General features: G+C 49.8%; 2 protein-coding genes across 7 annotated transcripts in view; both read right to left on the bottom strand.

Annotated features, from left to right (window-relative positions):
- LOC127586275 (EH domain-containing protein 2-like) overlaps positions 1-2,129 on the bottom strand; it is a 39,643-nt gene extending 37,514 nt beyond the window's left edge. Inside the window, exon 1 of the mRNA XM_052044084.1 lies at positions 1,533-2,129. Coding sequence (XP_051900044.1) covers positions 1,533-1,930 — 398 coding nt within the window. The 5' untranslated portion in view covers positions 1,931-2,129. The remainder of the gene's footprint in view (positions 1-1,532) is intronic.
- A 7,973-nt stretch (positions 2,130-10,102) lies between these two features.
- On the bottom strand, positions 10,103-99,514 carry LOC127586289 (BRD4-interacting chromatin-remodeling complex-associated protein-like). Of its 6 annotated transcripts, none has more exons than XM_052044101.1 (16): positions 99,175-99,514; positions 49,785-49,925; positions 45,647-45,692; positions 41,967-42,009; positions 38,314-38,379; positions 34,878-36,797; positions 31,924-32,157; positions 25,328-26,044; positions 23,633-23,876; positions 21,922-22,064; positions 20,665-20,793; positions 19,504-19,565; positions 17,664-17,812; positions 16,396-16,490; positions 14,486-14,588; positions 10,103-11,355 (listed from the first exon to the last, which is right to left on the bottom strand). In XM_052044101.1, exons 2-16 carry the CDS (start codon positions 49,801-49,803, stop codon positions 10,199-10,201), a joined length of 5,127 nt encoding a protein of 1,708 aa, XP_051900061.1. In that variant the 5' UTR covers positions 49,804-49,925; positions 99,175-99,514; the 3' UTR covers positions 10,103-10,198. The 6 variants fall into 6 exon arrangements, with proteins under 6 accessions (XP_051900061.1, XP_051900058.1, XP_051900060.1 ...); XM_052044098.1 differs by having other exon boundaries at positions 31,924-32,160; positions 99,175-99,513; XM_052044100.1 differs by having other exon boundaries at positions 25,328-26,041; positions 31,924-32,160; positions 99,175-99,512.
- Positions 99,515-111,793: the final 12,279 nt, after the last annotated feature.

Raw genomic sequence — 111,793 nt, 5'->3', positions numbered from 1 at the left:
TGAATTTATATTGGGAGCTGAGAAGTGCTGGGGGAGATCACAGTTTCAACAGGAACTTTCAAAGCGGATAAATATTTGAAATGGAAAAAAAAATCAAGTTTTAACAAAGGGAAGGGTCTAATTATCAGCTCTTGCAGATAGCTGATTGGTCTCTCTCATACTGTGAAATTCAACTATTCTCTTCTAGAAAAGGTTGGGTAAACCCCAGTTTGTGTTAAATGCTCTGGTAGTGCTGAGTGTGTGGGAACACTGGGCTGCTGATTTCATTGTTTCATCGAGTCACACAGCACGGAGACAGGACCTTCAGCCCAAAAGATTCATGCTGGCCAAGATTCCCATCCAAGCTAGAACAATTTTCCTGTGTTTGGCCCATATCCCTCTAAACCTTTCCTATCCGTGTACCTGTCCAAATGTCTCTTAAATGTTGTTAATGTACCTGCCTCAACCCCTTCCTCTGGCAGCTCGTTCCATCTAAAGTTGCTCCTCAGGTTCCTAGTAAATCTCTCCCCTCTCGCCCTAAACCTATACCCTCTAGTTCTTGATTCCCCAACCCTGGGAAAAAGAATGTGCACATTCACCGCATCTCTGCCCCCTATACCCCTCTATAAGATCACCCCTCAGTCTTCTACACTCCTAGCCTGCCCAACCTCTTTCCATAACGCAGTCCCACAAGTCTTGGCCAAACTAGGCAGTAACCGTGGGTCAGCTATTTGACCAGGTGAGGCATCACGATATAACCTAATGGTGTCTACATGTTCTCCGTCTTACTCCACCAGGGTAAGAGTCGATCCCAACTCCATGGCAAGTGGTGCTGAGGCTAAGCAGATCTAACCAGGTGCCACACCCTAGCCAACCGGAATCATAGACCCTTTCTGGGCATGCTAGCCCCAGCTTCATATTTCTTTTACCCAGCTCCTTGGTCAGTTTCCCAGCTCCACTCCCAGAGTCAGCGGGAGGGAGGGTCGAGTGCCAACTAAACGCCAACTGGGAAGCAACTGCTGCTCCAATGTGGCACTGAGGGAACGCCGCACCGCCGGGTGAGACGTGAACCCCCCCTCTCTCTCGCTCTCAGACCGGGTGGAGAAGATCCCAAGGCCACTATATCCAAGGAGGGACCATTCGCCGTCGTCCCGGGCTCGGGAATTCCCCCTGGAGCCGTAATCCGGCCACCATGACCCGGGCTGCCCGTGGGATCTTGCTGTACACATCGAGGACCTCTACAGCGGCGGGGGTGGTGGGGGTGGTGGTGGGGTGGGGTTGGTGGTGGGGGTGTGTTTGGGCGTGTGGGGGTGTGTGGTGGGGGTGGAGTGGGGGGAGGGGGTGATGGAGGAGGGGGATTGATGGGGAGGGGTGGAGATGGGGGGAGGGGTGGAGATGGGTGTGTGGGGGGTTGGGATGGGGGAGATGGGGAGGGGTGGAGATGGGTGTGTGGGGGGTTGGGGTGGAGATGAGGGAGATGGGGAGGGGTTGGAGATGGGTGTGTGTGTGTGGGGGGGGGGTTGCAGGGGGGAAGGTCTGGAGCAGCCACTCACCTGTTGAGGAAGGAATTGCCGAAGGGATTGAGCTTTCGGAAGGGTTTGTTGGGGTCGACGATCAGGGCGTTCCCCGGGATCACGCTCTCCACGTCCCCGTGCATGACGGCGATGAAGGAGTCGGTGGTGGGCTCGGGACCCACCCTGCTCCCGGGGAAGTCCTCCTCCAGCAGGTACTGGATGAAGGTGGTCTTCCCGGTGGAGTACTGGCCCACCACCAGGATCATGGGCTTGTTGTCGAAGTCGGCGTCCTCCAGGGAGGGCGAGTGAAAGTCGTGGAAGCGGTAGAACTGCTCCAGGGGCAGCAGCTTGCTCCGGTACAGCCGCTTCAGCCCCTCGGTCACCGTGTGGATCACCTCGGGGGTCCTCTTCTGGTTCTTCTTCATCCAGCTGAACATGGTCGCCTTTGTGTTGGTTCACCCACAGCAGCGGTGTCCCAGCGAGGGAGGGTGGGGGGAAGGTCCGGCAAAGGACAGAGACTCAGCCACAAACCTCCTGCACCCGGAGCGTCTGGGCGGCGGTGTCCGCAGTTTTGCCGAATGGCCGGGAGCTGGAGCGGACGGGGAGCGGAGCTGGGACACAACCCCTCCCAGGATCACAGCAACCCCCTCCCACCACATTCCCAGACAGACACAGCCTGCACCGCGCCATCTAGTGCTGCTTCCCAGCGCCTCGGCAAAACTCCAGGCTGGTGCACCGTCCGAGGGGAGGGAGCGCCGCACCGTCCGAGGGGAGGGAGCGCCTCACACTGGGCGGGGCGCAGAGGAGGGAGCGCCAATGGCTTAGGGGCACTGCAGAGGAAGCGTTGAAGCTTGAGGGAGCGCCGCGCTTTTGGGGGTGGTGATGGGGGAGCGCCGCAGTTAGCTGAGGGAGCGCTGCACAGTTGGAGGTGCTGAGGGAGCGCCGCACTGTTGTGGGGTATAGGGAGCGCCGGACAATTGGGGGCGCTGAGGCAGCGCCTCAGATGAGACAGTAAGCCGAGGTCCCGTCAGTGTGAAGAGGTGATGGGGAGGAGGGAGGGTGGGTCCCCGGTCCCCGGTCGGAGCGAGGGATGACCGGTGATCCGAGGGTCCTGCTCCGGTCCGATGAGGACCGGCCCCGCACCTCGGACGGGTCTCAAGGGCGAGAGGATCCGGCGGGGAGCCGGGAGCGGCGGTTGAGGGGGGAATAGGGAGGTAAAATATGCAGTAGATTGTTGTGGAATATTACAGTCTACATCTCCATTCGGCCCATCGAGTCTGTGCCAGCACACAGAACAACCCCATTCCCCACTAATCTGTTCTCCCCACCAACCGACTCCCCCCAGACTGCACCACACGCCAGGGGTGAGTTAGCCCCCCGACCTGCGTGGGTCACACGAGGAACCACAGACAGCACCGGGGGTCAGGATCGAACCCGGGTCACTGGAGATGCGAAGTCCATTCGCATCTGATCTTGGAGCTCAGTTAATGGCAACGGTGATCAGCAGTAACTGCGGTTAAAACCCATCAGGTTCACTGGTGTCCTTCAGAGGAGATTTGCTGTCCCAAACCAGTCTGGCGACCGTGACTCCGGGCCCCCATCAATGTGTCTGACACAACCGCCCTCTGCGCTGCCGCAGTAGACGCCGCCTCCCCGGCAGTGAGTGTCAGAACCGCGACTGCACTGCCTGAAATAAATTCCACAGTAACATTTCAGGATACGCAGATAAATAATTGGGGCTGGGAAGAAAGGAAGCCGGGAATCCCAGGCGCTAGGTGAATGAGCAGGGAGTTTGGGACAGATGGTTTCTAAGATCCGGCATGGAGCCGATGGGCTGAAGAGCCTCCGGTGCCGCGTTCCTGCCCCATTCTGTGCTGCAGTTCCATTTTCACCAGCAGAGGACAGTGCGGCTCTAGCTCTGAGCATCAAACTGTGCTGGGGGGACATTCCTCAATAGAACTGGCCGAGCTGCTTTGTGGAGTGGGTTAACGTCGCAAAATGTGTCCTGCGGAGACTCAGCTGAGGGCCGGCAGGTGCCCGCAAGTGCTGCTCACGGGGAAGCTTCAAGGATTTTAAGTGGCTACTGTAAATTATCCCTTAGTAGTGGCCAAACTTTGAAGGGGAGTTGATGGTTTGGAGGATACAGTGAAGGAGGCGGGATTTCTCTTTTGGGAACTTACTTGGACCGATGGGACAAATGGCCTCCTCCTGTGCCGCAATCAGGAAGGATATTTTAGATGCGGCGAGATGGGTGGATGTTTGAACCCACACCACAGGGCAGTGAAATGTTCAGCAGAGGTCGGACCCTCCATACTTGACGAGGCACTGATACAAGACAGAACTCCCCCAGCTCCCCACACAGCACAGGAGCCGATGACCAGTTACAAAAGAATGGAGCCAGTTTATGCTTCTTTTAAGATTTCACCGTTTATTACAAAACATTTTGTTTAATAAATAGCTTAATATAAATGTATACAAAAATGTTCACTCGTCAGAGTAGGAGATTTAGCCTATACAGTGGAGTTGGACATCAAAAGTCAGGGTTTGAGTCTCGCCATTCATCATTAACACGACCGTTTTTTTTTCTCTGATGCTCAAGGTTAAGGCTCCAGAACATTCTGCTGAAAATAACCTCTTAAAAAAAACTTTTTTTTTAAACAGTATAACAAATTGATGAGATCTATCTTCAGTATTATATATACACAATCATCTTGGTCTGCAGGTGAAGCATGGGCAGAAAGTGGTGCCACGTACTTCCCCCTTCCCCCCACCCACTAACCCCTAGGGAAATACTTGGAGACACCTCAGTCAATCCCAATCCCCCCACCCACGATCATCAGGAGGCGGGACAATTAGAAAGGAGAGGTCTTTGTTCACCACTGGGTTTGTGCAATGTGCATTGTCTCTTTATTTTGTTCTGCATGGTTTCAAGGTGAAGTTAAAATCATCTTGCCTCCTGAAAATGAGACTGCATCCCTTTAACTGCCCGGGCAGCCAACAGCTGGAAGCCCAGAGACGATTGGCAGGTGGCAATCAGGACTCTTCCAGTAGAGGGGTCTCTTAAGGAAACTTCACACCCACCCCCACCAAACACACACTCAGAGTTAACACAGAAAAATGCTGTTCTAAATTAACGTTCCCTGCCCAAAAGACAAATTATTTACTCCCAATTTTTCTAGGCACCAGGTTTCACCTGAAACAGTCACATAATGGCAAAAGCACAGTGACCCACCTCTCTCGACTGCAGTGCCGGAACCGTGCGGCAGGGGGCAGAAGCTGCCCCAAGTCTCCCCTCCTCACCCACCAACTGCTCCCCAGGGCACTGGCTGGTTGCATGGGTGTTGAAGGGTTCCACAGGCAGACCAAAGGAAGGGTGCTTACGGGTGGCGAGCGGAACAAGGATAAACCAGTAACGACCCCTCAAACCAACCCCGAACTGGCGCGGTGAGCAGGGCCCCAGACTGACCAACACAACGTAGGCAGAGCTTTCATTCTGGAAGGGCCTCTTCACTGAACCCAACTCAAAAGCAGACGCAGAGCGATCCATTGTGGACACACACAGGGCCAGGTGGTTTCTATCTGGAGGTAGTGCTGAATTAACAAAAACTCCGGGGGAAGGGGGCAGTGGGGAGGGGGCTCCCATCAACAAACAGAAGGACCAGACTGCAGTTTTCTCCAAACCCCAGCAGACTGCCCAGAGAGGGTCAGAGTGAACAGGAGGAAACAGCAATTAGAATGAGTTTTGCTAAACCAGTTACAATGGATTCAAAATCTATTATTTCTATGACAGACAAATCTTAATTCTTACTGCATTCAAACACAGGTTGGTTGAAACACAGTAAGGGAAACACAGGCAGTGGCTAAAGGGTAAAGTTTCTAAAGGACTCGGGCACTGATATTTACGTGGCTGCCACTTCACACCTGAAAGCAGATGGTTTCCAGATTCAGACCCAGGAGACTGCAGATGCTGGAATCCAGTGCAAAAAAACAAGCTTCTGGAGGAACTCGGGTCAGGCAGCATCTGTGGAGGGAAATGGATGAGACCCTTCATCGGGACTTGGTCGACTGTCCATTCCCCTCCACAGATGCTGCCTGACCTGCCGAGTTCCTCCAGTTACATCCCTCACCAGGACACCTTCATCCCTTTCTCTGACTGAGCCTCAGCACCCTACCGTCCTGCCTCTCCCCTTCTGGGTCTGCCTGTGTGAAGTGGGAAACCAAGACAGGAAGGCATACCACAGCAAGACCAAGGGAGGTCTCCTCCCAACCCCATGGGTAGGGATCACACCCAGTTACAATTCTAGAACCAACATTATGAAGAACCTACAGTCAGTCCAGGTACAAGCAATTTATTGCATGGGGATTAGACACACATGTCCAAACCATCCCAGGGCAGGTACAGCATGGTCTACACACTGCCACACACGGGTTACCACGCTGTAACACTCTCCCTACCCTGTCCCATCACATATTCCCTGGGGAGGCAGTAGGTGAGGCAAACTGGAGGGGAGGGAGGGAGGTAGATGGAGTGGGGGGAGGATTGGTAGAACAAAACCAGACCACAGGCCACCACTTAATTCAGCAGCCTGGTATCGCGCAGAAGACGAGACTGGGGCATGCGGGGTGGTTGGGACCAGCAAAGCAGCGAAGGAGAACGAGGTCCACTCTCCCTCCCTCCTCACATCATTAACCCTCGTGGTGAGGGCTGTGCGCATTCCCCATCAGCAGGTCTGGACAGCAAGCGCAAGGAATGGGATCAGCGGCAGGTCTGATCCAGGAACCTCCAAGATCCATACCTCATACCCAGAGTGGGAGAAGGGGGTGACCCCACTGATCTCCCCCCCCCCCTCACTGTGGGGAGGGGGGTCTCATCGAGACACCCAAGGTTCTGAGATTGAGGGGCAGGACTGGAAGGGCCATTCCTCAGGCTGGAGACAAGGATCATCTCTGGACGAGGGTCGGACATTTAGGACCGAGGCGAGGGAGGAGTTTTTTTTTTCCACTCAGAGGGTAGGGAATCTTCGGAAGCTTCAGCCTCCGAGTGTATTCCCTGCTGAGGTTGATAGAACTGGACACAAAATGAAGCCAAGGGCCGGCTGAGGCTCAAGGGATTGAAAGGCATTCTCTGGGCCTTAAGCTCATCGGGAGCTGGTGGTCGGTGATGTTCAGAACAATCAACCTCTTCCCTTGCTCTGGAACATCAAGGACAACTCCAAGCCCAAATGGGTGGGCCACCCTAAACCAACAGGGCCAGAAAGTAGGTGACCTTACCTGTGTTACCCACATTACAACACTGAACTGGTCAAACATGCAGAGAATCCTGCTCACTCCCCATGCCCTCAGAAAGGCCCAAGTCCCAAGCACTTGCTGTTACACGAGTAAAACCCAGACACCAAACCAGGGCAAGTTGAGGCCCTACACGATGCACACTGAAGTTCAATAGCCCACTGACACTCACCATCTAAGGTTAATGCAAAATGAGGGAACTGGCACACCAACAACAGAAAAAACACTGCGTGAAAATTCTGCAATTTTGCAAAGATATAAATGTACTTTCAACCCCATTAGGTTTTGCTGGAAGTCAGACATTAAAAAAAACTGCACCACAAAAAATATTTTCTCATTCAAGTAGAAAATAAAACAGAATTTGGAAGATTTTCTTGCTTCTTATATAAAAAAAAGATATGCTCCCTGTTGGCACAGCAAAAAGCAATACTCGCTCATAAGTGCAAAGAAAATTAACATTCACAATGGTGCATTCCAGAAATTGCAACAGAGAGAGTTAATTACTGGATCCAAATCAAAACACTTCTCCCTCCCCCATTTAAAAAATACTTTAAAGAGAATTTGCCAAGCACGAAGCTTCAAAAAAAACTCATCTGTAATCGTCATAACTGCCTCCTCCTTGGCAAATCATCAGAACTAATATTCATTCCAAATCCAATCTTTTAACAAACATAATCAACATTTAAAAAAATTTTCTCTGAACACATGGTCAACACTGTGGGGCTGAGAGTGAACGAGGAGTGTGTGGTGTTTGGCATTATTTCAATGAACCCACGAGGATTTTTACAATTCGTGTCACCATGGGCTTCGGAAGCTGCAGGGCACATTTCATAACAGAATATCAGATCAGGGGTAGAGTTTGTACGCAATTCCCATATGAGAAGGCCTTTCCAGACACACACACGCGCACACGCACAGAGGGACACACACAGAAGCAATAGGAACCGTTGCACCTCCCTGTTCATGAACCAAAACACTGCAACATTTCTGCACCCAGCGTGTAGTGATCCTGCTCTCCACGAATTTACCAATCTCTGATTAACGCTTTCATTAAACAAACCGGCATGCAGAAGGTGGATCACCTCCCTCTGCTTGTCCAAAGACTGCCCCACCCAATGCAGTACTGATATGGGGAACCACCCTCCTCCTCATTGCACTCCATGTGATGTTTTGGCAGATCCTTAGACCACGGGTGTACGACGTCAGTGGGTTACCCTGGCCACAGAGACTCTGATCCTGTCCTGGCCAACATTACTCCACAAAACAAAAGAGGGCTACAGAGTTCTGCATAAATTGTTAAATTAAAAAAATTAAAAAATACATAGTTCCCTGCTTCGGTCTCCCTGTCCAGAATTGCAGCTGGAAATACATTTTACTCGCTGCTTCATTCTTGGGCATGGAGTTAAATAAAACATTTTTTTAGATACAAAACAGGTAGGCAGGAAGATATCACCACAGGAGCCATCAGCATCGTTACTGCAACTCCTCCCGTAACATGCTCACGGCACAGGATGGTTAAGGTTTCACCACCCCCATTCTGCCCATTGACTGCTCCACTCTGCTACACCTCGGCTACACCACCCCATTGAAGCACACCAGCTCGGAAGCATCCAATCACAGCTCAGATCCAGAATTGCCACCCCTCTCCGTCCCCCACCACTTTCCAATAAATTGGTTAGACCTCTGATTGTCTTCCAAAGCACCCAATCAGCTTACTCCAATATACACAGACTGGTTTACAATTTCAATTGAAATCTAGCTGCCCACGTCAGATGTTGCAGCAACCTGAAGGGACAGAATCTGGAACATAAATGTCTTTTTAAGCCTTCTCCGTGCTCCCCAGCCCTGCTTTCTTGTAATCTCTTTCTGGCAAACTGAATTGGCAAAATTTGCAACTGCATTAAGTGCTCAGACACACCCAGCCCAGCTGAATGTGCAATACAGATGACATTTAATGGCCCACTTTCTCTGACCTGGGACAGAGGCACAGTCTACGTCACGTCTAGACACACCAACTCCAAACTACACAGGCTGCTCGCAAATACTTTGTGGTTGAAATAGTTTGGGAAGCGGGCTGGTTGAGGGGATGTCCTGGAGTTTCTCAATACTGAAGGTGAGTTCGCCTGGGCACTGCTGCCTGTAACTCAGGAGAAAAACGAGGGGGTGTTAGATAAAGTTCCTCTCCCCTCCTCTGAAGACTTTCATTAGGCACAAAAATCTTCATGTTGAAGTGGCAGTTTTGGCTGACAGTCCACACACATTTACATCAGGTGACCAGTCTACATAATGATTGGGGGAAGCAGTGAGGAGGGAGGAGGATTGACACATCAGATAATCAATAGCAGACACAATAGGGATTGTACTGAAGATAAAGGAATTGCTTGACCAACGACAGGACTCCGGGGTGTGACTGGGGGGGGATGGACGTGTCCAGCAACCAATGGGGTCATGGGGATGAACACAAGATTGGCTGATGGAACCTTCAGACATGGGAACTCCAGCGAGGTAACAAATGAATCCTTAAAAGGCGAAGCTTTGAGAGAGATGTGGAGCGTAGCACTTGGGACACTTACACTGTCCCTCACTGTTCAAAGGCTCAATGGCAATACTGAGGATTTCTTCATCAAACCATCGCACACAAGATCAGCATCCTTCTGGGCAGGGAGCTGATTTTACAAAATGAGAATGTAACCAGGGCTGATGTTGGAGGAAAAAGTTCTGGAAAGAAAGATGGTGAGGCTTAAAAATAAATGAGATTGCACGGCAGCGCCCGTGCCCAACAGGCACTCGATCATGGCTATACCCAACCCATGGTGCCAATGATGGCCTCTGTTGTCCTCAGCTGGCAAGGGGCAAGGTGGAGGGAACCTCAGAGCCACAGGAGAAAGTAAAGGAGCAAGCGGAAGGAGATACCATCTCCCTCGTGTACCAGGCACTTTGGGCTCCATCAATGCCGCCAACCCAATGCCAAGATTAGAATGGACTGTGCACACTGAGAGGAAGACTCCAAACCATTTGGACGTGGATTTGTATTTTTTTGGTTAAGGTACATTGGTCAATCATCTAGTTAGCTGTTTGAAATCATCACCCTTCATGTCCCACACCTTTAGGTCACCCCCTGCCAAAAGGCCACTGGTGCGATCTCCAACCAACCTGTTGTACAAGGTGCTAACCTCAAAACAAGAGTCGGCAATCTCATCACGGGCTACACTAGAGGTTTGTCACTGCATCTTTTGCTAATGTTAAATGCCTCAAGGCTGTATTGAGCAGGATCTGTTTTCTTGGATGCAATGTTTACATAATACCACAAAGGTAGGTTCACATAAAGGGATACCATCTCTTTAATGCGCTGCATTGTGCTCGACACAGCACAACTGACGTACCAGCAATGGAAACGAGTACTAGTCGAACAAGCAGAGTCATCTAGTGTAAGTCCTAGCTCCAAGGCCTCCATTGCGATTGGGTGCAAGGTAGCTGTCCGAATGTGGAGTTGGGGAGAAGGGAGAGGAGTTCATCTCTGAGGAGTTGTACGGAGACGACACAGGGTTCTGAGCGAGGGCGGACTGCGGCTGCCGCAAGTTCAGGATGCTGTCGATGGCACTCTGCAAATGTTCGGTTAAGGTGTCGTCTTGTGGGCTGTCGCTGGAGAAGCTGGCATTGTCCATGTCGAACGATTCCGACTTGGTCCTCTTGGGAGGCGGGAGCGCCAACTCCCAGGACCCGTCTGGAGGGTCGGCTTTGAGAATGCCGCGCACCAACTCACTCTCGACGTCCGACAGCTCTCTGGCCAGCCCTCCGGTGTTGTCGCCTCCCTTCCCCCCAGGGGGCTCCTCCGACTTGGGAGGCGGAGGGGGAGGGTGCGTCCGGGCTTTCTTGCCGTCCTCCAGCCTGCCGCCTCGGCCAGTCCTCGGCTTCGGGCTCCCCACCGACTTGCAGCTGGCAATGACCCCCCTGGACGCCGCCTCGCACTTGGGCAAGCCCTCCCTCCTGCCCTCCTCAGGCTTGAGGGGCCCCGCCAGCGAGGGGTCAGCAGCAGTCCGGTCAGCTGGGAGGGACGCCCCACCCTCCCGGTGGGTCTTCCTGGAGGGGAACCGGCAGTAGTTGGCGGGGGCGGGGGGCTGGCTCTCGGTGGGTGACGGGCTGGGGTGGTCCAGGCTGCCATTCATCTGGCGGGTGCTGGTGACCCCTGGGCCCTCGGTGCTCCTGATCACCGAGCCGGGCACCTGGTGCACGGGGTCCAGTGCGGTGTTGTGCACCACCTTGCTCAGCCCCGCCTCCTGCTTGATCTTCAGCTTCAAGCCGATGCGGCTCCGCGCCTCATATGTCTTCATGGGCGGCGGGCGGCTGCGGGTGTGGAGGGTGTCATCCTCGCTGTCCTGTGCGGGCAGGGCCCGGGCCCACGACACCGAGGGAGAGCCCCCCGCGTGTTTAATCACCAGCTTGGTGGGGTGGTTGGGCGTCGCCGTCTGCACGGAGGGAAGTCGGGGGGTTTCCAGTGATGCCGAGCTGGTGGAGGGGGGGGGTGGAGGAGAGGTAGTAAGGCTGTGGGATCTGGATGAGGAGGCCACATATTCATCTATGGGGAGGGCGAGAGAGAGAAGAGGCAAGCAGTTACACTTCAGACAATCTATATATTTTTTTTTAAAAACCTCCCCCCACCTCCATTTCCCTCCCAACTCACTTCTGTCTCCCTCCACGATATTCCCTCCTACCCCTCTGTAACCATCTCCAGCCGTCTCTAGGGTTGACAGCTTCAAGTTCCCACAAGTGAACATTACCAACAGCCTGTCCTGGTCCAACCATGGAGACGCCACGGTGAAGAAATCTCACCAGTGCCTCTACTTCCTCAGGAGGCTAAAGAAATTCAGCATGTCCCCTCTGACTCTCACCAATTTTTATCGATGTACCATAGAAAGCATCCTATCTGGACGCATCACGGCTTGGTACGGTAACTGCTCTGCCCGGGACCGCAAGGAACTGCAGAGAGTTGTAGACATAGCCCAGCGCGTCACGGACACCAGCTCCCTCTACCTCGGGAAAGCAACCAACGTAATCCTCCCACCCCGGACATTCTCTCTTCTCCCCCCTCCCATCGAGCAGAAGATACAAAAGCCTGAAAGCACGTACCCCCAGGCTCAAGGACAGCTTCTATCCCGCTGTTATAAGACTATTTAATGGTTCCCTAGTACGATAAGATGGACTCGACTTCACAATCTACCTTGTTATGACCTTGCACCTATTGGCTACCTGCACTGCACCTTCTCTGTAGCTGTCACACTCTGCATTCTGTGTTGTTTTACCCTGTACTACCCCGATGCACTGTGTAATGAATTGATGTGTATGGACGGTGTGCAAGACACGTTTTTCATGGTACAAGTGACAATAATAATCAGTTCCAATTCCACCCCCCTCGCCGCCCCCCCCCCCCCCCCCCCGTAACCATCTCCAGCCCCACAACCCTTCTGCTAACATAACCTAGTCTGCACAGTGCTGTTCACAATTCCAGCTCTATCCTGCTCTCTAGTACTGCGCGGAGTTTGCACGTTCTCCCTGTGACTGCGTGGGTTTCCCCGGGTGCTCCAGTTTCCTCCCACATCCCAAAGACGTGCGGGTCGGTGGGTTAACCGACCGCTATGTATTGTCCCCAGCGTGTGGCAGGAGAATCAGGGGAGGAGTTGATGGTCATGAGAGAGAATAGGTCACAGGAAATGTGGGGGAACGGGGTGGAACTGAGACCCATCAAGACCGCTGAACTGAACTTCCATCTCATTGGAGAATGAGAGAAATATTTCCTGTGACAGGATTTAGTTTCCCTCGTTAAACCTTTCTGCCCACTTCTCTAATAAACCCCTTAAGCTGCAGTCAGAGTACCATACACCACAGAAACAGGCCCTTCGGCCCAACTGGTCCATGCTGACCAAAATGCCCATCTAAGCCAGTCCCATTTGTCCACATTTGGCCCATATCCCTCTAAACCTTTCCTATCCATGGACCTGTCCAAGTGTCTTTGAAAAATTGTTCTTGTACCTGCCTCGACCACTTCCTCTGGCAGCTCGTTCCACATCCCCACCACCCTCTTGTGTGAAGAAGTTGCCCCTCAGGTCCCTTTTAAATCTCTCCCCTCTCACCTTAACCCTACACCCTCTAGTTTTTGATTCCCTTTCAATGGGAAAAAGGCTGTGTGCATTCACCCTGTCTATGCCCTTCATGAATTTATACCTCTAAGAAGGTTTCCGATGCCCCTAACTTTGATGAAGCTGCTCAAAGCACCCTGGGATGTATTACCACGTTAAGGCTGCTCTATAAAAATATGTCTCCTTCACTGCCCACCCGACACAAGCTTGCTCTTTCATTTCACGGATGCCGACACTTGTCATGTGTTTCTATCTACCAGTTGTCAAGACAAAGAGCTGTATCTCATTGTGTTCTGGTAAATGAAAGATAAGTGTTCCACACTAATTCATTTTATACTCCAGGACATGAGGGTAATCATCCTAAGTGCAAACTTCATGTTCAGCTTCTTAAAAGCTTTACATAAGTCATCTTTAAAAATGAACCAGAGGGGGAGATGAGAGTCCTTTAAAGCAGCAAGCTGCAGTCTGGGACTCGCCACTTGGAAATGGATTCAATCATATTAAACATATAGATACGAAAACCGATGGAGTCGTAGGTTGTCTAAGGATACAGAGGGACCTTGATCAGCTAGAAAATTGGGCAGAGTGGTGGCAGATGGAGTTTAATCCAGGCAAGTGTGAGGAAATGGATTTTGGGATGGCAGGTGTTGGCAGGACATGTACTGTAAATGGCAGGGACCTTAGTGTTAACGAACAGAGAGACCTTGGGGTGCAAGTTCACCGTTTTCTGAAAGTAGCCATACAGATGGATAGGTTACTGAAGGAGTTATTTTGTATGCTTGCCTTGGCGGACAGGGTATTGAGTGCAGGAGTTGGGACGTCATTTTGTGGCTGTACAATACACCGTCCTCACTGGAGCGCTAGGGACTGAGGGGTGACCTTGTAGAAGTTTATAATATTATGAGGGGCACAGATAAGGTAAGTGGTCAGAGTCTTTTCCTCAGGCAGGGGGAAGTCTAAAACTACAGAGGGCATAGATTTACAGTGAGGGGGGAGGAATTTAAAGAAGATCTGAGGGGTGACTTTTTCTGCACAGAACATGCTGCCAGAGGAGGTAATAGAGGCAGAGAAATTACAGTGTGTAAATGACCTTAGCAGATAGGTCTCACAGCCAGCACGGACAAGTTGGGCCAAAGATTCTACCACCCAATGGGAACTTTCAAAGGAGAACTGGATTAACCCTTGGAGAAAATGGTAGGGACAACATGCAGAGTTTTATCTGAAGCTTGAACACATCAAATAGTCCTACTTCGACCAGTGCACGGGACACCACAATCAGCAATGAGATGGCTGCCCCCCCCCCCCGTGAAGTGGACAGCTTGAGTCTAGTCTCAACATCTGGAACCAGAGGGGCACCACTGCTTCCCAGAGGATGACAGAAGCCACCACCGAGATCCTTTCAGTGCACGGCCCCTGCTCTGGGATTTTCCAGAGCAGTCAAAACACTAGCAAGGAGTGCGTCCACCGTGGGGTCAGGTTGGGTTGAAGGGAGGAGGTGACAGAACATGACGGCTGCCAAAACACACGAGACACCTTTGGAGGGGCAGGAACTGCCATCGTTACACATCTTACCAGGTTTCTCCTTCGCCAGCTGTTTGTCCGTGGACAGGGAGGTTTTCTCTTCCTGGATGAACATCCTGTCAATCATCACCATCTCCGCCGAGGGACTCAGCCTCTGGAAATTCAGAAAGACACCCGTTCACTGCTGTACAGCAATCACCGGCTGCACCCTCTGGACTGCAGCTCGGTGCAAAGCCCTCGCCTTCTGAAACACATTTCATGCAAACATTTCCGGCTTCAGCCTTCCCTCCATTTTGTCCCAGTAACCAGGGTTCTAGATTACAACTGGATTTCATATTCTCGCTCAATAGACACCACCACCACCACCCCCACCCACCTCACCATCCACAGAGATAGTGCTGCAATCAGGTGGGGGTGATCGGTCCTCCAAGGAGGAATTTCTCCTCCCCTCAGTCCTAACTGGCCTGCCCCTGACTCTCAGCTTCTTCAGCTCAGGTAAAAATACCTTGACAACCCCTCGGCTTGGAATAGATACCCTCCGATTCTTCCAGACTTCACAACCCGATCCCTCCCGACCCCTCAAGGGCAGCTGCTCATCCTCGATTTGGTTTTCAGAAACAGACTGGCCAGGAGTACGTGTCATTTTACCCCGTCCCCCCTCACACACTGTCTGTTCCTGGAGCAACGCAAGGACTGCGTTTACACCGAGATCAGTAACAGCAAGCGTACGGAAGAGCAAATGCAAGCTCTCCCAAGCTGCTGTCCTGGTCCTGAATGCTGGAGCCCGAGGCCACATGACCAACTCCGACTGCTGTGCCTTTAGCCCCACTGACCCTTCACCAGCCCCGTTAACCCACTCGCTCTGTACCCAGCAGCAGGATGTTCAGGAGCAGCGGTCTGGCAGATCGCACAGATCTCTGCCCAGTAACCATCAGCTCCAATACCCTGGACACTCACACACTCGGCAAGTTTGGGAATCTGTTATACGAGGAAATGTCAAGAAATTCAACAGTCAACACCAGCAATGTCCCAAAAGTGACAAGGCTGAGATGTTTGAGGAAGGAATTCTAGCAGAGTCCCAGACACCATCAGCTCTGAGCCATTAGACCTTGCCCAAGTCCCACCCTAGAACAGGAATCTAGGCTGATGCTCCAGTGTGGTAATGAGGCCTTCTCTTCCAGGTGAGACACAAATTCCCAAGGAAGTGTTTTGAGGAGCAGGAGGGATCTTTCTGGAACCCCATGGAAAATATGAATCCCTCAACTAACATCGCTGAAGTAGGTTCTCTGCTTGTGTGAGCTTGCTGTGCGTAAGCCAGCCATCGACACACTGAGATTACACTTCATTGGTTGCGAAAGCTCTGGGACATTCTGCACTACTCTTCAAGCACAAGTCCAGTCTTCTTACCCTCATCAGACAACACATTTGCTTTGTCACCTTGATTCTTCAGTTGCTCATGACAATGTTCTGGGATTTCCCACCGCCCCTGTCTATCCTGTCATTGTATCGAACAGAGAGTCCACTGTCAATTTATTGATCATTCCTCTTTGATCATCTCCTCCCTGGTAACCATCAGCAATAGCTCTCAATTCTGCTCCCAGTCCGGTTACCAAGCCCGGGTCTCAAGTTACAAGGGTGTCTTTAAGTCTGAGGAACCCCTGGTGGATCTTCATCCTCCGCACCAGTTACACTGCAACCACCAACAGTGAACGCACCAAATCACAGCCGTGGTTGCTTCCGTTCGGAACCAGGTTGACACTGACCTGAACCCACTTCGATGTCCACTTAATTAGTCTGGTCTGGATTTCAACGCAGTTCCCAGGAGGTTGAAAGATCAAATGGGACACCTAATTGCCTCCCATCCCCTCCCCAGTAAAGGAAGGGAACATCTCCATACTCCAAACAGGGTGCCCCATCACTGCCAGAGGGGGCTCACACAAGGCAAAAGTAGAAAGGGTTACCCTGGCCTCCTCGAACAGCAGCATTCTGTATTTGTGCAGCATGGCCTGGGTACGTTTTAATAACTGTGTCGAGACTGCCTCAAACTCCTCGTCCACTGAAAGACAAAGAAGCAAACACATCACTTGATAACAATAAATATAATTAATGCATTTTGTTTTGGGCTAGTGTCCCAGCCTCCACCACTGGAGCACAAGGACCACGAGAAGGTCACTGAGCCCCTTGAACCCTCTCCATATCAGTAGGATTACAGCTGATCCACAATTTCTTGTCCATCCTCCTCCTCCTCCTCCTCTTTCCCCATGACCCTGATGAGATGGCTATCCATCTCAGACTTGGATAGACCGAGCTCTGTCCCCACAGGACTTTGGGGGAAGACCACTCGCAATCCTCAGAGAAGAAATTCTACCATATCTCATTCTTAACTGGGATTATTCAGAGACCATGTCCTTTGGTTCTGGACATCCCACAAGAGGAAACACCCTCTCAACATTTTCCGTCCAGCCCCCCCCCCCCCCCCCACCAAGAATTTTATGCTTCAATGAGACCACCTCTTATTCATCTACGAGGAGAGTCCCAACCTTTCCTTGTAGGACAATCCCTCCATTCCTGGAAATCATCCAATTGAAACCGTTCCCCAAACGGACTTCAAGAAAATAATACTTTTCCTTAAAAGGGGGGCGGAATCAAAATCATTCCAGACGTGGTCTCACCAATGCCTTATACAGCTGTACACTTTTACACTCCAACTCCAAGGCCAACGTTCCACCAGCTTCCCCACGACCCTGCTACACGCATGTGTCAGCTTTGAGTTTCATGCACAAGGACCCAAATTCGTATTCCAGCTTGTTGCAATTTTCCTTCATTTAAACCACACTGCTCCCTTCTGAAATTAACTCAATTACCCTCATCAAAATCCATTCGCCAACGTTTTGCCCACCTATCAACATCTCTCAGTAAACCGTCTGCGCCCTCCTCATAACTTGCCTTCCCACCTGTTTTTGCATCATCTGCAAATTTGGCTATCCTCAATTCACTTCCTTCCTCCAAGTCACTGATATGTATCATAGACAGTGGGGTCTCAGCACTGATCCACTGGCCACGGCCTGTCGGTCTGAAAACGCACCCAACGTATCTGCTGTAACGCACAAGGGACAGAACAAGGGAAGCTCCCAGTGGCAGGGTGCAGAGGGAGCAGCTCCACACTTGGACCAAAAGCTCTACCCCAGGGTGCCAGGAGAGAGGAAAGCACGAGCTCCGTGACCATTACCTTTCCTGTGCTCTTCTGCAGAGGGTAACGTTCCCTGGTACAGGTGGTACGGCAGAAGCCTGTGGACCATGTCCTGGTAAGATCGGAAGGGGGACTTGTAGTCCGGTTGGAGAACTGCATCCTGATCCATGCGCAGTCGGTCCAAGAGCCTGTGAGGAGGGCACAGCAACATTGCTTTAGGACACGCAGCAGAACAGGAATGGGAGACTTAATACAAGACCATAATGAATCTATCAGGGAATTCTGAGGGATATCTTGCCCCAGGATTGGGGGATTGTGAGGAAGAAGGAAGGGGGGGTTGGGGGAAAAAGAAAGACAGAGGGATGGGAGGAGCCGGTGTGGCAGAAACACTGGCAGGGGGCAAAAATGCTGGCACAGAGCAGGGGGACCAAGTGGCCTCTTTCTATGGTAACCAAGTCAAGCCACTCTGGTATAACAAGAGTCCATTCAACCCCTCAAATACTTTCTTACCAGCCCATTCTCCATTTAGACACAGTTGTACAGCACAGAAACAGGCCCTTCGGCCCATCATGTCCATGCTGACCCTTTTGCCCATTTACACCAATCCCATTTGCCCTCATTAGGACCGTATCCCTCTATTCCTTGCCCATTTAAGTGCCTTTCTAAATGCCCCTTGACCAGAGTGATCGTATCCGATTCCACCTCCTCTGGCAGCACATTCCAGATATTAACCACTCTCTGTCGAAAAAAACTTCCCCCACAGATCTCCTTTAAAACTCCTTCCTCACACCTTCAACCTGTGGCCTCTTGTTTTTGATACCTTTACTATGGGAAAAAGATTCTGACAATCTACCTCAGTAACACCTCTTATAATTTTGTACACCTCCACCAGGTCACCCCTCAGCCTCCTTCGCTCCGGGGAAAACAAGCCCAGCGTGTCCAATAACACATCCTCCAATCTAGGCAACACCCTGGTGAATCTCCTCTGCACTCTCTCCAGCGCAATCATATCCTCCCTGTAGTGTGGTGACCAGAACTGCACACAGTGCTCCAAGTTGTAAAGTTGAAACATAATGTCCCAACTTTTATGTTCTATGCCCTGACCTATGAAGGGCTTCTTCACCACCCTATTGACCTGTGTTGCCACTTTCAGGGAGCTATGGACTTGAACCCCAAGGTCAGTTTTCCTTACTGCCCTATCATTTATTGTACATGTTTCTACCAACACTTCATTCAACTGATCTATATCCTGTTGTAGCCTTAAACAATCTTCCTCACTGTCCACACCACCAACTTTCATACCATCTACAAACTTACTAATCAAGCTTCCTATATTCACATCCCAGTCGTTAATGTACATCACAAACAAGGGTCCCAGCACTGATCCACTGGTCACAGACTTTCAGAGTTCAGCTGCTTTAATCCCCACTGAATAAACCCAACTGCTCTCAATTTTCAAATCTCCAAATGACCCCATTTCGGTTTCAGGTGGAGAGGAGACGAGAGGGAGAAAGGTCCCATCAGTCATGTGTGAAGAATCGATCCCAAATGGCCAGCAGAGGAAATGTCTCCTCTCCCTCTCCCTGATAAAACGTTGAACACTTTGACTCGTTCCCCACTTTCTGCTGAACAGGACAGAATTCAACCCCAGTCCTGCACCACTCTCATAATGCAATTCTTTAACCCCTGAACCACTCCACTCTCAAGGTGCACCACACAGACTGGATGCTGTTTTCCTAAACAAAGTCCAAGGAAACTTTGTACAAGTACACAGTGCCAGGAGGACTCGATTCAAGAGCCGTGGGACCAATCGGGATGCAGGAGATTTATGTGGTTTCTGCTGACTGGCTGTAGTTTGCGGAGCTGAGGGACCACTTACACAGATTCCTTTGCTGGCTGCAGAGATGCTGGCGTCTTCAGTCCTCCCAACTTGCTCTCCATCTGCGAAGCAAAACAAACAGTTCAATACCCGACCACTTCCAATAATCCTCAGCAGAGGGAATTCCCAGGGAGATGACAGGGAGCAGCGAACAGTCAGGATCTGAAGTTACTGCACAGCGAGTATCAGCTCCAGGGGAACAGTCCCGGGTTGCCAGCGTCCAGTTCCTGGCCTGATCTCTGGTCTGGGTCAATGCTTTAGGTCAGCAAGTCCCTCCTCAGAGTCTCGTGCAACAGCTGGAGGGGTAAACCTCAGGACTAGAGGGGGACTAGGGTAAAGGGACTGAGACGAGAGGTTTTCTCACCCAAATAGTAGGGCACTTTTGGGAATCTGCCCCCTCCATGGGCTGGGGGCATTCAGGATACTCGAGGCTGAAATTGGTGGATATTTGGGCGCAGAGGGAATTGAGGAATACCGGGATCAGGTGGGGGAGGGGATGAGACACAGGACGAGCACAACGATTCCTGTCCCCATGAGGCAAGATGTGAAATGGTTGTATCTTGGGCTCACAGCTCCTTCCAGCTCCAAGGTCAGGAACAGACAGACTCTGCCTCCGCTGCTCCCTGAAAATACAGACCCCTGTGGAAAGGGAGCAAGTTCCCAGCCTGTCAAGTGAGCCGAGATCCACGGAGTGGTAGCATAGTGGTCAAGGTCTGGTTCCACCAATCCACAGAGCTGCACCAGTGACATGGAGACACAGTTCGAATCCCACCACACAGCTGGGTGGTACAGGTAGATCTGCTATAACACAGTCCTTCCTAAGAAACCTCACATTATAGAGAGTTGAAATCGCTGTTGTTGCCTTCAAAGCACAGATTTAAACAGGTTTCCCCAATCACTCTATAACCAATGTGGTTCGTGTAATGCAAACAGTGTTCCCTAATCCGTCCTCGTGTTATAACCAATTTGTGCTATGGAAACATGTTACAGCAGAACCATCCGTACCTAAACAATCTGGAATCAGTGGATGGACTAAGCAAGGGTAATGGGATCTACTGGTTATTCACAAAACCCCTTTTGGTTCACCAACATCCTTTGGGGAGGTAAATCTTCCATTGGTCCCTGACTGGCTCAAGAACCAGTTGACCAAGAGTGACAAACCTGGTGAGCAGGCACTGAACCAGCAGGCATCAGCTGCGTTAGTCCTTTCCCCAGAAGTTGGATCTGGATCGGCCCTTTGGACAAGCTCATGTTCAGACCCGAGATTGAACTGATCACTCCGGGTTTCGTCTGTAAAAGACCAAGAACAACAAGGGCATCAAGTCACCAATGGGACAGGAACATCTGCAGAAGGAATTGAGAACTGCATGGCATCAGATCAGTGACGGCACCCAAAATCACTTTTATAAACATGCAAATCAAACGAGGTTTATAACCTCCCACTTTAAGTAATCCCCACCCCCCTTCCCCACAAACCTCCCCACCATTTCTTCTCTTCCCTTTCCTAGCCCATCTCTTTTTCTACCTTTTATTTCCTCTCTCCCCCCACCTGTGACCCATCCCCCAGTGGATCTGCTCTCCCCTCCTCCCCTGTACCTGCCCATCACTATCTCTTACCTGCATCTACCTATCACCACCCTGTGCCCACCTCCCCTCTTTTGTCCACCTATCACTGCTCTGCTTTTCCCTCCTATATATCGGGCTTCCCCCTTTTCCTATCTTCAGTCCTGAAGAAGGGTCCTGACCTGAAACGTTGGCCGCCTGCTTTTCTCCACGGATGCTGCCTGGCCTGCTGAGTTCCTCCAGCATCAGCGTGTTTTTCACCTGGATTCCAGCATCTGCCGTCCTTTGTTTCTCGAGGTTTATAATGGTGATGGTTCCTGCCCACAGCCCCTCCCCACCTCGTCTGCAGATGGTGTAGGGTCTGCCTAGTATGCTCCTGGAGTTGAGCCTGGAGTCCAGGCTGACACCCCAGTGCCACAACCATCAGTCAAGGGAGCCACTGAAGGAGCAAAAAGGACTAACCCTCCCCCAGATTAACTGGCGGGGACTTCCACAGGCAGCACTTTCATCTGCAGACCCATCGGCACACTTCAGAAAGAAATCCCAGCCTCTTGTGCCCTGAAGTGTGGGGAATGGATAAGCTGCAGTAAGACCATAAGACATAGGAGCAGAATTAGGCCATTCGGCCCATCGAGTCTGCTCTGCCATTCGATCATGGCTGATTTATTTTTCCCTCTCAGCCCCATTCTCCTGCCTTCCCCCCATAAACTTTGACACTAATCATGAAGCTATCGACCTCCGCTTTAAATGCACCCAATGACTTGGCCTCCACAGCTGTCTGCGGCAGTCAGTTCCACAGACTCACCGCCCTCTGGCTGAAGGTGTGTGTGGCAGGAAGCACGGAGGATTGCCTACCTGTAGTGAGGGCTGAATCTGGTGCTGTGCGACAGGCTTCATCTGCAGGGGGACTGTTGTTCCTTGCTGTAGGTGGCAGGGGGCTCCAGACGCTGTCCCTGAGATGACTTTGCTGTCTGGAGACCGTGTTGTGGTTGTGGTACCTGACAAAATAAGTGCAACATGGCTTAGTGAAGCAGAAGAATAAAGTCAGTTACTGGGCAGCATATGTTCCATATTTCCTTATGCCATTCAGCCCATCAAGTCTCTGCCAGCTCACAGAGCATTCCCTGTTCTTTCCACATTCCCCTCAGCACTAGAGGAACCTTACAGTGGCCAATTAACTACCAACCTGTATGCAGTTGGGATGTGGGAGGAAACTGGAGCACCCAGGGGAAACCCACATGGCTGCAGGGAGAATGTGCAAACTCCACACAGACAGCACCGGAGGTCTGGATCGAACCTGCCTCACTGCTCTATTAGCTGTATTACTGCATGTAAAGCAGCTACCCCACTGCAGCTCCAACTACAACCACACTCTCCTGCACTGTTATAACGAGACCCACCACAAGCCTGAAGACAAGACCCGTGCTGAATGACTCTGACTCCATTACTACGCCTCATCTTCTGTCTGTGTGTACTTGTGTCTGTGTACTCATCTACGCCTCATCTTCTGTCTGTGTACTGTGTGTACTTGTACTGCAGCCTTTTGGACTCCACACCAAATTCAAGCACTCAAGGTAACCGGCGTTCTGTGCCTGTATCAGACGTGGTCGGTTCTGCTGCGGGACATCTGTCTGTAGCACCGCCTGACCTGCTGGGTATTTCTCTCTCTCTACCCATTAACATATCAACCAGATGGCTTAGTCAACAGCTTATCTCCATGGCAACCCTGGCCCCACCCTCAGAGTGCCTCTTCATCCTATCCATCCCTCTACCTTCTCTGTATCCGAAAACTAACTTTCTCTCTTCCCAGTTTTGACAAAGAGCCTTCAACCTGAGACATTAACGCTGTTTCTCTCTCCACAGACACTGCCTGACCTGCTGAGTGTTTATGCAAGTTATTATGTAATTATGTGCAAGTTATGTCGATTTATGTTAACTTGTGTTTGTCAGGTTTGTAATATACTCTGCTGTTGCTGCAAAGAGCTACTTTTCATGGCATCGATATCCTGGGTATGTGCGCCCATGGCAATGAGAAACTGAAACATCAGGGAATACAACCAGGTTATTACAGACAGAAGAGACTTCCTCACTGCCTGAGTAGCTGTGATTCTCGATTTTGTTCCCATTCCTCTGCGGGTGATACCGTCACCTCAGAAGAGCTGAAGTCTCACTCCAGAGACTTGAACTCAAGAATCCAGACTACAGCTCTGATGCAGTACTGAGGGACTGCCACATTGCCAGAGGTAAAGTATTTCTTTGGCTTAGACCTCCCTCTTGGGTGAAGGCAGAAGGCCCCGTGGTATCATTCCTGAGGAAATTCCTCCAGGAATCCTGGGGCTAACGTTTCTCCATCAACACTACTGGACGAAACCATCTCTGATCTTCATCACCCTGCTCTTCCTGGAATCTTGCACAACCTAACACCATTTTGCTTCATGGCTGTAGAGTGCTTTGGGATGTGCTGAAAGGGATGGGGAAAGTGCAATATGAATGCAAAACTCATACAGGATACCTCTCTTGCTCTCGAAACAACCAGCTCCCCCCCCTCCCCCCCAACATAACGCACCTGCTGAGGAAGCCTTCATGAGGACGGACGTCTGCTGCAGAAGTGTGGCCAGAGCTGCCTGTCCCCCTCCTGGGGGCTGTGACTTCAGCCCGGCTGAGGTGGTGTGAGTCTGTGCCTGCAGGCTCGAGGACTGCACTTGGCTGCCAATCAGCATCGTGGAGGCCTGACTGCTGAGCTGGCTCACACCAGGCACACCTTGGCTGGTGCCAGAGGGCTTGGCTTGAAGAATTATGTTGTGCTGCATCTGTTGAAACAAGGTGCATCGCTGTGACTTTTGTCGGTAATCATCGCACAGAACAGACAGCCCTAACACAGACCATTCAGCCCAGCTGGACCATGCTCCTGTTTCACACCCTTCCACCCACTGCCGTCTAACAGTTTGTGGATGGAAATCAAAACCTGCAGATGCTGGAAATCTGAAATAAAAACAAAGAGTGCTTGAAATACTCAGGTTAGGCAGCAGCTGTGGAGTGAGAACCAGTCAATGTTTCGGTTCAGCGATCTTTGTCAGAACAAAGCACACAGACACAAAACGTTCCTCTTCCCATAGATGCTGCCTGACCTGCTGAGTTTTCCCAGCACTTTGTTCTTATGAACTGTAGTACAACCTCTTACACTCACTTGGTTTTCCCTAAATCTAATGCAAGGAACAAGAAGCATCAATTCCAAGCTGTGCATAAATTTCCTGTGCAATTTATTGATGACCAACATTTTTATGGTCTCTTAACTCGGTCACCCACACCTTCTCCCAAGAGGACACCAGTAAATGTCCTATAAATTGCCTTAGTTTTGGCTTTGATGAATTTGAAAGTGCAGTGGACCGTAATTAACTACGAGTGAGCTTGGCTGTGAAGTGGTACACAGTTAAACGATCTTTACCTGGAGGGATAGGAGAATGGAGCAAGGTGAGGTGGGGAGGGCGGGGGGGAGGAGGTGGGGAGGGCGGCGGGGAGGAGGAGGGGAGGGCGGCGGGGAGGAGGAGGGGAGGGCGGCGGGGAGGAGGAGGGGAGGGCGGCGGGGAGGAGGAGGGGAGGGCGGCGGGGAGGAGGAGGGGAGGGCGGCGGGGAGGAGGAGGGGAGGGCGGCGGGGAGGAGGTGGGGAGGGCGGCGGGGAGGAGGTGGGGAGGGCGGCGGGGAGGAGGTGGGGAGGGCGGCGGGGAGGAGGTGGGGACAAAGCAGCGAGGGTCAGTGGACATTCCTTTAAACAAGGAAGCAGAGCATTCAAGGGTAAGGGCACCAGATGTAGGGAAAGACCTTCTCCAGCAGACTCCCCGGAAAGCCACACTCCATCCTGAATTGGAAATGTGTCACTGCTCCTTCCTCGCTGCTGGGTCGCTCCTGGAACTCCCTCCCCAACAGCACCGCGGGAGCACCTTCCCCAGGAGACGGCTCACCACCACTGACCCGAGGCCACTCTGGACGCACCACAGAGGCTGTCCTTGCCGATGATGCCAGAGGCTCCTCCCCAACCCAAATGAGCAATAAAACCTGGGACAGGAAGGTGGGGAGACCAAGCCCAGGAAGTCTTGGTGGCTTCACGTGGACTGATGGTTTCACCTGCCACCACAAGTCATCGAGGAAGGTGAAGAGCAGTTCCAACGTTGACCTACCATGCTGGCTTTCACCACTTGGCCTGACTCCAGCCCAACGGGTCCCCGTTCACCCAGACCCCCAGTGACTGCAAGGAGACCCTCACCTGCTGAAGCTTCTCCATGATGGTCTTGTGCTGCTGGGTGGGGTTGGCAATGGCCGACATGGTCTGCAGTTGGCTGGTCACCATCTGGAACCTCTGCTGCTGCTCCGCCGTCAGGGTGAGGGTCTGGTAGACGGGCTGCAGGGGAGCCTGCGGGTGTGGCTGGCAATGGAGCTGCAGCTGCATGTGGGGGGGCTGGGTGGGCAGGGGGTCACTGGGGGTCTGCGAGGGGGCGGTGGAGGGGGGCAGGAGGTGGGGTGGGGTCTGGGCTTCGGCCTGGCTCTGGGCAGGGGCCGGGGGGGTGAGCTGGGGCTCAGCCTGGGGTGGGGGCTGGGCAGGGGCACTCTGGAACTGCATCTGCAGGTGCGGCTGGGAGGGGGGTCTCATGGGGTGGGGTGCCTGGGAGCTCCCGTGGGGTGAAGTCTGCAGCTGGGTCTGGATGACGTAGAGGGGCTGCAGGGGCAGCTGGGACGGGGTGCAGGAGCGGGACAGGGGCTCGGAGGGGGGCCGGGACAGTGCCTGGGGCTGGGAGGAGGGACGGCTCTGGGGGCGGGACGGTGGCCGCGACAGGGGCTGTGGCTGCGAGGGAGGCCGTGACTGGTGCGGAGACGGCATCTGGATGTGGAGCTGGCTGTCGCTCGGCGGGGCTTGGGGCACAGGCGACTGTGACGTTGGCGTGCCCTGCTGCAGGGCTGTCTTCTGTTGCCCCGCGCCCATCTGCTGGAGGAAGCAGACACAAGTAGGTAGTGGTGGAACCTCCCGTCCCACAGAACCACCTCCCACCCACCCCGTCCCTGCCACCCCCTCCCGCTGAGAACATCAGGTCACCACTCAAACACCAAGCTCAAACTCCATGCCTTTTGGGGGCGGGTCCATACATTTCCTGCACGTACACAGCACCCAGAACTTCAGACATTTACTCCTTCCAAAAGGCAGCTACTAGATCTAGAGCCATACAGCACGGAAACAGGCCCTTCAGCCCCAATGTCCATGCTGACCGAGTGGCCTACTTGAGCTAGTCCCATCTGCCCGTGTTTGACCCATATCCTTCTAAACCTTTGCTGCCCACGTATCTGTCCAAATGTTACTTTACTTAACCATTATAAAAGCAACAGTTTTCTGTTGATCAAAGCAAGGCTGCTTGTGCAATGAATAAAGTAATCTCCATCCCTGTGCCCCATCATGCACTCTCAGGGGAGGGCAACGGAGGTTAGACAGAGTGAAGCTCCTTCTACGCTGTCGCATCAGACACTTAAAGGCTAGGTCATACCTTAGTTACGTCTGCTCCCAGTTAAGGAACAAACGTTTAAGGATTCTCACACTTGGTTTACAAATCTTTCCATCGCCACAATCTCCTCCAGCCCCTTAAGTGTCAAATTATCTCCTTGCTTCAAACTCCGGCCTCGTAATCACCCTGACCTTGTAATCACCCTGACATTGGTCCACGACTGGTAATTGTTCCTTCAGCTGCCCGAGCCCTACACTCACTGCCCCTCTAGCAACAACCCCACCCTAGTACTGTGTGGCTCAAAGTCAAATTTTATGTAGTACTGTTCCAGTGGGATGTTCAGTTATGTTCTGGGTGCTATGTACATACACGGTGTTGCTCAGTGGAAAAAAAATCAAACTCAGAATAAAATAGAAGTGCCGTGCAAATTTCCATGGCTGTCGGGAAGTCAGAGATCCTGATAAAATAAAAGTTTGTTAATCAGATGGTGGAGTCTCGTTGTGACTTGCAGAACACACAGATCCTACTGTTGGAACTTCCACACCACAGGATGAAAATCAAGTGAACCATGTACACATTTCACACAGCAGGAGCCCACCAGGGTGCTGGTCAATCCCAGGAACCCGGCCAGAGCAATGAGCTCGGTGGGGATTCAGTCTCGAGGGATGAGCCATCCAGGATGGAAGACCAGGTTCATTCATTTGAGCTACTGCCAACTGATTGTCCCGGCTGGGATTGGCTCACTCTGCGGTCCACTGGTGGGAAGGGAACATGGCATCAAGTCCTTGGACCTTGTTGCATTCTGTGGGTGTTTTGCCCATACACACACACACACACACACACACACACACACACACACACAATCTCCCTCAGATATAAAGCCAACATTACACAGTGCAAGGAGCCAGGGTTGAAGTAAGACAGAGTAAACAGCAGCTTTAAGCCAGAAGCAAGAGTGTAGATAGAAAGGCCACCTGGAGGAGGTGGGGTGCTAGAAGTGTGGGGTACAGGCGGTGGGGGGGGGGGGGGGGGGGGGGGGGGGAGAAATGACATGTGGTTGGTGTGAACCACACCTGTCCATTACATGCCACAAACACACCAGCTTCGATGGGCTCTCGTTGCCATTTCTGGCCACACAGGCTGGTGCAAGATTTCCCAGGGGCCTTGGACAACCGTGGTTCACGTCCCATCCCCTGATCTCAAGATCACTGAGGCTTGGGCTATGGCACTGCCAGTCTCTGCAACCTCCTGCTTAAACCTCCCAAGGTAGGTGGGAAGGGACAAAGCACAGACTGCATTTATCACCAAATTCCTCTCCACCAATGTCACAAGGACTTGCTTCCACCCAAAGATGAAACTCCCACTTTCCACAACAAGAAACTCTACGTCAGTGCAACATTTTCACTGGATCACACTGTATCATTGGGGCCATCCAGTCCCTGTCCGTGCCAACTATTTCCTCTCCAGTTTGGCCTAACCTATCCTGTCCTTCCCTCACGTCATTTGTCCAATTCCCTTTTGGAAGTCCTCCATGAATCTGCTTCCACTGCCCTTACAGGCAGCCGGTCCCAGATCACAACTACTTCTTACTTAAAAAAAACCTCACAATCAGATGGAGTGGGCTCTTTGGCCTTCATATGTGCTTAGCCATCCTTGTCGATTTTTATCTCAGGGACACTTTCCCTGCGCTAACCTCATCTTGCTCAAATCCTTTCGTATCTAAAAATCTATCAATCTCTGTCAGTGACCAAGCTTCTATGACCCTCTTTGATACAAGATTCCAAGGACTCGCTTCCCTTGGGGTGAAGACATTTCCTCTGCTCTCTGTCCAGAATGGCCAACCACTTGTTTTGAGACTGTGATCCCTTGTTCTAGACTCTCCAGCCAGGGGAAGCACCATCCGTGCATCCACCCTGTCAAGACCCTGATAATCTTGTACATTTCAACAAGAATTTTGCATTCTTCCAAACTCACGAGTATAGTCTCTGCCTAACCTCTCCTCTGATTGTCCCCCTCCCAGAAATCAATCCGATGAATTGCCCTCCCTCTATGGAATGTATATCCTTCCTCAGATGTGAGTCCAGACTTGAACACAATATTCTCACCGTATTTTCCCAATGTCTTTACGCTTATACTTAAATTCTCTTGCAATGAAGGTCAACGTGCCATTTACCTTCCTAGTTGCTTGGTCTATCTGCATGTTAACTTCTGGTGATTCATGAACACCAACACCTTACCAGTCTCTCAACATCGAAAAACAAAACTTGACTTTCCTATCCCCCCCCCCGCCCCCCCAAAGTGGATAACCTCATACTTCCACATTCAATTCCATCTGTCATTTCTTCACCGATTCACTTAGCTTGCCTACATCTCCCTAAAATCTCTGTATCCTCCTCACAATCCACACTGCCAAGCCATCAGCAAACTTGGATATACTATACTTAATCCCCGCTTCCAACCACCAATATAGATTTGGGGCCCTGGCACCAATCCCTGTGGCACACCATGTGTCACAGCCTCCTAACCTAAAGACAACCTACTTATTCCTACTCTAGTTTCTGCCCATTAACTAATCCGCAATCCAAGCCAGTACTTTACCTCCAATCCTACGCGTATGTTTGTTTAATAACTTAGTGCAATACTTTATCAAAGGCCCACTTAAAGAACAAATACACCACATTCACTGGTTTGCCCTCATCTGTCTTGCTTGTTAAAACCTCACAAAAAATCTGAGAGATACCTCAGAAATAATTTCAGTAACCCATGTTGACTAACCAACTATTATTTTCTAAGTGTCTCGTTACCACTTCCTTAATAATAGTTTCCAGCATTTTCTCCACTGCTGATGTCAGGCTAACTGGTCCCCAGTTCCCTATTTTCCTTCTCCCTCGTTTGTTAAGTGATTTACAACCAGTCTCAAGGAACTGTTCTAGTGTCTACGAAATGTTGGAAGACAACATCCAGTGAATCGACCAGCTCCACAGCCACCTCCTTCGAAATCTTGGGATGTCAGACATCTGACCCTGGGGATTATTGGATTCCAGCCCAAATTATTACTCTCGTACTTCTTTAGAAATCTAATGCTAATCTCTTACATCTCCTTATTCACTTTAGACCTGTTGTTTACCAGCATCTCTGGGAGTTTTGGGGTCTTCTGTGACGACAGGTAAGTGTTTATATTCCCCAGTACAATTTCTCCTGTCTGTCTCAGTCTCAGGGACTCACATTAACATTTGTTAATCTGTTAATTTTACTTATCTAAGGAATCTTTTACAATCTTTTTAGGTCTCTCACAGGATTACTCTCCTTCTCTTTTGCAGAATTCTGAAATGTCCCAACCCTCAGGCTGTCTGCTCTTTTTGGCAAACATCACAAGCTTCCCCTTTGAGCTATTTATCTTTAGTTTCTCCTTAGTCATGGAGGGCCCACTTTTGCTGTTTGGGTTTTTGTACCTTGAGGGGGTTACAGATTTGTTATAAACTTTGTACTGATTCTTTTCATGTTAACTATTGCTGGATTAATACAATTTCTTCTGATGCAGTTTCCCATTTACCAAAACCAACTCAATTCATATCTTCATAGTTCCCTTGGTTTTGATTGAAGCCCTGGTTTCAAATTGAAAGTGATTTGGTTCAATCTTTATATAAAATTTATAATATGGTCACAGGTCTGTAACACACCCTTAACCACCCAATCAATCTCTTGTTTTTAAATTGTGCAATACTAGACCTAAAATCCACTATTCTATGCTGGGTCCTCAATATACTGATCTAGAAAACCATCTCATATACACCCCAGGAATCAATCCTCTGTATTATAAAGCTAATATAAATCCACTTGTACACTGGGAAATTTAAGTCCCCCATAACTGCTGTATTACCCTCGTTGCAAATATCTCTATACTGCCCTCCTGCTTGCCGTTTATAGACAACTCCCACCAATGTTTCTTGGTGTTTCTTAGCCCTCAAACTGAATGTACCAAGTAATTTTCAGAGCTACCATTCCCTCCCCCCTGACATTTCCCCCCATTCTTTGTCATGATCCTTTTCCATTTTGCCTAGGTCTTCCAAATAGATCCTGGAATATTTAATTCCCAACCTTCATCACTTTACAACATTTACCTCCACAGTGGCTACTGTCCGTGCCCTTTTATTGTATGATGAATGCTGTGTGCATTCAGAGAGAAAGCCTCCAACTTGGTCTTTTTGCCATTTTTTCCTAGCTTGAATTGGAGGTACACCCCAGTGTTTGATCTCTGTCCCTTCCCAACCACCCTGACACTCAGTTAGCATTGTAGGGCACGGACACAGGACCCTCAGCCCATCGAGTCTACACCAACCATTGAACACCCACCATAGAGTCAAAGTCATAGCACGGAAACAGACCCTTTGGCCCAATGTCCATGTCGACTAAGGTGCCTTCCTGAACTAGTCCCATATCCCTCATAAACCTTCCTACCCACAAACCTGTCTGAAAGTCTTTTAAGCATTGTAATTGTACCCGCCTCCACCACTTCCTTCATCACCCTGTGTGTGAAAAATTTGTCCCTCGGGTCCCCTTTAAATCTTTCTGCTCTCACCTTAAACCGATGCCCTCTAGTTTTAGCCTCTATGCTGGGAAAAAGACAGTGACCATCCACCTTATCCAAGCCCCTCATGATTTTATACACCTCAATAAGGTCATCCTCCAACCTCCTACGCTCCAGGGAAAACTCACAGCCTGTCCAGTCTCTCCAGTTCTGGCAACGTGCTTGTGAATCTTTGCTGCACTTGCTCCAGTTTAATCACATTCTTCTTAATACACGGTGATCACAACTGCACACAGTATTCCAGGTGTGGTCTCACCAACGTCCTGTAAAGCTGTAACATATCCCAGCTCTTGTATTCAATGCCTATCCTGCCCTGTACCTTGTCCATTCTCCTGAAAATTCCCCCTCACCCAGCTATCGAGTTTTGAGGAGCATTTTATTCCTCACAAGAGACCCTCAATTCACTTTTCCTGGTTGCAGCCATGAGAAACCCTTTCTCCTCGTTTGTTCTTTAAAAAAAAACTCCTCCTGATTTTGAACCATCAAATCTCCTGTCAATGTTCTGCATTGTGAGGAGAGCAACCCCAATTTCTCCAGGTCCCTACACTCCCTCACCCAGAGCCAGTGTGGGATGACTCAGTGGGACACATTCCACCCTGAACATCGTTGAAACCCAAACCCAATCCTCCACCCGGGGTCCAACCAACAATTTAATAAAAAGATTATTTATTTTGTGCAGTTAGTGTTTTTTTTTTTGCAGCCCCCGGAAACCGAAAGCAGGAGGTTTATTAGTAGAAGCGTCAGAGAGTGAGGGACAGGGAGGGGGACGGGTGGTTGGACTACCTGACCAGCCAGAGCCTGCTGGAAGTGAGTGCCCGGCATTGAGGGCAGCACCGTTTGTCCCTTGGAGTCGGGGGGTCCCGCGGGTGCCAGCCCCACGCTACTGCTGACGATGACGGAGGCGGGCACGCTGCTGGTGGTGACGGTGGGCGCTAAGCTGTGGGGTGGCGGCTGGTTCAAACCTCGCTCCTGCTGCAGTTTCAGGGCTGCCTGGTAAAGCTGCTGCTGCTTCTGTTCCTGCTGTAACATGCAACACAAAGGAGTCAGCAGTGTCGGCAAGGGGGTGGGGGGAGAGCCCAGCCAGGGGAGGGGGGAGGGGGAGGTGGGCAGAGACAGCGACAGGGACAAGATAAAACACAGGGTACTCTCACCCTGGAGGTTGGTAGACCCCCCCCACCCCCGTCTCTGTAACCCCCTCCAGCTCCTGCACCCCTCCCTGTCTCTGTAACCCCCTCCGGCCCCTGCACCCCTCCCTGTCTCTGTAACCCCCTCCAGCTCCTGCACCCCTCCCTGTCTCTGTAACCCCCTCCGGCCCCTACACCCCTCCCCGTCTCTGTAACCCCCTCCCCCTACACACTTCCCTATCTCTGCAACCCCCTCCAGCCCCACTCCCTCAGATCTCTATGCACCATTTCTGGCCCCCTGCTTTAATTGCCTCACAACATCAACACCTGAGCTCTGGATTTCCCTCCCTGAACCCTGCCACTTCTGATCCTCCTCAAGCTCCTCCTTAAGACTGGTCCGCCTGACCGAGCTTTCCGTCACATGCTTTGGTGTCTCCGTGGCTACCAAGGGACCAGAGGATTCTGCAGATAGTTGAAATCCAACAGGGGAGTTCGGATGTGGAAAGGAAATGTGGGAACCTGCCCTCACACCACACACACACACACACACACACACACACACACACACAGCCTTGTTTGATCACTACCTCCTGCATATGCCTGGTGAATGAACCGTCTCTCCCCACGTACACCACCCCGCCTCCCCCAGCTCTGCACCTCCACACCCCCAACCCCTGGGGCTCAGCACTGACCTCGTTACTTTTGTTTAAAATCTGAACGGCATTTGTGAACGTTCTTGTAGAAGTGACCCTACTTCTGCTTGGTATCTGGCGATCCCCGTTACAAAGGGTTGGCAAAAAAAAACGGGCTCGGGACTGGTGTGGCACATCAAGTTGAACAGCTGTGACATTCCACAGTGAGTCAGCACAGAAGGCAACAAGACAATGGGTTTCGAGTTGAACCTTGCCCAATTATTAGTGATCCTGCCTTGCAAAAGGTGACTGAGCATAAAGACGGGGACTGTCCAAGGTGTTGGTGAGACCAAAGCTGAGAATACACACAGCTTTTGCCCCATTTGGCCTGGGACACACTAGCACTGGAGGCAGCTCAAAGGTCCATTAAATCGATTCCTGGAATGAACACAAGAAACAGCAGTGGCCATTGGGCCCCTCGTGTCCCTTTTGTCTTTCACTGAGATAGTGGCTGGTATCTTACCTCAGCACCACTGTTCCTGCATTTACCCCTTATTCCTCGATAACTAAAAACCTACGGATGTCTGTTGGAGTACACTCAGTGACAGAGCCTCCTCAGACCTTGGGGAGAGGGTTCTAAAGACTCTGCATCCTCAGAGGAGAAATTCCTCTTCACCCGTCCTCAGGCACCGGAAACCAACTCCACATCTACCCCATCGAACCCCATGGAGGGGCTGACTTTGGAGTTTAAGAAAGAAAAGCAATTTTCTGGAGATCTGGGGGGGGGGGGGGGGGTGGGAGGTGACAGAGTGGGTTGAGAGAACGGTTCCCCTGATGGGGGTATCTACAAGAGGGGGCAATACTTTCAGAATAAGAGGTGGCCATTTCAGAAGGAAGGGGAGGGATGGAATTTTTTTTTTGAGGGTGGTGCACCTTTGGAATTCTCTCCTCTCCCCCACAAGGCGGTGGAGGCCGCAGCACTGGATATATTCACAACAGAGCTGGACAGATCTTTGGTTTACAGGGGAGTCAAGGATCAGAGGAGACACAACAGCCCTGACCTGAAACATTGACCGTCCCTCTGCCTCCACAGATGCTGCCTGACCCGCCAAGCTCCTCCAGCAGTTTGGTTATTGTCGAGGATTACGGGGAACAGGCAGGAAGAGGCAACGGTCAAAGGACGAAGGTCTCAGTCAAAACAAACAGAACGCTAACCCAGCGGGTCGGGCGGCATCTTTGGAGGTAAAAAGGTGCGAGTCGACGTTCTGGGTCGAGACCCTTCATCAGGACCGAGGGGGAAGAGGAAAGGTTGCCAGTGCAGAGCACTAAGGAGTGGGGATGGATGGCAGAGGCTGGTAGGCGATGGGTGGAGGGGAGTGAAGGAGGTGGGAGGAGAAACCTAGGTGGACAGGTGTGTGGAAGGAGAGCACCAGGGGTGAGGGGTGCTCCAAACTGGAAAACCCCACGTTCACACCCTTGGGTTGCAAGTACCCAATGGAAGAAGACCTCATAGAAGTTTATAAAATCATGAGGGGAATGGATAAGGTGGACGGTCATCATGTTTTCCCCAGGGTTGGGGAGTCCAAAACTAGAGGGCACAGATACAAGAGGGGAGAGATTGAAAAGAAACCTGAGACGTAACTCCTCTACACAGAGGGTGGTGAGTACCTGGAATGAGCTGCCAGAGGAAGTGGTCGGGGTGGGGCTTGGAGGGTTATGGGCCGAACGTGGGCAACTAGGACCTGCAGGGAGGATGCTGTGGTCAGCATGGACCAGTTGGGCCGAAGGGCCTGTTTCCACGCTGCATTAATCTACGTCTCTACGAGATGTTGTTCTGCCAACCTGCACTTGGCCTCTCAGTAGCAGTGGAGAAGGCTGCGGACAGATGGGTCAGCGTGGAGGCGGGAAGGGACTGAAAGCGACGGGAAGCCGGGGGGTGGGGGTGGAACTATGCCTGGCTAACCCCGGGGGGAGGTCTCACCTGCTGGAAGAAGACCTGTGCGGTGTCCTGTCCGACGGCGGGCCCCGAGCCTGGCTGGGCGATGATGATCTTCCCGGCGGCTGGTGTGGAGCTGCTGCTAGCCTGGGAGCCCGAGGACAGCGGCTGGGCCTGCGAGGGGGTGGCGCTCTGCACCGTCAGGATCGAGGCCTGCCCGTTGCCCAGGGCAACCAGGCCTCCGCCGGGTGCCGGCTGGGCACTGCTGGCGGGGGGCGGCTGCAGGCCCGGAGCCTGGGCCTCCCCTGCCCCCAGCATAGCTGCCTGACCGGGCAGGGTGACCCCCTGGATGATGGTTGGTTGGCTGACGGCACTGGGGCCCAGCGAGGCCTGGCCTGAGGCCGGGCTCTGGGAGCTGAGGCCACCCGACAGCGAGACGGGCATCTGGAAGACGGCCGGCTGCCCCACAGGGCCGGGCTGCAGCTGGATGGGGGCGGACAGGATGTGTGTGGCGCCATGCGCGTTCTGGGCGGCGATCACCTGGCCCAGGTTGAGCTGCCCGGCGATGTTCTGGTTGGTGAGGATCTGGGCCGGCAAGGCCTGGTTGGCGATAATGTGGGTGGCCGAGCCCTGGGCTCCGGCGGGCTGGGCTGTCAGGATTTGGCCCCCCATGCCAGGCTGCAGCGCCGAGAGCTGCTGGGGCAGGGGGACGCCTGAGGCCCCGGACAGCTGCCCCTGCAGCAGGAACTGGTTCTGGCTCTGCAGCATGGCCTGGTGCATGTGCTGCGGCTGGATGACGATGCTGCCCCCCTGCAGGTGGAGGCTCAGGGGCTTGCCGAAGGCTTGCTGGGGACCCTGCTGCGGCTTGAAGACGGAGGAGGAGATGGTCTGGGGGAAGCCGGTGCCCGAGGCCGAGAAGACCACGTTCTGCCCCGGCTTGCCAGCCATGAAGGTCACGTTTTGCTGCGCCTTGGGCGGGGTGGGCTGAGGTGGCGGCTGCAGGGGTGCCTCGCCCTGGATGGTCAGCGCGGCTCCGGCCGCTGCGAATGGCTTGGAGCTGATCTGGAAGAGCTTGTGCTGCACCACGCCGGCGGTGGGCTTGGGCTGGATGGGGGTGGGGGTCCGCTGTACGATGACGTTCTGGCCGGCGAGCTGTGCCTGCATCATGGCTGGGCTGGAGGTCGGCCGCACGCCCGCCTGCCCGATGGGCCCCCCGGCGAAGAGGGAGTTCCCGTTCAGTGCACCCGGGCCCGCGTTCTTCTGCAGGACCAGCCCCGCGTTGGGGGGGGACACCCCGGACGAGTTCAAGGCCACCTGCTGCTGGTCGGCGGCAGGCGAGGAGATGTAGCTGACCCCTGGAACGGTGGTGACCTGGGTGGGCTGGCCAGCCTTGGTGATGATCTGCTGCGTGGGCTGGTTGATGGCCATTACTGGCTGACTGGATAGCTGCCCCACCACCTGGATCTGCCCTATGCCCAGCGTCCCGGATGGGCTCCCGTTGGGCAGCCCCTGGAGATTGGACACCGGCTGCAGCGTCACATTGCCCAGCCCCACCTGCTGCAGGAAGGGCTGCAGGTTGATGGCCTTGTTCACCACCTGGCCCCCGATGGTCTGCTGCTGGATGAGGGTCTGCTGGGCCAGGACGGCAGGCGGCTGCTGCAGGCCGATCAGGTCAGCACCAGTGGGGAAGAGCTGTGCCGTGTCCGCTGCCTGGGACACCGGCTGCAGGGAGGGGAAGTGCAGGGAGGCGATGTCCAGGTCCGCATCCTCCTCCAGCGACTGCTCCGTGATGTTGGCCTCCTGCAAGCTCTGCTGTAAGATGTCACAGGGCTGGTCGGAATTCTGCAAGTTCGAGCTGGAAGATGGCCCCAGGATGTCATCCTCCAGGAAGTCGAGATCGACCGCGCTGGAGCTTTGAGTGTGTCCGCTGTTCAGGTGATTAACGGCCCCATCCTGGACGTTGAGCTAGAAAGATTCAGTCCATTAGTCACTCGCCAATTAATCCCGTCCACCGTCAAGAAGTCAAAGGAACAATCAATTAGCAACTGAAATATAATGGAATCACTTATGTAAAGTGCAAATGGAAGGAGAAGTAAATCCTCATCCCTCAGCAGCAAGCTGATGGCATTAAACTACCAGACAGCCTGGTGGAGTTGCCAGGGTCTGGAGAGGTTGGGCAGGTGGCTTATTGGAAGGGTCCCAGGAAAGAGATCGAGAAGCTGGAGTTCTTCTTCTCAAAGAATAAGGGAAGATTCAACAAAACCGTGAAGTGTTTTGATGGAGGTCTTTCTACTGGTGTAAGGTGTCAGTAGCCTGTTTCTGTGCTGCCAAAAGGTTTTAATTCTTGTTAAAATTTTCCCCGCTTTAAAGTTTCACTACAAAACCCGAAAACATTCCAGAGACACAAGAGACTGCAGATGCTGGAATCCAGAGCAACAAACTGCTGGAGGAACTCAGTGGGCCAGGCAGCATCTGTGGAGGCAGAGGGATGGTCGATGTTTCAGGTTGAGACAGATGCAGGGTCTCGACCTGAAATGCTGACCACACCTCTGCCTCCACAGATGCTGCCTAACCTACCGAGTTCCTCCAGCAGTTTGTTGCGCTGGATTCCAGGTTTCTGCGGGTACGTTGCTGCTCACCGCTCAGCCCACAGAGCAATGAAGGAACAAAAACACCAGGAAGGTGGAAACGGGCAGGAGATGGCCTCAACCATTCCGAAATTCAGAATAAACATCAGCCAGGGTTCCAGTCCACTGCCAGGCAGGGAGAGCTGAACAGAGACTTGATCCTCACCACCCATCCAACACTGAATGCTCTCCCAACACCACAGGAAGAACACTGTGCCCTTGGAATGGGTGCAGGCTAGACACATGGAGATGTTCTAAAGAGCCAAATGGTGGAGACAGGTTGCAGTGATCAGGTCCCCTCAGAAGGGGAAGGATGGTCTAATCAAAGTAATCGAGATGACTGTACAGTTTGAGCAGGTAGATAGAAAGGCGCTCCCTCTGGAGGTGGGAGCCCAGACAGCGGACAGAACATGGGCGAAGACTGAATGCACTTCCTCCACAAAAAGCTCGAGGTTGAAGGTCACTCAGAACTTCCAAAACCAGGAGTGATCAACTTTTCTTGGGAGAGGGGGATCGGGGAGAGAGGGTTACAGGACCACGATGGGTCAATAGGGTTGGGACCTGGGCTCTAATTGGGTGGAGAACAGTTAGGCCTCCTCTTGCCTGCCTCTGACTGCTGAAGCTCAGTATGAGGAGTGACCGTGGCACAGCAGCCCGCACCCCGGGAGCCCGTGCCTGAGGGGTGAGGAATGGGAAACAGAAAGTGATTTTGGGAAGAAACAAAAGGAAAAGGCGACACGACGAGCAGGGTTAAGGGTTGGGCATCGTCCTCAACTTTGATCTGGTGATTATGGTTCAACTCAGGACAGATCAAGTTGCAGCAAGAGGAACGGGGAAGGCAGGGCTACACTTACAGATGCGTCGGTGAAGAAAGCACTGGCTGGGTCTGTGGTCGTATCGAGGAGATCTTCGCCATCGAGCTGTTCATTAAATTAAAAACATGTTCAGAAGTGGAACCAAGAGGTGATCTGAAGCCACAATCACAAAGCTCAGGCATCACTCAACAACTGGCCCAGATGTGGAGACCTCCTTCACACACATCAGTGGGACCAGAGCTATGCGATGTTGAGACAAGAGAGAGCAGGAGGGAGTTGGAAATGTGACCTGGATACAGAGGGCAGGGGACTCTTGGCCCAACACAGCTCTGCGACTGGGCAAACGTCAACATTGTACACCACTCTCAGTACAGAGTGACAACAGCTCTTGATTGGCAGAGTCGGCCCCCTAACCGCTCCCAACCGGAGATTACCGTGCAAGGGCACTGTGCTACAGTGGGGAGTGCAGACACCACAAAGCTCCAGGCTGTCACATTACCACATCAGGGCACACACAGAATGGGCAGCACAGTGGCACAGCTGGTGGAGCCACTGCCTCACAGCACTGGAGACTCAAGTTCCAATCCCAACCTCCGGCGCTGTCTGTGTGGAGTTTGCACGTTCTCCCTGTGGGTTTCTCCCTGATGCTCTGGTTTCCTCTCACATCCCAAAGACATGCGGGGTCGGTGGGTTAATTGGCTGCTGTAAATTGTCCCTGGCGTGTAGGTTACGGGTAGAATCTGGGGGGAAGTGATGGGAATGTGGGGAGAATAAAATAGGATTAGCGCAGGGTTGCTGTAAATGAGTGGTTGATGGTCAGCACAGACCCGGTGGGCCAAAGGGACTGTTTCTGTGCTGTCTCTCTCCATGAATCCAACATTATTGGTGGAATCAGCAGGGTGGCATGTGCTTAAATTAATCGGGAGGAGGATTACAGTGGCGGCAAGGGTAACGTTTCCCACCCAGAGGGTGGTGGGGAGAACCAACAGCTCACACACCGTACTCGGTCAAATAAAATGGGGCAATGGACCAAGAGCTGGGATAAACCCCAATTGCTCCTTTTATGGTCAGAATGGCCTCTTCCTCTGCTGTACAGGCCAATGTGGAAGGGTGCCACGAATGGGTCACTTGGACAGACGTCCAGTCGTAAGGAAGCACCGCTCTCATGTTGCGCGGATAAACCAACCACCAACAGCTGGCTCCACCTCCAGTACACACGGGAGGGGCGTGGTATCGAGATCCCGATCAGGCATAACAGAAGCAACAGGAACCAGTGAGGCCGAGCCTTCGCTGGGTTTCCTTCCTCTTCTCCTCCCCAGCTGAACCCTCAGTAACACAAAGCCCAGATCCACCTGGAGCCTGGTAGGCCAGTGGATTCTTTTGCAGGAACCAACACAAAGATTTACAGCCAAGCTCTGGAAGCAGTGTCCACATGTACCTACAGCAGTAGCACACACACCGGGTGTGGATACATAGCAGGGTTCTTCCTCAGGCACCTTTGCCCTAGGAGGTGATGGCTTCCACCTGGGGGGGGGGGGGGGGGGGGGGGGTTATGGCGGTGGTGGTGGTGGCTGGGGGGACCTGACCTTGCATTCCAGACGTTAGGAGGGATGACAAGGTGAGCAGGTAGCTGGGACAAGGGACTTGGGCATGTGGACAACCGCAGGTTTGACTGCTGCCTCACAGCTCCATTGTCTATAGTGTCTATTGTGGTTTGCATGTTCTCCCCGTGACCCTGTGTGTTTCAGCCCGGATGCTCCCATATCCCAAGGACGTGCATGTTGGTTGAGTATTTGGCTGCTGTAAATTGCCCCTTGTGTGCAGGTGAGGGGTAGAATCTTGGGGGGGATGTTGAGATGTTGACAGGATGATGAGAGAGTGTGTGTTACAGGGAAATAAGTGGGGGAATGGGATTGATGAGATGGTTCAGAGCCAGCATACACTCGATGGGCCAAATAGCCTCTTCCCATGGAGCAAGGGAAACACGAGTTGCTGGCCACTCAATTCCTTGAACCTGCCCCACCGTGCAATGGGATCGGATTATGGATCAGTCCAAATTCCAAACACATGCCTTTGCTCCACATCTGATTCCAGTGGAACGATTTCAACTCCACCAGTTGCAGAGCACAGAAACTGACCCTTTGGCCCATTGAGTGCAGGCTGACCATCAAGCACCCATTCACACTCTTCCCATTTTATTCCTGCCAAATTCCCATCCCCCCACCCAGATTCTACCCCTCACCTACACACTGGGGGCAATTTACAGCGGCCCATTAACCTACCAACCCTCACGTCATTGGGATGTGGGAGGAAACCGGAGCACCCGGGGGAAACCCACACAGTCACAGGGAGAACATGCAAACTCCACACAGACAGCACCAGAGGTCAGGATTGAACCGGGATCGCTGTACTATTGTATATCTCTTTGATTCTCTTTGGAACAGAGAAAGCTGAGAGGAGATTTGTCAAAGACGGACAAGATCTTGATGGGTTCAGAGAGGGTAAATAGAGGAAGGTATTTTCATCACCAAGGATGAAGGGTAACAGGTATGGGGAGTGGTGGTGGGGGGGCGGGGGGGAGCTCTACTCAAATTAAAACCCACAGTGACCACTCCAAATCCAAACCAGAGGACAATTTTGTTCCGAGTACCCAAGCTGACCAACACTGGGGTCAAGTAGGGGAGCCAGGTTTAACAGGTGGGGTATCAGGAGAACCTCCTTTAGTTAATGAAAGAAAAAGGCCAGGGAGTTGGGAGGTGGTGAACACAGCGTCAGTGATCACGGCTTCTGATTGGTGGGGGGGGGGAGAGGGGGCACTGAAGCAGGGCTGCAGGGAGAGGGGGCTGAATGGACTGCTCTCCAGACTGAGCAGGGATTTGATGGGGCAAATGGCTTCCCGTGCTGTACAATTCCATCCTACTGAACAGAAACCTTGCCAACCTCAGACTTAAAACTGACAGCAGACCCAACATCAATCGACATTGACAGGAGGGGGTTCAATTCTACCCCACCCACTGTGTCCTGGTGACACTCACCAGACCATCTCTAACACAAGCCCCATTTCCCCAACCAGCAGGATATCAGGGAGAGAGACATGACCAGCTCCCCTGAATACCTTGAGGACTTTTATCCAAGAATATCTCAACCCAAAGAAGAGTTTCATGAAGCCCCTCCTTGCAATTTAACCCCTTCAGTCCTGGTTTCCTGCAGGTGAATTGCCTTTACCCTTCCTCCCAAGGTTAAAATATCCTCCCCAAACAATAACGATAGTCACATGGGGAGACTGGGAACTTCTCTCGGGGCGGAGAAGGGGGACTCCAAACTACTGTGGGTGGTCTCAAGAATAAATAAGGAGATAAATGTTTCAGCTGGAGCAGATTAGGAAATGAAAATCATGGATTTAGAATGGCTAGGTGGAGAAGGGAATTGGGAACGAGTTCACACAGAGTGTTACTGAGAGCAGAACACTCTACCCAGAGAGTATGATCTAGCATACCCTTCATTAGACAAACACAGGGAAAAGATGGGCTGATTTGACAGTTATAAATAGTGTGTTCCAGGCCAAATGGCCTCCAGTGCTAAGGATTTTGCTGTCTCAAAGTTTATTCCCAAAATATTGAGACCGGGACTTTGGGGCACAGAAGGAGGGTCACAAAAACCATCAGAAATTCCACGACAGAAGTTTGCCTTACCTGGTCCGAACCGTGCAAGAAGTCATTGAGGGCCTGAGGATCACTATAAGGGAAGAGAAGACGTTTTAGGAATGGCTACAGATTCACTTCATCAGATGTCCACAAAAAATTAAGGACTGGGATGTCGCTAATCAATTGGAATAGACCCCTAGTGTGAATATGGATTTTGGAAGTTTGAAACTAAATCACCCTTCCCAATCATGGGCACAGTGGCTGCAGTGAAGAAAGGGCTCCCCAGTTACTTATTGAGGCTTCACCAACAGCACCTCCCAAACCCATTGCCTGATGGGACAAACACCAACTTCTGGAGGCTTGTTCCCCTCCGAACCACACAACATCGTGACTTGGAAATATACCGTTGTACCTTCACCATTACTGGGTCCAAACCCTGGGACTTATTCCTGACACCACTGTGGGAATGCTTTCACACGGAAGGCTACAGTTCAAAGTGATTCACCACCACCTTCCCAACCAGCAGTGGGCAGTTTTGGTGACTTAAAACGTTAAGTGTGTGTGTGTGTCTCTCTCTCTCTACAGATACTGCCCAACCTGTCGAGTGTTTCCATTCCTCTCCGATTCCATTTCAGATTTCCAGCTTTTGATGGGCAATAAGTCGTGACCCTTGCCAGCATTAACCCACTAATGATTAGAAGAAACTCAAGCACATCAGGCAACATCTGGGGATACATGAAGAGGGTTAGCTACTCGGCCCAAACTTCTACCCAGTCGCTGAAGGTCTCCAATAACGATTGGACCCAACAGCTGCGTCCCTGAGATTTTCAATTAAAAGACAATCACAAAAGTAACCCCGTGCCAATTTTAACAGAAATCACTGTAGTGAATTTAAAAGCAGGCCAGATAAAGGTCAAGAGGTTTGCAGGGTTGTGTTTGCCACACACTAGACAGCGGGCAGGCTTTATAATAAATAAACCAGAGTAGGGGACAAGATCGGACCGCAGACACTAGAACCAAGTCTGTCAGTGTAGAGAATGGAGGAAACCTTCACTGGAGTGTTTAGGTGGAGTTACTCAGTACAGAGTGTGAAAAAAACATGGGGTCTTCCACGAGCAGTTTTACAGCCAAGTGTCACATCAATGTGATAAAGAACAGGAGAGAGTAGACTCCACTTCCTGCAGTCCAACTAACACTGAAAATATATTGAACCTCAACACTGTGAGAAGTGTCGAGCAGCTCAGGCAGACCCAGCTGTTTGGCTTGGGACAACTGCCTGCCAGAGTCCAGGAGCCAGTGGGGTCCCAGATGTAGCCCCTTCCCAAACCACAGCAACACAATGGAAGTCAACAGCACAGCACAAACAGTAACCAACCAATCGGGGCCCATCATCCAAGGCTGGGCTGAGATTTAATTAAACATCCGCCAATATTCCCAGTTGTCCACCTTGTCAAGGATCATCCAGCCCATGTCCCAGAAATCCTCCACCAAGCCAGGAGATTCCATGTGCTTCAAGGTCAGAACCTTGGATGAAGGTCAGGCAGTTGGCTTGAGCTGACCCCTTGATGGCCTGCTGCCTCGATCTGGGAATGTCCACCTTGGCTGGGCCCAGGAGCACACCGAGAAGGTGGCCCCTCTGCCCTCCCACAGCCCACCCCCACCCCTTGCACCAGGTGCCCAAAGTCTGCGAGTGTGGGGCCGAAGTACATCCAGGGTTCGAGAAGCAGCCGCTTCAAATATTCAAAGGGCCATTTCCATCTGGACGTGGGATACAGACTTGTGCTACAGCAAGAACAAGCATCCTGGGAGTCTATGAACCAACACAACAGCTGCACTCACTTGCTAGGACAGACGGCAGCCATTCCACCTCCCAGCGGAACAGTCCCCATCCCCACTCATTTTCCCTGTATTCCTACAACTTGTTCTCTTTCATGGCCATCAACTTGCGAGATTATTTTACCACACACACCTACACACCCAAGCAATTTAGAATGGCCAATTAATTTACCCACCCCCTCACCTTTGGGATGTGGGAGGAAACTGGAGCACCCAGGGAAACCGTCGCGGTAACAGGGAGCACGTGCAGACAGCACCAGAGGTCAGGATTGAACCTGGGTCTCTGGAGCTGTGAGGCAGCGATGTTAAATGCTGTACCACCATGCTACCCTGGACAAGTCTGCACAACATTCTCCACCCCCAGGTCCCCAATGTAAAAGGGAAGGTCTCCCACGGAGAGACCTCCACTTGGGACTCTGCCCTCGATATGAGACAGTGTATCTGGACAGCAGATGAGGGTGAGGAGGTGGAGGGAGTGCAGGAGCAGCCCGTACAGGAAATGCCTGGATGCCCATGTGGAACAACACCGAAGGCACTTCCAAGATGTGTGGGACTGGCTCCCCGGGAGAACTTTGGAGCGTGGTCCCAGGTGATTCTAGCTGGGTGGAGGTCAGTTCGATTGGGATTACCCCACAGTCGAGCCCCCTCAACACCTGCAGCTCTCAGAAGCTTTGGCTATGAGCTTGGTGCTGAGTGACTCATGCCCCAGCCAATACCCCCAGAGAATCAGGGCTAATGTCTGCCAATGAGCACGCTGCATCAGAGGGCAGAAATCCGGTGGAGAAATGTTGCCGGCACACAGCAGCCGGGAGAACGCTCCACACACAGGTATCTCTGCAGGTCTGACGGCTGATACGGACATAGAACAGTGAACTACTGCCTTCCTCAAAGGGTGACTCAGAACCACAGCAGAGACCCTGTGTTTCCTCCTGCCTCGGAGATATCAACAAGCTTCTCCTGGTAAAAGCAGGGCTTGGAATCAAGGTGACTAATGAGTATCATGACATCAAGGCCTGGACAGTTTGTGACGGGACGGGGGTAGAGCGAGCTTTGTATCTAACCTGTGCTGTGTCATCAATACCCCAGGAGTTTGTGACAGGACAGGGGTAGAGGGAGCTCTGTTCCTGCACTGGGTTCAATTTCCATATTCAAACCTTCAGTCAGCTCTGACCCATCCACCACTCAAATTCTGGAGCTCAAATTTCAAGCAGCTCCAAAGTTAAGCAGATCGGTACCCTGAAGGGATTACTTCAATGTTTGCATGCACCCATTCAAACAGCTGCCTTCACTGCAAGTTTAACATAGGACCAGGATTTCTTATGCAGAACATTCTCGACACACTCCCCTCGTTTAATACACAAACCTGCAGCTGATGCTTCCCAGGACTGGAGGGCTGGCCTCCAGCATGTGGATTGGTTTGATCTCTGATCTTTGCCAAGTTCAAGAGGTGGAAAGTACCTCATCAGAATGGGAGACGGGCAAATATCAGCCAAGGTTCATACGTCTAAGTGTAACAACGAGCATTCAGGTGGCCTTGTGTCCGCACAGACTGTGGGAGGGACTTCCTGCGATGCCCTCTACAGTCAGATAGCTTGCCAATCCTCTTCAGGGTCAAATCTCTTTGCATTATAAACTGAGGGAGGTAGAGGTAGGGGAAGGTGCAAGCTGTACACTGTTTGAGAAGTATTTGGGAGGGGAAGGGGGATTGCTTCTTCACCCTTGACCAGTAGCTTGGTCATCACCCATTCCACCTCTCACCAAGTAATTAAAACAAGAACAGATTCTGTTGGAACCGGCAGAACACAAACCCTTCGCCTGAGCTCCAACCAGTGTACGAGAACTGACCCCATAAGTGGAAGTAACAAGAGCAGATGGCAGAGCTTGGTACGTACCAAATTACATCTAGCAGACAACGCCCATCTTCATCATCCATGTCAACTGCAAGGGCAAAGAGAGACCGTTACACACGTCACTGCAGGACCAGGGAAAAATTACAATGGAATTTGCATTTCTGTAGCAGCTTTCCAAACCTCAAGGTGTACTAGGGAGTCACACCCTTTGAAGTTGATTTTTTGTAAGTGCAGTTATTATAGGAAACAGAGCCAATTTATGCAAAGAAAGCTCCCACGAACTGAGAAGTGAAGATCACTGGATCATCTGCTCTTCTGATGTTTGTTGAAGAATAAATATTAACCCTGGAAAACTGGGGGAAATCCAGCTCGTCGAAGGTCGCGGTCCTGGGATATTTAACACTCACTTGAGGGTGCATACAGACCCTGTTTAACGTGGCAACTCCCACAGTATACCGGCAGCCACCCCCCCACACCTCACACCCCTCTCCCAGTTGTGGTGCTCGAGTTGCTGACACAGGGAATGAACCCAGCGTCTCTGGATTTAGAGGGACGTTCTACGCATTGAGTTGAAAGTGGCTTCATCCTGACCATTCACCTGTGACCTGGTCAAAACTGTTTTTCACTATTTATAGAAGAGTTATTATTGAGGAAGGATCTTCCCTTCACCCAGAGCCCAGCATCAGTAGAACCAAACCTGTAGGGCGTTGCTCGTTAGTTAAGCAGAGTATCCACTGGGACAGGGGTTAAAGCTGCCACTCAAAGAGACGGTGCCCTCTAACGCAATGCCCCAACCAACTTGCTTCTTGCTGAGGGAGGGGGAGAGGCAGGGCCCTGAAGGAGGGGGACTGGGGGCAAAGGAGAGGCAGAGGGTGGGGCCAGCGAAACTCAAGGCTGGGGTTTGGTGGGGTAGAAACTGGACAGGCAGGAAGTAGAATGGCAGCTCGACAGCTCTGTGAGGCAGTAACAAGAAACTTGTAGTCACCACAAATGAACAACAGTTAAATTTTAACTGCTCCAAATGAGATAAAGAACAACGCATCTAACAATGTATAGAACAGTACACAGGAACAGGCTCTTCGGCTCATGACATTGTGCCAGACTGCCTAAACTAGTGATTAACCACCTAACTAAACTAATCCCTTCTGCCTACACAACGTCCATCTCCCTCCATTCTCTGCACGTTCATGTGCCTGTCTATAAAAGCTTCTTAAACACCTCTATCGTATCTGCCTCCCTGGCAGTGCATTCCAGGCACCCACCACTCTGTGTAGAAAAACTGGCCCTGCACAGCTCCTTTGAACCTTAAATGCATGCCCTCCAGTATTAGACATTTTGACCTTGGGAAAAAGATACCGGCTGTCCATTCTATCTATGCCTCTCATAATCCTATAAACTTCTATCAGGTCTCCCCTGCTCTAGAGAAAACAATCCAAGATTGTCCAACCTCTCCTCATAGCACATGCCCTCTCATCCAGGCAGTATCCTGGTGAACCTCTTCTGCGCCCTCTCCAAAGCCTCCACATCCTTCCTGTAATGGGGCGACCAGAATTGAATGCAATACTCCAGATGCGGCCTAACCAGAGTTTTATAAAGCTGCAGCATAACTTCCTGACTCTTGAACCCAATACCTCGACTAATGAAGACAAGCATGTCATATGCCTTCTTTACCACCCATTCAACCTGTGCAGCTGCTTTCAGGGAGCTATGGACTTGGGCCCCAAGTTTCCTCTGTACATCAACACTATTAAGCGTCCTGCCATTAACTGTGTGCTGTCCCTTTACATTTCATCTCCCGAAGTGCAACACCTCACACTTGGCCGGATTAAACTCCATCTGCCATTTCTCTGCCCATATCTGCAACTGATCTATATCCCGCTGTATCCTTTGACAATCTTCTACATTATCTACAATGCTACCACTCCTCGAACAGTCTGTGAACTTACTAACCCGCCCATCTGCGTTTTCATCCAAGTCATTTACGTGTATATCACGAACAGCAGAGGTCCCAGTACAGACCCCTGCAGAAACGCATCTTAGAATGCGTGGCTACCACTGGACCCGTTACAGAACAAGTGGCTTCTCTGTGCTGCCCAACAAAACATGGTGCAATTTGTCAATAACCCCCTCACCCTTGACGCATTTCCAGTCTCAGCAGGGATTTCCCCACCCAATTGGCTCAACAATGCACAGCCCAAGCCAATGAAACAAAGCCTGTGGCCAGCAAGTGAGGGAGGTTTAACACCTGCGGATTTAGTTGGGCCTCAAGAATTCTCAGGCAACCAACCCTCCCTCACCCCTGGCATCTCTCTGGATACAGGCGTCTCTCAAGATCACAGAATCATTACAGCACGGGAGACCATTCTACCATGGGTTCTGATGGGGTGCTGTCAGTGCAAGTGATATAACACAGTAAACACCTCCAGGAGGGGCTGTTGTCCCGAGATCTCTAATGTAACCCATGGTTCATCAGTGTCAACGGCTGAGTAAGTTTGGGAAATCCCTCAGAAAGCTGAGGAGTTGTAATGGATGGAGAGGACTGTGACAGAACTGGTGTGCTGCCTTCAGACAGAGCTGGTTTCAGCTCAAGTTTTCACTCATCAGTTGCTGGAGCGCAGGAATTTATTGCTTTCCTGGGATCTAGGAAAATGATAGTCAGTGGTCTCCTCAAACATCAGTTGCTTTACAACCCGGGAGCTACGAGGCTGTCGAGTGACGTGGGCTCAGCCACACCTGGATTGCCGTTGTGTCCCGGGAGCTTGCTTGGATGCATCAAACCCAAATTCTCAATCATGCAGGTGGGATACAAGGTCTCACACTCTGTGATGCAGCACCTCGATCACTAGAACAATCGCAGGAGAGATGATGCAGCTGTGCTTGGGATCCCAGTACATGCAGAGGTGGAGCAGGGGATCTTTACTCTGTACAGGCAGAGGGTTGCCTGACAGTGACAGGGAATCCAATGGATGAGGCAACACAAGTTCAAATCCATGGATCGTAACCAAGTCTGGCAGTTCAATGCTTCCTTCCTTCTGGAAGGATGCAAGGGTTGGCGGGTAAATGGAGACTGAGCATCTCACTACGAAATGTGGGAGCACCCGGGGGAAACCCACGTGGCAAACAGGGAGAACACGCAAACTCCACACAGACAGCATCTGAGGTCAGGATGGAATCCGGGCTGCTGGAGCAGTGAGGCAGCAGATATCCATGTCACAGCAACCAGTGAGAGTAATGTCAAGGCTCCATGTCGTTATGATACTCGGCATCTGCTGCCTCACAGCTCCAACAGCCTGGATTCCACCCTGACCTCGGATGCTGTCTGTGTGGAGTTTGCTCGTTCTCCTTGTTGGTGAAGGTGAATCTATTAATCTCAGAAATGAAATTAATTGATAGGACATCGAACAGTACAGCGCAGAAACAGGCCCTTCGGCCCACCATGTCTGTGCTGACCATGATGCCAAACTGAGCTAATCCCATCTGCCTGCACACGGTCCATATCCCTCCATTCCCAGCCTGTTCACGTGTCTGTCTGAATGCCTCTCAAACGTTGCTATCGTATCTGCCTCCACCACCTCCCCAGGCACCTGTTCCAGGAACCCACCACTCTCTGTAAAAACAAAAACTTGCCTTGCACATCTCTTTTAAACTTGCCCCCCTCACCTGAAAGATATGCCCTCTAATATTTGATATTTCCACTACGGGGAGAAAAGATTCTGATTGTGTACCCTATCTATGCTCGTTATAATTTTATAAACTTCTATCAGGTCTCCCTTCAGTTTCCGACATGCCAAAGAAAACAACCCAAGTTTGTCCCCTGATGGCTAATTTCTGTCTATGGGAGAGAGTTTCAGCCTCATCTGCCTTTTCCCTGCAATGTGTTCCCAACTTCATTCCTGCAACCCTGGTTCTAATCTCTGATCACATCCCCTGGTTCCAGACTTACTAACCAGTGGGTACAGTATGGACAGAGAGACTAATCACGTCCCCTTTAACATTCACCGAACAAATGAAACCAGCCCACCCCCATCACCTCTCGGTGAGAGAGAGAGAGAGAGAAGGGGAGGAACCTGGGAGAACAGGAGAGGGAAATGCATGGATTGAAAACTCTGCCTTAGTCTCCCGCAGTCTACAGGAGTCTGCATCACTGAGGCAAGGTTCGCAGTCGACCTTGTTGTGTTACCTGTGTGAGCAGACATCATAGAAATCCTGGAATGTGCCTGGTGCTTTAAGCGTCTCTCGGTCCCCTATTGCAGCGTAGAATCTGCCAGAGGCTGCTCCATACCCACATTACGTCGTGTGTCAGCTGGGTGCAATGATTTGCCTGCACAGAAAGACATTATTACAACCTCGCACACTCTCAGACTTATTACAACTACTCTATGCCAGATCCCAGCCCCAGTCTCATCCCATTCCCCTCTCTCCCAGCAACTCATCACCTCTCACAGCTTCCAACTTCCCTCTTGAATTCCTTTGTCATTTACATGAACTAAGGGGTAATCTACAGCGGCCAATTTACCTACTGCACGTTTTGGGATGAGAGAGGAAACCGGAGCACCCGGGGGAAACCCAGGGGATCACAGGGAGAACGTGCAAACTCCACACAGACAGCGCCAGAGGTCAGGATTGAACCCGGTCTCCGGAGCTGTGAGGTAGCAGCACTACCTGCTGCACTGTACCAACCCAAGTTAAAAATATTAGACCTTCTCACACCAAAACAAGCTTGTCAAATAGTACCAAACTAAGCTAATCAGAGTGCATTTATATACTTAAAGGTGGCTTAATAGCCCAAAGTATCCTTGAAGGGCAAGATCAAACAAAAATTGGCACTTCTGAAGATGTTAGGGCAGGTGATCTGAAGTTCAGTTTTAAGGAAGTATCTGAGAGAGGACAGACAGGTGTAGGGAGGGAATTCCACAGCTCAGCACCCAGGGAGATGAAGGCACAGCCTCCAATGGTTCAATCCAGGGAACAAGAAGAGATCACAGATCAAGGTTGACAGGCGGGCGGAGAGTTCAGAGGTGGGACGGAGAGCCACAGAGCTGAAAACAAGAATAAGAATTTAAAAACAATTTACCACACGTGCACATACACACATTTATATCTGGATGACTGCCCGAGGCAGTTTTATTATTAAATCTAATTATTCAATTGGGACCAGGAACCTGTTAAGTGACATATTATAGAAGGTGCACTTTAGGTGAATTAGTTATTGCTCGGAGGAGAAGGGAGTCTATGATTACATTTGGTGACAAGAGACCTCCCATACCAACTGCAACACGAGGTTGTGTAGATAATGAACTATCTTGGGTCTCACAGGGGGTCACAAACCAGGCGACACTCGCACAGACCCTTCTGTGGGTTACAGACTAATGACTTGCAGGGTTACTGAGAGAGGGGAAAGGAGATTAAATAGGTAGCTCCACAGTGAACCAGCATGGCCACATACTGTAACGATTCTATCCAAACAGTACTCGAGTGTGGGAGGGCAGTCAGAGAGGGAAGCGGAACATGCATGCACATGACAGTCACCTCTTTTGGACCCAATTACACCGTCTGCTGTAACTACGAAACCCCACGGTTTATTCCATAACTCAGCCCTGAGGGCATGAAAAGTCCCGTGGACTAATTTCCTGCTTCTTAAAACTTTCACCCTTGAATCTGACACGGAAGGGAACCATGTGCACTAATTAGTTTGCCAATTCTGTTTCATAACCTCAGAAGCGTCATCACTCAGGCTGTATCTTTCCCAACATATAATCATTGTAAAAACGTCAGGAGTATGGGGCAAACCCGGTTTTAAAAAGGGGCTCCCACCAGAGAGAGGTTTGAACTTACAGACCACCTCCCTGATTACATGTCTACTACAAGAGAAATCCCACACAGGGCACCTGAACACAGAAGTGGTAAAGGCAGCATACAGCATGCTTGCCTTCATTGGTCGGGGCACTGAGTACAAGAGTCAGGAAGTTATGTTACTGTAGTTAGGACACACTTGGAGTATTGCGAGTAAGCTCTGGTCACCCCATTACAGGAAGGATGCGGAGGCTTTGGAGAGGGTGCAGAAGATGTTCACCAGGATGCTGCCTGGATTAGAGGGCATGAGCTATAAGGAGAGGTTGGACAAACTTGGGTTGTTTTCTCTGGAGCGGTGGAGGCTGAGGGGAGACCTGATCGAAGTTTATAAAATTATAAGAGGCACAGATACAGTAAGACAGCCTCTATCTTTCCCTCCCCCAAGGTAGAAATGTCAAAAACTAGAGGACATGCATTTAAGGTGAAAGGGGGAAAGTTTAAAGGAGATGTGCAGGGCAAGTTTGTTTTTACACACAGAGAGCGGGTGGGTGCCAGGGGATGGAGGTGGAGGTGGAAGCAGCTCCTGTAGTGGTGTTTAAGAGGTGTTAGACACATGGACACGCAGGGCATGGAGGAATAGGGATCATGTGTAGGCAGAAACGATTTCGTTTCACTCAGCACATGTTCAACATCATAGACCGAAGAGCCTGTTCCTGTGCTGTGCTGTTTTAGGTTCTATGAATCTTTACTTTTATTTTTCCATGGCTGCGTATGTTGTATTCCCCTCCAAGTCAGCAGTTCATGGGTTCAAGGCCCGTTCCAGAGATTTAAGCACAAAAATCCAGGCCGATGCTCCAGACCAGTAGAGAGGGAGTGCTGCAGTGTCAGAGGAGCTGTCTTTTGGATGAGAATTCAAACTGAGATTCTGCCTGCTCTTTCAACTCTAACAGCACGTGGAACGAGAGACAGACAGAGAGAGACAGACAGTAGCCTGGGACCAACATTTATTCCTCAAACACCAAAATGGAGCAAAAAAAAAATCAATCTGCTGGAGGAACTCAGTGTGTCAGGCAGCATCTGTGGAGGCAGAGGGATAGTCAATGTCTGGGTCGAGACCCTGCACGAGTCCTGAGGCATGGTCTCAAACCCGATCACCTCTCTGCCTCCACAGACGCTGCCTGACCCGCTGAGTTCCTCCAGCAGTTGTTTTTTTTTGCTCCAGATTTCATCATCTGCAGTCTCGTCTCCACTAAAACAGGATGGGATCATCATACGGTCACTGCTTGCTGTTCCTTCCATTACAGCAGTAACTGCACCTCAAAAGTACTCACTAGCTTCAATTCAGGATGTCCTGAAAGAGATGTGAAAGGCGCTACAGAAATGCAGGACTTAACAGGAGGTTGGGGAAGGTTGGTGCAGAGAACAGAATAGCCCCACACTCAGATTGAGATCCTCTCACTCTCCCCGTGCTCTAGAGCACCACTGACAGCAGGTACTTCACCTGCTAACAGGTTTGATCTTCGACATCACCCGTACTCTCCAATGTTACCAAGCCACCGACCCAGGGCCAAATTCTGTGCCGTCTCTTTGAGCCGGGAATCGGGCAGGGGAAAGCTGGAGCCTCTCAAACACTGAGCAGAGGAAAGACCTCACCCACATCACCAGTCTGAAGGAGGGAGTGCCAGCAGGGGAATGAACCTCAGCTCTCCCAGCCTTCAGCCCCAGGCTCTGGCCTGGCTTCCCCAAGGTAGCGCTGAGGGGGTGCTGCTCTGCCAATATGGCCTAATGCAGAAAATGCAAGCCTGTTCTTTCACCAAGGGGCAGCAACTCTTGCGATCCACAGAGGCTACAACCCCACAAAGTCAAGAAGGTCACATACAACCTACAGACAGCCACATTCCAGTGATGAAAGGTGTTTACAGAGCACAGAGCAGAGTGGCAGATAACAGAGCAGGAGAAACGTCTCCCAACGAGGAACAGCAGCCCCACTCCGTCTTTTCCCACTCAATATCCATAAACCTTTCAGCAGATTAAATCAATACCACTAGAATTTAGCATCCAAGCAATTCCCACCCTTACAGTGAAGGAGGGCATCCATGGTACACCTGGCTCCATCCGCCCATTGTCTCCTACCTCAACTGGTTAAAGAAATTTGGCAGGTTAACCCTCACCAAGGTTTAATCGATGCACCATAGAAAATACCCTATCCCGATGATTTACGGCTTGGTACGGCAACTGCTCTGCCTGCGAATGCAAGAAACTGCAGAGAGTTGTGGATACAACTCAGCACATCACAGAAACCAGCCTCCCATCCATGGACTCAGTCTACACTTCTCGCTGCATTGGTAAAGCAGCCAGCATAATCAAAGACCCCACACACGCTGGACATTCTGTCTTCTCACCCTCCCCACCCCCCCAACGGGCAGAAGATAATAAAAGCCTGAAAACACATACCACCAGGCTCAAGGACAGATTCTTCTATCCAGAGGTTATAAGACTATTAAACGGTTCCCTAGTATGATAAGATGGACTTTTGACGTCACAATCTACCTCGTTATGACGTTGCACCTTATTGTCTGCCTGCACTGCACTTTCTCTGCAGCTGTTCAACTTTATTCTGCATTCTGTTATTTTACCCTGTACTACCTCAATACTGTGTAATGAATTGATCTGTACGAACGGTATGCAAGTTTTTCACTGTACCTCGGTACATGGGACAATAATAAACCAATTCCACTCATCACCTGCCAGCCTGTCTCACCCCTCGTTCTCACCTCTTTATACCATCCATCTTCTCTCTGCATTCTCAGTCCTGATACAGGGTCTCAGCCTGAAACCTCCCACATCCCTCTGCCTCCACAGATGCTGCCTGACCCGCCCAGTTCCTCCAGCAGTTCACTTTCTTTTTGTGAACATACAGAAGTTTATTCACTAAGAGCACTACAAAATGACAGTATCAAAAACTACAGCAACTGAGACACGAAACAGAATTACACAGGCACAGAATTACATCAGAAAACACTAACTCAACAACCACAAAACTCACTACTGCAGATGAGAATCTCATTTACGCCACCCACGATCCCCAGGGGGGCCCACTGATCGTGGAAGTCAACCAGGGTGCCTGCAGAAACCACGTGCTCCCTCTCCAAGGACACCCGTGCGCGGATGTAAGCCCGGAAGACAGGCAGGCGGACCAGCCGGAACCCTTGGCCGCCCGCTGCCGGGACCCGTGGATGGCCAGCTTGGCCAGGCCCAGCAGAAGACCCACCAGGAGATCCTCCATGCGACCCGCCCTGCACCACACCGGGTGATGGTAGATCAGCAGCGTCGGGCTGAAGTGCAACCAGAACTTAAGCAGCAGCCCCTTCAGATATGCAAAGAGGGGCTGCAACCTCTCACACTCCACGTACACGTGGTACACTGTCTCCTCCCGGCCGCAGAAGTGATAGAAACTGGTTGCACGGCACCGCCCAGTGCAGCACCCTCTACCCCAGGTCCCTGATGTAAAGGTGGAGGACTCCCACGCACAGAGACCTCCACTGGGGACCCCCCTCGCTGCCTGACGTCAAGATAGACTGCCACAGTGTGTCCAGACAGCAGTTCACTTTTATTATAAACAGCCCAAGCTGACAGACAAAACTCAGCAGAAAGCCCTCCCCTTTCTGCCCTCTCAGGAGAACATCTTCTCCAGGACACCAGTGAGAATTGCCCTGTACTTCTTTGCAACAGCACCATGGGAAGTGTTACATCAGCCGAGAGAGCAGACTTGGCCTCGGTTAGCATCCCACCTGGGAAACGAGGTCGCAGTCTCCGCCGACGGCTTTGCAACTTCAGCTGAGTGGTTTGTGTTTGAGTCTCTGGGGTGGGACCCCAACCCACCACCTTCTGACTCAGCGGCAAGAGTGTGACTTGTGGCTTGGAATGTGGGGAAGTCTAATTGTCTCAGTGGGTTTCTTGTGTGAAAAATCTGTCTGCTGCAGAGTTTTACAGAGAGCACAACTGCCTCAGCTAGTACACTCCTACCATGTTCAGGCCCCACTTCAGTGCAGTTCCAGGGAGTTCTGTACCGTCAGAGCCATTCCTCATCAGAGGTAATAAATGAGTCCCTTCCCCCACCCCACCTGTCTTAAAGTGTCTGCAAAGCACTGGACTTCTGCAATTTGGGTAACTATAACCCACCCTCCTCACAGGCAGTCTCACTGTGCAGAAAATAGTCACTGGGTTTACTGATCCAAAAATATTAGTCCTTCAAAATCATTGCAAACCTTAAGAATTGTGATTATCGATCATTAAAATTAAACACTAATGTGGATGGGCAGCACGGCAGGTAGTGCTGCTGCCTCACAGCTCCAGAGACCTTGGTTCAATTCTGACCTCCAGCACTGTCTATGTGGAGTTTGCATGTTCTCCCTGTGACTGGGGGCTCCGGTCTCCTCCCGCATCCCAAAGATGTGTGGGTCGGTGAGTTAATTGGTCGCTGTAAGTTGCCCCTGGCGTGTGGGTGAGTGGGAGTTGACGGGAGCGGGTTACATGGATATTTACCATATAACCTGCAGGTAATATGGTAGGGCATATGGGGGCAGGTAATATGGTAGGGCATATGGGGGCAGGTAATATGGTAGGGCATATGGGGGCAGGTAAATGGGACTAGCAGAATGTTTCGGCACAGACTAGAAGGGCCAAGTGGCCTGTTTTCTGTGCTGTAGTTTTCTATGGTTTCTACGATTGGGGGAGTAGGATTGGTCCGCGAGCCGGCATAGACCTGCTTGGCCTCCACCCCAAACGTAAATAACATGAGAGGTACGAGGAATAAGGTAGTTCTGGAGAGCAGTGTCAGGGCACAAGCTGAGATTACCCTGTTGTACACCCTGGAGGGTCACAGGGCAGTAAGCGAGTTTGCAGGAAGAGAGAGAGAGCACGGATGGAACTATTCCCACTGGTCAGTGTCTGGGACCAAGGGACATGGTCTGAAAATTGTAGCCGGGGTTTCAGGAGGGAATCTGAGGAACACTCGTACACACGGTGGGGGGGGGCTAGGACTTTGGAACTCCTTCCCCCAAATGGCACCTGATGCCTGGTCAGTGGTCGACTTTTGTCAGCACAGGGGAACGTGGGAAAGAGTTGGGTCACAACTTTCCGGTCATCCTACCTACTGGCAGCCACAATCCAACACGAGTGTCACTGAACAGCCTGGGCCAGAGTCAGCAGCAGCTCAGGATGGGGCAAGGACATACCTCAGGTCATTGCACTGAGTGCCTCAAACAAGAGCAGACAAAACAGCATCATCAGGCCACACAGCAAGTGCAGGGGCCCTGGAACAAAGGGACCTAGGGTACAGGTATTAGTTCCTTGAAAGTGGAGGCACAGGTAGTGACATGCTTGCCTTCATCAGACAGAGATTCAAGTACAAGAGTTGAGATGTCACATTACAACTGTACAGGGAGTTGGTGAGACCGCACTGTGGGTGCAGTTCTGGTCACCCAAGTTCAGGAAGGATGGCATTGAGCTGGAAAAGGTGCAGAAAAGATTCACGAGGATGTTATTGGGACTGGAGGGCTTGAGCTACAAGGAGAGATTAGGCGGGCTGGGACTGTTTCCCTGGAGTGAAGGAGGCTGAGGGGTGACCTTACAGAGTTTTGTAAAATCGTGAGGGGCATGGGCAAGGTGAATGGTCACAGTCTTTTCCCCAGGGTAGAGGATGCTAAAACTAGAGGGCATAGGTTGAAGGTGAGTTTTAAAAGGGACCTGAAGGGCAACTTTTGCCATACAAAGGGTGGTGGGTATTTGGAACGAGCTGCCAGAGGAAGTGGTAGAGACAGGTACAACTAGAGCATGAATGGGTACATGGATAGGAAAGGTTTAAGAGAGATTTGGGGCAAACATGATAAAAATGGGTCTAGCTCAGGTAGATAACTTGGTTGGAATGGATGAGTTGGACTGAAGGAACTTCCGTGTGTATAACTATGACTCTATAGTACCAGACCCCAGTCCGTCTGGTCAGGGAATAACAGGTGTGCCTAGGAATTCCATTCCATTTCAACGCACGTTGATTCAGTTACCCCACACCAAAGTCTCCTTCGCTCTGGACAGTGAACCCCAGCACACGAGAGGGTCCAGTGGGGAGGGTTTTACATTTAACACATGTGCCTGGGACTGTCCAAGTTCAATGTGGCCTTGGCCAGAGTCACCACCTTGGGAGCAGTCCTAGTGAATGTCAAGTTGCAGGGGTTCTTCCTCCCAGCCCTCATCAACTTCCAACCCTCCAGAGTTGAGGGGACAGGAGACGGGAACCTGAGCTGATGAGAAATTGCTGCAGGCCAGGAGGGGAGGGAGAGGACCTTTCACTTCCTCGGATGGAGTCGAGAGTTGGGGACCCACAGGAGTCCTGTCAATTTCTACCAAGGTTGGTAAAGGCGGCGTATGGCACAGTTGCCTTCATCGGTTGGGGCATCGAGTCAGGAACTTGCGTTCCAGCTGTATACAAGTTTGGTTAGGCCGCATGTGGAGCATTGTGTGCAGTTCTGATTGCCCCATTACAGGAAGGATGTGGAGGCTTCGGAGAGGATGCAGAAGAGGTTCACCAGGATGCTGCCTGGATACAGAGCATTACCTATAAGGAGAAGTTGGACAAAACTTGGGTTGTTTTCTCTGGAGTGTCAGAGGCTGAGGGGAGATCTGATCGAGGTTTATAAAATTATCTGTGAGAGACACAGATAGTCAGAATCTTTTTGCCCCAGGAGAAAAATGTCAAATAACAGAAGACAGAGCTCTAAGGTGAGAGGGGGAAAGTTTAAGATATGCGGGGCAGGTTTTTTTATTTATATAATAAATAGTGTAGCGGTTAGCGTAATGCTTTACAGCGCCAGCGACCCGGGTTCAATTCCGGCCGCTCTGTAAGGACTTTGTACGTTCTCCCCGTGACTGTGTGGGTTTCCTCCGGGTGCTCCAGTTTCCTCCCACATTCCAAAGACGTAAGGGTTAGGAAGCTGTGGGCATGCTATGTCGGCGCTGGAAGCGTGGCGACACTTGCGGGCTGCCCCCCAAATCACTATGCAAAAAGATTTATCTGTGTGTTTTGATGTACACGTGAATAATAAAGATCTTAATATATCTCTCTCACACACACACACACACACACACACACACACACACACACACACACACACACAGAGTGGTGGGTGGAACAGGCTGCCAGGAGTGGTAGAAGCAGACACTATAGAGGCATTTCAGAGACATTTAGACAGGCACATGAACAGGCAGGGAATGTGCAGGCAGATAGGTTTAAATTGGCACCATGGTCGGCACAGACATGGTGGGCTGAATGGCCTTTTCCTGTGCTGTGCTGTTCTGTGCTCTGTAGGATGCCCAGAACAGAGACCTGGCTCCCAGGAAAATACTTCAGGCATAACAGTGCTGGACTGATTCCCCAATCCTCGAGAGCAGTTAGAGAACTGAGCACGGCTGTCAATCCAATCCTGCACAGCTATGGTGCAGACTGACCTGCATAACTCTGGAGCAAGGACCGCTCCACCAAGAACTTGAACAGCTGAATGCACAGCTGCAAAAGACAAGAGCTCCCTGCCACCGCCCTCTGTACTGCAGTCACTCGGTCAACAGCACCAAGGTTTGCCAAGTGACTGCAGGGAGACATGGAGGTCAGATCTTCCTCTTCCAGTCCAGTGTCAGGAGTGAGTGACTTACTGCCCAATATCCAATCCCTCGAAGCATCTGCATTTGGTTTTAATTTTCATAATGAGCCTCTGATCTGCTCTTGCAGCTATGTCTATATGGCTGGTCCAGTTGAGTTTCTGGTCTAGAGCGACCCCCAGGATATGAAAATTGTGGGAGCCATCGACAGTCAAGGGTGGGTGATGAGATCCAATGGCTGGAGATGGTCTCTGCCTGACACCTTTATGGTGTAAAGGTTACGTGCCATTATGCCATGGCTACAAATTATCGAGGACTTCATAATCTGCAAAGTTGCTAATGGGATGGGACATTATACCACCATCAGCAAACATCCTCTCCTCTGCCCTGATGCAGGGTTTCAAGCTGAAATGTCGACATTTCCTTCCCCCCCACAAATGCTGCTCGACCCACTGAGTTCCTCCAGCAGATTGTTCGTTGCTCCAGATTCCAGCGGTCTCTGGTGTCTCCATCCTCTCCTCTGTCCTGGTGGAAGGAAGGTCATTGATGAAGCAGCTGAAGATGGTTGGACCTAGGACACTGCCCTCAGGAGTTCCTGCAGTGATGTTCAGGGGCTGGGAGGACTGACCTCCAACAACCACAACACCTTCCTTTGTACAAGCTCCAACTCCAGTCATTGGAGTGTTTTCCCCTCACTCCAAGCCCATCAACTTCCCAGGGCTCCTTGGTGCTTAACGTCAGGGGCAATCACTCTCGCCTCACCAGTATAGTTTTTATTCCATGTTTGGACCAAGGCTGTAACACTCAGATAGATGCAGTGTTGTTGCTGCATTGAAACAGGTTGGTTAGAGACACTAGTCCTGGAGCATGGGGGCTCCACACTAAATTACCACACTATTGTCTGGTCTCAACAGTTACTGTACCTAGTGCTCTCACCAGATCCTTAATCTGGTGGAGTGAATGAGATTGGCCAAAGACTGGCTTTGGTGATGGTGGGGATCTCAGGAGGAAGCCGAGTTGGATTGTCCACTCCTGGATGAGTACGGTTCATCCTCAGCCTTCTCCCCACGCTCACGCACTGTACCTTGCCGCCGGGGAGAATCACAGTTCATGGACCTGCTCTTTCAGTTAACTGCCCACCCATCACAGAGTCAGACGGCACAGAAACAGGATCTTTGGACCACCGTGTCCATGCTGCCCATCTATACTAATCCCATTTACCCACATTAGGTCCAGAACCTTCCATGCCTTGGAGATTCAAGTACTCTCTGTCCCGGCAACTGGAGCACTTGTCCAGATGCTTAAGTGTTGCGAGAGTCTCTGCCTCCACCATCTTTCCAGGCAGTACGTTTCACACCCCAACCACCCTGTGTGTGAAAGAATCCCCCCCTCCCCCCCAGATCCCCTCTAATCCTCCCACCTTTATCCCCAGGCACCCCACCATGGGGAAAAAAGACTTTTACTGTCTACCCCCCCTCAATTTTACACATTTCTATCAGGTCCCCCACCCGCCAGCCTCCTCTGCTCCAGGGAGAACAGACCAGCTCTGGTCTCTCCTTGTAACTGTGACACTCCATGCCAGGCAACACCCTGGTGAACCTGCTCTCTGTGAAGAGCCAACCCTGTCACTGTCACAATTTGGAGCCACATAGGAGGCCAGACCCGATAAAATTTGTGGTATTTTGGAAATCTTTACTGCAGGAGACCACTCGGCCCATCCTGTCCATGTTGACCAAGGAAGAGTGATTGAGATCATTTCCACTTCCCCACTCCAAGTCTGTAGTCTTCCACGTCACTGCTCTCCAAGTGCCCAACAGGATACTTTTGGCAACGTGATGAAGGTTTGTACCTCCACCACTCTCATTCGTCCCCAGATTATTAATCCGGTTTTGGTGATTGCAATGCCAGCGGAAACCACATGGTTTACACTGCACAAACTTATCTTTAGCTAATATGCTCAACAAGTTCTGCCCAAGTTATTCCTGTACATCAGAGTCTGAAACTCACGAGGAGATTCCCTTCAAACAGTTCAGAAAATGCCAAAATTAAGCTTTTACAGGTGTGAGGAAGGAGAGGAGAAAGTCAAAGACGAGGGCATTTGTTTACCTCACCTCACTGCAGAGACAACAAATCAAGGCTGGTGCTCCCAGTGTTGGGCTGCAGGAGCAACACACAAACTGCTGCAGGAACTCAGCGGGTCAGGCAACATCTGTGGAGGGAAACGGACAGTCGACGTTTCGGGTTGGGACCCTTCATCAGGAGTGATCCAATCTCAAGGCGGAAACGTTTACTGTTGTTTTCACTCCGTAGATGCTGCCTGACTCGCTGAGTTCCTCCAGCACTTTGTGTGTTGCTCCAGATTCCGGCAGCTGCGGTCCCTTGTCTCTCCGTAGGACTGAGGGAGTGCCACACTCTTCCCAAATGACTGGGCACCTGTCTGTCACACGGATGTTAAAGATACGGTGGTCAAGTCTCCGGAGCCACTGTTAAACAATCAACCAGCAGGCAGGGTGTATGATTGCACTGGAACTTGCTGACAGTTCTTCATCCACAAGGATCAGGGAGATCAGGACTGACGCACCAACACACGGCTCTTTCTGGGATCCCAGCACTGCACTGGGGAAATTCACCCACTGTAGCAGTAGCAGGTAGACCGGGTACATTCAGCAGAGAGGATCAGCTTCCCAGGTGTCGGGAACAAGTTCTCAAGAGCCTCTGCTTCGGGCAGAACTGTGGGCACGACTTGACCTGCGGTCCCAGGTGTCCTACTCCTCCCCTACACACCAGGGCAGGATGGTGCACTAACCCCAGTCCCAAGCAGCCACTGCCGTTTTTGACCCAGGTACATTTTCCCCCAGTAAGTTAACGTTGGGGAACGACGAGGGAACACTTGCTGCTCATCAATAGTTGGCACAGTTGGAGCGTCACTGCCAGGATGCACTTGGCCAGCTCAACACCACCGTTTGTGGGATCTAACCGCGTACAAAATGGCTGCCACATGCCCTGCATCCGTGACCACCACTGAATCCTAGGTGAAGTTCCATGGGGCTCATGGTGATCACAGAACGCTCTGTAGAAAAGCAAGGGGGCAAGAGTGTCTGCAAGGATGATCCAGGCACTTTAGACAGGATAATCCAGTCCGATGCACATGGCGCAGAGCCCCAGCCAAGTGCAAGGTGTGGGAGATCAAATGTAAAGAGACAGTACTCTGTTAGTGGCAAGATCCCCCCCTTAACAGCATTGATGTACAGAGGGATCTTGGGGTCCAAATCCATAGCTCCCTGAAAGTGGCTGCATAGGCCGATAGGGTGGTAAAGGGGATGTACGGTATGTTTGCCTTCATTAGTTGAGGCATTGAGTTCAAGAGTCAGGAAGTTATGCTGCAGCTTTATAAAACTCTAGTATGGTCATATCTGAAGTATTGCATTACAGAAAGGACGTAGAGGCTTTTGAAAGGGAGCAGAAGAGGTTTACCAGGTTATTATCTGGATTAGAGGGCAGGTGCTATAGGGTTGGACAAACTTGGGTTGTTTTCACAGGAGCGGCAGAGGCTGAGGGGAGACCTAATAGACCCTATAAGGTCATGAGAGGCACAGATAGAGTAGACAGCTGAGGTCAAAATGTCCAATATTAGAGGGCATCCACTTAAGGTGAGAGGGGGCAAGTTCAAAGGAGATGTGGGGGACAATTTTTAAAATTTTCTTTTGTTTTTCTTTTTACACACGTCTTGCATACCGTTCATACAGATCAATTCATTACAATAGTGTATTGATGTAGTACAAGGTAAAACAATAACAGAGTGCAGAATAAAGTGTTACAGTACAGAGAAAGTGCAGGCAGACTATAAGGTGCAAGGTCATAATGAGGTAGATTGCGAGGTCAAGAGTCCATCTTATTGTGTGGCAGTGGAGGCAAATACGATAGAGGCATTTGAGGCTCTTAGAAAGGCACATGAGTGTGTAGATAATGGAAATATGGGCATTGTGTAGACAGAAGGGATTAGTTTAGTTAGGCATTTAATTACTAGTTTAATTAGTTTGGCACAACATTGTGGGCTGAAGGGCCTGTTCCTGTGCTGTACTGTTCTGTGTAACCACTGAGCAAATGATCCCAGAACTTAAAGAAAGACAATTATTTTAAAACTTTAGGAACTTTAACCAAAGCCGTTCACTTTTACCTTAAGCATACGGGATAACATTACCAGACTAGTAATACTAATCCATCAAATCCTAGCACTGGGGAGGGGAGTTTAAATCTAAATAACACGTAGTGAAAAACTAGCATCAGCAACCAGAGCACCAGATGTCCAAGAAAACCTACTGGGCTCACTAACATCCTTCAGCAAGGAACCTGCTGTCCTCACCTGGTCTGGCCAGTTTGCAACCCCCAACTGACGGCCCAGAGAGCGAAGCAGTTCCAGAGAACAGTTGTGCCCAGCATTAAATGCTGGGCTTGCTTGCGATGCTCACACCCATGAATGAATCAAACAACATTCAGAAGGCAGAACCCATGCCTTGCAGAAACAAAGGATGTCACAGTGTGTTTCACAATGTCAGCTGTTGTGACATTGAGGGAGGAATGTTGGCTCAGGGACAATCCTCCACTGCCCTCGCTTCCGAAAAGTCACGAGGGAACTGGAAACACAAGTTGGCGTGGACAAGGGAGAAGGGGCTGGTTCTGTGCTGTATGTGTCTCAATGACTTGGAAGAGGAAAGCTTTGGAAGTAGGAAAATGTAAATGGCCCTGGTCAGTTGGGCAGGGAGTGGCAACAGAAGGCAGTCCAAGGAAGTGTAAAGCAACACATGCGGGATGGGGCAGAGGCACCGTACACTGAGCAGGAGGATACTGAGTGGTATGGCAGGACAAAGGGAGTGAGGATACCGAGTGAAATGGAAACACAGAGGGATATCGACAACAGTGGTGCAGTGGGTAGTGCTGCTGCCTCTCAGCTCCAGCGACCCAGGTTCTATCCCAACCTCCGTGACTATGAGGGTTTCCCCCGGGTGCTCTGGTCTCCTCCCACATCCTAGACGTGCAGGTTGGTGGGTTAAATGGCTGTTGTAAATTGCCCCTAATGTGTAGGTGAGGGGTAGAATCTGGGGGCGGTTGATGGGAATGGGGAAAGAATAAAATTGATTTGTGTAGGGTTGGTACAAATGGATATTTGAGAGTCGGTGCAGACTCAGTGGGTAGAAGGGCCCGTTTCCGAGCGGTTTGACTTTTACACAAAACTCGGCTCTGCACTTTCCAGTGACATCTCTGTCCACAAGAGGCAAAAGCCAGTCTGCTGCTCACTAAAGACAGATGACATCCATAAACATAACGGGGAACTGCATTCGACTTGTCCGGAATCCACCAGACACTCACACCAGTTCAAAGTGTGATCACCAAACCAGTCAGGCATGCATACCACGAGCTAAATTATCTAAGCAGGGTTGAACTGATGGTTACTTAAAGCAAAATTTAAACCACAGGTTTCTCAGCTAATACACGATTATCAACCAGTCACCCAAGATCCCTTGGCAACTTTGCTTTCACAATGTTAGACCTGATGTTAAACACCAGAGACACAACAAGGCTGCTGAACACAACTCTGAGAACTAATTTTCCTGACAAATTACCACCAGGCTCAAGGACAGTTTCTATCCTGCTGTTATAAGACTATTGAACAGTTCCCTAAAATGGACTCGACCTCACAATCTACCTCGCTATGACCTTGCACTTTAGTGTCTGCCTGCGCTGCACTTTCTCTGTAGCTGTGACACTTCATTCTGTTATTGTTTTGCTTTGTACCACCTCAATGCACTGTGTAATGAATTGACCTGTACAACATTAAGCAAGACAAATTTTTTTACTGTACTTCAGTATAAGTGACAATAATAAACCAATCCCAAATCTGGCAAAGTCACGTCCACATGATGCAACAAAACAGCTCCATCCTTAATCTCAAAACCCTGTGAAACTGTCTTTGCTTCACACTATCCGATTGAGACACTATAACAAACAGGGATTTACACAACATGTGCTTGGGGGGGGGATGCACAGAGACAAAACTGGGGCTGACTCGATGGTTTAAAATGGAAACTGATGTTCATTCCTATACAGCATTTCACAGCCTCAGGTTACCCTCAAAGCACTTCACAATAAGTAATAACGTCCTATAGGTAATATAGCCGCTGTCATAATACACGAAACGGTGCAGCCAATTTGCACAAAGCAAATTCCCCACAAACTACAGTGCAACAACGATACCGGTTAAGGGATAATTATTGCCCTCAGAAACCGGGGAGAACTCCTCTGTTGTGGGATCCTCATCTGGCTGAGAATAGAAAGAACACTTTGCTGTCGTATGCAAGTCTCACCCAACAACACGGCACTCCCTGCACTGAGCTAGTCTTTGCTACTTGAAGTCGTAATCTTTCGGGGGTAAAGCAAGCTCTTGCTGCGACACAGGTGAGAAGACAGTATACTCCAGGTGCAACAACCGAGCCCAGTGGAACTCTGTGGCATTAGGCTGGTCTGTCCCAAGTATCTGCCCTCAGCCAACATTAGTAAACGTGTCACCGAATACACTGCTAGTTCTGGCACCAGTGCTCAAGCATGCTGCTTTCCCTTCAACAGTGAGCACGCTCCTGTAACCAAGTGAAAAAAGTGCTCTGGTTCCTCCCACGGTCGTGCAGAGCGCTATATAAATGCAAGCTTGTCCTATCTTCATTGAAGCCTGAGCAAGATAATGATAACAGGAAGCTGGGCAGGAAGTGTGCTCACACAGAGCACACACACATCAAAACAGCATTCGTCAGAGTGAGAGGTCAGTGGTGCCAAAACAGGAAGGAGGTGTTGGTTAAAAAAGGGAGGTGTTGGTTAAAAAAGGGAGTTGTACAACTGAGACCACAGGCGAGTGTGTGCACACACTGCAGCTGTGGCAGGCCACACAATGCTGACTCATCAAGGTGGCATGGTGACACTCGAACAAGACATCAGATGGAAGCACAGCTCAGGACACTGTCCAGTGGAATGTGACGTACAATTGGGGCGGTGTTTGGGGAGAGGGGCATCTTAACATCACGCCCTTTTGTTGGGCAGAGAACACACATATGCACACTCACTGCAGTTTCACAGGATAGTGCAACAGAGGACAAGGCCATTCAGCCCATCGATTCTGTGCTGCCCCTGTGGAAGAGGTCTGGTCTGCCCTCTCCAATTCTCTCCCTCAGTATTAACCTCATTAATTCCCCTCTGAAAGCCCCAGTCACCACCACCACCCAGTGCACTCCAACCCAGACCACTCAGAACAAAAGTTTGAGGCCACCACTGCTTCTTGTGACTCTTGCTTTTCGGCCCTCTGGTCAAGACTGCAGCCAAAGCTTCCAGTTATTCCATGGATAGTTCCATGATTTTGAAAATGTTCCCTAAATTTCCCCAAGTTTTTTTTGCTATAAGCAATATCCCAGCTCCAGCAGAGAACGAAATGCTGATCCTCAAGGTTGGTCACTGACTGAACGCCAGGCTCCAGCCTCTGTATCCTTCACTGACCACCAAGACTTCTGTTTTCCTAACTAACCTCTCTATGAATTGTACAAGTCCAAGAACATAAAAGACTATATTTAAACACCCAATGTTCATTCATTCCCCAATCAACATCATTAGCAGTGATTATCTGGTTATTTTATACTGTGGTTTGTGGGAGCTTGCTGTGCCTAATTTGTGTTTCCTGCATTACAATCGCGGCTACATGTGAAAGAGTATTTTTCAAAATCAAAGGCAATGAAGAGTGACAGAAAAGAGGGTGAGGAGGTTCAGATAATAGACGTACAGCACGGTAACAGGCCCTTCGGTCTAACCCCATCCAAGCCAGTCCCATTCACCAGCGTTTGGCCCATAACCTTCTGAACCTTTCCAATCCCCATACCTGTCCAAGTGTCTTTTAAATGTTGTTAGTGTACCTGCCTCAACCACTTCCTCTGGCAGCTCATTCCATACATACCAAGTTGCCTCTTAAGTTCCTGTTAAATCTTTCCCCTCTCACCCTAAACCCACGCCCCCTAGTTCCTGATTTCCCAACCCTGGCATTCACCCTTCATGATTTTATACACCTCTGTAAGATCACCTCTCAGTTTCCTACGCTCCAAGGAAAGAAGTCCCAGCCTGGCCACCATCTCCCTATGACTCAGTCCCTCAAGTCCTGGCAACATCCTCTGCACTTTTTCCCGTTTTGTAACACCTCTTCCATAGCAGGTCGGCCAGAACTAAACAATACTCCAAGTGTGGCCTCACCAGCGTCCTGTACAACCGCACCATGACCTCCCAACTTTTATACAGTAATCCCAGGACGGCTAAAGGCACAGCCCCCACTGACAGGGTGATTAAAGTCAGAAAACATCAAACGGTTGGAATTGGTGGATCACAGGGACTGGGAGGGTTGCAGAGACATTACAGAGACAGGAAGGTGCAAAAGTGTGGAGGGATCTAAAAGGAAGACTGAGGGTTTAAAGACCAGGGCAATGGTGGTTGTGTGTGCCTGTGGACACCTGTCAGCTGAACCTGGAGAAATTTGGAACAGAGAGCAGAGTTTTGGATGGAGTATACAGTGAGAACAGAATCCATACTCACACACACCTCTAGTGAATGACAACAGGTTTTATGACGTTCCTTCCACACAGCTCCCAATCCAGTTCTGGTGATTTTAATTGATCTGAAATCAGATCCTGTTTAATCTGTGCAAACATGTAATTGAAGCAACTGATTCCCAGGTTGACAGATGGACACACTTGCGTTCAGTCACACAAATGCACACACGTGCTTGGAAGCTGTTCTGATTATTAACTGCAGCAAAATGGGATCTCAGCTATTGCGAGGGGGGATTTACACATTGCCACGTGTCACACCCTAACACGCAGTGGATAAGCGGGTCCTCCCCAGGTTACGCCAGGGTGTTGCTCCCATGAACTGTTCACAACCCGGACAATTCGCAAGATGGAGATGCAGCCACACACAGCAGCGATACCTACAGCCCCACAAGTCCAGCCCGCCGGTTTCCAGAACGCTCAATCGCATATGCGGGCTGCACACGTCGAGCGTTCATAACGTGGGGAGGACCTGTGCAAAGATTCCTCAGAGTTCCTATTCTAACTAACAAGAATGAAATTTTAACAACACTGATAACACTCAAGAGGAAAGACATCAAATGACATTCTGAACTGAGTCACAAAGAAGGTACAAGTCAGCAAAAACTTAAAGGAGATGAGTACTAAGGAACTACTTAGAGAGAGGCAGATTTAAGGAGGGAAACTCCAGAGCTCAGGCATTCGAAAGCCTGGTTACCACTGGCAGAACTATCAAGTCTGGGGAGATGGAGAAGTGTGGATCTGGAGGTGGTCCCACAGATGGGGAGCGGCCAAACCACTGAAGAACTTGGAAACACCTGCAAGGGTTTAAACATGGCTCTTAGTTCAACTGGTAACCCAGGGAAGGGGGTTATTGGCACCGTCTGCCACAACCTTCTCATCTTCCGTGTGGGAGGAACCGGAGTGATGGAGGTGAACATCAAGTACAGGGTCAACCAACAGTAGAACAGCCTTAAAAGCAATCAAAACAGAAGGCAGACCTGCAACACTCCACCTTTGACAGCCGCAGTGCTTCGCCACCAATGAACCACGGTCCGAGGTGTAGATGTTGCCGCAAAGTGAAAGGTTCGATGTGTGCACAGCAAGATCCCACAAACAGCAATCTTTTTTTAAAAAATTCTGTTGGCTTAGGGATAACTATCTACTCTGAAACTGTCTTAAGGAATCTTTTACCCTCAGCTGATGGGACAGACGAGACCTCAGTTTACTAAGACCAATCTCTGCCACATGCAAATCTTCTGAGAAAATAGCAAAGAATAGATTCCATTACTAACACGACAATGTGCAGATTTAACTCGAGGGCTGCGCAAATAACAACCCACAGTGTCACAAGGGGCTGAATTGTTACAGAAATTAAACTGACACTGTTTCCCTTTCTTTGGGTCCAAATTGCCTTATCGTCAGTCTAGAACACCCAGCTCCTGACTGCACTCCATGGGATCCCAGGCACAGCGAGAAACTGGATCCCAAAATCAGCTCGGTGGCCGGAAGAAAAGTGGGACTGCTTAATGGGAGATGTGTGTGACTGGATGGCTGTCACCGGCAGGTTGTACAAGGTTCCGTGTCTGGTCCGTTACTATATTAGTGATTTACACAGAAGTGTAGGAAACACAACAAAAACAGTTTGAAGATAATCAAACTTGCTGTGGGGTTATGGGGAGAAGGGAAGCTACAGACTGCAAATAGATTCGGGGCTCATCCGGGATACAAATGCCTGACTTACACACAGCTGTACACGTGAATGAACTCCCACAACATTACTGAATTCAGAAGTTCGGCGTCCGTCAGTTCCCACTTGTTTCCCACACCGCTTTCAGTAATTGTTCTTTCTCATCAGTCTTTGTGCTTTTGATGCCACTGATTACAGCATTGTGGAGATGTGGTCAACACTTAGAGGGATTTTTATGCATTTCCCGATTTGTGGACAAAACTGACCCAAGGGTGTCCGTGAAAACAGGACCGATTTGTTACCCAACAATGACCTGTATCGGGGCTGGAGTCACACAGCAGCACAGAGACGCGGTGTGAGAGCTGCTCCCCACAGCTCCTGCCATCCGACTTTGATTTCCACCTCCAGACACCTTCAAGGAACTATGTACCCTCCGCCTTGGGTCTCCCTGTGCCTTCCCCCCGCCCCCCAGGTGTCTCTGTACCACGCCCACCCCCCGAGTTTCTCTGTAACCCCATCCCTGGGCCTCTTTGTACCCCACCCCCACCGCCCCCGGGTCTCTCTGTACCCCCGCGCAAGTCTCCCCGCACAGACCCCCGCCCTTGGGTCTCCCCTCACAGACCCCCGCCCCCGGGTCTCCCTGCCCGCTGTGGGATTTGAACTCCTGCCTCTGGATCAACGGCCCAGTCTGCACCGGAACCACTACACTGCCACGCCCTTCATTTCTCTGTAACAATGGTGTCAAAATCTGGGAGGCATCAAAAACTTGGAGGCACGAACTTAAAGTAATCGGTAGGATTAAGCGGAGACGAGGAAACGGTGACTCAGCCAGGGGCTGGGGGTTGGGAACAGTGCCCATCAGGGTGGGAGAGGCAGAAGCCCTGAACGTGCTCCAACAGCGTTCCCACATGTACCTCAGAGCCGTGACCTGCAGACCCCATCGCTGAAGGTGGCATTTCAGTCACACAATCTCAATGAGCTGAAAGTCCCCCACCCTCCCCTCGTCACAATTTTAAAAAAGATTCTATAAGCAACTGGTTACCCATTTCCAGGAACACAACAACAGACTCACTATTGCAAACACAACATACCAGACTAACTACCAGGTGGTTTGAGGTCACTTGGTTTCAAATGACATGTCTACACGTACTAATCCAATAATAAATAGCAGGAACCCTACTGGCAGAGTCCTGGTAAAGACCCAATCAGCAAACTCTCCAACTGATGCCAAGTCCAACTGGTCCAATTCTCAAACAAATGTCCACTCAACCTTGGGTCATTGGCCAAGAGCTGAGGTAGCAGGGTCACTGTTAATCATCCCACCTGATGCAACAAGCTAAGACACGTGCAGCCAATTGAACTGCTAGATTAACCAGAAGTCCAATTCATCTTTCATACCTACGACTCCAAACCCCTCCATCGTCTCTTCCTTTGGAACCTCCTCCAGCCCTACCATTCTCCAAGATCTCTGCTCCAATGTTGGCCTCCTGATCATCCACAAACTTGATCGCTCCAGCAGTTCATCTGCCCAGGGACTGATCTCTGGAATTCGCTCCCTAAATTTCACCATCTTCCTCTCTCACTTCAGGACAGTCCTCAAGAACTTCCCAAAATAAAAACACAAAAGTGCCGGGGATACTCAGCGGGTCAGGCAGCATGTGTGGAGTAAGAAACTGTTATGTTTCAGGTCAATGAATCAGAAAGGTGACTGTCGTGAAGAGTTAACTGTTTCTCCCTCCACAGATGCTGCCTGATTTCCTATACATTTCCAACATTTTCTGTTTTTATTTTAGATTTCCAGCATCTCCTTTTGTTTTTACTTTTCCTTAAAAACTACCACTTGACCAAGCTGTTGGTCACCAGCCCTGATGTCTTGTGATTCAAAGACAATTTTTGTTTGATAACGTTCCTGTGAAGCACCTGCATTTGCTTTTGATGAATACTCTCTCAAATGGTTATTTCCCCTCAGTTATAAGACTATTAAACGGTCTCCTGGTACAATACGATGGACTCTTGACCTCACAATCTACCTCGTTATGACCTTGCACCTTATCATCTACCTGCACTGCACTTCCTCTGTAACACTTTGTTCCGCATTCTGTTATTGTTTTCCCTTGTACTACCTCAACGCACTGTTGTAATGAAATTATCTGTAAGGATGGCATGCAAACCAGTTTTTCACTGTACCTTGGTACATGTGACAATAATAAACCAATTTACTTCTGAAGCCGATTTTGGTGATTCAGCTCTCTGAATCATCAAAGACTAAACTTGGGAGCCACACTGTAACAACGAGGTCTACACCATAATCTCTCTCACCACCCATGTCAGCACCAATCAAGGTGATGGAAATCTCAAATAAAGACATACTGGAGATATTCACCAGGTCAAGTTAACATCTGTAGAGAGCGAGAGAGAGAGACAGGATGACGAAAGGTCATCGACCCAAACTCCACCTGTTTCTCTCTCCACTGATGCTGCCTGACTTGCTGAACATTTCCAGCTCTGATTTTATTCCACCACCAGCTTCAGCTGTACACAAGCTCAAGATTCAGTCCCTCCCCCTCTGCTGGCCACGCCTTTAGCTGCAGGAACCCACGAGTGTCGAATTCTCTCCCTAATCTTCACCACCTAATTAGAATCTGTCTGGGGGAGCAGGTGTCACCTACCCCAACATCTCCTCCTCTGGCCCTTCTACCCTAGCACGTGCCTTGCATTTAACACTTGAAGAACACTACACAAATGGGAATTGCTGTTGAATGTTGCTGTGCATAACTTGGCAGCTTACAAAATAATTGGTCTGTGCCAAAAGTCAGCCACTGGTTGTAAAGCACAGGCATGAGATGGCAATAACTGCACATTCCTTCCCTCTCAATCCAGAGATGGAAGTTCATCCAAAGTGGGGCTTTGTTCCACAGGGATCCGAGAGTGGGATGAAGAACTGATGTGCAAGGACACGTTGCTGGTGGTGGAATTGAAATCTACACATTGAAGAGCAAACTTGCTCAAAAATAATCCCCTGCACAGAGAGGTTACCAGACCAAGGAGTGACCCAACAGAGCTCCTTAATATTTGCGAGTGGTTTGATAGAGTAGACACCGAGGAAAACATTGCATTTGTGATGGGGATGAGAGGGAGCAAAGAGCAGAGCTCAGGACCGGGAGGAGATGGACATTCAGGAGGAACTTTTTGCTCAGAAAGCAGCAGGACTGTGGGGCTCTCGCCCACAGGGAGGGTCAGGGGAACAGCAGAGGCAGGGTTAAGGGGAAGCGGGGTAAACACAGGAAGGAGAGGAAGAGAGAGATGGTGATGGGGGGAGAGAATGGAGAGGGGTGGGGGGACGGGATGAGGCAGAAACACTAGCACAGAACAGATGGGCCAAATGGTCCTTTAGTGTGTTCTAACCTCCATACTATGCACATAGAACAAGCTTGTTTAAACCAATCAATGAACCTTTTCCTATTTCAGCTCTTGATGAGGCAAAGTCCATCATTGTGATTTTTTTTATTTATACATTTATGGAATGTGGTTACTGATAATAGTGCCCTTAATCACCCAGAACTCAAGACAACCACATCAGTGAGTCACCATAGGTCAGACCACACGTGCACGACAGACGTCTGTCCCTGAACAACATCAGTGAACCAAATTTTCAGGAAAATCCAGAGATGAGCATTGCTCTTTAATTCCTTTAATTAAAAAAATTTAATTAAAAATATCTTTAATTAAAAAAAAATTGAACTATTGAGCTGCTATTGTGGAGTAGAAAACACTGCAACAAGTTTGTGCTCAGAAATATCCCCCACAGGGCAATGAACAGATAACGCTCCCACCTAGAACAGTCTTCCACACCACCAGAGCTCCCAAGGATCTGCTAGTGATCACAGCACTGCATACAAGGCCCAGTCTTGCTTCACTAACAGCTCGACCAAGGATGACAACGTGTTGAAAGGAAACTGCCAGCTATTCTGGAATTTCAGACTGGGGCTTGAGCAGTGGATCCCAAAAACCCCCCCAAAGCTGGAGCTCCTCACCCGCTGACTAGGTGTACTGGAGACCAAGATTAATTCCTATTATTATTCAACAATTCCTCTCCCTCAGAACCCTTTGTAACAAAATGAGGCCCCATTTACTAAACTTGCCTTTGACTCACCTACCCAGGGACACACAGAAACACACACACAGACAAAAGATCATCAGCGTGATCGAGAGATTCTGGTAACAATTAATCTGCTTAATTGTGGAGAGTAAAATGTCCCTTGGGTGGGAGAAAGGTGTTTTGGCAGCAGTTTGGGGAGTTGCAGACTAACCTCCCATTATGGATTAATGAGAAGAAAGTCATTTAGGGAAATCTGTCTTGTGACCTGTGCTGGAAAACTGTGCATAAGTGTTTGCGTTCAGTACCAGTGCTGTCTTGTGATGTCCCTGTGGTTAAACATCCCAAACTCTGTCACACTTGGAAAAGTGCAGCTTGAGGGAGGGGTGACTCTACAGAACAGATCGAGGCAGAGCAGGCAGTTCGAAGATCACACTGCTGGAACTACAAAGCTAAATCAGTAAAACTCCCAAAGCAGATGCCGGGTCAGTGTGTGTGATCATCAGACAATGGGGTTAGATGGCAGAGAATTCACCTAACCCCCGACTCTTGCCCTCTTGCTGCAGCTCCACACTAATGCTCCCCACTTCACACCTCCAATCCAAGCTGAAAGCAGCCTCGTGTCAGAACACTCCCCCAGATCTATTTATAACGGAGACTGCCATTGAGACGGACGAGAGAGGGTAGTTCTGCAGAAGGGCATCGGCATTCACAAAAAAACAGCTGTCAGCTGAGAATGAAGAACAGAATAGAATGAAAAATAACCAAAAGGTAAAATGACCAGCAGTTCAATGTCAGCAGCCCTCATTACAGTGGCACTCTCAGCCACCAGAACAAGACCATTGTTTTGTTTCTTTCTCTGCCAGCCCTTCTTGAAGGATTCCACACAAGCACAAGCTGCTCCTTATAGCCGATGTTTACAGATGGGTGTCCCAGTGATACGTCAGTGTTGACGTGCAGCATAGGTTCCTTGCAAGAGTGCAATGTTTACATCAGGTCCCTGGCACCTCATTGATATTCCGTTGTTATGCGAGTAGCAGTCAGCGAGTGTCGGTGGTTTCGTTATCCCTGCACTGATTTCAGATTCCGATCTGGTACTCCCTGGCTACTCCCAGCCGTAGCTGGATTACATCACAGGCAGTGCCGAGGTTAACTCTGGGATCCTAGTAACGGTGCATTGGCAGAGCAGGGAGATCAGGGATAAAACAGTCCGTGCTTGTTCAGCAAAAGACTTCCCAGGAAATGTATCTCCCCCACCAATGGAATTAACTGGTTGAACCAATTCCTCGCTGGTCTTTAAGTAGGGAGGTTTGGAATAATTCAGGAATCCCTCTTCCTCTGAGCCTTGTGTCACCTCTGGAGTCCTGTCCAGCCTCGCTCATTCTGAACTCTGCACACTCAGGTTCATCCGTGTCCCACCTTGCAGCAAGTCCGTTCACCCAAACCCCTGCTCAATGGTCCACAATGGCTCCCTGTCCACCAAGCTGAAATTCTCATCCTCATTTTCAAATGGCTGTCCTTTCCCCCTCCATCTCTGTCACCTCCCCCGTGACCTCTGCACTTCTCCAATATCAGCACTTTGACCACCTCCAATCTCCATCGCTCTGCCATCTTTCAGCTGCCTGGGCTTTGAGCTCAATTTCCCACCTTAAATTTCTGCAGCTCTCTCTCCGTAAAAGTACCTGCTTTGACTGAGCTTTTAACCCCTTATCCTAATATCCCAGAGCCACAGAAAGATACAGGCAGAAACAGGTCCACTAGGTGTGCCCCAACCACCCATTTGTACTCAAGCCTCCCTCACCTATTTTATTGCTCCCACATTCCCATCAACTCTCTTCAGCTTGCACACTCACCTACACACCAGGGGAAACCGACAGCGGCCAATTAACTGACCGAACTGCAGAGCTTTGGGACGTGGGAGGAAACCGGAGCACTCAGGGAAACCCAGGCGGTCACAGTAAGGACATGCAAACTCCACACGGACAGCACTGGAGATCGGGATTGAAGCCCCTTGAGATACTATTGCTATGGTAATGAAACAACTGGAAGTCGCTGCTCTCAGCACCCAACTGGGGACTTAACCCTACTGCATGCTGCCTGGGCAAGATGCGGCAGCTGTCAGAGAACAGACCAGTCAGATGGAAAGGCAGGGTCTGTGGCTGGAAACCCTTTGCCATTCTGGGCAATTTAAGACAACCGATAAAAACCACCAGATCGGAGAAAAGAGATCTTTTAATAAATGAGGCACCCACAGTGAACTCAAACAGTAGCCTGAAAGAATCACAGAAACTAGGAGCAGGAGGAAGCCATTCAGTTCTTGGAACCTGCTCTGCCATTCCTCTCAATCCCAAATTCCCACACTCTCCCTGCATCACTTGATCACCATCTAGTGGAGAAATTTCTCCTCGGCTCAAGCATCTAAATATCCTGCCCTGTATCCTGTGACCGTGATCCCTGCTCCAGCTGACCCCAGCCTGTGGAACATCCTCCCTACGCTGGTGAAATCTCATCAGAATTTTGTACTTTATGGGAAATGATAGTGGATGCAGGGTCTAGCTAGGGGAATTCAGTAGAGGTGGGACAGCTGGTAGAGTTGCTAACTCACAGCACTGGAGACCCGGGTTCAACCCTGACTCCGGTACCATCTGTGTGGAGTCTGCGCATTCCCCCCGTGACTACGTGGGATTCCCGTGGGTGCTCCGGTTTCCTCCCACATCCCAAATTCATGTTTGTTTGTAGATTAATTAGCCACTATAAACAGCCCCTGGTGTAGGTGGGTGGTACTACCTGGGGAGAGTTGGTGGGACTGTGGGGAGAATGCTTGAAGGTTGGTGCAGACTCTGGGCCAATGGGACTGGTTCCGTTCCGTATAACTTGACACGGAGTGTTTGAACTTTGAGAAAGCCTCCAATAATCTCCTGCGGCATTTTGTCAAACAAAATTAATAGATGGAATTGGGGGTTCCACACTGGCACAGACTGAGGAAGCAGAGTACAAATAAACAGGTTGGGAGACTGTGACCAATGAGGGCAGCAGGGATCAGTACTGAGGTCCAAATGTTCCCAACCTACACTGAAGATTTGGATATATTACACTTGATCCCCTCATCCAAGTTTGCTGATAGTACAAAGCTGGGAGGCAGTGCGAGGATGCCAGGGGATACAGAAAGGCCGAGTGAATGGGCAGACAGAACCCAGCACAGAAAGATGTGAACTTATCCACTTTGGTAGAAGGAACAGAAAAGCAGAGCATCTTTTAAGTAGCAAGAGAGTGGAAGGTGTTAGTGTTCAGTGGCACACAAGTCACTGAAAGTTGATAGGTGCAGGCAGCAATTAGGAAGCAAATGATACTTCGGCCTTTATTGCAAGAAGTTTGGCAGAAAATTCAAAGCCTCCATGCAGTAATTAAATGGGAGTGTGATGAATCTGCACCCAGAATATCGTGTGCAGGGAGACTCTGTACCAAAGGACCATAAGATATAGGACCAGGAGTTGGCCATTCCATGCCCCAGCCTTCTCTGCTGTTCAGTGAGATGGTGGCTGATTGCTGATTCAACTTTCCTCGTGTCCAACTCCCCACAATTCTCAACTCCCTTTACTGATTCAAAGTTAATCTATTTCAGCTATCACCATATTCAAGGATTCAGCCACCACAGTTTTTTGGGGACAAATAGTTTCAAAGACTCGATCTATCCTTATCCCGGTCTTAAATGCAGCAAAAGTTCACCGCTTGATTCCAAGGATGGGGAAATCATCCAGAGGAGAGAGCCTATAACGGAGTTTATAGGAATGAGAAGAGATCTCATTGAAAACTAAAACTTCTCACAGCATGGACAAGGTAGATGCAAGGATGGAGCTTGCCCAGACTGTGGTGCCTGGAACCAGGGCGCAGACATTCAGGGCAGAGACAAGAGAGCAGGGAACTCTTGGAATTCTCTACCCAAGAGGGCTGCGGAGGTTCAGGCACTGAGTATACCCATGACAGAGAGCAAAAGATTTTTGGACATCTGGGATAATCACAGGATGTGTGGCTAGTGTAGGCAGGCAATATCAAGGCAGAAAACAAGTTATGATTTTACTGACTAGCAGAACAGATGCAAGAATTCAGACGTAGAGTTAGGTGCAGGTATGTTTGTAATTTCTGAGCTTAAGGTAGTTGAAGTGATGAAAACTGAGGGGTGGAGTCTCACGATAAGACCATTTAAGTCCAAGCTGAGCATTTCCTTCACTTAGTGCATTCTCTCCAGATCTGTGTGGTCTCTCCCTCTCCATCACCCAAACCTTCTCCAGCCCCATAACTTACCCTCTTCCAGTTCTGGGATGAGGAATCTCTCAGCTCAATCCTAAATATCCAGCTTCCCCGGTTCCAGATTCCCCACCCCGTCCCGGTATCCACAACGTCCCAGTATCCACACCGTCCATCCCTCTCAGGATCACGGGAGCTTCACTGAAACCACCTCTCATCCTTCTCACACCCAGTGAGAATGGGCCAACCTCACTCATGCTTCCCTGGTCAAATCCCTCATCCCAGGGGTGATTCCAGTGGATCACTGGCTAGCTGGACGGCTCTAACAAGTGGCCAGCACATGCATGATGGGACAAAAGGCCTCTGTTCTCTGATTCTGTGACCCTTCTATTGGTGCAGACCTGCTGGGTGGGCCAGTCAGCCAAACGTGAAGATCTGTGTCGCCCCAGCCATTGGCTGTGACTGCAACCATTTCAAAGAACTCATTGTTCAGATCAGAGGCACCAACTGTGAGCAATCCAAACCCTTTCGCCATAGATACCTGGTCAACAAAAGACTTTGGACGTTTAAGTATCAGAGCCTAGTAGGATATTTGGTCGCCAGAACACAGCAAGCTCAGTAAAACTCCGATAATCCAACATTCGATTGTTGGGAAATCCTGATCCAGCACTGACCCTCTCAGGGGCCAGGGTGCGTAATCTGGGGGTTCAGGGTAGAAGCAAAGTCTCCGGCCAGATCTGGGGTTGGGGTCCAGAGAGTTTGTATATTCCACTCCCTTTAAACTCACCAGGTTCACTGGAACATTTATTGTACCACTGTGTAATGTGTAAGTGAAATAAAACTTCCAAAAGTACGAAAAATCTGTCTGGCACTACCAATGCCAAGTGCCAGATTCCTCCCCCCCCACAGATGCTGCTTGACCTGTAATTAACTAAATGGCTAGGTAAACAACACTATTGATGGTCAAAGGATAATTACTGCCACCGAATATCAGGAAATCTCCCCGTTCTTAAAATAGCAGCCACTCAAAATTCAGTTCCTTAAAAAAAATAAGGGCAGTGCAGGTCTTGCAGAGAAGTACTGGTTTATGAGTTCAAGTCTCTGGTGTGGGACTTGAACTCACGATCACCTGCTTTGGAGAGTGTTGCCCATTCAGAGCAGAAAGTGTCCAGTGTCAACAGTGAGTAAGGTCAGAAAGAGTCACCGAGGAGTGAGAATGCTCAGTCTGTAAACTGGCACAGGATCAGTGAAGCCCGTCACAGCCGGGGGACTGGGCAAACCGCCTCAGTAGTTAACAAAAAAAAACAAGCTGCTGGAGGAACTCAGCAGGTCAGGCAGCATCCGTGGGGGGAAAGAAATCAACTGCCTCTGCTCCAGCCTCACTGTGGCCCAGTATAATTGCAGCAAGACGTTTTTATCCCATGAATCAAATTCTCTTCTAATAGAGGCCAGCTAAAGCCACAGAGACTCCCATTCCCACTCTCCCCATCTACCCATGACTCCTCCTCACCTGGACCCACCCATCGCCTGCCAGCCCATCCCTTCCCCTCAACTAGCTCCTTCATCAGTCCAGATGAAGGGTCTCGACGCAAAACGTCAGCTGCCCATTTCCCTCCACAGACGCATCCTGACCCGCTGAGTTCCTCCAGCACTTTGTGTATTGCTCCAGATTCCAGCATCTGCAGTCTCCTTTGTCCCAACTGTTAATCCCATTGGACACAGGATAAGGAGCTGAGGGACACCCAGCGCGGGAATGATGGGCTCAGGTGAGAGGGTAACCTCCCCACTGCCCCCTCAGACAGAGCTCATCACCACCTTCAAAGTACCAATATATAATCCTCACCCAACGTTACCAGAACAAATCATCTGGTCATTACCACACTGCTGTTTGTGTCACATCACCACAAGAGACAGGAGGAGCTCAAATGACCCAGCGAGTCAATGCTGGCAGTCAGACAAACCCCAGCACTCCTGCCCCACCCTTACTCTCCCGTAACTTATCCTCTCTCTTGCTGTGCACAGCGACCAAACTTTAAGCAATCAATTTAAAAGTACTTTGGGATATCCCAGGGTCACACAAACTGCTGGGGAAGAACAAGGTCATAGAGCAGAGAAACAGGCCCTTTGGCCCATCGAGTCCATGCCAACAATCAAGCACCCATTTTGTACAATATCCTACGCAACAAACAATCTGCTGGAGGAACTCAGCAGGTCGAGCAGGACTGATGCAGGGTCTCAACCACAACCACTCCAGCCTCCCCACAGGTGCTGCTCGACCCGCTGAGTTCCTCCAGCAGATTGTGTGTTGCTCCAGATTCCAGCAGCTGCAGTCTCTGGTGTCTCTGTTACACTAATCCAACCCTGATAATCAACTCACCTCCCCCCCCACCCCTTACAGATTCTACCCCTCACCCACAGACTAGACACACCTTTACGGCAGCCATTTAATGCAACACCCTGCAGGTCTTTGGGATGTGGGAGGAAACCCACATGTTCACAGGAAGAACATACAAACTCCAGATAGACGGCACCAGATGTCAGGATTGAACCTGGGTCACTGGCAGCAGCTGTACTAACCGTGCCCTTCAGAAGCTGATGCTTAGTCAGTCCAACTGCTGGCTCAGGTGCCACACCCTAGGTTCAAAGTCGAACCCTGACCACACATTGAAACCACATCTTCAGAGCTCAATCAACACAGCACACCTTTATCTGTTCAAAAGCAAAAAAAAATCACCTCAAATCAATCTTCATTGGACCTTCTCTCTGCCTGACAGAGATGTAGGTCACTCATCATTTCAAATCAACTCAACACCAACCAGTAACCAATCCGTAACCACCAGCCACTGCCCCAGAATTAAATCGGTAAAGTTCTGTGTTGACACAGTTGCTGATTGAGAAGCAAAACCACCTATTTTAAGTTGCCCCATCAGTGCCGGTCATACATCAGCTCTCTGAACTCCTGCTCAGGTTCCCCCTCTCTAAACTTTTGTCTCCTGCAGCAGAGTTTTGTTTTTAGTTGTTTAACTCACCTTTTCAGTCTACTTTTCAAATTCTGGGCACACCGCAATGTCTTCCGAAAATGTCACATCTGTGGCAGGCTCCTTTAAAAGATTAGGGTTAGGATGTTTCACCACACTCTGTGTGTGTGTGTGTGTGTGTGTGTGTGTGTGTGTGTGTGTGTGTGTTGACACATATGTGTGAGAGAGTGTGGGTGTGTGTGTATGTATGTATGTATACATATATATATATATATATATATGTATGTATCCACACACAACTTATTTTACAGGCATAACAACAGTAACAACACATGACAAGCAATTCATCGGCTGCCCAGCCCCTTGAGATGTCTTGTGGTTGCAAAGGACAACAGAATTCCACTCTTTCTTCTCCCTTACAGTCTGAAATCGACATGCCAAGTATTAGCTCAAATACCAACAGCAACACTGCAAAAATCACGAGGTCTTGCGAGGATACAGGAGACTACATTTTTAATCTTTGAAAAATAATTTAAGCAATTCCTGGGGCTTCGCCATTTCCAGAGCAGACTCTGCAAAAGGCACCGCTTTCTAGAACAACCAGACTCCTTCTTCAAAGGGCGATCAATAGATCAGGAGGAACTCTGTTGCAGAGATAGGTCTTTGGATGATGTTATAAGTGTTTTGCCAACACCTTGGTTGAAGAACAGAGTCACCAAATCAATCCAACATACTGGCCCCAAAGGTTTACTATTGCAGAGGTAGGACAGCTAACAGGAGGGAGCTTCAGCGACAAGGGAGGACAGCTACAACTTTAGGCAGAGTTAGAACAGAGGATTGGGGGGGGCAGGGAGGGAGGGTGGAGGAGATAGTAGCAAAAATGCAGAATGCACTCCCTGAGCTAGTGATCAAAGCAGGCGGTGTCAATGTTTAAAAATTCATTCAGAAATGGGGATTGAAGGAAAGGGTGAGATGTGCAGTGTGAGAATGGAATATGAGACCAGTAGCACTGGGAGTGCATTCCATGTTTTTGCTACAACTCCTCCCCTCACCCTTGGTTCCAACTCTAAGTTGAGCCCGAGCTCCTTCCCCGTTAGCTGTCCAGCCCCTGCAATGATAAACCTTTGGGGCTAGAGTGTTGGATTTGCTCACAGACTGTGCTTCAGCCAAGGTGTTGACCAAACACTTCAGTCTGTGGATGGGAGTGTCGAAAGCATTTGACCCGATCCCCGCGATACAATTAGAGCTCCTCCCCCCCCCCCCCCCCCGACACCAGCCAGTTCTGAAAGGACCAAGTGGTCTGGCTCCGTGTTGTAACAATGCATCAGCTTTGAGAATACGGATGTTGAGTAGTCCTGCACTGACAGGAAGTGCCCCCGAGACCACCCGACCCTTCCAGGGGAGGGGATCTGTACAAAGACCAAGAACATAATCAGGAACAGGCTGTCTGGCTCTTTGAGCCTCTCCATGGCTCATCCACAGATCATGGCTGATCTAGTTCAGTGCCATTGTTCTGCACCTTCTCCAGGTGCCTCAGTTGCCTCCTCATTCGGTAACCCTGCCGTCCCTGAACCTTCGCTGCTCTGCCTCTACTGCGTGTAGAGACCAAAACTGGACACACTGCTCCAGCTCCACCCAGGCCCCATGTAATTGCAGCAAGACAGTTTTATTCCTGTACCCAAATTCTCCTGCAATAGACACCAACTAAAGTCATCAAGGTACACAGCACAGAAACAGGCCCTTCAACCCACTCACTCTGCAATGACCATCAAGCACCATTTTTACACCAATTCCATCCTAACCCACTTTATTCCGCTCACCTCTCCCCAGATTCTACCATTCATCTACCTGCCCAGGGCAATTTACCTCCCCGCACGCTTCTGAGATGTGCGAGGAAACCAGAGCACCGGGAGGAAACCCACATCCCATTGCTGCATGCTGGCTGTCAGTGACGTGTGTGTAAGGGCACCTCGTTTCCTTTGAGCATTAACACCAAATTTCTCACCAGTTAAAAATAGACTTCCCTATTTTGTGCACCAATAGTTGATAACTTCACGTTTTTCTGCGTAATACTGCACCTCTCATATTCTTGCACTTCTCAGCTTGTCTATGACCCCTTGTCACCTCCTCCTCCCTACTTGCCATCCCACCTAGTTGTGTATCATCAGCACACTGGACGCTGGCAGAACTCTCGTTCATTGTCCAGCTTGGACCAGGGAAACCAGTTTAATAATTCAGCCAAAAGTCTTGCTCCGACACCTGTCAGCGCATTGCACCAGCTGGTCAGCATAGATATGCTCTTAGTTCAGTATCAATGATTTGGATGCAATCATAGGTGGCCCAATTCATAAGTTTGCAGGTGACATGAAAACTGGTGGAGTTGAAGATAGTGAGGTAGATCAGTTGGAAATGTGGGCAGAGAAATGGCAGGTGGACTTTAATCCAGATAAGTGTAAGGTGTTGCATTTTGGAAGATCAAATGTAAAAGTACACTGCAAATGTACCAGAGCACTGATGGACAGAGGAATCTTGGGGTGCAAATCCACAGCTCCCTGAACACAAGTGGATAGGGGTAAAGAAGGTGTACAGCATACTTGTCTTCATAGGTTGAGATATTGTCCATAAAAGTTGGAAGTCACGTTGCAACTGTATAAGACTTTGTTCAGGCCATGTTTGGAGCACTGTGTGCAGTTCTGGTCTCCATATTATAGCAACAATGTGGAGACTTTGGAAAGGTCGCACAAGAGGTTCACCAGGATGCTGCCTGGATTGGACAGTATTAGCTACAAGGAGAGGTTGGACAAACTTGAGTTGTTTTCTGAGGAGCGTCGGAGAAAAAAATCCAAGTTTGTCCAATCTCTCCTTTGAGCTAATACTCTCTAATCCAGGCAATATCCTGAAGGGCTGATAGAACTATACAAATTAAAAGAGGCATAGACAGGCAGCATCTTCCCCCCAGGGTGGAGACGTCAAACAGTAGAGGCCATAGATTGAAGGTTAGAGGGGGAAAGTTTAACGTAGATGTGGAAGGCAAGTTTTTTTGTTACAGGGAGCGTTGGGTGCCTGGAATGAGCTGCTGGGGAGGCGGTGGAAGTAGATGTGACAGCAACATTGAAAAGGCATTGAGACAGACACGTGAACAGGCAGGGATGGAGGGATATGGACCATGTGCAGGCAGATGGGATTAGTTTAATTTGGCATTATGGTCGGCACAGACACAGTGGGCCGAAGGGCCTGTTCCTGTGCTGTACTGTTGTAGGCTTTCTACATTTCCTGAAAAGAGATATAAACACCTCAAAACCTTCTAACTCAAGAGATCAACCAAGATAGGCTGAGGACTCTGCCTCAAAATCGGATTAAAACTACATTTGCACGGTGCTTTTAATGGCCAGAAATATATCCCAAGGCACTTCAGCAGGCAAAGTTTGGCAACGAGTCACCAAAGGCAGCAGTGAGGCAGGTGCATCAGCTTCAGGGAGTGAATTTCAGAGTTGGGTCTATTCAGGGCTGAGCAAGAACCCAGAGTTCGAGGAGAGTCTGCTTGTTATGTTCAAGCAGCAGCAGCCGAGGATTTTATTTCACAAGGTTTTACACAACACAGATGCTTTTCCCCTGCCCACGAGTTCACGTGCAAGGGTGTCACAAGCTCCCGATCTGTGGGACCCAGATGCAAATCAAAAAATGCTCAACAGACAAATGTTTCCATCATCTGCAGTGAGCACACAATTCCCAACAAACCCGAAATCCTGGACCAAAAAAAGGGGCAAAGGGAAAGGGAACCTGCTGAAAAGGGATAAGAAAGAAGAGGAAAAGTCTGCAGGACTGTGTGGAAAGCCAGCTCGGGTATGATGGGCTGAATGGCCTTCCTCTGCGCTGAACATCTTTATTCCTCTTATTCTGAGTTCAGTGGTTACATCCACCTGAAGCTGTTCACCTCACCCACACTGCTCCCCACCTCAGCTGCATCACCCACCCACACTGCTCCCCACCTCAGCTGCATCACCCACCCACACTGCTCCCCACCTCAGCTGCATCACCCACCCACACTGCTCCCCACCTCAGCTGCATCAGCCACGTGCACTGCTCCCCACCTCAGCTGCATCAGCCACCCACACTGCTCCCCACCTCAGCTGCATCACCCACCCACACTGCTCCCCACCTCAGCTGCATCACCCACCCACACTGCTCCCCACCTCAGCTGCATCACCCACCCACACTGCTCCCCACCTCAGCTGCATCAGCCATGTGCACTGCTCCTCACTAATCATGGTTTGGCCCAGAAGTTCATGATGCCAAACTCCTTTGCAATCCTCCTTTGGACAACATGACTCAGCAGATAGCAATCTCACCCTGAGTCAGAAGGTTGTAGGTTCAAGGGCCACTCTGCAGACTACAAACATGACCTATGCCCCCTGCAGTACTGAAGGGCTGTGTTGTGGGGCTGCTTCTCTGGATGACCTGCTGCCTTTGCTACTTTCCAACACTGACCACATTTCAATGAATTTCACTAGCAGTGAACTACTTTGGGATGTCCCGAGATGGGGGAAGTCACTTTAGAAAAGCAAGTCTTTCATCCACTGGATGCTCATGTGTCAACGTTAACCCAAAGAACCCTTCAGTTTCCCACTTCCCTATCCAAACCAGCCCTCTCTCAGCAAGGCTGAAAGCTTCACATTTTCTGCATTCTGTGGTTAATTATTCCGGGGAGGAAGTGGGCATGTTGAGCACTTGGATCTGGCAAAATCCATGCAGAGTTGCAGATCACGTTACAGGATTTGGACACCCTAGGGAGCGGGTAGGAAAAAACGTTCCCTGCCAAATTCATGCTAAGCATCTCGAACGCAGACTAACTGCACAAAAGGAAGTGGTGCAGAACTTCAGCACATTCAGGGAGCCCCGTTAAATTAGCGATTCAGCCTGCCAATCAGAAGGCAAAGGCTCCGTTCTAAAATGGCAGCTGACTCTTCCAGGAATACACAGAGACTGGTGTCAATAAAGCAAACATTTAGCTGCAGGAGGAGTTTATAATTCTGTCAGCAATTTTTCCAAAAAAAAGAGCAGAGCAAGTTGCCTGAGCACCGAGTGATTCACCTTCAGCGCTCTCCGAGGAAAGCCAGGAGGTAGAAAGGCTGCAGCAAGATATTGCCTGTCAGACAACATGATCCAAGCAAAATAAAAGAATGAGAATCCCAGAGCTGTTGACAGTGAACGAAAGCCCAAAAACCAGGTGCTGAAAGACACATGGTTAGCTGAGACTTCCAAAGGAGCTGCAGGGCTTTGGCTGACATTGGAGGGCAGCTTGTGCTCTCCCTCCTTCCCCAGGAAGGTACGGCACTCAGGAGATCCTTCAGTAGTGAGGGGATAGTCCGATCTCAGCTCATCGTAACGTGACCTTTGAGAAGTGGGTAACAAGTAACTCTCCTGAGAAAGTGGGGGAAGGGCACTTAGACCGTGGAGTTGGGGAGAATGTGAACAGGTTACGCGAGTTCAGACTGGGGTGTATGTCAGGAGAATTCTCCCTTCCCATAGGATCGCTGGTCTTTGGAATGAGCTTCAGCAGCAGATTAAGCACATCGGGATCAAAGGAGTTAAACACATTCTTGTGAGGTGCATCATCGCACCACACAGCTTGAGGGAGGTGGGGAGAATATTCGGACAGCCGCCTCACAGCTCCGGCACTGTCTGTATGGAATTCACATGTTCTCCACGATTGTGTGAACTACCTCTGGGTGCTCCAGTTTCCTCCCAAGTCCCAAAGATGTGCGGGTTGGTGGGTTAGTTGGCCGCTGTAAGTTGGCCCCAGTGTGTGGGTGAGGGGTTGATGGGAATGAAATGAGATGAGTGTCGAGTTCATGTAAATGGGTGCCTGATGGTTGACAGACCTGTTTCTGTGCTAAATGCTTGTGGTAAGAGAGCAACTTCACACATTTACTACTTCCCCTCCCAAACCGACCAATCATTGAGTTAATCTTTCCCAGGAGAACACAAGGCTGCAGTTAGGAGAGAGATGGTGGGGGAAAGGAGTGGACTGTAGTGGGGGTGGATACAGAGTGGGCACAGGAGAGGGTCTGAGGTAGTTGGGGAACCACAATGGACAGAGTTCCCACCGCTCACAGGAAGCTCCCTCTCCAGAAGTAGCTGGGGAACCAAACCAACCGTCTCCCTGGACCCTAGCATGGCCCGTGCCCATCTGCCATTGATTGGGGGGGGGGGGGTAGGAACCACCCTGCACCCAGCCAGGCCCAGGAGAACTACTCCAGCCCACACAGCAGTGGAAGTCACGAGTGTGGCAGTGGCAGAATGCAAGTGGTTTGGCAAACCCCACAAGTGCTTTTGCTGCTGCGTCAGTCTGCAGCCTGACACACAAGGGAAACATGCACACCACACAGGGGTGAATACACCAGCTTGTCAGACTCCGCTCCAGGACAGGCTGAGCTGCAGTGAGTCTCTGGGAGCTCTCAGACAGCAGGCAGGGGGGAGGGAATAAAAATCAAATTCCCCCTAAAGACTCAGCCCCCCCTAATGGCATTGTTGGGGTGACAACAAATCCACCCTCCCTGACACACATCAGTATCTTGGTGCACAGTCCTGACAGACAGCACGAGAGAGAAAATTCAACAGTCCAGTCACCGGTAAACCAGCGATCGAGACTTTGGCAAATGCACTCTACAAAACAGAATCACCCTGAAGGAGACTTCATTTATCGGAGCGTAGGAGACTGAGGGGTGATCTTAGAGGTGTATCAAATCACAAGGGGCATGAGGGTGAATGCACACAGTCTTTTGCCCGGGGTTGGGGAATCAAGTAGAGTGAATAGGTTTAAGGGGAGAGGGGAGAGATTTAATAGGAACCTGAAGGGCAACATTTTCACCCAGAGGGTGGTCAGTATGAGAGTGGCCAGAGGAAGTGGGTGAGGCAGGTACATTAACAGCCACTTGGACAGGTGCACGGATAGGAAAGGTTTAGAGGGATATGGGCCAAATGCTGGCAAATGGGACTGGCTTGGATGGGAACCTTGGTCGGCACGGACCGGTTGGGCGACTCTGGCCACCAACCAAACTGCACCAGACCAGCAGGACAAGTTAGAAGTGCTTCGTATGGGGAACAGTTAGTCAGCCTCTGGTCACCACTGTTCCAGGACCCGACCACAACCCACCATTTCCCACATTCCCAAATCCTCAGGTTCACAAGAATCCATGAATGAGACTTAAAATTAACAACAGACGCAGCGTCAACCACCTCATGCAGGGTTCCAAGTTCCACTATACCATGAGCGGAGAAACATTTTCCCAACTTCACTCCTGAAAGCTGGGCTGTATCTTCACACCCCAACCCTGATCCCAGACTCCCCAAGTGATTTGTAACCTGCTCTCCTTTAATATCATCAATCCCAAATACCAGGAAACACACCCCCAGTTTATCTCATCTCCCACTGTGATTTAACCCTTGGAGTCACCGGCATTCCTATCCCTGCAGCAAAACTTCTAACTCCATGGACACTTACTCCTCTAGAAATACAGACCAGTATTCTATCAGCTTTATCCCTTAAATCCTGCCCCCATCCATGACACTTTAACAATGTCAATGGACACTCAAATCTCTTTGGATTTTGAGGCAGAAACAAACTGCTGGAGGAACTCAGCAGGTCAGCAGCATCTGGGGAGGCAGAGGGATGGTCAACATTGCGAGTCGAGGCCCTGCGTCAGGTCTGAGAGAGGAGATACAGTACAGGGGGAGGAGCGGGGCAGAAGCTGGCTGGGGATAGGTAGAACCAGGTGAGGGGGGATGATGGGCAGGGAGCAGGAGGGGTGGAGTGAGGGTCGAGGGGGAGGGGCTGGAAGGTGATGTGGAAACAAGACCCTGCAGGTGCTGGAATCTGATAAAGGAGGAGGAGGGTGATAAACGGGGGCAGATGGGGAGGGCCGGGGGGGGGGGGGGGGGGGGAGGTGGAACCAGTGGGGGAGGGAAAAGAAACTGGGTAACAGGGAGGGTGGGGGAGTTGGGAGATTCAGGTAACCTGCACCTCGTGTTCCTTTCTCTCTCCTCCTGACCCATCCAGGTCTCTCTCCCCACCCCAGCCCCTCCATCCTGCTCACCTCGTTCCACCTGTGGCCTCACCGCTTGACACCGACCATCTCCCCTCTCATACCTGAAGCTGGGTCTCCACCTGAAGTGTCCCCACAGATGCTGCCTGACCCACTGAGTTCCTCCAGCAGTTTGTTTGTTGCTCCAGATATCAGCATCTGCAGTCTCTGTGTCTCTCTCTCTCTTGCTATTCATCACTTAGAAAAACTGTTCTACATTTCTCAGGTGTGAAGTGGTCATCCTGAGAGAAGGAAAGACACAGGAGGCCACGGGATGGGGGTGGGGACGGAGTGGATTTCACAGCAGGAAGCCTGGAGCACATTTCAGCCCCAACCAGCTGACCCGGTCATGGAGAGAGAAATCTGGGTCACCGAAGAAGGTCATCCCCGAGTCTTTCAAGGCCATCTCCCCACCCAAGCAAGACAGGAGAGGGGGATCAGGGGCAGAATGCAGAGACAGAACGAAGAATGTCGTGGGTGGAGGGGGGTGCAGAGGGGAGGGGTGGGGAAGAGAGACGACACGTTTAACATCTGATCTTCACTTCTAGGAGAAGGGTATCAGACAGAGGGGGTCACTAGTGCGTCCAGATTCCCCTCTACGTCACACGCTATCCCGATAGAAATATTGTTGCTGGATCCAAACCCCCCTCCACACCCCCAGTCCTTCTGTGGGGTCTCAGGACTTCCATGTAGGCTCACCATGGGAACACCAACACCAGGGAGGCTCGATTCCCACCTTCTCGAGGGCAATTAGGGATAGGCAATAAATGCTGCCCTTGTAATGTTATTCATCTTGACATCTGTGCAAACAAAGGGAAAATGCCCGATCCCAGGCTCCTCATTACTGAGGACACGGGGAAATTACCCCGTTTGAAGCACACGCCCTCCTGTTGTACACGAGTGCCTGTAACAAGCGGAGCAGACCACGCTCCGACAGATCCCTGGCACTGCATTTGGCAAAACAAGCTCCACACCCCTTGCAACATACAGGACATCGGTGGACATTCTGGCTTTGGAGGAACCTTCAACTCTCCACGCTGGAACGTGACTGAGTTATGCCTTGGAGATGAAACCGTTCCTTTGTCAGCAAGATCTGCCCATGCAGGGAAACCTGGTCAAGGTCAGTGACCATCCTCCACTGGACCCCCCCCCCCACCCCCAACCACCCTCTGCAAGTGCACCAAGTCCTCACCACCTGCTCCGTCTCTGCAGTCGCTCCTAATCCAGAGTTCCCCACCTCATTCCTGCATTGCCCGAACCATGGGTGTGATAGTGTGGGGGTTGCATCACGCTGGGGTAACCCAGAGGTCGGGATCACTGACCATGCTCAGCACAAGCTCTTGGACACCAACACAAGCTGGGAGTTGAAATTCAAGTAGCTGAATAAACTGCGATAGAGACCACGGAACAAGAAGCTCATTGCAAGATCCCACCCCAGTCTGACCCATCTGTGACCCCGACCCACTGCAACACCAATGTCCAACTGCCCTCAAAGCCAGCCAAGCCACTCAGTACAGGCAATTAAGGATGGACGATCGATGCCAGCCCTCTCAGTAATGCCCACATCCCGGGGATGAAGAGGTTTAAAACACCGCTTGGCCATTAATTCACCTCTGGGGAGGGGGTGAAATCATTCCCAGGGTGGACATCCCTGGCAAAGCCAGCATCAGCATTTATTGCCCGTCCCTCACTGCCCCAGAGGAGGTGGTGAGACATCTCCTCACATCACTGCAGCTCTCCCAGTGAAGGTGTTCCCTCAGTGCTGTCAGGGAGCAGTTCCAGGATTTGGACCAGCGACAGATTCCCACATCGGGATGGGATGAGTCCTGGAGGGGAGCCTGCAGGTGGTGGCACTCCCCTGCATCTGTTGCCCTTCTTGGTGGTTGAGGCTGCAGGACTGGGAGGCAGTGGGGAGTCTGGGCAGGTAGCTGCAGCACACCTGGTACAAGGGGCACACTGCAGCAAAGAGCATAAGTGGCTGCAGAAGAAATGACCGCCACTGCCTCTCCCACTGCACACACACCACAGCAGCCTCATGGTCACCGGACATGTTGAGGACATTGAGCCCTCAACCACCGGTAACTGCTGGGTTCCTGCTGTTGAACGCATTGAGGAAGGAGGGTAAATATGAAAGGTGTACCAAGGGTGCAGAGGGGCTCGAGCCTGGGACCATCCCTGGTGATTTGGTGCCTCACAAAGTACCCCGTCTACACCGCAGGACACGTGTTGGAGGTTATCCCCACATCCCAACGTAACAACACAGGAAAATAGCAGTGGGCCACAGCCCCACCCCGTCAGTCACTCACTGATCTGTCCTGGGTCTCATCCCTTCCCCTGCCATTCCCAACAGCCCTCAAATCCCTGACCTTCCAAAAATTTATCAAATTCCACTTTAAACACTTCCAGTGACCCAACCTCCGCAATCCTCTGGAGAGGAGAATTCCAGGGATTCACCACCCTCTGCAGGAAGAAACCGACGTACCTCGGTGTTAAACAACTGGCCCTTTACCCTGAAACCACATCCCCTCATCCAAGACTCTCCCACTAGCGAAAGCATCTCAACATCTACACAGTCATTCCCCCTTGGGATAGCACATGTTTCAATAAGATTACTCCTCGCTCTTCAACGTAAAGAAGGACCATCCCCAGGGTGGAGGGCATAGGTTTAAGGTGAGAGGGAGGGGATATAAATGGAACCCAAGGGGTAAGCTTTTCACACTGAGGGTAGTTGGTATCTGGAATGAGGTGCCAGAGGAGGAAGTGGAGGCAGGAACAGTAACGGCACTTAAGAGGTATCTGGACAGATACCTGAATGAGCAGGGTATAGAGGGATGTGGAATTAATGCTGGCAAGTGGGATTAGTACAGATAGGCATGATGGTCAGCATAGATGGGTGGGCCGAAGGGCCTGTTTCTATGCTGCACAACTCTGTGACTCCAAACCTCTCCACCTCTCCCTCTCATTTCAAGTTGCTCCTTAAATCCTTAAGTCAGAGAGCAGCAACATTTACACATCCTGTGGCACTGCACATAAAACCTATCCCAGGAGGTTGACTGTAAGTTTTAGGGGGGAGATGGGGAGGGGACTCCAGAGCAGGACTCAGGCAGCTCAAGGCACAAGCCCTGGGCTGCTGTGATTGTATTCGGAGATGTTCAGAAGGCCAGAATTGAAATGGCAGGTCAGGAGAGCAGCGACCTGTGGACAATACTGACGACCATGCCTTCTGCTCTCTGGGTCCCTGAGCGGTGGAATTTCCTCTCCATCGCTCTCTCATTTAAGCCGAGTTTGAACACCAACTCTGACCAGTGCTAATATCTCAAATAGTTTGGTGTCAGGTTTGGTCTGCTAATGGTCCAAAGCATCAAGAAATTTTTACACAGCAGAACACACCAGTTAACTTTTGCATTTTCTGACAATATAGGAGGCCATTTGGCCCATCAAATCTATGCCAGCTCTCAGAGCAATCCCATCCATCCCATTCCCCCACTCATTTCCCTGTAACCTACCCTCTTTTACACATCCATCAACTACCCCCCAATTCTCTTCCCACCCACTGACACAGGGACAGCTGATGTTTATTGTCCCAGGCACATATACCCAGGGTATAAATGCCACGATAGTTAACCTTTTGCAGCAGCACAGCACCAATTAATCTACCATCATGTCTTTGGGATGTAGGAGGAAATCAGAGCATCTGGGGTAAACCCACAGAGTCAGGGGAGAACGTGCAGACTCCACACAGACAGCAGAGGTCAGAATCCAACCCGGGTCTCTGGAGGTGTGAAGCAGCTGCACTGACAGCTGTGCTGCCCTATATACGGCCCCTTATGGAGTGACCCCGAGTGACTTGCCTCCACATACCCTCAATTCCTGTTTAGTTTGAGGGGGGAAATGTGCTTAGACTGTAATGTTGGACCTCTTAACTGCAATCTGCAGTGCAACATCGGGGGAGATGTCCGTTAATGTACCACAACCTGGCAGACTGCAGAGCAAAAGCCTTCACGCGGGCGAGCACACTCAGGAAATAAAAGACAACCACTGAGGGTTGATTACAGCTCCTCTAGAGTCGGGACAATTATTGGGAACACATTGCTGCCACATGTCGGACCACCAAGATGAGCCACAGGCAGACACACCCCCACACTGCAGGGATTGTAGGACTGACAGTCAATCCATCCCTTCCACACCACCTACCGATTGCCTCATCAGTCAGCACGCTGCCCACCAGGAGTTAAGATCCTCTTGTCTGTCCACTGTGACCACAAGAGTTCCTGAATAAATGGAGGTGGTAGACAACGCGACAGACACAGAACCTTCTCAAGGAGACCTAATACTGAACAGACTGTGGTGGTATCTTCCTTGCTTCTTGGTCCAGGGCTTCACTTACACCTGCAGAGCAAGGTAAATGGTACAAACAGGCGGTGCTTGGTGCCTGCACTCAGCCCTAGTCCTGCACACTGACCTGGGGACAGCCCAGGAACAATTCTAAACCCCAAGTGATTGCAGAAAGGTCAACTCAAGCAACTCCAAAAACCCAAACAGGTAGCATCTTTCAACAGCACCACTTCTGATGCACACATCTCCTTCATCTCTCCATCAGAGCTGGCCCAACGTTTTCTGACTGATGATACTGACCACCGACAGACCACCTCCATCACGAGAAGGACTGGCACAACAACCAAAAGCCAACACAGCCCACGTGTTATAAAAGCACGGCCACCCAACAACTTGCGAGGGTTTGGCTTCTGCTCAAGGTCGGCATCAGGATCAGACACCCCTCTGCCCGCAGAGAGCGACCCTGGTAACCCGGCACTGCTGCTTACACCATCTCTTCCACACAGCGACTGAGGCAAACACCATGGACACTTCTTGAGGAAAGCCAGTTAAATTACAAGCGAGCAAGGAATGGAGGGATGGGTTGAAGAACGGTGGCGGATGTGGAGCAGGGAACATTGCCTGGATAAATGCCCTGCGTCCATCCATAACCTGTCTTCATTCCTTAAGTTTGTAAAAGAAAATTAAAGCATTAAATCACAAACACTCTGGTTTGTGGACAAATTCAGGTGAGCGTGTGCTACATCAGCAGAACACTGCCAAGTGATTCAGGGGCAAGGGGATGGGAAGGGTTGCAGAACCCTAATCCCCCTGCTGGTCTAAAACCACAGGACCGGCCTGGGGGAGGTCTATGCATCAGGCAGCAACCGTGGAGGGAAGTGCACAGAGCAGATGAAGGGTCTCAACCTGAAACGTCAACTGTCCATTTCCCTCCACAGACACTGCCCAACCCGCTGAGTTCCTGCAGCTTGTGTGTTGCTCCAGACTCCAGCATCTGCCACCTCTTGTGACTCCCTGCCCTCTGCCCAGGAAACGACGGCAGGCCACAAACAGCAGTCAGCACAACCTACGGGACACGACGTCTCAGGTCCAAATGGACACTCATTCTACTGTTAATATCTTAGTCACAGGTACAAGAAATCTGCAATAAATTTGATAAATTTCAGTATTTACAAACGAACTGCTGGATCTCTGCAATTGGCACAAGTCCATGTGGCCAATATCAACAGACCCGCCTACAAAAAACCCTGCAAGACAACGTCAGGTCCTCCTTTTCAGGAGATGACAAAAACCAAGATGTAACTGTCTAACAGACTCCAACATACACAATCATGACTTGTAAAATACAATTTTACAGACTAGCATTTTGATAGCATCTCTCAAGTTCCTTTCAGGGCACGTCCCAGGTTCTGGAGCACTTCACAGAATGGTTTTCAGGATGAGAGAAAGCCATTCGGCCCATGGATTGCATACTGGCCCAATGCACGTGCAAACCAGCTCGTCCCACTCCCCCTCCCTCTGCCTACTCCACTGCAAATCCTGTCCTGTCAGCGACTCGCCCAGCTCCCACTGAACGCGGCAGCTTCAGCCCTCCCCAGTCCTTCCAAACCTCAGCTACCTGACGTGCAAACAAAAAGGTCCTTCCTGTGTCACTTTTGGTTCTCTTGCCAATCACCTCCCCACATCCGCTGATCCTTGACCCCTCTGTCAATGGGAATAACTGTTTTTCCTGATCCAGTCTGCTTGTAGGCTTCATGATTGTAAATGCCTGCATCAGCTCCAATGAGAACAACCCCAACCTCTTCAGTCCATCAAATAACTGAAAGCCCACATATTGCACCCTCTCCGAACCCTTCACAATGTTCCTCAAGTCTGGTACCCAGGACTGGCCATTACTTTGAGCTTTTATAAATCACTAGTTCAGCCACAATCAAAGTGCCATCCTTGTGCTTCTATTTGTAAAGTCCAGGATTTCAGATGTTAAACCTCTCTCACAACCTGCCCTGCTACTTTCAAAGGACTCTGCACACATACCCCAGCTCGTTCTATTCTTGGATATACTTCATTCTTCGCTCCCAGTGCAACACACAGTTCTCAGCTTTAGATTTCATCTGCCACCCATCAATCTCCCAACTTGCCCACATCTTCCTGAAGTCTACCACCATCCTCCTCAGTGTCCCACGTCTCCATGTTTTACGTCAACTGCAAAACAAAGACTCAAAGGGAGAGCAAAGTGGAATGGGGGGGGGGGGGGGGGGGGGGGGGGGGTGGGAAACATATGACAGGTGTCAAGTTGTTAACACAAGAATCAGGCCGATAACAGAAAGTGCAGAAGGAATGGGAAAAAAAAGAGGAAATCAGAGACAGAGAGTGGGTATGTAGAATGAGTTTCCAGAGCAAGTAGTTGAGGCAGGTACAATATCAACATTTCAAAGACAGGTCCGTGGATAGGAAAGGTTTAGAGGGATATGGGCCAAACACAGGCAATGGGACTGGCTCGGATAGGCATCTTGGTCAGCATGGACAAGTTGGGCCGAAGGGCCTGTATTACTCAATGACTCTAGGAGGGACGACCAGCAGCACATATAAAAGGGAACCTAAAAGTATTCTGTGGACAAGTGAACAGGAAAAGGATTGTAAGCGGGGGTGGGATCAGAGACAAAAAGGGAAATGTACTGATGGGAGCCAGCGACCGAGCTTCTGAGCGAGTACTTCAGACCTCACCAGGGAAGGCACTGCCGCTGCAGTCGAGATTCTGGCTGGGCGAGGAACTCACAGCAGAGGTCCTGACCATAACCTTCCAAACATCTGGAAATCCTGGGGTAATGCTAGTGAACTGGGAAATTGCAAATGTTTCACAACTGTTTAAAAAAAAGCAGGGTTTCGGGATGAATTACTCTTTGTGTTGACTTGTGATGTAGGAAGTGCAGTGACCCAGTCTGCACACAGCATGCTCCCCCAAACATCAACGTCATAACAGCCAGATGATGTGTTTCAGTGACGTTATACAGGCGAGAAACGGGGAGCAGGGCACTGATGAGGACTCGTGGGAAGTCGCATGCATCTTTCATTTGACACAGAGGTCTCAGTTTAAAACCACATCTGAAACACAGTACCTCTGACAGTGCTGTACCCCCTCAGCTCTGACACTGGGTGTGTCAGCCTCAGCTCAAGGACACGCAGTGGAATTTGAACACAGAACCTTCTGACTCAGGGACAAAAATTTCACCCGGCAAACAATTAAATGATACCAATTAACAAATTGTAACAGGGCACTCACTCACTGCATCAGAAACATCTCAGAACACAGTGAATTAGCCATCCCCAAGTATCCAACACAACCTTTGGCTCAAATGCCACAAAAGGTAACCAAGTGACATTTATCCTAATCAAGGACGCTTGTTACCTTGTGGACACTTGGTAGAAATTACTAAAGTTGTCCTGACTGGATTCTGTACAAGTACAAATGATTCCACTGAAAGATGGACTTGCATTTCTATAGTCTCCTTCTCCAAGTGCTTTAAGTGCAGTCACTGCTGTAATACAGACAACTTATGCACAGCAAGCTCCCACAAGCAAATACAGAAGTGACCAGGTCAGAGATGAAATACTTTCTGTGCTGACAGTTGCGATGTAGCATTTCTATTACCTCCGTATTCCTAATTTTGGAAATAATTATTGGTCAGGACACGAGGAAGCATGATCCTGCTCCTCTGATATTGTCACCGTATGCATTGCTTCATGCACAGGGGACACAAAAGGCTTTGCACCCACAACAGGGAGCAGCCGAGCCCTCGGCATTCTCTCAGCACTGCGCCGGGTTTCTGGACATCCTGACTCTGAGGCGAGAGTGGAAGCCAGCGAGCACACAGGTTATCGCTCCCTGTCCTCATGGGGAATAGATTCCAGGAATGCCCGTCCGTCCTCGTAAACCTTACTTGACCCATTCTAATGGGCATTTCTAGTCAGAACATTCCCAGGCTAACCCACCTGAACTTCCTACAACTGAACCTTACTCCCTTTCATTTCCAGCCACTCACCAACTTCCAGAGGTCTGGCATTTCCTGTTTCATTTCTAATTTCAAACACTTATTTACTTTTCCCAACACTTATCTCAGCGCACTATGCAAATTCCTCACTGATATCCAAATACTAGTCTCAAGAAAAATTTGACAATGATGATCTCATGTTTATTTGATTTGCTGAATACAAATTCCTTCCCCCACCCCCAAAAACACAAACTTTCAAGAGTGATAAAGTTTGCAAAAACTAATTCACAAGTAGCATACGCTAAAGATGCCAGTGTCTACAAGAGGGATGATTAGATCTGAGAGATTATATCTAACCTCAACTGTCTGTAAACTACAAGCAGTGCTAGAGCTGGGACAGGGAGGGATGGTGGAAGCAGTTAATTGGTTACATAACAAGTTTGATAAAGTGGAAACAGGTTACAGAAATTCAGCAGAAAAAAATCATCCCTGGTGCCAAACCTCAACAACAGGAGCTCAGATCAACAACCCTGCAACCAGAAATAAAGTAACAAACTGCATATCTTTCTGAACACTAATGAAATGCAAAGTTCTTTGCTTTCACTGCTCTTCCCTTTGATTTAGTCTAGACAATTGTTAATTGTATTCTTGGAACCGCATTTTTAACATAATATTTAAAGTACAGGAACATCATTTGTTTAAAATTAACTAGGTAAAAATCCCACAACACACATGTGAAGGGGCAAGAGCACACATTCCAAATTAACCCTTGAACCTAGATAAGAAATAACCAAATAAAATGTGGAACGATGACAGGGCCTGAAAGAAATGGTGGCAAAAGACAAAACATAGCTCCCAGGGAAGAAGGGGCTTAGGTGCAGACAGATAAGGGAAAGGGGCAAATATCCAGGCACAGACATCAGCAGGAAGAGAAGTGAAGCTGCAAACCTGCACACTACATCCACTGCACTCACAGACCAGCAAGGAAGCAGTTACAAACCAGAATTCAGAGACAACTGATCAAACAATCACATAATTCGGCTACTAACTACCCCCCAAACCAAAGGCAAATTTGAATATCAATACTACCATGTAATAAAATTACAATCCCAGAAAGGTTAAGACATTAAGGTGAGACTTAAAAACGTACAAATTAAAAGATACAGGACCCTGGGGTGGTGACTGGAGTATTCACCATCGACATTTATTTAGAATAAATGGTAATTTAAAATAATACAATCTCAGAAGTATAACATTCTGGTTAAAAAGTGAAATATAACTTTTAAGAAGGCAGTGCAGGGCAGAGTAATTGCAGTGAGCTTTGCAAATACTCCCTTCAGAGAAAAGATAGGGAGAAAAAATAGATTCAATTGTATGTCAAAAATCGAAGCAGTAACAACTGCTAAAGCACAAATCAAATTGCAACACACTTCTAAATGCAGACGCATTGGATACTCTAAGTTGTTTATTCTTTTTTTTGTTTAAAAAAAGTGTAATAGACGTTGGCAACTGATGGTAGTGGGGGGATAGAAGAGGTGGCTGTCCCGAAAAAAAGTGGGCCTAAAAATTAACCTTCAACATAGATGAGAGGTGGGGGGGGGGGAATATATTAAGGGGGGGGGGGAAGGGAAAGAGAAAACTTTCACCGATTAAAAAGGAGTGGAGCGCAAGCGGGAGGACGGGACAAGGAGGGGAGCGAGGGTGCAGCGCTGGGATTTACCAACATTCGGAAATGGAACGCCGAGACATTGTATCAACGTTCCATTCGCAGGGACTTCAAAGGGAAAAGAGATACATTGTAGCAGCCTGCAACAGGACCTGCGAGAGGAACACATGGGCGAGCAGAGGCGGCCCGGCTTATTGTCTGGATCGCTGCGCTGTGTTTTCTTTTAAATTTAAAAAAGAAAAAAAAAGAATAAGGTGGTTTGAGGGGAGGGAGGGGGTGTTTTTTTATAAAAAGAGGATAATGGGCAATTTTTGCAGGGATTGTTGTTTTACCTCTCTCTCTGGGAGGGAGGGGTGGGGAGGGGGAGTAAGAGCGAGAGAGAGAGAAAATAAGGGAAAGACATTTAAGAGAAATTTGTAATACTCGAAAGGAACTCACCGTCATGAAGAGCGCCTGCCTAACGGGGTTTCCTCGCCATCACATCAGGGGCTAACATGACTGAAGGGAGGTCAACAACAACAGCTGTTCCCGCACTCTCCTGTCAAAAAATGCAATCACATTTTCAAACCTTCGGCTAAACACCACCCGCTCTCTCCACACACATCTCACACGGGAGGAAAAAATATTTCACTCCCATTTTTCGTGATATTTATTCAATGGGTGATTTTTCTTTTATTCTAAATTGTTATATTTTCATTTGGTTTTGTACTGTACTCTGCACGCAGTTTTAAAAAAATCTGATCTTAATTATTCATGCACTGGTTTCCCTGCCTCAGTCCTCGACCAGGCATTTTCTTTCACTTTTAATCGTTTTCTAAAATTCAAGGCACATTTTTCGGTCGCCTCCTGACTGGGGTCCTTCGGGTGCCAAATCAATAGATGATGAGCCAGGGGTCGATGGGCGCTTCTGATTGGCTAAGAATCGCACCGCAGTGGCCAATAGGCGTTCTTGATTGGCGAATAGCCGCCACTCGTTGACTGATGAACCTGCAGCTAATGGCTACTTTCTATTGGCTAACTGTGGATCGCGGCTAGCCAATAGTCAATGACCAATGGCCTCTATTGCTATTGGCTGATAAAGTAGAAGTTCAAAGCAGCTTTTCATTGGCTGATGAACCAGAGGCTGATGGCTACTTCTGATTGGTTGATGAGCCAGAGGTTAATAGTTGCCTTTTATTGGTTGATACAAGTTCAAAGGAAACCTTGCGGAGAGGCGGGGCTAAAGGAGCTCTTCTCGCTACGATTGGTCGGATAGTACAGATTGACGGAGCCTTGTTAATTATTCATAAGTCGGTGGGCAAGGCGGAAACAGTTGACAAGCCCGCTCATTGGCTGGATTTGAATCTACGTGTGTTTCAGGGAGGTTGCAACTCATTGAATCTGTCGGTGTCAAAGGGAACAGATGCGAGAGCAAACTAGAGAGGTTGTCCACTCCTTTTTCTTATTATTTCATAGCTGGTTAAAGGTTCAGGAAATTCTAAAGGAGTATGGTCTCAAGACTAACAACACCGCCTCAAACAGTAAAACATCCGGAGGCACTTTGCAGGAGTATTCACGAAACGTAAATTGACATAAATTAGATGTCAGGGAAGAAGGCAAATGCAGAGTTACGTTTTAGGAGCCACGTGAAGTGAAAGGGGCGGGAGGTTTGGGTATAGTTCAGTAGTTGAAACCTGGCTACCAGTGATGGGTGATTGCAAAGGTGGAATTGCAGAGATCCTAGGATCATTGAGCTGGGAGAGAACAAAGTCAAAGTCGAGTTTATTGTCACACGCACAAGTCCACGTATGCACAGGTGCACTGAAAAATTTACTTACAGCAGCATCACAGACACATAGCATCAGATTCACAACGTCCACAAGAAAAACATAAATTGCACACAATTTTCAAAAAAGGAAGAACATAATTATAACAGAAGAAAGTCCATTGTAGTGCAAAGCAGTCATAGTGTTGCTATACTGAGGTAGGGTTAGTATTGTGCAGGTTGGTTCAAGAACCGACTGGTTGAAGGGAAGTAGCTGTTCCTGAACCTGGTGGTGTGGGACTTCAGGCTTCTGTACCTCCTGCTCGATGGGAGCTGTAAGAAGATGGCACAGCCTGGATGGTGGGGGATCTCTGATGACGGATGTTGCCTTCTTGAGGCAGCGCCTCCTGTAGATACTCCCGATGGTGGGGCGGGGATGTACCCATGATGCATTGGACAGAGTCCACTACGCTCTGCAGCTTCTTACGTTCCTGTGCATTTGAATTGCCGTCCCAGACCGTGATGCAACCGGTCAGGATACTTTCAACGGTACATCTGAAGAAGTTTGTTAGCGTGTTCCGTGACAAGCGGAACCTCCTTAACCTCCTGAGAAAGTAAAGATCCTGGCGCGCCTTCCTTGTGATTGCATCTATGTGCTGGGCTCAGGACAGGTCATCTGATATGTTAACACCCAGGAATTTAAAGCTGCTGACTCTGTCCACCGCCGATCCCCCAATATGGACTGACACATGTTCACCCTCCTTCCCCCTCCTGAAGTCAACGATCAGCTCTTTAGTTTTACTGACGTTGAGCGAGATCTTGTTGTTGCAGCACCACTCAGCCAGGTGTCCTATCTCGCTCCGGTACACTGACTCAACAGCACCTGTGATTTGTCCAACAACAGTGGTGTATTGGTTGGTATTAGTTTATTATTGTCACTTGTACCGAGGTACAGTGAAAAACTTGTCTTACACACACTGCCCTCTAGATGGGTGCAACGGGAAGGAGACTGTTGCCCACCTTTTTGCAGACTGGATTTGCTAAGAAGGTGTGGAGGAGGATACAAGGTTCACCCCAAGCAGCTGTGTAACAGAGGACTCTGATTTACGGGCTATTCCCGGGGACACACACATAGACAGACATCGAGTGCTGCTGGAAGGTCATCAACTTGGTGAAAGATGCTCTTCGATCTGCCCGAAATTTGCTGCTCTTCCAGCACCGCCAGCCTCTCGGGGCAATTAGTGACAGGCAGGATGTGAGATGTCCGTGAGGGAAAGCTGCCGACTGGCATATTCCGGGCTGCAGGAGTCCGTGCTGAGGGACGCACTGAGTCTTCGTGCAGCCAATGCAAAGTGGGGAAGGACCACAGTTGAGGGTCCATCTGCTACGGGACATGGAGGGGCTGATCTGGTGGGGAAGCCCCTCACACACCACAAGGGTGTATCACCCCAGGAGCCCATATGAGTGTTAGTGCTGCTATGTGTACATACAGATGTGCCCACACTACTAGACTTAGAACCAGCAACACTGAACGTATTGACCAAACGACACTAAGAATGTAAAGAGCCCTATATATATAATAATTTTTTATAATGAATAAACTTTATTTTTCAAATTAAAAATATTGCAGCAAGATAGTGAATTAACGTCACAAACGTGTGTGATCCAATAGTCTTCATAAAGACGTGATTTCAAAGCAACAAAAATTGGGAATTAATTATTCCAAAATACTTTTAGAAGAGATAGCCAATATTGAAAAGAAGGCAGGATAGCCCAGGTAATGGAGAATGGGATAAAGGTAGGGGAGAGGAAAGAACTTCACTCGGAAAATCGAGAGGTGGCTCGTGAGGCGGATTATCGGACTTTTACTGTAGACTGGGAAAACTCAGGGAGCAGTAATGGTGTGGAGGATGATTTTGTGGAGTGTATGAGGGATAGCTTCTTCATTCAATGCACTGGGGGGGAACCGGCTATTTCAGATCGAGCAGTGTGGAATGAGAAAGGATCAATTCATCCATAATCTGGTGTTTAAGGAGCTTTTGGGAACAATGACCAACAATATGATAGATTTTTATATAAAAAGTGAAAGTGCTTTCGTTCAATCTCAAACCAGGGTTTTAAATCTGGATGAAGCAAACTACAAAGGCACACGTCTTGAGTGGGCTATGGTGGATTGGGAAACTTTATTAATAGGTATGACAATTTTCAAGCAATGACTAACACTTGGAGAATTAATACATAATTTACAAGTAATAGATATTCCCTTAAGGCAAAAAATCCAACATCGAAAGTGATCCAGGCATGATTATCACAGGTTTAAGGATTTGATTGAAGGGAAGGTGCATGCAATAATATTGCAACAAAAAAGCATTACAACTGAGGATTGGGAAAATTTCAGAATTCAGCAAAAGAGGACCAACAAATTGATAAGGAAAAGGAAAACACAATACAAGAGTATTCTAGCAAAAAATATAAAAACATACCTTAAGAGCTTCTGCAGATATATAAAATGGAAAAGATTAGCAACAATTATTGAGTGCCTTACAGACTGAGATGTGTCAAATTTTATTGGAAAAAAGGAAATGGCAGAGAATTAAACAGATGTTTTATTTGATTCTTCACTGGAGAAGACATAGAAAATCTCCTGGAAATAGTGGGGAACTGCAGGTCTGGTGAAGGAGGAGTTGAAAGAAATTAGCATTAATTAAAAAAAAAAGTTTTGGAAAAATTAGTAGGACTGAAACTCAGTAAGTCCCCAGGACCTGATGACATGCATCATAGGGATTTGAAGGAGATGGGTATTGAGATGGTGGGTGAACTGGTTGTCATCTTCTGACATTTTATAGATGGTACTTCAGTTTGGAAGGTGGTAAATATAACCTCACTCCCTACCATTGGGGGGGGGTAGAGAGAGGGGGGTAGAGAGAGGTGGGGGGTAGAGGGGGGGGGGTAGAAAAATAGGGAACTAAACACCAGTTAGACTGAGATCAGTGGTTGGGAAAATGTTGGAATCAATTATTAAGGAAGCGGTTACAGGACACAAGAAATAAAGGGTAACAGTCAGATCAACCATGAACTCTTTGAATGATAGGAACAGGCTGAGAGGCTGAATAGTCCACTCGTGCACCTGATTCAGATACGATAACAGCATTGGGCAGAGTCAACATGAACTGGAGAAAAGGAAATCACATTTGAGAAATCTGGTGGAACGTTACGTGGCTGCAAGCTGCAGAATAGAGAAGGGTGAACCAGGTGATGTATTTACTCTTTCAGAAGGTCATCAATGAGATGCTGCACAACAACTTACAAAACTAATTTGGAATGCACAGTACTTGAGGTAATATATTGGTATTAAGAACTGATTAAGCAACTAACCAAGCAGAGAGTGGGGATAAATAGGTCATTTTCAAGTTGGGAAGATGTGATTGGTGGGGTTGTGCAAGGATCGGTGCTGGGACCCAGTTGTTCAAGTTTATTGTCACATGTACAAGTACTTGTGAGCACAGGTGTAATGAAAGAATTACTTACAGCATTTGTGAAACACATTCGAGGTCTCAGAAGGCAAGGGCTCTGAACACAGTCTGGAGAGGACTGATTTATTTACAAAGACGAATGTGGGAAAATGGTAACAGGGATAACACACGTGCACACAGTTTATAGTGAGCGTGGAAAAATTGCAACGGGGTAAAATACACACACACACACAAAACGAACTAAGTACAGACAATCAAGGAAAAACAATACGATACCCGCCACCCCTTGACTCAGTGCAGGCACGGTTCTATTGCTACCAGGGATGCTAACTAAAATGCTCCCAACCCTTTCAACAGTGCACACCTCACCAACGATTTCTCCAGCGCCATTCCACTGTCCTCGGCCTGGGATGAAGCAGGATGATCCCTAGGAGCAGGCAAAAGAGAGAGAACCGAGCACATGCGGCACTCTTTATAGTGCTGGAGGGCTGGGGGGTCCAGCCCAGGTAATTTACAAAGGCCAACGGCCCGGTGCAGCAAGGACTAATTGATTACAAAGGCCAATGGTCAGGTGTGCGCTGATGGGTGGGGCGGGCCGAACCTTGATTGGCAGTGGTGTGTCTTCCGACCAGGTAGGGGGCAGTGCTGTCACATGACAGCCACGGCCCTCCACAATACACAGCAGCATCACAGGCACATAACATCACAATCTGATAAGCAGCATTCACAAGAAAAACATGAACACAAATTTTTACAAGAAAGAACACAATTAGAACAAACAAAAGGTCTGTTTTAGTGCAAAGTGATCAAAGTTGTCATAGTGTTGCTATGCTAAGATAGTGATTAGGGTTTTGCTGGTTGGTTCAAGAACCAAATGGTTGAAGGGAAGTAGCTGTTCCTGAACCTGGTGGTGTGGGACTTCAGGCTCCTGCCTGATGGGAACTGTGAGAAGATGTCATGGCCCGGATGGTGGGGATCTTTGATGATAGATGTTGTCTTGTTGAGGCGGCGCCTCCTTTAGATACTACTGATGGTGGGAGAGGGATGTACCCATGATGAATTGGGCAGAGTCCACTACCCTCTGCAGCTTTTTATGTTCCTTCATATTTGAATTGCCGTCCCAGACCATGATGTCTGGTTGTGTTGACTTGTCCTAAGGTCTGTTTGTGGAGGCAAGTTTCTATAGATTGGCAGCTGCTGATAAATTCCTAGACCCTGCACTTCCCGGAGACTGCTGGTCACCAATGGCTGATCGGAAAGCACATTGGGAATGATTGGCTTTTTCTATTTTTACACTTTTGACATTTTTAAGTGTGATTAGGAGGTCGATGTGTGTTAGAAGTAGGATGTTCAAGTTTATTGTTGTCATAGGCATACACACACAGGGTATAAATGCCATGAAAATTAGCTTTATCCAGCAGCAGCATGGTACAACACGAGGACATACACAGAGATCTGTGAATGGACAGCAGCACACATGCATTTTCATTGCTGTGGAGAAAGATTTGCACTATTTTAGAATAGTTTGTCTCCTGTTCAATGGCCTAGTTGCTGTGAGATGTGGACGTGGGCCCAGAAATTCTGGATTCAAATCTATCAGACCAGCCATTGTTCTGAATTCAAGGGAATAAGATAAGACCTTTATTAGTCACATGTACGAAACACACAGTGAAATGCATCTTTGCATAGAGTGTTCTGGGGGCAGCCCGCAAGTGTCACCATGCTTCCGGCGCCAGCATAGCATGCCCACAACTTCCTAACCCGTACGTCTTTGGAATGTGAGAGGAAACTGGAGCACCTGGAGGAAACCCACGCAGACACAGGGAGAACGTACAAACTCCTTACAGACAGTGGCCGGAATTGAACTCGGGTCACTGGCGCTGTAATAGCGTTACGCTAACCGCTACACTACCGTGCCTGCCCAACTTGTCCTACAGGCAATAAAGAGGGGAAGGAGTAGGACATTTGGTCCCTCAAGCCTTCTCCACTATTCAGTGAGGTCATGGCTAAGCCTATGGCTCAAGTTCATTGCCCTGTCTGATCTCCATATTGGCAATTCCTTCAGCACCAAAATTCAGCCTTGAATACAACTATCATCAGAACATTCGCAGCTCTCTGGGGCAGAGGATTCCAAAGATTTACATCCTCTGCATGAGGAAATTTCTCTCCGTCAGTCCCAAAGAGTACCTCCCTTCCCCTGAGACTCTCGACTACACTGAGAGGAAGCAGCCTGCCAACATCTACCCTCTCTGTCCCTCTCAGAACATTGTATGCCTCAGTGAGATCACCTCTCATTCCTCGAAACAACAATGAATGCAGGCTGGTCATCCTCAATCTCTCTCTGGTACAACCCCAGATATCAATTTAGTAAACCTACACCACACTGACTTCAACATCAGTATATCCTTGTTCTGGTGCAGAGAGAAAACTGTGCCTAATCCAAGGTCTCACCAAAGTCCTACACAATCTCAGCAAGGCTTCCCTATTTTTGTAATAACGACTCCCCTTCCCTTTACCATCTTCATTGCTTGCTGTGTGGCAAATCTACCTGAGGAACAATCTGCTGGAGGGACTCATTGGGTTGAGCAGCATCTGTGGGGGGAGAGGAATTGTCAATGTTTCGGGTCAAAACCCTGTATCAGGACTGAGAGTGGGGAGAGGAGATGGCCGGTGTAAAGAGGAGGGGGGTGTGGTCAGACAGGGGCCAGATATGATTGTTGGTTGAGGTGGGATGGAGCATGATGGTAGGGGAGGGGGAGGGGTGGAGGCAGGTGGATGATAGATGGAGTCAGACACTCTGAGGCGGATGGAGCACGGTGGGGCAAGGAGAGGGCGAGGGTGGAGACAGCTGTTGGAAGGTGATGTAGAAAGGCTGGAATCTGATCAGTAAAGGAAGGTGACCATGGGAGACATTAGGGGAGGGGTGAGGGGCAGATGAAGCCAGAACCAGATTGGGGGGGGGGGGGTGGGTGGGTGCAGTGTTGAGTGGTAGGTGGATGGAACAAGGAGGGGGAGGGGATGAAAATGGGCGATGAGTGGTTGGAGCGGGGTGTGGGAAAGGGGTCAGAAATGGAAGGACTGGAGGAGGATCGGGAGGTGGAGGGAGGAATAAACTGGAAGTGAGAATTACCTGAAATTGGAAAATTCAATGTTCATACCACTGGAAACTAACATTTGGTGTTTCCTGGAGTTCATCCAGGTCTTCATTTCCCTACATTATACTCCATCTGTCAGTCTCTCCTCAGTTGTTTAACCTGTCCACGTCCCCCACAACCTCCCCGTGTCCTTCTCACCACTTCCTAACATTTGCAAACTTGGAATGTTGCTCTCTGCAGTTTCATTTATGTCAGGGTGTAGGCCACCATGGAAATTTCAGGAATATGGTGGGAACTACAGACACTGTGTGCAATGCCTGTCGCTCTGTCAGAAGCACAGTCTTTGGACACAGCTGGGTTTTGACTGCTGCTTGAGGTTAACACTATCTCTTCAAACTGGCAACTAGACAACCATCTGTCTATCTTGGAGACACAAGCGATGCAGATGCTGGAATCTGGAGCAAAAAAAAACAAGCTGCTGGAGGAACTCAGTGGGTCGGGCAGCATCTGTGGAGGCAGAGGGATGGTCGATGTTTTGGGTCAAGACCCTGCCACCAGAAGCTCCCAACAATCTCTCTCCATTTGTATCGCATCTTTAATAAAGTAAACATTACGAGAGGCTTCACACTTTTGTTATCAAGCAAAGACAGGCAAATAACCACATTAGATATGTTAGGCCAAATAACCAAAAGGAGAGTTTAAATGTAAAATGGGAATGTAAGGTGGCAAGGAGGAGAGCTTTAGACAGGGAATGGAGTGATTAAACTTGTGGATGGGCAAGAGGTCAGAATTGGAAGAGATCAGAGGGCTCTCGGGTTGGAGACATTGGAAGGGTCAACACCATGGAGGGAATTGGAAATAAGCGAAACAATGCAGGTCAGCAAGCATGAGAATATTCACCAAATTGTCCTAGGCATGTGCCACCACCACCACCCAGAGGAACCACAGAGGTTAACATTCTTTTGGTAAGTTGGTGTTCTGCGTTTCCTTTTGGTGTTGGCTGTTTATGGTGGACCCATCACAAGCACTGCAAAGATTGAACAATACCCCCTGTACACCTTCTCAAGAGATGTGGGGATGGACATTAAATATCCCTTGCCATCATTGCTGGCATTCCAGGAAAAATATAATTGCTGAGGGATGTGGACTGAACAGACATCACAACAATTAATGTTCTTGAAAAGGTGAACAAAGATCTGGGACAATATCTCACCCAAATGGCATCAAAGGAAGTGGTTCCTCAGTGCTGCGTAAATATATCAGCCTTGTACTGCCTAAGTATGAGAGAGATTTGAATCCATGACTTTCAAGACCCTCAGGTGAAGTTGCATCAACTCAGTCAAGAATTTTTCTCCAGCATAACTTACACTGTTAATTTACCACTTACCAGACTGAGGAAGTGCTGCAGTGTCAGATGTCTGCCTTCTGAATGAGATATTAAACCATCTGCCCTATCAGGTGGATGTTCTTAAAATCCACTATTTTGAAGAAGAGCAGGAATGCTATCCTTGGAATGTGGGACCCGATATTTTTTCCATAAAAACAGATTATAGGGTCACCATCATAATGCTGTTTGTAGGAGCTTGCTGTGTGTAAATTTGCTGCCACATCTCATATTCCAACAGTGGCTACACCTGAAAAGGACTTCTGTGTCGACACGGCACTTTGGGACATCCTCAGACAGTACATAAACAAAATATGTTTTCCCCTGGGAGAGAGAAAACTTGCTGAGTGAGCTCGTTAGGTCATTTTGAACTCTTTTTACATTTACTGTCATATTCTAAAATCACAGATGAATTGAAGTTTACACCTGGAACATCTTCTGTGGTACTGGCCTTAAGAAACCATTTGATGTATTGATGTCAACAGAAGTGTTTGTTGTTAAGCTTGGCACTGCCAGAATTTAAGTCTGTGTGATTTATTGATCCAAGATAATACTTCAAGGTTGTAGGAGTTTTTCCTAAACCTGACACAATTACCTTAAATCATTTAGGATATAAAAATCTCAGGCTTCACATTTCTCATTGAAGCGTTTAGGATCCTTTTTCCCTGAAACCATCATTTCATGTCCATCGGTGTTGTTTCTTGCATGAATAATTAGATAATCTCACCATAACTCCCTCCTCCCCCAATTTATCCCTCGCCCTAAACCATTGTTGTGATAAAATCACACTTCAATGTCTCTCCCTTTCATTTTGGGGATGGGAGGTTTTTGAGAAGAAAGAAGAACTTACACTTATCACAACTTCAGAACATCTGAGGCACTTTACAACTAATTAAGCACCTTTGAAGTCACTGCTGTGATGTGGAAAATGTTTTATCTTTAGTTCTAATTGTGTTCTTTCTTGTAAAAATTGTACATAATTTATGTTTATCTTGTGAATGCTGCTTATGTGATGCTCTGTGCCTGTGATGCTGCTGCAAGTAAGTTTTTCATTGCACCTGTGCACACATGGACTTGTGCAGATGACAATAAACTCCACTTTGATTTTGACTTGCACATGGGAAAATTCCCATTCTCCAACCATTCTTGGCCTCATCGCTTCCACCTTGTATTTTGCACTTTTCCTTTAGTAGACACTTTTTTTTATTGAAAAACATGATGATGCTGGAGGAACTCAGCAGGCCAGGCAGCACCTGTGGAGAAAAGCAGGCAGTCAACGTTTCAGGTCAGGACCCTTCTTCAGGACTGAAGATAGGAAAAGGGGAAGCCCGATATATAGGAGGGAAAAGCAGAGCAGTGATAGGTGGACAAAAGAGGGGATGCAGGGTGGGCACAAGGTGGTGATAGGTAGATGCAGGTAAGAGATGGTGATAGGCAGGTGCGGGGGAGGAAGGGAGAGCAGATCCACCGGGGGATGGGTCCAAGGTGGGGAGAGAAAAAAAAGAACGAAGAGATAGGTTAGGAAAGGGAAGAAAAGAAGAGGCCTGGTTCGGGGGGGGGGGGGGGAAGAAGGGGTGTGGGGATTACTTAAAAGTGGGAGAATTCAATGTTCATGCCGGAGACAAAAAATTCTGCAGATGCTGGAATCTGGAGCAATATACAAAAAGTGCTGGAGGAACTCAGCAGGTCAGGCAGCTTCCATGGAGGGAAATAAACAGTCGATGTTTTGGGCTGAGACCCTTCATCAGGACTGGAAAGGAAGAGGGCAGAAGCCAGAAGGTGGGAGAAGCACACGCAGGCAGGGGATAGGTGAGTTCAGGTGATAGGCGAGTTCAGGTGATAGGCAAGTCCAGGCTGGGGGGGGGGGCAGCTAGGGGAAGGGAGCTATGGGAATAAGGAAGACAAAGGGGGGGGGGGTGTGGAGAAAAATGAGTGGGGTTACCGGAAGTTAGAGAAATTGATGTTGAGGCCATCAGGTTGGAGAGTCCCAAGGTGGAATATGAGGTGCTGTTCCTCCAACCTGCGTCTGGCCTCAACGTGTTAGTAGAGGAGGCCATGGAGAGACATGTCCGTATGGGATGTGGAATTGAAGTGGGTGGTCACCAGGACATCCTGGCTGTGGCCACAGATGGAGGGAAGGTGCTCAAAGTTAATGTCTCAGGGAAACAACCTTTGATCAGTCAGTCCTCGGCCTCCTCCACTGCCAGGAGAATTCCAAGTGCAAACTGGAGGAACAGCACCTGATTTTCCACCTTGGAACTCTAACGGCATGAACACTGAATTCTCCCACTTTAAGTAATCCTCATCCCCTCCCCTACATCCCCCTCCCAACCATGCATCTTGTTTTCTTCCCTTTCTCAGCCTCTCTCTCTTCCTTTACCCCCCTTTTTCCCTCCCCACCTTAGACCCATCCCCCGGTGGATCTGCTCTCCCCTCCTCCCTGGTACCTGCCTATCACCATCTCTCACCTGCATCTATCACCACCTTGTGCCCACCCCACCTCCCCTCTTTTGCCCACCTATCACTGCTCTGCTTTTCTCTCCGATATATCGGGCTTCCCCTTTTCCTATCTTCAGTCCTGAAGAAGGGTCCTCACCCGAAACGTTGACCGCCTGCTTTTCTCCACGGATGCTGCCCGGCCTGCTGAGTTCCTCCAGCATCATCGTGTGTTTCACCGGGATTCCAGCATCTACAGTCCTTTGTTTCTCTACTCGTTTTTATTAGCATTAATAAACGTGCAAATCAGGTTATATGTGGGTGGTAAAATGCTCGGAATGGTCCAGAGGTCGCACCCAATGGCGTTTGTCACCTCAAACCCAATAAAAGCCCAGGCACCATCCACTTACCTGCACACCGGGCACATGGCTCCCGCTTCCCGCCCACACCTGGCGCCCACTCGCATCACGTGGTCTCCCGCTTCCCGCCCAGTCCCGCTCACACCTGGCGCCCACTCGCATCACGTGGTCTCCCGCTTCCCGCTCACACCTGGCGCCCACTCGCATCACGTGGACTCCCGCTTCCCGCCCACACCTGGCGCCCACTCGCATCACGTGGTCTCCAACCGACGTCAGCTGCTTCTCGAGTCACCGCCGGCTCCAGCGATTGTACCACGTGGTCCACGCCATGATCACGTGCTCCGCACTCTCCGCTGGCCGCGCCGTCCATCGCCCCGCGCCACGTGGTGGGAGCGCGGAGAGGCCGCCGCCCCGTGTCACGTGGGCGCCAGGAGCGCGCTCTCGGGGCAGTCCATCCGTGAGCTGGGGGTGGCTCGCACAGATTTCTCCCTTATACCTTCGCCGTCCACTGCTGCAAGTCTTACAGGTCGACATTTGATGTTAGTGTGGTGTAATAATTTGATTGG

This window comes from Pristis pectinata, chromosome 35 (genome assembly GCF_009764475.1).
Source record: "Pristis pectinata isolate sPriPec2 chromosome 35, sPriPec2.1.pri, whole genome shotgun sequence".
Classification (NCBI taxonomy): Eukaryota; Metazoa; Chordata; class Chondrichthyes; order Rhinopristiformes; family Pristidae; genus Pristis; species Pristis pectinata.
The sequence above is the reverse complement of the archived record's forward strand: the minus strand, read 5'-3'. Positions and strand labels throughout refer to the sequence as shown.

Excerpts from the sequence above, each read along its gene's own strand:
- LOC127586289 (XM_052044098.1), bottom strand. Across the intron at positions 19,566-20,664 it reads GTTCAGTGCCTGCTCACCAG|ATGGAGAGCAAGTTGGGAGG; the intron begins GTTTGTCACTCT and ends TTTGCTTCGCAG. Across the intron at positions 17,813-19,503 it reads CAGCCAGCAAAGGAATCTGT|GCTCTTGGACCGACTGCGCA; the intron begins GTAAGTGGTCCC and ends CCCTCCTCACAG.